At 31.9% G+C, this 144179-nt stretch overlaps 3 protein-coding genes across 14 annotated transcripts in view; all 3 read right to left on the reverse strand.

Annotated features, from left to right (window-relative positions):
* Nucleotides 1–3771: 3771 nt before the first annotated feature.
* LOC124354363 (epsin-2) lies at nucleotides 3772–117034 on the reverse strand. Of its 10 annotated transcripts, none has more exons than XM_046804753.1 (16): nucleotides 116878–117034; nucleotides 84375–84474; nucleotides 75053–75142; nucleotides 72815–73024; nucleotides 68855–69079; nucleotides 62702–62737; nucleotides 61497–61539; nucleotides 54065–54236; nucleotides 49692–49712; nucleotides 44911–45052; nucleotides 44014–44046; nucleotides 39400–39496; nucleotides 36075–36290; nucleotides 18674–18715; nucleotides 11573–11761; nucleotides 3772–10910 (listed from the first exon to the last, which is right to left on the reverse strand). In XM_046804753.1, exons 2-16 carry the CDS (start codon nucleotides 84441–84443, stop codon nucleotides 10798–10800), a joined length of 1698 nt encoding a protein of 565 aa, XP_046660709.1. In that variant the 5' UTR covers nucleotides 84444–84474; nucleotides 116878–117034; the 3' UTR covers nucleotides 3772–10797. The 10 variants fall into 10 exon arrangements, with proteins under 10 accessions (XP_046660709.1, XP_046660711.1, XP_046660710.1 ...); XM_046804755.1 differs by lacking the exon at nucleotides 116878–117034 and adding an exon at nucleotides 108170–108432; XM_046804754.1 differs by lacking the exon at nucleotides 116878–117034 and adding an exon at nucleotides 89953–90250.
* On the reverse strand, nucleotides 115367–116829 carry LOC124354364 (GPN-loop GTPase 3-like). The gene is given in 2 exon segments (XM_046804764.1): nucleotides 115367–115689; nucleotides 115691–116829. Coding segments are annotated over 2 exon segments (828 nt in total). The 5' UTR covers nucleotides 116324–116829; the 3' UTR covers nucleotides 115367–115494.
* A 16492-nt stretch (nucleotides 117035–133526) lies between the features above and the next one.
* The window catches only part of LOC124354366 (alpha-tocopherol transfer protein-like), a 40403-nt gene continuing 29750 nt past the window's right edge, over nucleotides 133527–144179 (reverse strand). For 2 of the 3 annotated variants that reach the window (XM_046804765.1, XM_046804766.1), the window contains exons 3-7: nucleotides 142994–143150; nucleotides 139621–139873; nucleotides 138766–138876; nucleotides 135660–135768; nucleotides 133527–133888 (exon numbers count right to left, since the gene is read on the reverse strand). In XM_046804765.1, the coding sequence (XP_046660721.1) occupies nucleotides 133746–133888; nucleotides 135660–135768; nucleotides 138766–138876; nucleotides 139621–139873; nucleotides 142994–143150 (773 nt within the window). In that variant the 3' untranslated portion in view covers nucleotides 133527–133745. Of the gene's footprint in view, nucleotides 133889–134553; nucleotides 134556–135659; nucleotides 135769–138765; nucleotides 138877–139620; nucleotides 139874–142993; nucleotides 143151–144179 lie in introns of all 3 variants that reach the window. The other variant, XM_046804767.1, reaches the window with a different exon arrangement.

Here is a 144179-nt window from a genome sequence, read left to right on the forward strand (position 1 = left end):
CTTAGAGGGATGTCCTGAGTTTCTTTTTTCTGTCTTTATCCATTGAAGTTTGAGCAGGATCCATCCGTTCTTTGAACTTAATTAATTTTAATTAGCTGCTATTTTGTACTGGATTAAGATATAAGGCTCTAGTTTCCACTGTTCATCTTCTATCAAGACTTTTCAAATGCAGTGTCACTTAATGAGTCCTTAGATTTAAACATTTTGAGCCCTCTCCCCTCCCCCCAAAAGTGACCCATAAATGACACCTGATTTGGAAGGTCTTTATAAAAGAACGGTGGAAACTAGAGCTATCTAAAATATAGACGTCTCACCTTCTTGTTCCTATTCTTCTATCCTCTGGTACATCAAAAGCAGGACGTCCAGAATACATGTTTCTGCCAGTGTTAACAGATCACACATCTTAGTTGCCGTCTATTACAGAGCTCCTAACCTTGGTTGTCTTGCTGAATTCGAACATGAACTAACTACCTTTTTGGCTAGCTAGTCATGTTATGGGAGACTTAAACACTGATTTACTTGTATCAGTAACGTATGATCAAAACTTTTTATCAGATATGCTTTTTCATGTGATATGACCATATTACCACTTCATGCCACTCATACTGCTACTGCTGACACCTTGCTGGACATAATTGCTGTCGGTGTCCCAACTCTCTATTGTGCACCATGGACAACTTCCTTCCCCAGTACTTTCAAAACATAATTTGATATCCTGCATCTACAAACTTCTTCCCAAACCCACTCCAAAGTTCATTAAATACAGAAATTTCAAAGACATTGATCTTGACCTATTAATTTTTTATACTTCCAAGAATCAGCATGATTCAAGCTTGTATAAAAGATTGAGAAGTAAGACACAGCAACAAATTAAAAATTCCAAAATTATGTTTAACTACAATTCTCTTTCTTAGAAACAATCAGCTAAAACCTTGCGGACAAAACTTAAGGAACTGGGAGTGCTAAAATCTAATAGTGACCAACAAACCCATTTATATCCAAATGTAATCAATAACTTTTTGTGCTAATGTCCCTATTGATCTGTCCCATGCTCGTGATTATGTCCCTGCTCATCGGTTTTCTTTCACTCTGGTGTTCAGGGCGGTTATGACGTCTGGCATTGCAGTCGGGGCCGACAACGTTCCAATAAATTCATTAAGACCTCTTTGCCAGTCACTCTTCGAGTTAATACTGCAATATTTAATAAATCTTTAATGTCCTCCACCTTTCCATATATATATGGAAGACTGCTCAATTCTGTCCCCTTAGAAAGTGTTCTTCCCCTAAATCTTTATCTGATTTAAAACCTATCAGTATACTACCTGCACTATCCAATTGTTTAGAAAGATAGTTCAACAATTCTTCTGTTTCATTGACAGTGGCATTATTTTGTCAATATTTCAATCTGGGTTTCGTCCTTACTACAGCCCTTCTAAAAATTACAGAAGATATAAGACTTGCTGTAGATAAGCGACAAACTATAATTTTAATTGATTTCCTAGACCTGCGACTGCATGTTTCAGGTGCATATAGCGATATCTCTCTGAAAGGCACCAGTGTGTCAGGACCAACAAGGGGTTTTACAAAACGATTTACAATTTTACAGTTACTTTTTTCCTGATGAGATAGATACTTGTGTACAACTAACGTTCTCTGATATTGATTCAACAGTTAACTGGACTTCCAGACATGGACTATAACTAAATAAAACCTAAACTAACTGTATTTTAATAAACTATCAAAGGCTTATTAATAAAATCTAGAGGCCTGTCCAGTCTGTTACAAACACTGGTAGTTCCTTGGATATGATGAGAACAATTAACTAAACTTTCATGTAACATTTTAAGTCATGTAGCATTGTTATTTCAATTCAATAACAGAACAAAAGTAAATTTTTAGATTTAAGTATGTGTTTTCAGTTAAATCTTTAATAATACTTTTTCCTTTCTAACTCTACCTATTAAGTGGATATTGCATTTTAAACTCCGTTAATCGTCAAAACAAAACAGATGATCCAATTGGCAGCATAGTCAATTTTCAGGTTTGTACTATCTTCTTTGAAACCTAACATAACAAATTAGAGCTGCCAGTCACTCTTCACATTGAAAACTTGAAGTTTGTCTGTTTCTGACAAAATAAGTATAAAGTTCAATACTGATCCAAACAATATATGTTAAAGTCTAACTTGTAATGGTTGTAGTTTTATACATGTAGTTGTGTTGTTACATAACTTATTTTTTTAAATGCTTCATCATCTTACTCTCTTGAAGCCTATACAGGGTGTTAAAGAGGCTACATATTAAAATTTATTAGTATCACATATTTTAATAACCAGATGGTCCTTGGTTGGAATATTATAGTCTAGGCACTGAATAAGTAGTCTAATAAAACCGTAACTGTCAGGTTTGATGAGTCTGAACATTTTACATGTTTATAAACTTTTCTGTTACATTTGAATGATTGTTGTATTTTCACTATTAAAGCAATTTATTGCATATACCGATTGTTCTACAGAGCATTATGTTTTGTAATAATTTATTTAGAGCCTTGAGACTATTTACAATCATTGGCTGAGCGTAGGCAAAGCCTATTATTCAAGGGCTGGAATAAGTTTATTTCTGTCTTCATAAAGCATCATTTTTATATATACAACATCGAGTTTAATGATAATGCATGCCACACCATAGGGTTTGTTTAGACATTTGTAACATTTTTAAATTCATCTTATGGGTAACTTTAATTAATGGATGAGCTTACTTGTTATCTTGTTTGAACTGTAGTAATTGTTCCTATTCACTTGTGTGACCTGTGCTTTATACCCATGATTACTAATATAGGAGAATCTAATATTTCATGAAGTAAAACACTGAAGGGACTGTCAAGTCATGCAAAAGCCAATGTTTTCGGTTTGTCATTTATGCACTTCTTCCCCCACACTCCTAACCACAAAGTAACAGAGTAGAGTGTTGTAGAGGACTCAAGGCAATACACTAATGTGTTAACAACAAATGTTTGGCCGTTGTGCGGGCTAATCACTGTGTGGGGAGCGCTATGTGAACTGCTGCACTACACTACCATTCTGTTCTTCAGTCAATGACTGTGACAGTGAGAGAAGAGCAACAGACATTAACTATTCTACCCGGGCCGGTAATCTACTACTACAATGTTTCAATGACTGGTGCTACCACATTGGCTTAAGAGCAGACTGTAGTGAAACAACCTTATTGTTTGACGCAGAATAATGGGAAATGTCTCATATTAAAGATGACAATGACATGAATACGCATCCAAATGCTTTACTTTTTCTTGAAAAATAGGCCTATATGCTTTCTGAGTTAAAGTAAACACTGAACAATGTGGCACTCCCTAATAGAACAAAATCTGGTATTTCCACCAATTTTACCTAGAGGCTCTTGGACTGCCCTACACTGAACTATCAGATGCCAAAGTCCACTATCTTCATAAGCGAGAATCATCTTACACTGAAATAGTGCATCTTTATATGAGTTACTGGTAACTCATGTCACAATATGAAAAAGATTGACAACACATCAAAACTAGTTACATTTTTAGTAGTAACACCTCTTTATATTTAAATCAAACGTATGATAAATTACTGTTATCTTTCTTTATGTACTTTCGACTAAACAAATACGATAAAACTAGTTTATTACCAAAAATATATTCATTATATGGGGCATAAACAGTCATAGTATTATACAAAAATAAACTTCCAAATGAGTTAAAGAGGAAATAAAGAGATAAACACAATAATAAATAAAATTATAATTTACATCTGGTTAAATCAATGCAATAAATAACCAGTGGCGAAAATAACGACAATAACATTGAAAATACAATCAGTGGTTCTACAATAAAACGGCATACACTAAATTTGTTAGTACATAGTCTTAAGCTAGGCGATACGATAGTGAGGTGAATCGGTTCTTGTCCTGTTCTTGAACGTATCATATCCGTTCAACGGATTCCTTACATCGATAAAAGAAAAATAAATATGCTTTCTTAATTACTTTGAAATAATTATATATATAGTTTAAACATTATATATTATTTTTTTTACATAGTACTTAAAATATAATCAACACAAAAATATTGATCAATAAATACAAAAGGCTGCAACTTGTTAAGTGTTCTCTTAACACACAATAATAGCTTACTTGTTATATTACAAAATGGATCATTTTAATTACGCTAAAAATAGCTGAAGCCTTCCACTTTAAATGCCACTTGCGCTTTTAAGCAATTGCAGATTTACAAGACACGTTGCTTCCACCTAAGTGCTATAGGAGTATTTAATTGTAAAATAACCACTCCTTGAGATAAATGTGTTTTACATTACGTGTATGTAACAATTGGGTCCAGATGAAAAGCAGGTCAACCTAGACAACTCTCCTGTCTCTCAAACTTGTTAAATTGAATTTTGTTCATGTAAACTTAGGCAATCTATTGACCAGTCTGCTTCCACAACATCAATAACCGATAACATTCTAGTACAACAGAAGCAACAGCTCAGTATAGACAAAATTACAACAAATTTCCTCTGTCTCACTAAGTTTTGCATAATTATTTAGTGAAATGAAACTTGGGCAATATTTGTAGGCCAGCAAGGACTCTCAACAACATTTTGAGAGAATACCTCGGACACCTCAAAATTCTAGAATACCAAATCTCCACACCTTTGTCATAATTAATTGGAAAATTAACAAACCAAGAATTTGGCACAAACACAATATATATTACATGGATTATGTTTAATTATTTTCTAAGAATTCCTGATCAAAATTTCAATGTGAGCTAAAACAAATTTAAGTTCTATTTCACTCACTGGAAGATAAGTAAACCATGAATTAAAATTCTCAGCATTTTAGACTTCAAAATAGTTATATCAATTGTAAAATTAGGTATCAAATGAAATAATACATTTAAAATAAAATATTACATCGTTTTTAAATACGAAATGAAAAAAAAATTATCAAATAGCTGACAACCGATAAAATATTTTGAGATTATTTTTAAGTAGTAATTTTTTTCACTTTGTTAGTTAATCAGATCAGTAATGTAATTATTGTAATGTGAAATGTATTTAAAAAAAATACATTATAGAACCACATAGGATTCATTTCTGCAATTAATTCTTCAATCTGGTTTGTCAGACGCTATCTACCAGTCAAAAATATCACCCGCGGCTGTTCCTAGGATTTTATTCGTCACACAGACATTGTGTATTGTGGTAAAATCTGTTGGCATTTTAGTGAACTATTTCGGATTGGGATTATATAAAATACAAATATGCTGTAAATCAGTTTGTCGATATTTTAAAGCTGTTTTGCATCAAAAGTGTGAGCAACAGAGACAGTGATATTGTTTACAAAATTACGTATCTAATTTTTGTTAAGTTTGCTTGTCATTCGACTCCATGTTACCTGTTGCTATGTAATATATCCTACTATCATTTTATTGTAGTAAATTTTAATGACATTTTTGTATAATATGATGTTAAATCTAGTGTCATGAAATAAATCCAGGCTCTGCTTTATCAGTTGATTACACCTCTAAAAAATGTTGATAGTTCCATAAAAATTAGCATTGGAACGTTATTATTTTGAGTGTTTTTGTATGTGATCATATCAGTAAAAGAATTATTTTCCATATTATATAGCCCTGAACTACTAATAATAACAATAACAACTGTTTAGTTATCCTGTCTTCTGCCGGACGTGATGTTATATCATGTTTAACTCTTTTGGAACTCATTAAAAAGAGCCAATTTCTCTGTCTAGTTATATTTAAATGTTCAGTTAAAGCACAGCGTTGTATTTTTTAACAAACACTTTATTATGAAACAATAGGGTAATGTATGTACGTTTTTTTTGTATGATTAGGCTTTAAATATAGAATAAAACAGGGTATAAACAATGGTTTTTGCTACACTATTATATTTTTACTTAATATTATATTATTTAATACTTAAATAAAATATTTTGTTAATTTTAAACCAAAATCCCAAGTTTAATGTAATTTTAAAGCTGTTGGTGCATCAGATCATATTTGTTTTATTAAATAGGTGTATCTTAACTTATATAATTTTGTTGTAATATTATATCTACTCCAATAAACTGCAAAAAATAAAATGTATACAAATCTAGGGATATCTAGGCCTAGATCAGGTGGAGGAGGCAAATCAGTCTCCACCACTAGATGTTAAATCGTCATCTTGTATATCACTAATGTCATTAATTAGTAATCCACTTGTACTTGCAGCCATCAGAAAAATAAATAGTACTAAATGAATAGTTAATTCATGCATTGTTTTAACACTCGTACTCATTTAAAAGTTATGTATTCTTATGTGAAAAAGAGGCCTAAAAATGATTATATTATTTAATTGCACTTTACCCTCATATTTACAGTAGATTAAAATCTAAAACAAACGTGTTTCACAACGAAAACAACCAAAAAAGTACAAAGAACCTGAGTCACAGTGAGTTGACTAGTTTTTTACATTGGCAGGCAATGCACTCAACTGGAAATTTTGGCAACAAACCAGTAAATGTACTGCGAAAAACTGTCTGCAATATTGTTTCAAACACTTCAAACTATTCCCGAGAGGTAGCAGCACAATGCAGAGCTAGTAGAAACCACTGAACCGATCTCATACGTCAGTGATATGAGACGTAGTACGCCAGCCTTGCAGTGCCTGTGATTCATCCGCTAGCGGAACTACAGCACACCTGGCAGTGGCCGTGTTTCGTCTTGAAGGGTTAATATTCCCGTGTGATAGGCCTATCAAATTTTTTGTTACATCTGCCCAACAGAATATTACTTATTAAAAGTCGAATCTATAGCAGTGTATGACTACAGTTTGAATAAGGTACATTGTTATTGTTATCAATAAAAGAATTTGATGATGGGATATCTGGAGTAGGAAAAAGAATTGTTTTTTGCAAAAAAGCTTGCAAAAATATCCATAATTTGGAAATAAGTACAGCAGGTGAGTCTGGTTTGCGTTAAAACAAGTCCTACGCTGATGAGTTAACATATACATAGCGTAATATTTTTGTTTTGTCTTTAAAATTATACATAACATAATGAATTAAAAGATATTATAAAATAAATTATGTCGATTGTTAAAATTATCTTTAATTAATTGCTGTTTAGGTGTTAACCACAGTTATAACATAATAACAAATAATAACATGTATAAAAAATAACTTTAAACTGAAATCTTTCAATTTTAAAAGTGGATTCACAGAAATATTAGTAACCCTGATTAAAATAAGGGGTTGCTAATATTAAAATATATAGACTGTTTCAAAATGTTGTTCATACCACTTGTTTATTGCACTGTGTTGTTTTAACCACAATGAACACATCAAATTGAAATTTTGAACTCAAATTTATAGAAAAGGAATAAAGATATAGACATCCAGTTTGTGTCAAAATTCTTGGCAAAAAGTACTTTTGAGGGTTATTACTTATAACTTTCAATATGCTAATAGACATTACCCACTGACAAATACTTCCTATTTTAATTCATCTGCCGCAGCTAAACTTTCTAGGGAAGGGAATGGACTTATGATTGCCCAGTATACATGAGGATATCCAAATTTTGTGGCCCTCTTTAAAGCACATATCTCAATAAATAACTCTATTTTCAGCATTTTCTCACTTCTGGAAATGTTCCTTGATTTAATCTTTTGGAATAACATCTCTCATTGCATTTTAATTGATTTCTTAAGTCACTGAACCTTGTTCCTTTCAGAATTTTCTATTTCTGAAGATCCAAACATTTACATTATGATTATAGGGACCAGTTTCAGTTCCAGAGTCATGACTTAACCACAGTTCCAGTGTTTGTTTTTGTGTTGCAGATAATTTTCACACCTTTGTATTATAGCTCCTGTTTAATCAAATGATGGATTTCATTGGTTCTCTCAAACACACGCTCTAAGTTTTTCAGATTCCTACACATTCATATCTACCAGAAAGTCATTCATTCCACTAAAAATGTGAGAATTTTTAAAATTATATAACATTTACTTATTCAGTTTCATTCCTTTCATAAAAACCAACGCTGGGAGAAGAATGGACAAGTTTCTGGCAAAACTTGAAACAATTCAAAGATTAGTACTAGTAGAACACAGCCACAACAATAAAAGGCATTGATAATATCTGACTAGGGCAATTTCTTGCTCCAATCACAAAATGTAGATGGAAATTTGATACTTTCCACACAAACCTTGACACATAAATATATTTTTATTCACTAAATTCTGAACACAATTTATATCATATGTACGTCAAAATTGAGATGAGATACAAAATTACATAGTATTCATCTAAAATATTGTAAATATCTTCGAATTATGTTTACAACCTTTAAATGAAATTTCTTGAACACTAATTATATAAATTATCTCAAATTTTATTGTTTACATAATTTTTATATTTAAGCAATTTTTTCCCCAATTGTTACAATTATATGTAAGTTACTAATCATTTCTAGTAACAAATTAAAAAATGTATCAACCAATGTTTTAAACTAACTGAAAAACAGAACAGGTACACAATACAGTTGACTAACTAGTTGACAGTCAGTTCATAAATTAGTTATTATAATGAAATTTAACTAAAATTTCATAGAATTCAATATTTAAATGTATATTTTTTCCTCTAAAAACACCACAACTTAAAAAATTACACCTCCTTGATTATATAGAATAATTTAAAAATAAATATAACAAAACCCTTTTGTAATCCTAAAACCGACCCATCTCAGACAAATAAATGTATGCTCCAATGATAACAAAATGTCTATAAAATAAAACAATGTTACGATAAATAATCTAACAAAATCCAACCATAGTGAACATGGGCACTTTTTCCTCCAGTCCCCTTTCTTAACCTAATTTATTTACACCTTATTTCTTATAATACAACAGATAAGTGATTGTAGGTTGAAACAGTAAGCACTAGCTCACATTGGTGTCGCCATATGGTTTACATTTGTAGAGAGTACCCATAGAGAGTATATAAGGAGATTGAACCTCTCCCCTCTCCCAATGGGTACAACCCCTTGTATTTGGTGAAATCAATCATATCAAGGCATATAATAGTGACTACCTCCCGGGTCGTGTGGCTTTCTAATCGTAAAACAAATCACATGTGAAAACAGCAACTAACCCTTTAGTCCTATTAAAAATACTTGAATATAATACTTGTTCAAGACTGTTAACGCAGCTAATTTTAATCACCTACTAAAACTACTTTAAACAATAAAACTACAGGGTTCGGAGCTTGTGATAGTTTCAGAACTATGTACATTAGTTGACAAATTTAAAAAAATATACAATATCAATAATGAGCACCTCAGACATATATCTATTACATTAGAATAAATTCAATTCAATTCACACTATCACATATATTACATATCTCTCAAAATCCGATAATAAAACCAAGTCTAATTGAATAACATTTGCTTTTTTTAAACGTGTTATATGCGACTAAATGCGTACATAAATAAAATAATACTTACAATAAACAGGGGTAGAATTCATAATGAGGTAATATAATGAACACTAAATACATATTTGCATGAAAAGTTTCTTTGATTTTGTATGAACATATTGTTAAAACTATTGTTTTTTAAGGAATAGCTGTAATACTAGAACAGACAATAATATCATGAATATGTAAAATAACTATGTCAGTTCTGGAATCAAACACAAAAACTACATAATAATAATTTATAGATATAACAGGATAATATTACTGCAAAATAAGAACAAACATTAAAAATATATTATAAATGAAGAACAAATTTAACAGTAATTAAGAGAAAATACACTAGTTCCTTTCGGTACTGAATGAGACACATGGAGGAAAGAGCATTAAAAATATGAACAGTATATAATATTTCAATGAATACAAGGTGGTTTGAAAAACCAATGTAAAGTTTTATACTGCTGGTGTATAAAAAACAGGTTATTTTCAACAATATTGGATTATTACTCTGTTCAAAAACGTTTGTATTGAGTCAGATAGTTTGCTGCAATTTAAGCTGAGTTCAGATAATACATAGGTTTAATCTGTGGATATAAACATGGATACACTATTACAACTGAAGGCACAAAAATAGGATGCAAGAAGAAAGTATTTAGCAAAAAGTGCCAAAAAGATTACAGATAGAAACATCAATTAGATGTATTGGACTGGTTACAAAGAGTTAAATTTATGTAAAAAATTGTTGGCTCATAAACAAGGTTTTAGCCATTTCAAAAACATACAAACTACAGAGGTCAGGAACTAAAGGAGGTAGAGTAATATTTAAACCAATATTTAAAAATTGTTAGCTAGAAAGAAATATTTTCAGAGTAAAACTTTAGAAACTTATTGTGCCCAGTTTGTAAATAGCACGCCTTTGACCAAATATGTTAAAAGAATTAAAAAAAGTGAACACCACTGTGATAAGTGCATGATCGGGTTCTAAGAAAAATATACATTGAAAAATAAATATAATTTATTCTAATATATTTAAGTACTTTTAATTTTTGCACTGATTTTTCGAACCATCCTTGTACCAACAAAAATGTAAAGAGCTTGAAATAAGGGATATTCCATTCTGGTCATCTACAGCTAAAACAAACCTGATGCGAATAAAACCTTCTGTCACGATCGTTTTTATTATTGCTTTTCATACAAATAACAAACGCATTGGCAATCAGAGAGGCGATACACATTACGATCAGACAGCCACACTGGAACGAGGGCACATTATGAGAGAAAGGGGTTGGGCTGGGGGACCAGTGGTTGGGCAGGGGGATATGGAGGTGTTCGGAGCGGAGGCCGCATCATTGGAGGGCTGTTGGAGAATGGATTGGCCAACGCTGAAACAGAACAGAACTTTTGTTAAGTTTGTTTGACAAACTGAATATTAACTAACAAATAATGCTATTTGAATTTTAGGTTTACAGTCAAATTCTTTCCAGGTTTAGTGCATTGATTCCAGATAATTCAAAAGTAGTTGATGAAAATAAAAATTCTGAGGTTATTGGTATTAGTAATATGCTTGGTTTCCATTCTACGCCTCATTGTATTTAAACATACAATTTGAAAACATACTTCATTTAAGTATTCAAATGGTAGACTTTTAGAAATAAAACACAAAATCTGCATATTATAATGGGTATCCAAAATATAAGTTTCCAACATTTTCTGCCACTCTAAAAAAATCTGTGAAAGTTGATTGCCATAGCAAAGTGTGGTATGTGGTCTGATATTAGTGAAAGCGGTCTTGTGGCCTTAAACTTGTCATGTACAAACCAATCACAATGGAGACTCACTTCATATTGCCATTAGTTTATAGATTTACAGTGTTGTTTGTTTTTTGACCACAAAGCATGAAACTGGGGCAAAAATATATTGTGTAATATATATTGTTATGATGATGAACTAATGGAGCTGATCCTAAAATAAGCATCAGTAATTTAAAAATAGTATTCAATACCGATTTGAGTAAGCCAACACATTATGTACAAAGCATGCTTACCTGGTGTGGAGACAGGCACAAATGGTGCTGACGTCAGCGTGGTCTTAGTTACCAAATTCTCGAGGTTCACCAGTGAAGAGTTCTCCCCTAGGAAGCTGTGGGGTGTCTTCTTAGGTACTGTTGAGGGAGGAGTCGACAGTGAGTTAGACAGCCCCGACAGATCAAAGGGATCTGGACTCATACTTCCTCCTGTCAACATAATGACGATTGTGTAATATATGTTAGGAAAGACCAAATTGTATGGTATACATAAACGCAACAAGATATCACCGAAATTTCAAGTATAACCTCTGCATAGTGTACCACAAGATTTTTATATGTTATCAATTTATATTTTAAAATTTTGTTGCCTTTGTTTCACAAACCTTGAAATCTGATGTAGGTAGTATGGTTGGTTGTAAAACACAACCGAGTGGTGGTTTAATCAATGATGGCTCAGTGTATGGTAACAAAATATTTTTGATCTGATGATTCGTGCTCTCACTGCTACTTTTGTATTAAGATTTTTTTAGACACAACTGGTTCTTGTTTATTTCTTCCTATCTACAGAGCATTGAGTGCTCTCCGGTGACTATTTTAGTACTAAAATGACTGAAGCACTCACTGCTTGACAAGTGAATCCAGCTGGTTTATAACTTTGGTACTAAGTCAAGAGCACATGTTTACATCAAAATATTAGCTCATGTTAACCGTAATTTATTAGTGCTGTGCATGTTTTGTAGTGAGACGATTTTTATAGGTTTTTTTATTTTAGAGAGCAAGAAAATTATGGCTAATAGTCACAATGATGAAAGTGAAATAAGACAATTTTTTGAAGTACCCAGTTCACAATTAGAGAATGGAAATGCCAGGTTATTGGCAGATGTTGGATGTTACAACAGTATAATATAACCAGTTAATTTTTAATTAAAATTTAGACGAAGAATCCATTTTTTAAGCAGTTGGTAAAATAGTACACCGACATCCAGAATCTAACCTTAAACGCTCCACACTGGCCGCGCCATGACTCTCACTCAGCCACGGTAACGGTTCAGCGCTTCTGTACGTAGTATCACCAACGAACTATACTACTGGAACGCGCACTGCCCATAAGCAGCATGTTGTGTTTTCCGGTCGCACACAGCTGTGCGTTACTGGTGTATCCATGGATTTGCAGGCGCTTAAAGTGGGCAAGAACTCACCAAGTTCTGTACTCCATGCCAATGATGCTGATCTTAGAACACATTAACTTTTTATTGATTTTAAATCTAAGGGTAAATTAAGTAGATCAAGTGATGATGTACGGTATTGAAAATTGTAAAATATTATTATTTACTCTAGTTATCTCAAACAAATGCGACCACTTCTAAATTGACAGGAAGCCACGAGTTACTTTGAATTAAAACTGTGACTAAACTATTTTTTTAAAATAATATCTCATCACATCGAAAAAACAAAAACTTTTGACATTAAAAAAGAAACCAACTTAGAAATAAGGCAAAAATATTGGTCAAAATAATTTTATTTTCTAACACGTAGATTAAGTGTGTCATGTTTGTAAATTTTTTGTAGTTTATTTTGAAATAAAATACTGTCAATAAAAAGTTGTTTTTTTTTTTCATCTGGGTAATATTTTAATGCCTGTAATATTTGTTTCCGACTTTGTAAGAAAAATAAAAGTCAAAATCTCAGTTATTTTGATATTGCACAAAAATCAGTTTTTTTAACAGAAAATAAAAATCCACGGTAAAAAGCAGCTACTAACATTTGTAATAATAAATAAATTGTAGTATCTAACAATTGTATTAAGTCTACAAGGCGTTTTAAAGTGATATTAGATCATTACTATAATGCCTGCCATATGGGCGGAGTTAGTTCTTGCCCATTTCCAGCGCCTGCAGACTCGGAACGCAGCCCAGGATTTCGGCTCGGTTTCTCCGGCCCAGAGCGCGTTCCATTATTATAATTCGTTGAGTATCACATCTATATCTGTTAAGGGGTTAAGTCTAAAAATAGTTTCTCCATTAATAAAATTGTCTGTAGTACATAAAATTTAACACTTTTTGCTAAATAGTTTTGGTTAGAACTGAGACCCTCAAATTATAAAACTACATAACTTTTAGCTTTAAGAGAGTACATTTTGTGAGTGAAACACCATCATTATGTTACTGGAAGGACCTTTAGTAACACCATTGAAGTTTATTCATTTAAAGTGTTTTGTTTCTGTAAGTACTTTCTTTTTTTTCAGGTACCCACATTTTAATTCAATATTTCTGTTATTTAAGTCATTCAATATTTGACAACCAATGTTCTGATTAAAGATATTTGCTCAGTTGTGCAGAAGTTTTAAAGGTGAAATACTCATAGGGTGGACAAACTGTGACAGGTATAATCAATTTTAAATAAACAAATGCAATTTAAAAAATAAATTACTTCAGCATTTTAGTACTGTATTGAATCAAACTTTAGTTTGAAAATCATGCATTAGGCTGAAGGGTTTTAAAAATTAGGAGTAGCTGAAAAATTATGAATGATCACGAAGGCTAACCTTATGCTGTGACTGATGAGCACAAATCAATAAAATATTGGTGAAAACTTCATACATTTTACACTGAAAGTTCAAAAACAGTTCTATCTGAAAAATGATGGAGAAATCCCATGTGATAAAATAAAGGTCACAAAGTAACAGACAGTGCTTCTTAGTTTTTTTAGAGGATGAAAAGAACAGAAGAATTAATTTGGATGGATCCATTTTACTGAATTTAACTCAAAAGTTCTGTTTCCAGATATTTATAAAAATCCACTAAGCAGTCCAAACAAAATTTTGAAATTGATTAAATAGGTTTCAAATGGCCTGACTCAAATGGTATTTCTATTACAAGGATACAGTTTATTTTTCCTCATTTATTGTTCTCCCTAAAACATGAGATTTTTTAAATTATATACAAGAACTACACTTCATTTTAAGATTTTCACAATTCCTTTTACATTATATCCTTTTGAAAATTTAACACTGTAGTGCATGTGCAAAGATTCTTTTTTTAACAGAAAACATGCAAATCATAAAGCTCTCTAAGTACATTTTTCACACAATGTAAGGAGTTGATAAACTGATTGATACCTCATTCTGGCCAAATTCAAGTAATTCACGATTAAGTGATCTGTTCACACCTGTTATTGTTAAATACAAAATAACAAAAACTGCATTTTAAAACTGGAGTCTGTTTCCTTTTCAATTGTTAAAACTACAGAAATTATCAGCAGACCACTTAACAACACTAACACATTAAAAGCGTGGTTAGGCTGAATGATAAAAATTGAATTTGCATGCTAAAACTCGCAAATAATAAAAATGCCTGCTTTTATGGCATATTAACTGAAGCTAAATTAAAATAAATACACAACATAATTCAGCGTGATACAAAGGCACAGAAACACTGTATCACACAAGGTTGGTTGGTATAAGGGGGGGGGGAGAAACGGAAGACCGATTTTGAATAATAACTATAGACAAAATTATCATTGAGTGCAATGATAATGATCATGATCTCATTTAGAGATTTTAATCATGAGCAATAGAAAAGATAAAAATAATTATGTGGAAGGTTGAATACATACAGCAACATAATGTATGTGTAATGCAATTTTGTTTACAATAAAGAATGTTTTCCTATTTTATGTTGCTTTGTTTGCAGTTTGTAACATTTTATACAACTTTGAATCACAAGCAAAACTTTGATGAAAGAACTAGGAGAGAGATGAGTAAAGAAACTGCTATACAGATGCGTAGAAGTTTGAAACAGCTAATGTTCACTACACCCTGTGGTAGTGGCCTAACCACAGGTTACAAAGTTCTCTAACATGTACAGGTTAGTTGTTTCTCCTGTTAACATAGCATTTATGAGGATAATACAGAAAGTAATCGCTATTTATGCATAGTATGAGAAGTAAAGGAGGTAACGCTTTGTTAACTTTGGTGTGTACAATGGTCCTCACTGTGCGAGGTGCAGCATTATAAGTTCATGCGTTGTCCAGTTTTAACCTCGAAATAAGAGTGCCGTAATAGAATATCCCATCACCTGTGAAATCTGCGGTGTTAAAAGATTTCTGTGTGGGAAAAATCACTCTGCAGCCAAAATTCATTGTGAATTGTATGTGGTTTATGGGCTAAACATAATGACTAAAGGTGTAGTCCCTCAATGGATGCAGTTTTTTTTCAATGGAAGAAAAGTCATTCATGATGATGAAAGGAGCAGGACCTTATGTTGTCAGTGATGAGCAAAGTGAATAAAGAAGTTTTTAAGAATTTCAGAACTTTCCAATCTTTTTCCTGAAAATGTTAAGAATGATTTAGAACTGATAGTGACAAAAAAATTAGGCTACCATAAGTTCCGTGCTTGTTAAGATACAAACACTGCTTACCGATGATCACAACAAAACGAATGAGTTCTCCCATAGAGTTGGTATGACTTTGAAGGAGAAGACATTTTGGACAAGATTGTTAATGGTAATGACATTAGGATTGCTTTTGAATCCTGAGACAAAACAACAATCAATGGGATATTGCTTCTCCAACAAGTCAAATAAATTCAGATTCAAACATATTTCAAAGACTATTCATACATATGACATGTGCTTTAAACTGTACGGTATTCATGTTGAAAATAGAGAAAAGTTATAACTTTCATATGTATATAATTAATTTTTGTATCTTCACTGATTTACTTTCATCTCAAAACAGAACTTGCTTTTTAAAATAATCTTTGTCTAACTTTCTAAAACCATTTCAATCAAGTAGTGGTACAACAAACCATCAGATATGATAAGAGAACTAAATGTTGATTTGAAATTATAGAACAAAATTGTATGACTGGGAGCATTTTTTTCAGCTTGATGTTTTTAAAGAATCACGTAACTCTATGGAAAAATGCTTTGAGAGGAACCCACATCCATCACCTACTACCTCTCTTCACCGGCATTATAAATTCTTTATTGCCCTCTACGCATAAGCAATATATTTCCAAGACAGTTGTTGTTTTGGATTATTCAAACATCTAATAAACAAATTAATCTGTAATTTATAGACACGGTTTGTATAAAATATCAAAAGTAATGAAAATATAGTTTTCATGTCAGTGGATAGTTCACAAAAATCAGGATACACAGTAGTTTTAATGACATGTTTTGGTAATTTTTTGAATACGGAAAAAAATGTTTCTAAAACAAATAACAAAGGAGTATGTGGACAATCTAAATATAAAAATGTTTTGGGGTTGAGTGGTAGAGAGGATTTAATAGCCCTAACTCTGCCTCTCTAATAACAGCATTTTTCATTTTCATTTTATTTCTGGGATCAGATGTTTTGCTCATGGAATTCTTACAACCAGGAAACACGATAAATGGAGAAGGTACTGTGAAACACTTTGATGGTTGTAGAGGGCTATTCAGAACAAAAGAGTAGGAACACTCACTTCTGGAATTGTCCTTATTAATGACAATACCCATCCTCACTTTGCTATTTGACGAAACGGTTTATTGACTGATTTTAATGGGAAATTAAGTCTATAACCCTGACCTAGCACCAAGTGACTTGCCGGTTCCCAAATTTGAGGAAGTGGCTAGAAGAGCAAAGCTTCAGAACAAACAAAAAACTCAAATACACCGTAGAAATCCATCTCAAGTTTCTGGTGGAACCGAACTATGAAGAGGGTATTGGAATGCTTGAACGCCGTTACGACAAATACCTGAATTTAGATGGTGATTATGTTGAAAACTAACCACATGTGTATATATCTTTTGATACATTAATTTTATTATTCTCATTAGTTTATTATTATAACACATAGGAAGTTGACAAAATAGATAAGGTATAAAACCTATTTGATACCCATGGGTCAATGACAACCGCAGGTCAGGTATAACTGTAGTAAGAGTCAAAATGACCAAAAAATTGAAAAAATGTATTTGAGAAATTAAAACTTATCTAACATTTCAATCAAAACTGACCAGGTTTAACTGTTCTTGAGTTAATGACCAAAATATTGAACAAACATATTTGAGTTAACACCACATATAAAACTCTATCAACACCAACAGGTCAATGACACCTGACCAGTATTACTGTAGAAGAGTCAAATGGCTAATATAACCGTGAGACCCAAACATGCAAAACAAAAAATAAGATAAACATTCCACACAACCAGAGTTATGCTACTGACAATTTTCTAAATGCCATTAGTTTACATGTATAGGTTTACAGTAACATGGTTTAAACCACAACAAGAAAAACTTTGATTTAATTTTCTAAAGAATTTCGTTAATAACACCCAAAACCTAAAGAATATCTTTAAGTACTTATTTTCATAGAACTGGGTTCAAGGTTAAGACAATTAATTGACAGAAAAATGTTTAACATTACTGTTGTAACATGGATAATATAAGGAATCTGTAAACAACTGGAAATACACAGATTGGATTTGAAAATTTGCTATGTGGTGCAAAAGGCTTAAAACCTGAAAAACCCCAAACTTTCAGATGATTTCAGGTACCACTTTGAAACAAATAAGAAAACAACTCAATAAAACAATTTTTTAAACAATGTGGTAAGATTGTTAAAATAATGTATAGTATATTTACAATTAAAATGTTTGAGAACTTAATATGATTTTGTTTTTGCAACAGACTATGATTGAAAAAGTAAATTTATTTTTCAATAAATTATTTTTGTAAATTTGTTAGAGAACATACTAACGTTTTAGGTAAATCTCTTTAGCTGTAAAATATTTTCAATGGTTTGACATAGTACCAATGTTTAACTGTGGACATTAATTTTGAATGTTAAGACATAATTGTGAACCTAATTGTTACAACAAAAGGAAACAGAATCCAGTTTTGGGAATATGATCTTAATTTAGCTAATAATTTTATCTGGTCCACCAACTCAAACAAATTGAAAACCAATGATATTTTGCAACACTAATGTTTTTGTGCCAATGTTTTGTTAACATATTGTGATTTACCCCACTGTTATAAAATGCTTATGCTTGGATAAACACTAAACGTTCTTCTTGTATTGTTTGCACTTTTACAGCCATCAACGACCACCAATAATTCACTACTCACTCTTTTTACGCCTGAAAGCATTTCTTCTCCCACGAGGAAATCCTGTAATTGACATACAGAACAGAGAGTGAAGTCAAAAACAACTGGAATACCAACATATTTGTTGCCTGATGTTTCTTTAAAGATCAATATGTTGCAAATTTCAATTAAAGAGAAATTTGACTCTTTCATTTTGACATACAATTGTGCAAATTGACAATAAAATATACCGCTGTTAAATTTTTGGCAAGATTAAAAAAAATGTTTATAAATATAATTCTTGTGTACATGTGTATGTCACTGAACTCCTCCAGAACGGCTGGACCGATTTTAATGAAATTTTGTGTGTGTCTTCAGGTGGATTCGAAAATGGTTTAGATTTACAAATTTAAAAGACTTCAAAGTGCTTGCACATTATAAACTGCAATTACGAGAAAGTTATGTATATTAAATAGGCAAACACTATTTGAAGGCACTAAATTTTGATGTACATTTATCTTTAAAATAAATTTCCGATTGAACTTAAAGCTTGCGTGTTAGACCACTCTATAATAAAAAACATGTAAGTGTAGCATCCATATTATTATAATTTTGTTGTGGTTCGCACGACACCTCAGCCTACAAAAAATTTAAAATCAACCATAATTCAATTCATAAATATGAGCATTAATAACTGTCATTAAGTAATTTTCATTATTTATTAAACGTTACTTGAATTATTGTGTGTTTGTAACTTGAGTTTTTGTCATAGCTTACATATTAGAACTGTTGCAACGGATGATTTTATTTTTGTTACAATTATTCAAAACTGTATCTATAAATTCTAATCCTAATAATATTATAAATGCAAAAGTGCCTTTATTTCTGTTGTTGCTTTAAAGCATAAACTATGCAACCGATTGTGCTGAAATTTAACATGGACTTTCATAGGGACCCTGGGATGAATATAGACCTATTCTTAATTCAAAAATCCCTCTGGGCTATGCTCCACTGGTTTTTGAAGTAGTGACAAAATCCTAACTTGGTCTCTATAGTTTTGAAATATTAATTAAAAGAGTATTTCTAATATAATAAATTATTCTGTGTAAACACTGTTTATTATTTTCAATTTGTTAACATTTATAGTGAGTACAAATATTTTTAATGCCATTTTAGATTTTATCAATTAGGTAAAAAATACTCACCTATCTTAAAAAATGCCCCAAAACATAAGATGGTCAAACAAGAATTTGACACCGAAGACTCCCTTTGAAGCAGTCGGCAAGAACTATGCTAGATGAAAGTTTGCTGGACTGTGCTTTTGAACTAATGTACTAATTCCAGCTCTAAATGTTCTAAAATATTAACAATATTTTTTAGTTTATAAAGAAACAAACATGTAATGTTGTGGTTAATGTCTTTTAGCTGTACTTTTTTATAGAATATTAAGTATTAAATCTAAAAGACAATGTTACTATGAAACAAAATAAATTAGAATTTATTCTGTCTGCTGTCTGTATACTGGCGGAAATATAAGCTGCGTTTACACTGGTAACTAAAGTTGCAAGAGAATTTGCACAACTACTGTCATAAAATAAGCAATTTTACTCACAAGAACCGTCAGAAGTACTTGGCACAGTTGTATCGCTGGTTGTTCCGAGAGTTAATATCATGTCTGTTTACACACGGCTGTGATTTCATAATTTAAATTTTAATAGATGACACTGGTCTCCAGTTCTTACAAACGACTGTCTGACACTGGTTGTGGCAACATTCCTGAGAGCTCTTGTGCCCATTTAGACGCCATTTTTACAGTCAGACACCAAACTTGAGCAATTTTTTGCCAGTGTAAACACAATTCAGTTGAGATGTGGATGAGACCGTTATATCAAAATATAACATCACTCTTTTTGTATTAATCAATGTAATCTGATGACCAATCGCGAAATGTGTGAGGAGCAATCGTTCATTGACCAATCAAGGTCTGTGCCGCGATACAAGCGGAAAGCGGTGGGCGATGGACTGAGGGCGATTTAAAATTAAATGTTTTTTGTTGTAAATACAGGGGAACACTTGGCACTAGCCATGACAGATGTGAGCGGAAGGCGGTTCCACGTGATGCGGCTAAATCGCTACCAATTCTAGACAGTAAATGTTTCTCCTGTTGCTCAGCTCGTTCTGTCATTGCTGTGAAACATGTCGGATGCAAATGCATTACTTTTTGTAGCTTACGCACTATTTTCTTCTCCAAAAGGTGTCTTATCAGACTTGGTAAAAATCAAACTGAAATTTTGGTGTACTCAAAAAATTGGGTTGCACCTCTTATCAAACATATTAAATTATTGAACGAATTGAACTATTAAGCCTGTTTATACATGTCTCGTCAAAATGCTATTTTCACTCAAGAATAAGAGTTGCACAACTTCGTCTGGAAACTCCACTTCGACGACTGAGTAATACTTAAAATACAAAAAACTCATTTGTATCGTTGTCACTACTGCTCTGCCGCTTATGTGTACCAATCGTTCCGGACTTAGACACTAAACGATCAGTTGGTCGGTTTTAAATTGTTCAAGGCATTGTTACGTGTTTTTCATGGGGTGGGGGAGGGAGTACAGCACAGGAGTAGAACTAACCAAGATAAACTCCACTACACTAGTGTAGGCAACCTTCAGATGAAGCTCGTGAACATATATCGATCTTCATTCACAATTCCACAATCCATATTGAGTAAAATACAATGCTTTGAGATTAATCAGTTCTTGATTCAAGGAGCTATCAAATTATATCTTGATTTTATGAAGATGGAAAAATTGATTTTTAAATTTTCCCGGTTCTCAAAAACTGATTCCCAGCTTATTCCAAGGTAAACTCAACATTAACATCGGAAATATAATTTACTCGAACCAGAAGTGCAAAACCTACGAAGTTGTGTATGAAGCCACGGTTAGGTAACACAAGCTGCAGGTAGAGGGGGGCAGAGTAGGTTGTTAGCTCTGGGCGGCATAATTCTACGCAAAAATTGGGTTGTTGTGTCACAACTGTTTGGGTGTAATTTTTCAGTCTTTGCGCTTATTGCTTTACTCAAGAATTAGTATAGTAAAATTATAGATGCCTCAGTTTGAGCTTTAACCACAGACTAAATGAATCGGTATTTGTTTAAAAGGGCATCAGTCATGAAAAGTAAACTTTCGGAAAACTTGATAAAACCGATTAAATTCATATAGTAAATGTAAAATTCCTAAATAAATATGCATTGCATTTTCTGCCTTATTTTTTAACATCCCGATATAAAGATTTCAAAATTTTTATCAAAATTTCAAATTTTTATGAATTTTTAAAAATGTGTGACTTATGCCTTTTAACAAATTTTTCAATATGTCACATGAAAAAATAGTGTTAACACTCATTAATTTATAAAAAAAAAACATTTATTTTTTAAAGATACAATGAGTTACAGAATTATTGGTATAGGCCTAAGCTTAAATTATGTTACTTAAACAATTTTTTTTAAACTCCTTATCATAGAAAAGAAACTAAATTTGTGCCCTATTGTAGGATTTTGTTGATACTTATCACTCATCTTCTTCTTGCATATTAATATTTTCCATTACAGGCCATTCTAAAATATCATTATAAAATTGTCTGTTCTCATGAGGTACATACTGAATGACTTTTCTTAAATCTTGGAGTTTTGATTTTGTTATAGGCACTTTACCCTCTGGGTAAGCAAGTTCGCTGTGACCAGTAATCCTTGTGTTTGTTAAAAGACATGAAAAAGGTGTAGCAATGGAGACCATTAATGGTGGTGTATGCCTTTATGTAGCCTTTTAAAGTAGATTCAAATACAAAATGAAACAGCTTACTGATCCCAAATTTGACTTTTTCTTTGCTTGGTTTCTTTTTTGTATCCTCTGAAAACTGGAGTATTTTTTGTAATACTTTATCCACCAAGATTTGAAGTTAGAAATCTCTGAAGCTCTCACCTCCTTCACAAGAAAACTTTCCAGGTTTGGCACTTTTTATTATTACCTCAATGATTTCATACATACTGAATATTCTGTCATGCTTATTAAGCATCCTTTTGATTAAGCCGAACTCTCTGTCACAAGGAAGGAAACTGTGACCTCTGACAGGATAAAAGTGCTGAACTTTTAAGAACCTTTTACTGTCAGTTAAAAATAAGAAAAAACCTAGTCAATGTCTGGTTCTTATTTTGACCAGCGCAATTGTCCGAAAAAATACGGAGCTCTGTCACACTTTCCGGAACATGTTTAAGGTAGTCATCCAAAAAGGAGCAAACTTCGTTAGGCACCTTGTGACCTTCTCCTTCATGATAGAGGTAGATTGTTGCTGTTTCTACATTTTAAAGTCTGTTATACAAAACACCACATTCACTGTAAGTTGGCGCAAATAAAACAGTTCCTGCACAGGCACCTTTGGGAGGGAAATTTTTGCATGTAATCAAATGCAATTGAAAGAATATTGTTTTCTTCCTTAGCATCTTCTGAGGCCTCATACTTTAGCGCAGAATTAAAACTTTTGGCTTCATCGCTTATGTACAAGAAGCTTGGCCACAGCACTCCGTTTTGCAGCTTCATTCAAGTGCGGAGATTTAATTTTTAGCTTAAGCTCTTCACATGTGTCGACTTGAGGGCCGACCAAATTTGAGATTAAAATTATCTTTTAAAAAAACGTGTAGTAAAAAACTATAACTCACCTTCTTTTCAGGGTACTTCTCACAAAACAAGTTTATACATTACTTTTTAAATTTAATTCCGCATTCAGGTAAAATTTGGTTCCTCCCAAATAGTGGGATTCCTTCACAGGAAATGAACTAATATGTTCTCTAACCAAGCTTTTTATTTCATCGGACACGGAAAAAAGACACTGCCTTTCCTCTTTTATCTTCGGGAGTTTTGCAGGCCTTCTTGAGTTCTCTGATTCGCCGGAACTCTTTTAGTTGTAACACCAAAAGCATTGACAAAAGAATTCAAACATACTATATGTCTTGAAGTTCCAATCAAAAGGTGATATTTGAAACTAGCACTGTTTATTCTTGGATTTTATTTCTTGGTCTACGTATTGCCACTTCCTCCATATCAATAAGTCCATGTAGTAGTAACATGTTTTTTTTTCATTTTTCGTACCGAGGTCGTGAAACCTAGCAAAAATCTCAGTCACGTTGTCCTCTGGAAACTCTCCCGAGCAATTTCTCTTGCATCTGTAACAAAATGAGAGTTTTAGGCTAATGTAAACCAATTATTTCAGTAATAGCCTACTTAGGGCTCAGACTTGTAACTTGATTGTAGCTCTGAGGATTTCATTATATAAGTTATTTAAAAAGACATACACCAATTATATTGGTAAACAAAGTTTATAAGTTTATGTTGATAACCTCATTTAAATTATTACTTACCCACAAGTAAATGAAGGCTTCTTAGCTGGAGTTTCATTGCCTTTATGGTTCACATATTTCTCCCCTTTGATAATGGCTTTCCTTATTTTGATTCCTTTTGTACTCACTAGGATCTGTAAACTTCCTTTTACGAGAAATATCATGATTAACACTTTCCATATTTTCTATCATATTTTTCTACTCGTTTACTCTGTTGAATTAACCAAAGAATCTGAAAATCTATAACCTTAAAACCTGCTCAAAATATTCAAGCTGCTAGACAGCTGTTTCCATGGTTAACAGCTGTAGCTAAACAAAAGTACAGCCAACATTTTTAGTTAAAAGGGCATGAGTCATAGACTGATGCCTTTTTAACAAATTACACAATAATCAACCTTGTGCTGTGGGCTTATTACTTGACTGACTGATGCCCTATTAACACAGAATGTAGATCTAGAAATAAAAAATCCAAATCCACCAAAAAGTGGAATTGTGAAAAAAAGTGACTGATGCCCTTTTAACAAATACCGATTCAAATATTAGAGCTACACTAACGGGAGTTATATTAAAGGTTAGCCTGTTTATTTCTCCAATTAGGTATATAAAGTACATTATAAATTTCAACCAAACTGCATCTTTGATAATAGATAACTCAGAAACTCAAAATCTAATTAAGACCAAATGTTTGTAAATGATAAGCATAATTGTACTGTTTTTAAGTAAGCTATGTAATTTTAGTATTACTGTATATGAAAAAAGTTATCTAAATTATCATCTTAAGGTTTATTCTTGACCGGGCGGACGGAAAAGTCGGTATTTAGTATGTAAAGTTGAGTTTTAAAACCATTATCTTAGCCGTGTTAATTTGTAAATTGCTATTTAAAACGATTAATTTTTAACAGAAATTTCATTGAATGGTTTTGTTAACTTACTGAGGACGGTGCCTGCTCGTTTAAACGCACATATCGCCAGATTACCGTGGCAACAATGCTTAGGCAATAAAAATAAGGCAAACAAACATATGTGAATGTTCATAATTGTTTTTTTATCCTGTTAAGATGGCACAAGTTACCAATGTATTCTTCAATCTTCAAATTCTTAGCAAAAAATTGTTGCTAGTAGTTGTAATTGTAAAATATCAATAAAGTTTATGTTTCTTTGACAAATTTAAATATTTTATACATACTTTTACTAGTACTAGTAAAATAGTTTTATTTAATTATTAATGTTTCATGAAATTTTTAACCTTAACTAAATATATGTCTGAAACATGTTATATTAGACAAAATATGAACATGTTTTTGTTTGTATTTTATTCCCTTAACCCTTTGCACTCCGACGTCCGAAATTTCGGACATCGTTGTTTTGGCCAAAACCTCGGTCGTCCGACATTTCGGACGTTCGCTATTTAGGCCAAAACCTCGGACGTCCGAAATGTCGGACGTTTGGTAAATCCTTTATACTGGCTTTATAAAACATCCAAATGCCGTAAATTTGCGATATAGGCAGGCTGGATAGTTGTTGCATGTAAAAACGTAGTAAACCTTTATACTCTATGGCGGTGATTTTGCAGTTTTACATTGTGTTGTAGAGGTTTGGCAACGTCGCCTGTTTTCGTCAGCTGATTTGATCCCAACTTCAACAGCTGATCTGTTCATTGCTTTGTTTAGTCTGAGAAGTTATTTCAGTGAATAATGTTATTTCCAAAATGTTTTCAAGCTAAATATTGAAATTATTGGTTTGTAGTAAGTGCTATTTGTCAAAAATGAGTGACCAATCATCTGAGGAAGAACGGCCTACTCGCCGAGCTTCGCCTGTTAGCGAAAATACACTGTTTCGGAATATTATTGAAAGTGGTGTGCGTTATGTTGACGATCTGAGTGATAGTTTTGTCAGTAACATATCAGATTCGGAATCATCTGACGATGCCAAAAGTGAAAGTGAGGGAGGTATCACGGGCTTTGACGACGATACGGACAACGATCCTGACTGGGAGCAATCAGGGGAACCTAGCTCAGACGATGAATGCCCTGTCTCAAAGAAAATTTGTTCAAAGCCTAGGCCTAGGCCTATAAATGCACACATTGACGAAACCATTGATGATGTCATCTCAGGCTCAGGTAGGCCTAGTTTACCTTCTACTAGTAGTTTTGTAGGTGAAGCCTTCAATAACCAGCCAAAAGTAAATGTAAATACAACTAATGACCAGCAAGAAATACGGCTTGATAATGCTGATGTAGATATGCCTCTTCTGAACAATATTGAAGAAACCATAGAACATGTCATAAGAAACTCTGATAACTTTGAAATACCCGATCCAGATCCCGACATCCCACTAGACCTGCATCCAAATATTCTAGATGATACGCGGTGGACTGCTGTCAATGAGCAGAATGATCCTGGTTTTGACCATAATTTTGGGTTTTTTGAAAAACCTGGACCAAAGCACTGTCCACCTCGTGATGCTAAGCCTATAGAATATTTTTTCTTATTTTTTTCAATAAACCTTTTGACAAAATTTGTAGTTGAGACAAATAGGTATGCCCATCAGTTTATTGCCTCACATGCACACTTGTTTTCTCCTCGTTCTAGAGCTCGAGAGTGGAGACCTGTCACTGTACCTGAAATGAGAGCTTTCACAGCTGTGATATTGAATATGGGGCTCAACAGAAAGCCTAATATTCAGAGCTACTGGGCAACTTCTGAATCACAACACTCTCCTTGGTACGGGAAAATGTTTGGTAGGGCAAGATTTGAAAGTATAGTACAATTTTTCCACATGGTGGACAACAGCAAATTGGCTAAGGCTGGAGAACCAGGATATGATCCGTGTGCCAAATGTTCACCCTTACTTGAAACAGTGAACAGATTGTTTAGATTACATTACAACCCGCACCGTGAGTTGTCAGTGGATGAAAGTTTGGTGGGAACAAAATCACGATCACAGTTATTGCAATATTTACCAAACAAACACCACCATAAGTGGGGTGTGAAATTATGGATGCTCTGTGATTCAGTAAGTAGATATTGCTTGGCATTTTTTTGTTACAAAGGGTCAAAAGTTACTGGTAAGAAAACCACAGGTTTGGCGTTCAAGGTTGTACAAAAACTGCTGAAAATTGGTCAATACTTGAACAAAGGTTATCATTTGTTCATAGATAACTTCTTCACAAGTATACCACTGGCAACCTACTTGTATGATAAATCAACTTTTGTTACTGGAACTGTAAGGAAAAACAGAAAAGGCATTCCTCCTCAATTGAAAGATAAGTTCAATGTAGGGGAAAAAAAGTACATTAGAAATAATAGCCTTCTATTCTTAGGCTACAGAGAAAAGAAGAGTCAAAAAAAACCCTGTACTTCTGCTGTCGACTAAACACACAGCTAAGTCAATCCAAAAGGTAGGAAAAAAAAGAAATGAGGATGATCGTGTGAAGGAAGTCCCAGAAATGATAGACTCGTATAACCACTTTATGGGTGGTGTCGACGGTTCTGACCAGATGATGTACTGCTATCTAGATGAGAGGCGAACATTGAAGTATTGGAAAAAAGTTACATTCAATATTTTTGCTAGAATGATATTGAATGCATACATCATATACTCCGAGAATACTTCAGGAAAAGTCCTCTCTAGATATAACTTTACAGTAGCAATTATTGAAGACTTGGCTAAGCAATGGCTCGCAGAAAAAAATGCTGGTCGTCTTCATGCGGATGGTGGTGATGGACCAAATGCTAATCTTCCTATTGGTATACGAAGTTTACCAGGGAAACAAGAGAGGAACTGTTGTGTATGCAGCCCAATCAGCACTAAAGCAGGAGGGAAGAGAAAGAAAAGCAGAACAATATGTACAAGGTGTGGCAAAGGACTTCATGGCCTGTGCATAAATAAACATGTTTGCTAAAATAAACGGACCATTTTTGTAAATAGTATTACTTTATTGTTATTCTTTTTTATGCTTTGTTATGTTTTATGACAATTTTTATTGTGTTTTTGGCCACATAATCTAGTACAGCAGAATTTAGTAGGTAACACCTTTGTGATGTAACTTTCCTATTGGTTGAACTAAAACAGTTTGTGAAAAGAACTATATATTTGTGAACTTTTCTGTGAGTATTTTGTGAACATTTCTTGTTCAGTTTATTTGTTCAATGCAGTCACATCAATACTATTCATGATGGAGAGGAAGAATTTGAATAATTGTATGATTTGTGCTCTAAAAAGTAAATATTCAATCATTTGACAAATAACTCACTATTTGGGAAAATTGTCGGAATTTACAAAACTGCCTACAAAATTTTTATTTATAGAGGTAAGCTTATGAAATTTTATGTGCATGTTAACAATTATGTAAGGAATCTAGAAATAATAATGGTTTATATAGTGTCAATGCAATTTTATTGAGTTATAACAGCTGAAAGTTAACTTTTGTAAAAATTTTTACAAAAACTTTTTTTTTATAATTGAAAAAAGGTATTAAAAATAAGGTAATTACAATTATATATTTTTTTACAATATAAAATTTTATGAGAAATAAAACAAAACCAAAATTATAACTCTATCTGCTAAAATAAAAAAGTTACAATTTTTTAACAAAACCTTTACAAAATTGATAAAAAGGGCTCCGAGGTTTTCGCCAGTACTTGTTCAATAGAGGCCCGAGTTTTTGGCAGTGACCAAAAATTTTACTCTCGAGTGCAAAGGGTTAAGACAAGAAGTTGAGAAACCTCTCAATACAATTATTCCAAATGACCTTTGCACTTGCTTCCGAAGTGACAGGATATTTAGGATGGAGACGGTTGGGGATAGAGGCCACCTCCTGTTGAGAACCATGAGAAGAGATAACAGCACTACATCTCAGTTGTCACCTTGAAAAACAGCTCTGCACCAGCCTATCCAGTCAAAATAGGCAATTGTAGCACATCCTTAGATTCAAGCTAGACTGCTTTTGATACTAGAACTGGACTCACATTGGAGGAGCAAACTGTCGGAAGCAAGTATCGCAAGATAATTTGCTCCTATAATTTTGTCCAACTTTTGTATACCGTATGCCCATTCGTATGCATGGCACAAGCAAATAGTGCCTTTGTCGAGACCACATGAGCGCCTTTCTATGGATGTCAGGTCGTGAGGCATTTCAAACAGTGTCGGATGCCTAAGTCAAATTTTATGTCTCATGACAACCATCGAACGCAAAAGGTCCGCCCATCGCATACAACAACCAATTAACCTAACCTTACTTTATTCACTTGCATTTTATGTTTGTGTTGTTTTATAAAGTGTATTCCTTTCAAAATGTCAGAAGAATTTATTGACAAATGTGGACAAACTTTTAGTAATAGTAGAGTCAAAGATAGAGCTATACAATCATTGCATCCAGGATAAAACATATCCAACATTTTGACAAACTGCGATTTTAGGGCTGTCATGTCCCTTCGGAAGGAAGGGGAAGCCAGCTTTAAACCAGCCTCCCCAGTCAGAGCAGACAGGGGGTGGCACGTCCTTATGTCTAGGCTAGCAAGAATCTTTGTCTCTTATGGAACACCAGCAACTCCAAAGGTCATCTGCCACAAGAGACTTGACATATCGAACTACCTTTGAATCTCGGTTAGTGATGGACATCCATAAGGTTGCTCAGATTTACGTGACATTGGGTTTTCTCTATGCCCACTGTGAGTTCAGCTAGAAGGTATAAACCAACCAGAAGTAAACCCTCCTAGGGGTGGCATGGCCTTAAAATGGATAGCAATTATTTAAAAAAATGTTACATCTCAATCAACTTTTAAGACTATTATTTATGAACAACACTTAGACGAAGATTACCCATATATCACAACGTAACTCCAAATATTCCTTACTCTTCCAGTCTCTGGCGATTCAGAGGAGAGCAAGCTGAAGTTAATTAAACATTATTTAAGAAGCACTATGAAACAGATTTCTAATTATAAGTATTGTACCAATTGAACATCAACGAGCATTCAAACTTCATTTGACATAGGTAATCAATATATATATATATAATTTCAATAAACATTGAATCGCAAAAAGTACTTGCTCCGCCGGGAGTCGAACCCAGATCTCTCACTTGCCGGGTGAATGTGCTACCATTACACCACAGAGCGCTTACTTTTTCCGATTCAATTATTTTGTATTTGGCCGTATCTGTCACATATGCGTTTTAAATAAGCAAACTAACATATGATCGGAAGACCAAATACCTGTCAAACGACTTTTATTTTCATTAAATTGTATAAATGGCAATAGCCTTATTTAATTTCAATAAACATTGAATCGCAAAAAGTACTTGCTCCGCCGGGAGTCGAACCCGGATCTCTCACTTGCCGGGTGAATGTGCTACCATTACACCATAGAGCACTTACTTTTTCCATTATTTATATATATATATATATATATATATATATATATATATATATATGCAGCCAAAATTCTGAAAAAATCAAGTTGTACTAAGTTAAAAAATAATATTAATTCTTTTTTTTTACGTGATAGTTTATTGTAAAGTTTTAATGCAGGGTTTAGTGTATTTAAAACAAAATTTATCTCTTTTGTTTATAAAACCACTAGTAAATTGTCTTAACTGAAAGTAAGTATTTGGCCATTAATTCTGTTCGTTATGAATATTTTGATAATATTATGTATAATTGTCCGAATATATAATTATGGTAACAACAAAATGTATTAATTCTTAAAAATGACTTAATTTAACTGCAGGTATAAAAAATACTTTTTTTTGTTTCTCCTGACCACATCAACATTTTGTAATTTTTTAAATGCACTCATTTAACTGCAGATATAAAAAGATGCATATATAAATTGTTTTGGTTTGTCCTCATCTTTCTAATAAACAAGTTATAAACTATACCACGATTATAATATTAATAATTACTCTAGGATTATTTAAAAGCAGCATACAAGTAAATCTTTAAATGGACAGAGTTGATTGGTGGGAAAGGACAGCAATTTCAGGATTTGCCCCCTCTGAAAAAATACATAGCTGTGGTGCTGCAGGTAACTGTTGGTAAAATTATGATTTTTTTACCCTTTTACTGTCTTTTTAGATTTTCCTATATTTTAAGTTTTCCTATATAGATTGGTGATGGATGTTTTTATAATATAACAAACAATGAACAGTTGCCTTCATTTTATTTGATAACAAGGTGATCTTGAGAACTAAAGTCCTACCTGTAGTAGAGAAAATTAAGTAGAATGATTACCCAATCTAGACAACCGTTCAGAATCCTTGAAGGTAGAGTTGGCAGAACTACTACAAGTGGGATTTTTCTTCAGTAAGGTAGGAGTAAAACACAAATGACCTCTAAGGTTACACTGAACTTTCTTTCCTCCGAATTCAATACAATATAATACAATGGACAGACAAACAATTGAATATGTTGTGTGTGATTATATGCTGGATGATAACGTCGGCACAAAACATAAATGCATTAGATCTGATGCTTTAGTTAAGATCTGTATCAAAAACATCATCCATCCTCTAACTCTAATCTGCCTTGTAATGATTTTGGAAATTTTGAAGGCTCTTTTCAATGAACGATAGTCAAGAAATGAAAGATTTATTACTATTTATACATTTTAGTTGAACCTACACTGTTTATAGCGAAAACTGATGTATCACTTAAATCTGGGTAACCCTTTGGATGCCCAGGAATAGCACATCACTAACCGCAAATATCGAGATATTGGGGTAGATCAATATGTCAAGTCTACTGTAGAAGGATATTGGAGATGTTTGAGTCTGGCTCTGTACGTTGAGCAGTTTAGCCTCTTGCTGATAACCTCAGCAGCGATAAGGTTGTGTGTGTATAGTCTTGGCAGTGTCGTCAGTTTGTGGTATCTGCAAACGAGACATCTCAGCTGAAGAGATCGATTTGTGCGTAAGGTGTGTTGGTGGATTCGAGAACTTGTTTCATGCTCTGTGTGTAAAGAACGATTTAGAGGGTAAAAAAAACACGTTCTCATCGAGATTGGAAGTGCAAAGAATGAATGAAAACTTGGATGAACGATTGGACTTGTAACAAATGAAGTAATTAAACTAAATGAGAAAGTTAGAGCGTCAGAACAATATTCTAAAAAGAACAACATTGAAATCAGAGGTCTTCCAGTCATCCCGCAAGGAGAATGTTGTCGAGCTCGTCAAAGACGTCGGAACAGCCCTAGGGATGGAGATCGACAAAAAGGACATCTCAGTTGCTCACAGAGTACAGACATTCTGGAAGGATCGCCACCCTCCACTTATTGTCCAGTTCATCAGCAGATTGACCCGGGACAACATTATTGGCAAGTTCAGGGATATGAAAAAGATGACAGCTCAAGATGTCAACGTGTTCTTTTCAAAAAACAGTATGTACGTAAACGAGCATCTATCTCCGGACAATAAGGTATTCCTGTCAAACTTAAAAGCCAAGTGTAAAGAAATAGAATATACCAATGCATGTAGGAAAGGCAAGTTCTTTGTGTGGAAGTGCCAGGGTGAGAAGTATAAAAAAGTTGGCAGTTATGATGAACTAAACAAGCTTCAGTAGTTTTTTGTTAACGTGTTAGTCTTAAAAAACAAATAGTTTTCTACAGATCTGTCTTTATATTTACTTTATATTTTTCAATCACCATAATTTCCTTAACTTCCATTAGGCTATGTCAAATAGATATTAATGTTTTTTTCAATCCCCAAAATAACACTGATTATCTGAATTTCGTTCACATCAATATTAGAAATATGCTGAAAAGATTTTATAGATTAATCGCGGAAATAAATAACATAAATGGGGAAATACATTTTATAATAATTAGTGAAATTTGGATAGGTTCTGACAAAATTAATTTATATAAAGAACATACCAGGATATAAGTGGTTTGCTCAGTGCAATGATACATACAGATCGGGTGGTATTATCTGTTATGTAGAAAATAGTATATAATGTAGTAGATTAGAAATAGATATGACTTCAGCCGATGCCTTATTGTTGAATATTACTATCAATAAACGCTATTTTAAATTGTTTTGTTTGTTTAGGTTCCAATACACTTCTGAAAATTTGTTTATTAGTGAGTTAGCTGAAATAATCTAAAATATGCATAGTAATGTGGTTTATATTGGGGACATAAATGTGAATATTCTTGATAGTAAACCAATTGTGAATGGTTATCTAAACTTACTTAATAATCATGGTTTCATATAATTAATAAACACACCTACTAGAATTACTGTTATGTCTGCAATTTGTATAGATCATATTTTTGTTAGAAGCCTGAATTCCTTTAAAAGTGCAGTTTTTGATCACTGTATTACAGATCATTGTATTTTGGGACTTGTTTACAACAATGTATACAACCAATCATCTAAACAATGTGTATAATCAATCACCTAATGTAAATACTTTAACTAACAAGAATAATGACAATCTTCAAGTCGATTATAATTTAGTTAAAGAGAAACTGAAGGTCATTAATTGGGACATAGTCTACAACGATAATAATGTAAATAGTTGTTATTGTAAATTTAATGATATTCTTTGTACGATTGTAGCTTTAAGTTGTAAAAAGATACGCAGGGGAATTAAATTACAGAAATCCAAATAATTGAGTCCATGGATAACCTGATATTTTTAATGGTATTAAGAGGCTTTACAAGATTAGTAAACGAAGATTGTATTACACAGCATTTAAAAATTATTTCATTAAGTTTTGTACCGATTTAAATCAGAAAATTGCTTTTGTAAAAAAACAATATTATTCTAAATTATTATTAGACTATAACAAAGATTATCTGGCAGTGGAAAATAATAAATAGTTTGACAGGTCAAGTCTAGGACAAAAATATTGACAATATTGAATTGGCTGATGGTACTATTGTAAGAGATCCCTACGTTATCGCGGAGGAGACTACCTTATCCTTACACCTTACCTTATTTACCTTTGGACAAATGACTACCTTATCTCAGTACAGTCTGATCATCCTAGTACAGTCCTGACTGCGAACCTACCTTTTTTATTGCACCAACTACAGAGAATGAAACAAAGTCTGTTGTGAGAAGTCTAAAAAATAAAAGATCTACTGGATATGATAATATTTCTGCGAAACTATTAACATTTATTGTTGATGATGTAGTGCCAGTACTCACTTATATTATCAATAACAGTTTTAGTCAGGGTATATTTCCAGAAAGCCTAAAATTGAGTTCTGTTGTACCAATTCTTAAAAGTAAAACTTCTTCAAAATTGGACAATATACGTCCAATTAGTTTACTTTCAATTTTTTCAAAATTATTTGAAAAACTAATGGTTATAAGATTACATAGATATTCAAACAAAATAAATTTTCTTATTAGTAACCAATTTGGATTTGTAAAGGGTAAATAAACCAAAGATGCTTTATTAAATGTTACAAATAAAAACATTTTGTTAACAAGTAATTATTTGGCTTACTTTGCAGCAAGACATTGTCTATTTGAGTACTGTGATGTCATAAGGTGTAAGGTACTTCAATAGAGTTCCGTAGTCTTTTTATATATAATACATATTGCTTCTTATCATAGTTTATTGGTATTTATTAGTATTTATTGTAAATTATATTTATGTATGTTTTTGTGGTGTATAATTTATTTGTTTTGTTTATTGTATATAATTTATTTTCTAAATTGTAATATTGCATAAATACTTTTAGTAGATACCCAAATGGTGGGTCAAACTAATCTAAGATGCTAGACTCTCGTAAATATGTATTTATTGTTTTTTCAATTTACTAACTGGCCACACTACTTGTAAAGTGGTCAGTCAATTTCCAAAAATGATAATGTTTACAATTAATTGGAAATAAATTCATTTATTTATTCAGTTGGTGGGGCTCCTTAAGTGTTAAAGGCAAGGGGTCCTTAACCCCAACCTTACCCATCCAGAATATCCTGTCACTCTGGAATCAGTGTAAAGGTCCTTTTAGGAATTTCTCAGCTTCTTGTCCTAAGAAAAAAAAGGGATGAGGGGGACAGAATCCCCGCTAAACCCAAAACATGATAAAAAATATGTATAAAAGCAGTAAAACTTGTTTGAAATACAGCAGTGAAATGTTTTGACTTTGAATTAGGTCTACCGAATTTATTTAAATTTTGAATTATTCAATACCACTGATATGGTATATTCTTTAATCAGATTCATGCCTCCAAAGCCTTAGTTATGCCACTGCTGTTACCCATGAGTAATATTCCTGAATGCACTTTGCAATGCAATGTAGGCTTTTGTTGCACCTTTCCCCAATAAATAGCTTTTTTTCAACACAGGGAAAGAGACAAGAGCCTCCGCACGTAGTCCTGAAAGGGCCTTTGCACCTCCCTTACTTAAGTTTTTGGCCTAATCACATATTGTTGATAATAAAATTTGATCAAAGAACATTTTTAAGTAAATATTATTCAAATAGCAGGACTTCCTGTGATATACAGTCAAACACTGATATACAGTATTATGCTTGCCTATGATATTTCAATCTTTTCATACAGGTGAAAAGATTGTGTTTTAGCAGTTCATTCTCTACTGACTCTGCAAAATACTGCTATCCATTAGTATACCTGAATAATAAAGGTAAGAAAGTTTAACATGGCTAGTTATGAGACTTTCAGTACACTGCTAATAACAATATGGTTATAATAGAGAGCTACTACCACTGGCAATTAGTAAACAATCAGGCAAGACTTCATTTATAGACTTAATTATATGTTTAAAGTATTATTATAGACATTAAAACATAAAATTTTTGTTTACAAATTATCTTCTTTTTAAAACCTTCACTGCGACACGATTTCTGTACCAACTGTAGGCAAGCAGGGATACCGCTGGTATATGCCCACCACTTTCAATGTGTTAAACAAACGATTTCTGCAATTTCAACTATTGCCATTATAGAAAATGAGCGTGGGTTACTTGCAGTTCAAGTATGACTTGGTTCATGTAGAACCAGTTTTATAAGTACTAATAGATTTTACTAATTTTATTCTATTGCACATCATGCCATGACTCACCAGTAGGATTGTTGTTGACGCTATTGCTATCGCTGACGGCTCTCTCACGATTCAGTATCTGGTCAAACTCGTCGAGGTCACTGAGTGGTGTAGCGGCAGGCAGAGAGGGAGCAGGGCTAGCCGAGTGAGCGGGAGATGGTTCTGTAGCTGGGCTCCAAGGGTCATTGAGGGGTTGTCTCACAGCGGGAGGCGGGGGGGACACAGCTCTCCAAGGGTCTGTGGGCAGTATAATTACAGTCCTCTACTGTGCTTCAGTTTTGGGTAAAAACACACGAGTTCACAGGTTTTAAGAATCAGGAAGATAAGAAATGAATATTATACTTGAGAATATGCATGGATTCAGAGGAAATATCAGTCAAATTCTCAGTATTGCTGGTTATTTTGAAGGATAGAATACAGAAAATACGGCTTCCTAAAACTTGATTTCTAATTTTAAAAAGTTGAAAAATACCTCTTTCAAACTTACAAACATAGCCTACTTCATGTTACTGACATGACAGCACTTATGTTACGCATTGGGTAGTTGGATAGTTTGAGTTGAGTCTGCTAATACTTGATCAATTGTGACATCTTATCTTATAAATAAAAATGCATAGCTAAATGTGTTGCTAAGTGCTAATTTCAAGAATGGCTGGACCAATTTGGCTAATTCATTTGTTGAAAAATCCGTTTAAAGCCAAAGAACGTTTACATGAAGAGAAATATTAGAAAAGCTTCCATAACACTTTAGAATTTGGTAAAATAATGATAATATTTTTATTTAATAGTGAAAATTTAACTGATAATAAACATCTGTTGACTCTAATAAACTTTCTTTACTGTTCCCGTTGAAGTTCTTCAAAGAAACTGAAATATTTCCTTACATTTTAATTTTATAAAATATTAAGTAGACAGAACTTGATCAGTAGTGTAATGCAGATATTGAAGACAAAGTTACTGTATAAATTTCCAGATTGCGCCACTAATGAATTTAAAAACATGTAATGCATTGGCAATATTTTTTTAAAGTTTGTTTTTGGAAATACCATTTAAACAATATTGTAAAACTCATCTTAATGAGCAAAGCTGTGATTGTTTACACATGAGATACACAAACACACCTTGCACATGTTCTCTTCAATGACATTGTGATATGACATTTTTATAGTGGCTTAAGGAAACACAGGGAAATGAAAACTAACATTCCTCAATGAATTATTCTTATCCAGACTGCAATTTGAAAAACAGCAAGACTTCTGTGACTCAAAACCTGTTATAAACTATTTTATTTTGATATGTTGCATGAATTTAATAAGAATTTTCTTCATTTAGTGGGGGTAGATGTTTTAAAACTAAAGTAGGCTTATTAGTCCTATGTATGTACAGGGTGCAAAGTGGCAGAGTCTTCATACTCCAACACATGAGCCAAATCAGTCCACACAGTCATACAATCACAGCCACCTTCTCTCATCATCTTAGTGCTGTACTTCTTTGCACATCTGGGGACTGTCTGATCCACTTCTTGGCTTCTCATTACTAACTCAAGATACCCTTAAGCCCCCCAGTATCCTGGGGAGGATCTGAGGATTAAACCATCAAAAACAAGTATAATAACCTTCAGAAAAAGGAATTTCCAACTTGTTCAATCTGTTCTGGAAGTACTGGAATAAAATATTCTGATGTAGTTAAGTATCTAGGAGTAGTTTTAGACAAAACGCTTACATGGAATCCTCATATCAAAAAACATTAAATCCAAAGCTACAAAGGCTCTTGGGGCCTGCTAAGACTCTTTGGATATAAATGGGGACTAAAACCTATAATAATACATTGGAAGCCATAATAAAACTAATGGTCACACATGCAGCTCTTGGATGGTGTCAATAAGTAGAACGAAAAAAACAACAGCCAAGAGTCTTCAAAGGTTTGCTTGCTTAAGCATTACTGGGGAAATGAGCTACTGTTCGACTCTAGCACTTGAAGCGATACTGGGATACACTCCTCTGGGACATGAGCTGAAGAAGACGGCCGCACTAAGTGCAATGAAGTTTCTGAGTAAAGAGGTGATCAAGCCTACTTCCTCAGAAGGACACATTGTAATAACACAGGAATTCCCTGAGGCAAAAATGATAACATACGTTTATGAGAGTATGGTTAAGAAATACTCCTTTGAAAAACCATATCTCGTCTCTATTACTGTAAAATGGAGTAAAAAGGAGGCTTACCCAACTAAAGGTGTTCTGAAGTATTACACCGATAGATCACGCCTAGACTCTAGGGCAAGGTATGGAGCATATGGGCCAAGAGCAAAATTAGCAATACCCTTGGGAAAACACACCACTATCTTCCAAGTGGAAGTAATGCCTACAGAACCATGCACCAGAAGGTTCATACAAATGACGCCAATCGGAGCCGAATATTTAATACTTTCAGACAGTCAGACAACGTTAAAGACACCTGACGCCTGCTCTTTTGACTTAAAAGCAGTGTGGAAATGTAAGAATGCACTAGTGGAACTGTGTATAAACATAAATATTGAACAAAAAAAAACATAAAACAATGATTTTTGTATGCATATGTATGTAATACCTCCTTCCTACCTGACGAAGAGGATGGATTCCAATCCTCGAAATGTTGTGTAACATATAATGATGGTAAATGTCCGAAATCCTGTTATCATTTCATTTTGACGTCTGAACTTGGGACTGAATCAACTACAGTCCTACACATGCAAATCATGATATATGACTCAGGTACAATTCTGATCCTCTTAACTATGATTACTAATATAATGTGTACCTGATGTATGCCTACTTACATTTAAAAAATGACAGGATTCTTATCATAAGCGCTTTTACTAAGGTGCTCTAGGACTTATTTTTATAAAGACTTTGATTTTGAAAACTGTGTGCAAAGTTGCGGGTATCAGCTAGTACAAAAATAGAAATGTAACACAATAGTATAATACTGCAAAAATGATACCTGCTTATGAGTGGCCCATATACATTACACGATGCTGGATTAACAAATCATAGAAAACTAAATGAAATTGTGGTTTATTAAGATTGAGTATAATATTCCATTGTAAATAGAAAAATTTTTAAGAAATCAATTCTTACATAAGTTAGAAATCTGATTTTAAAACTATACCTATTTCTGATTATATAAAAAATCTGTATAATATGTTGCATTTGCTCTTTATCTAAATTAGATGTGTTATTTTGAAATTCTTCCTGACAATTTTGAGTTTTCTGTATTTGTCTTGAAACCTCTTGAGTATGTTTAATTTCTGTAGCTTACACAAATGAATACCCTTGAGATGTATCTGCTTATGTAGGATTGTACTGACCGGGTTTCGGAGGCAGAGGCTGCGATGTGGAGGCTGGAGTCCAGGGATCGTTGATACTCGGGAGACTAGAGGTGCTCGTAGCACTCCAAGGGTCCGTCTGGCAGAGAAAATAATAACAAAGAGATGTACAAGGGTCATCACATATAAAATAGATTACTTTTCCACAGCTGATATATACATATACAGAGTGAGTTTTATGTCCTGGCACACCTAGATATAATTTAAACGGCCCGAGATATCTATGTGAAACCTTGACCCTACCTATTATAACATATTTTTTTTAATTTTTCAAGTTGTTGAAAATTTTGCCCCCCTTTTCTAAAGGGGGGCAACTAAAAATTTTTAAATACAAACCCCTATCATGTGACCCCTCATTTTAAAGGGAATAAAAAAAGAAATCCAATAATCCAAACTAGAGGTCTCTACGTTAATTTTAACAGATTTTATGACAAATTTGCAATTGAGTAAAAGGGGGGTAAAGGGGGGCAACTAAACATTTTCAAATACAAACCCCTATCATGTGACCCCTCATTTTAAAGGGAATAAAAAAATAAATCCAATAATCCAAACTAGAGGTCTCTACGTTTATTTTCACAGATTTTATGACAAATTTACAATAATAAAATCAGGAACTGTCTTGTCTTGTTTATCGTAACATGAGTCAACACTAACACAAATTCTAAAACCAGTTACCTGTTTTAATGTAGCAGGTGTTCAAACTGTTCACCTTCGGCTGTTTGACAGTGTGCTAGACATGTGTAAAAACTTGAGACATGATAGGGGTTTGTATTTGAAAATGTTTAGTTGCCCCCCTTTACTCAATTGTAAATTTGTCATAAAATCTGTTAAAATAAACGTAGAGACCTCTAGTTTGCATTATTGGATTATATATATAGAAAAGTGAGCTTGGAGAACTAAAGTATTCATCTTCAAACCTAGACATGTATTATTTAACAATAAAAACAACTGTAAGTACAAAAGAAGATATATTGCTTTGTCGAACACTGACTTCTATAAGTGTGACGTTATTTAAGTTCGCTGTTGGAAAACCTTAATTTTTTTACACCATAGCCAATATTATTATAAACTTTACACAATGTTACACAGCTATTTTCTACAACTTTTTTATACAATAACCATAACACGCTTAAATTGGGGGGATGTTCCATGGAGAGTCTTGGTCATCTTAAATAGCCTAAAATATGCATATAATTTTGCACTGTTGTAACTACTGATACAACCATCTACTAATAAAGGACACAAGGTGAAGGTCTGGACAAATATAAACTGCCTTTTCGTTCTCCTTGCTCACATTTATTTGTTATTTACCAAGAAACTTTTTATATTATCTATCCGACTATCATTTGGAACAGGAAATTAAAAAAAAAACTGCTCAAAGTACAGTACTAATTACTGAACAAACAACTTTTAAAGTTAAAACCAACAAATTTAACTTTTCAATCTAACATAATATTATTGAATACTGTTCAAAAGTCTAAATGTAGCTAGAATAAAGTAAGACATATTAATAGAAGAGAATATAAAATTTATATATTATTCCATTTAATGCAAATACCAGAACTAAAAATATTATACATATAGCTATGCTGAAGAAAGTCTCTCACTTACAGTAAACATATAAAGACACATAATACATGAATATAAATAAACTCAGTGAGATTGCACTGTTGGAGAAAGATGTTAACATTATTACTCAGGTTTGTATGCAGGGCTAGATGTTAAGGCATATAAAGAAGTAATTAAACTAATTACTAATATTTATTACACCACACTTTACCTAAGACAGATATACTATTTTCCGTGTGCTGGTTTATACTAAGAGAAATATTACTTGGAGACAAGATATTATACTAGATTAGACAAGTGAATAAAGAAATATAAAACATGTTAATATTGGAATTGGCTAAGTTTATTGTATATTGTTAAACAAGAAGAAATCAAACTGAACACCAAACATTTACCACATTGTAAGTACTACACAAAAATACAGTTTAATGGTAATTACTATTTTAAAACAACTCTTTTGAATAATCTAAAAGGGGATGTTCAAAAGTTCTGGAATAATGAGGCACTGAATGGAAATTATAACACGAATTACTTCTGCTATGTAAGCACTGCACAAAATGTTCTTAGCTCTCTGTAGTCAGTGGAAAGGTTTATGAAAGTTGTACTTAGTCACAGACATTTTTTATAACGTTTCACATTATCTTTTTCCATTATGGTGTAAGAGAACAATGCACAGTGACACTGCTGAAACTGATGAGATGTTAAAGACAGCTTATTCAGTGTGCGCTGCACGAAATTCAACAACACAAATGGATTTTTTTGCTTCAGAAGATGAAATGTCAAATAATGGCATTCTAGCCTTCTAAGAATTTCTAAAATTGGTGAAGAAATTTAAACACTTACTGCAATTTTGCTTCGAATTACATGGTGTACTGTCTAAAAGATTAGTATGTGATCTGGAATTTGTCTGAAAGCAGATGAGTGAATGTTGTCATGGCAAAATATATGCCGCTCTCACAACCACATCAGTGCACTGATGTTTATCAGAAAATTACAGTAATTCCTTGTGTCAATTTTCAGAAGATGAACGGATAACAATTTGACAACATGGAGGAAGTGAAAGATTTTGTAAATCACCATAGCAAAAATGGGAACATGAAAATGCTTTCACAAAGACATCCTGTGATTAGAAGGCTCTGGGCATCGAATAATTTCAGCAAATCTAGACTTATAGAGAAGAACGTCCGACAGATTACTAATTAAAGAACTTTTAAATATCCTCTTGTATCTCACACATTTCTTAGGTTGAAGACACACTTTGAGGTATTCACCGATTTGGTGGCCGTGGCAACAAACCAACAATGTATTTTACAGTAATAACTTGTAATGGATTTTTGAAATAATATAACTTGTTAATTAATTCATGCTTTAAAAAACTTAAATGCACATTTCACATGTTATTATGAGTCAAGTACAGAACAATATTGAAAAAGTATAAAAGTTTTACAAAATGTATGATATCAATTTATTCTTACTAATTTTTATCTATTTCATGTTTCTTTTAGTAAAAATTTAAATGTAGGAATTTATCCAGACACTCAAGAGTTTCTATAATTGTAAACAATTAATTGAAAATGGTCACTCTGAAGGTTTTGAGATACCGACAGAGAGTGCATACTGCAATAATGACATCATTCTTATCTGATTGCTTGTCACCTACCGGTACCAGACAGCAACGTGAGTCAATCAGTGTACTTGTGTCGTCTGTTCAAAAAAATTTAGGTAAATTTTATGAAGTCATAGAGTTATCAAGAGGGCATTTTCAAACTATAATTTTAGTCAGTTTATCTCTAGGGGGGTCTGTTAAATGTATCAAAATTCTCTTGTTCTGAAGCACCATCCCGTGCTACAGCTTTTAGGAGGTATTCAGAATTTCAAAATGATCGTAATTTTCTTCCAGGTGACGAACTTTCAGGAAGGCCGCATTCCGCTGTGACACACGAAAACATGGAATGGGTACATGCTATGGTCAGCCAGCAGACCTTCCAACTGCTTATTATTGGTGGTCATCCAAATTGTCAAAACCTTCCACTTGTAATGAGGTGTACATACCATTTTATGATGGTCCAGCTTGAGGGGAGAGTTGCATATGTGTGTTTGAAGATGGGCCATCCTCCACAATGGTCAAGAAACAACGATTGGCGAAGAAATTAATATACACGGTTTTCTTCAGGAATACGGAACTGGTGAAGGTTATTAAACTTTGGGTATAGAGGACTGACACAGTAAGTTGGTACACTAAATAGTGCTTGCCAGATGTTTGTCAGGAACCGAACAATGAGGGTTTAATTTTGCACCACGACAATGCCTTTTCTCACACTGCTGCAAAAACTTGGAGTTTTTGGCCAAAAATACATGATGGAGCAGCCCTTGATTCACGCAATCTCGTTATGTGTGACTTCTGGTTATTCTTCAATCTGAAGAAACATGTGCTCGGTCATCGCTTTTCTTTGGAAGCCATAATTGGTGATGAGATTTGTACACATTATAAATCAATTACAAAATAAATGCTGGAGGGGATTACTTTGATCATGACTAACGTTTGGTAAGTCTAGAACAAAAACTCTTCATTACTCAAAACTTTCAAGAGTGAACCTTGTATTAAGTTAATTTAATAAAAATTAAAATTATTCTAATATTTCTTGAGTTTGAAAACATACTAAATTAATTATACCTAAATTTTACTATAAAATTTACATTTTAATAACTGAAAACACTTGACTTTTCCAAGGTGTGAAAATACTGAATGAGATAAGTAAGATCCCGTTCTGGAGCTGATTTCTGGTGCTATGTCAACAGCTATTGATGATGAAGACAAGTAGCTGATTTTGATGAATAGGCCTATCTGCAGCAAGGGAATGATAATTTATGTACATTGTGGCAAATTTAATCGGTGAAAACTACCAAAGTTGGTCTTCATTCAAAGATTTTACAGTTCACAAATCTACTGAGGTTATCAAAGGCCAAACAAAATAATATGGGTGAGAATAACAGATTTAATAAGCAAAACCCAAACAAAAATCTTACCAAATCCCAATTAGTATACATGATGTCCAAAGTCTGAACATGCAAAAGAAATCAAAACCTCAATATCACATAATAAGTAAAACATCTCAATAACAACAATTTTTTTTACCATCATAACGAAAAATAATATTTTTATGAATTATGTAAACTTAAAATTATTGTCAAAATCTTTATTTTAAACTAGTTTACAATTCCTGTACAATAATTTACCTTCAGTTGATGGTTTTATTTTTAACAGAATGATTATAGCTGTCTATCCTCATGTTTACATTTTTGGCTAAACAATAGTTTGAGGCACACAACAAAATAATTAATAATGTAAATCTGCCTGAAAACTATACGGTTTGGTTTTGTAACGATTTGCAATGTTACACTACACACTTAAAGTGCAGGCAAAATTATATCTGTATACAAGGATTTAATTCATTAATTTCATATCTTGAAAATTAAACATTTCTAAAAATTCTACAACCAAAAATAAGAGTGTAAAAATAGTTGAAGCTGAACAATGTTTTTTGGGGGTGAACATTCAAGGTTGTTTCACTACAGCTTCTTAACTGTGAACGAAACTATAGTAATTTTTAAATTAGGTTAAACAGTTTCTTTTAAATATTATCATAGAATGACTTTTTCAGCAAACTTCAATATCAAATATCCTGATTTTCATTATTACAACTTTAAGTAAGTCTTGGTATTGTTTATATGTTTGATGAAAAGATTTTAAAGCAAGACCAGCAAATAAATGAAAGCTAAGTGAAGAAATTACTTGTTACTTCGTCCTGTAATATTTAAAACCAAAATTACACAAACATGGAATTATTCAAATGGTAATCTGAGAAAGATAGCAATGATACATTGACGACTTGACTGCATACATGATAAAAGTAATTATCTTACCTGGGGCCTGACGGGGGCAGGCTGAGGAGCTGGCATGCCCCAGGGATCCAAGGTAGGGGCCGGAGGGCTTGTGGCTCCTAGGTTTACATCTAACAGGTCCAACATGTGACTCGATGTTGTCTCCCTAGGCGGCTGCTGCTGCCTACAACAGTAAAACACATCACTATACTGAATCTATCTTAAGCATACTCTCAAGTACATTTACAAAAGACACACACACTTAGTGTAAATTAAGTCCTGATACACCTGGATATATTCAAAACTGATTGCGATATCAATGTAAAAACTTCACCATCTATATATATAAAAATGAAACTGTTCGTGTGTAACAGCATCACTCACAAACGGCTGGACGGATTCGCCTAATTTTTTTAAAAATTTGTTCGTCTTGATCTGTAGAAGGTTATAGGATACTTTTTATCCCTTTCCCGATTCAGGATTCCGCCCCACTGGTTACAGAAATACCCGTAAGAAATGCATTGCAGCAAACATATGTTATTAAGTGAAAGAGTCTTTTCAAATTTTTAATCAGCTGTTCTTTGTAAACATATATAATGCGACAAAAAATTGTTGTTATTTTTGACAGTAACTAAGTAAACATAAATATTTTTGACGTTTCTATGTAAACAAACATTTTTTGACATTTACAACGTGTCAATAGCATTTTTGTGCGTCCAAATAATACAACTAATAACGTTGTTTACCAAAACGCATTAAAATAAACAAAAAACTTTTATAATAGATTTTATGATATGCTACGATGTATTAGTAGAGCAATAAATTAATTGGAAAAACGTATAATAAAATTAGTATTTCTTTTCGATGCTTGATTGATGTAGCCCTCTCTACTGCCACGCGAGCGGAGCCGCGGGTTTAGGCTAGTACTTATTAAAATACTTTTTGAAAGACAAAAATATCTCTCCTCTTTTTCAAAGACGGGTAGAGGAGGAGTCACTTGAACTTTTCAAATTGCAACCCCTATCTTCTGACATATCATTTGAAAGGTAAACTTAAGAGAAACACAATGACATGAACGAAACATCTCTATGCCAATCCTAATAAAAGTGTTGGGCAAATAACCCCTTACATCTAAGGGTATAAATTAAATCTGATACACTTGGATATATTCCACACAGATTGAGATATCAATGTACAACTTTCACTAGACTTATTAAATTACTTTTTTCGATTTTTTTCAGGGTAACAAAAATTTTACCCCCTTTTCAAAGGAGGGTAGTAGGAGATCAAATTTCAACCCCTATCTTGTGACATGTCATATCGAAGGTCTATCAATAGAAACACAATGACACTAAGAAAACACTTGTACGCCATTTCTGGCAAAAGTTATGGGCATATAACACAAAATAAATAATAATCTGTAGGGACAATGCCAATGTCTTGCGCATAACAACACAATACATGCGTGATACCTTTTAGTAAGACTTTGAGAAGCCCAGCTTATTTCTTTACGTAGTATCTAATGTTTCTAGTTATGCATAGTTTTGGTAAGAGGTGTCTTTTTCTAGATGGCATTACAGTGTAAGAGATTATTTGGCCATAACTTTTACTAGGATCATTGTAGAGATGTTTTGTTTATGTCATTGTGTATATATTGAATAGACCTTTAAAATGACATGTAAAAAGATAGTTATTGCAATTTAAAATTTATCCCCTTTATCTTTTGCTTCGATAGGCGGATTTCGCTGACCGTAACAACAGACAGTATCATTCACTGTACATTGACCATAAAGATAATCGATCAATAAAATTCCTCTAGAGTTTAAAAAATCACTGTATGGACTTTTCCAGCAGAGAGACAAGTTTTCTTTGGCACAGGGCAACCTTCATCTTCCACCACTCATTTCTTGCCTTTTTTTACTCGGGGGGAGGGGGGGTAGTGATATACCCACGTTTCATCATAGAAAACAATGTGCCTTCCCCCCCCTTATTGCTGAAATTGATCCAGAAGTCTTGATCTCTGACTTGACCTGTTTTTGGTTTTCAGTCAACAACCTCGGAACCCATCGAGCACTAAATTTTCTGAAACCAAGTTGATCAGTGATTATGGATTGAACACTTCCATAGCTGATATGCACTTCTGATGAAATTTCATCAATGGTTAACCGGCAATCACATTCAATAAGCTCTCGAACGACAAAATATTGTCAGCTGTAAAGCTTAAAGTCACGATATTGGCTGTCCATCATGACTTTCGTTTTCAACCCGTTCTTGCCCACCCTTGATTTCTTTCACCCATGTAAACACTTGATTCTGAAACAGTGTACTGTCCCAGACATGCTCTAAGACACATGTCATATTTTTGTGACATACCTGTTCTGAAAACTATTTTTTATGCTCATACTCAATCTCATATCTCTTATGGTGTATGTTTTATGGAGCTACTTCTTCTCAAAATCTTAATAGGATTCTCATTTTACAAAAAAAGTCATAAGAGTAATGTTAAATTTAGAACAGGACAACTCTGTTAAACAGCATTTTCAAACCTCCAAATTTTGACAATTTACAGCCTATATATTTTAGACAGGATTCTGTATGTTGAACAACAACACAATTATATGATAAGCTACATCCATATAATACAAGGAATAAAAATGATACAGTATTACCTCGCCACAAACTGGAATACTTTTAGAAAAAAACCACATACACAGGAGTAAATTTTTAAAAACATCCCTAAAAGCATTACTAATATACAAGATAAAAACAGATATAGAAAATTTTTGAAGTTTATATTGGTAAGGCTTTTTATTTCTTAGAGGAACTTTACTGTTAGTAGTATTTTAGTATTTTATCTTAATGTATTTTTTATAGGTTTTCAATTTTAATAATTCATTATCTATTTTAATCTATTGACACTATTCAATATACAGAATGTGCAAACATAAACAAAAATTGTTGTCTATTGTCTACTATCCCACGGAAACGAGTTAACAGACAGTTTAATGCCTTTATTGGTTAAAAGATTTTATGATATCCGTTCCATAACAGACAAAGGTATTCGGTCATGGCTTTGCTGATGGAAATGCTGAGCTTGAACACTAACCAAAACAGTTTCCCCACTCCTCATAAACCAAACATTTACTTTACACAACATTATCTAGGTAGGACCTCAATTCTAAGAAAAACAGCATAACTACTATTTATATTTAATTTACCCACGTAGTATGGTTTTATTAAAAAGTGCACTTAAAAATGTTGTTTTATACTTGAATAAAATATTCTGTTTGGTATTACTGAAGATAAAATGTCACTCTCTGAAGAAACGTCATTTTAATGTGATTCATTAAGGCTTAAATAAGCTATAATTATGGACCCATTATAACTTATAAGCTCAACTGCTTCTCATGAGATTGATACAGAATTCCATTAACAAGTAAAACTACCTACATTTGAACATAGATCCTAAACTTAAATAAACTGTATCAGCATTCTTCTAATTTTACATACAATTTGGCTCAATTCTTAAATGTTATGGGTATTGTCCTAATTAAATCCCAGTTCTTTGGACAAGGTTACGGCAGGAGCATTTTAGATAAAAATACAAGAAAAAGTGAATTCCCAAAATTTCTAAATATATTTTTGAGTCTGTAATTTTGCCAATGGCACAGTGTAGTGGGTACGGCGGTTATCGCAAGATAACCAGATCAAGCAACGCCGAGCTTGGCTGCTGCTTGGACAGGTGACCGCTGAGCGATCCTGTCCTTGCAAGCGGCCCGCCTGCCCGGCCATTGGTGGTGGTTCGGAAGTCACCTTTAAGCCGTTGGTCCCCAGGTTAAGTGTTAGAGAGGGCTTCTTAGCCCTAACTTCGCCTGGTAAAATAAGACATTCTTTACTTTTTTTTTACTTTTTAATTTTCAACAGTAAGTTGAAGTATCCATTATTACTACCCTGAATCTCTAATCTGACAGAAAATTTCAGCTACCTAACATTTTATGTTCTAAAAAGTGGACAACAGAACGAATCTTACAATGGATACGACGACAATGAAGAAATAGTAAATCAGCAAAATTATTGTGCATGTATGGAGCATCAGTAGTGCTGCGGTAGCGTCAGAAACAATGTTATTTACATTTTGTACTTTCCTCACATAGCACAAATACAAAATTTGTTCCAGATATTAAAACTTTTTAATACACTTTTTTCAACAAAAATGTAATTCTGCCATTGCCACATACGGTAGTAGTGGACTGTGTAATTGAGGTCCAGTACAGCAGAAGTTTCTAAGGTTGACACTAAATTGAATTTACCTAAAACTGAAAAAATATTTAAAACACATTTTATTACGAAAGGAGGACACATTATTTTATGTCCTATGCTGAAAATGTTATACAAATACTATACGTACAAGATTGTATTTTACTGTATTGGATACACACCATGCGACATAGAAGTTCATGCCATCTTAAAGGGCTGGGTTTTTACCAGTATTTCCTGTACTGCATTAAGACAACAGTAGATCAGTCTATATTCTAATATATACAATGTACAATATGGATTTTACACTCTCTTGATTGTGTTTCATTATGATTTAAAATTCATCAGCAAGCAAACTATACTACTTTAAAACCACAACAAAAAGTATTACTCCTTAATCAACAAGCTTATGAGACATGTACATGCTAAATATCTAATACTTATCCAGAGTGATTGTATAAGAATTACATTGTGACTTTTTTTACAGGTGAAAAATTACTTTTTACAATCTATTTTTCTACTTTTTAATCTGATGCATCAACATTCTGAGTATAGTTATCACTTACATCACTGCATCAATAGGAGCCCTGTGGAATTAGGATCATTTAGGAGATGAAATTGACTTAAACAGTATATTTATGTCAAGACTAGAGCTGTCATGGCAGAAGCAAGACAAACAAATATATAATCTAGGAGCCAAGAGACAATTTGCATTGTATAAACACATAATCTGATTTATGGTGTAATTGATAGAGGAATTTCCCTAAGAAAGAACATAATAATCTTTTATTGCTAGTTTTTGCTAAGTTCAAAAATATCAAAAGAGTAAAATTATCAAACAAAGAGTTGTTATCAAGATTATACTTTATAGCTTGTAGAAGCAACCATTGGGCACTTAAATAAAAGTTAAATCAGCATCAGCCAACCAAATACAGACCAACTACAAGACATGTTTTAAAAATAATAATAGTTTTCAATTTATGCCGCCGCAACGCTTAGCTAAATCTGTTGGAAAGCCACAGACACCATTACAGAATCATCTAATCAGCCTATAAATGTTTGCGTTATTTTAAAATAGAGATTCCCACCAACTGCGAAGTGTGTGCTGTAATAATTTTCCTCAGTGCTAAAGACTTCAAAGCAGCTGACATTCATCGCCAAATCAGTGATGTTTATGGTGAAAACATTATGAGTGATGGAATGGTGGGGAAAAGGGGTGGCTTCAAGATGGACACACAAACATTCACAATGAGGAGCGAAGTGGGTGACTTTCAGTAGTTACTGAAGACTCGATTAAAAAAGTGGAGTGTAAAGTGAAAGAAAACAGACGAATCACAATGTAATCCTTATTTGAAAAGTTTCCTGCTGTCTCAAAAAGTGTTCTTTATGAAATTGTGTCCGAATGTTTAAAATATCGGAAATTGTGCTCGTGCTGGATGCCAAAAATGTTGACTTAGGAGTACAAAACCCAATAATTAACCAGTGAACTGAGTTTTCTTGAGCGATACAGTAATAAAGGGGATGGTTTTAAAAGCCATATTATATCAGGTGAAGAAACATGGGTAGCCTACATTACACTGTAATCAAAGCAGCAATCAATGGAATTGTGCAATTCATCATCCTCTAGGAAATTATATTCAAACAAATCTGTTCAGATAATCATGGACACTGTGTTTTGGGACAGAAAGGGTATGTTGTGGTCGGACTTTTTTGCCACGTGGGAACATGATCAATACAGCAGTGTACTGTGAGACAATTACACAAAACTGTGCCGTGCAGGTGTCATTTCGCTCGAAGACAATGCCCGTCCTCATATGGCAAATCGAACCCAAGACCTTATAACTTCTTTAGGCTGGGAACAATCGGACCACCCTCCAAACAGTCCCGCTCTACCCCTGAGTGACTACCATTTGTTTCTGCACTTGAAGATGCATCTGGCGGGGCAATACCATACCAATGAGGACGAAGTAAAAACAACTGTGATGCAGTGGTTATCTAATCAGACAGCAACCTTCTATGACAATGGAATACAAAAGCTGGTCCCACAATATGAAAAATACCTTGATAGTAGTGGGATGTAGAAAAGTAAAGTGTGGTCTTTCAGGTAAATAAATTATTTTTGAAAAATATTTACTTATTGATTTAAAACACACCTTGTATTAGGCTGTAAATGGTGGCTCTTACTCTCTTTATCTTGTTGAATTGAAGGCGATATAACTATTATACTGTATACATGTCTGACTGATCTTAAGTGTGTCAGTGTCAAACTAAAACATACAATTTGAAAAAAAATTTGATACATTTCATCCATATGAAATGCTCCCATTTTGACACCCACTAAAACTAAAGAAAAATAGGTGTGTGCGCATATAAAAAGTAAAGTGACTCTCGGCTCTTAGCTTACTAATTCATATTCACTGTATTTCTTAAAAATAGACCAATTAACCTGTAAAAGAGTGCTTTAACCTTTTGAGGAGTGCGTGTAAACTCTACATGATGATTAAAGACGTCATATGACGTTTAGCCTCTGTATTTTTGTATTATCGTAAATGCATTGCTATTACTGATTGCCTTTTAGTAGATTAGTCTGTTAAGTGGTTCCATCTATCGCAACATACTTAACTTCCATTTTTTGTGTTCGGATTCACTTGTAATCTGATTTTACCACCAGATCGCAGTAGCTAACTGGTAGTAGCTACTGACTCAAGGTCACGTTGAGCACGCACGCTTTGCTTTCAGAACATGCCGCCACATTATACTAGCCGTTCCTTGTATACTGCATACTGTGGCCATATTTATCTTGCGAGAGTGACTTATATTTGTTGAGCAACCATCTAGTTTGTTACTGTTGTACAAATGGCATACAATATTGAACGAGTATGCTGTAGTTAAGAGATAAGACATTTGATTTTGAAAAAGTACTGAAATATTGACTTGTAGAATACGTAATCCTTTTTTATTAATCTTTCAAATGTAAATAAACATTTTTTAAGAGATTTTAAAGACTTAAATTTTTTACTCCATTTGGTAATTTTTTTGATTTCATCCATTACTCATTTTAGCCTATCAAAAGAAGACGTCATATGAGTCTATACTCCTTAAAGGGTTAACAGTGACATTAATAAATTCATAACATACAAGGATAACAGGAATGCAAATATTTGTCATTCTTATATGTAACAAACACTGGAAAACAATATTTAAAAACTGTAATTTGCTCTGATTCAGGTATTAAACTCTAAAACACAAGGTTAACTCATTGGGGCAAACATACACGCTAGTTTCATGTTGCTTGGCCAGGACTGAATTCCAAGTCATATGCTGGTTACGTGGTTGGCATTTGACATTATACTGAGCATTTATTTCAATGTCTTTATATTATACATCATTGATACATTCCTTACTAAATTTTTAAATGCAAGTGATCAACCATATTTCATTTCCATTTCCATGAGTGTGGCTGACCTAATTTTTGTTGAATTTTATCATCTGTTTTGTTCATCATTATAAGGCATCTCAGCTGTACAATGTATAGTCTGCCTAAAACGCATAAAAAATTGCGTTGATTCTGAAATTGATAAAGTTTTGACAGTTACTGTGAAAATAATTAAGAGACAGTGACAGTGATTAATGTGTGTGATAACAATGTCAAGTTCCACTACATCTTGCAAATTGTTTCTAGGCTTTTCAAGAAGTAATGAATTACTAAAGAATGTAAACCACAAATACTACTATGCGTATATAGCCCCGGTATGAAAAGAGTTTAATGAGTTTTTAAAATTCAGTGTTGTGAACTATGAATCTTATCATATAATACTTACTGACTTTTGGAAGGAATAACTTAAAACATCACAATGTTAAAGTATTTACAGTTTTTTGTTCTATGTTAGAACTTCCAGATATGTAATTAATCATTTTTCCTTGTGTTAAAAACATTATGGACTATTAAAAAATACTAGACTAACAAATTAGTTAAAATAAAATAAATGTTATTACAAGCAAGTTAAATACAGTATGCGTATATACACTAAAAAATAATAAATACAAATATTTATGTCTGCAAAGGTGTAATAATAATAATGTAATAATAATAAGTATTTGTAGTATATGTGAAGGACATTTTAGAGTTATTACTTTGCTTAAAGAAGATTTGAATATATTTAAAATTATTTAAAAATTTGTGTATTGTGTCTTATTTTAGGGTTAAAACATGAAGCAGAGCATATACCAATTTTTACAAAATCATGTTTCAGTTTTGTAACTCCCAAGTCAAAGACTAATTTTAAATATATTATTAGTTTTATAAAAATATGTTTTACTATAAGCATATAGCACAGTTGTAGATAAAATAATGCTAACGACAATTTCGCTATACTCTGTAGCATCTATCTTTTAAGTTTACAGCACTCACCAAGACTTGTACCACTTTTCACTTCAACCTCTTTTGTATAATACAACATAAGAATTAACTAATAGAAATTATAGTATGTACATGAGTTATAGTCAGGAAATGACAAGTTTTTTATTGATTAATGGCTTAGGAATTTTTTTTCATTCAAATAGTTAAGAAAATTACATGTATTTAAATATTTTTTCCCTATGTAAATTAAGTGTTGTAATAAATAAAAACATGTCACTTTCTCCAGTCATTTTTCATGTACATATGTATGATAAAGATTCATCTCTTTCTCTCCTACACTTTTTCTTTGTGCCTCATTATAAGATGCCCCTAAATTCTGCTTCAAATGCCAACCACTCCATGTTGAATGATACAAAATTATTCTCTATTTTCCTGGCCTCAAAAATCGTACTTAAAGAGCTGTAACAAACGTTTTCTGTAAAAGAAAATCTATTCTATCTGAAAACCGATTTCACCACCATCCAATAAACTCTTCAGTTAATTCCACAGACAAATCTACTACAATCAGTGTCAACTCACTTGAACTCGTTCTCGCTCTGAGATAGGGCCAGTTGGAGACGCACGTCGTCACTCCGCCGCTTCTGCTCCTCCTGCTGCGCCTCCTCTCGGGACATAGCCAGAGCCAGTTGTAGCTGCAGCTCCTCCTCCCCGACGGTCTGCGGCCGTGCTGACTCCAGCTCTCCCGTTTCCACTGTTACATTGATTCAATAATCATGTGAACATTTTACAGCATGTCAGTGAAAAATCTGATGTTTAACCCTGGAACTGGCGGTCATATTTCTCTCAGTGGCAGAGTATTTTTAGTACTTCATACATTGCCTTATATTTATTTTATTATTACATGTTTACTATAAAGTACCTATGTCATATTATATATTTCTTTATTCAGCATTGTTCAAGGAACATTTTTCACATAATATAATTAAAACAAAACAAAAAATACCCTTACTCTACCTCTTCAGGAAAACAAATTTTTTTAGAAAAAAGAAAAGTTACTTCAAAGTTTTTTATTTGTAAAATTGTTGTTGTTAGTGATACGCAAAATCCAAAATATAAAAAAGGAAGAGCATTTAATTCTGAGTAAAAATAAAACAACACATAGGTATTTATAAGGTATTTATTTTTACATGTGGTAAACGATACAAAATTCATACACTGACATTCGAAAGTGCTACTTACCAACAAAAGTAAGAACTTCAAAGCTCACTTGAATTTCTACAATCTTGTACGGTAACTATTAGTTTATATTAATTTTCTATTTTTGTATTTTTTATTATATATTTTTTTAATTATGTTCTGATTGAATGTCTAAATCAGAATCCTCATCATTGCTTATTTCATGTACAACTAGTTCTTGAATGTCACTTGAACGATCGCGGAAATTACGATCCATTACGTAAACACGCACAAAAAACTTACTATTATTGTGCCATATACACAACCATCATTACAACGAACTCAAACAAACAATAAACCAGACAGAACACCATACAGCTGATGAAATAACAATAGCCGAATGAACCAGTTGACTCATCGCTGCGCGCGCGCAACTAGCGTGGTACGCGGGAGAATGTAAACAAACATTTCAGAGATTATAAGACGTATGGACTTGTAAGGAAACGATAAAATTATTTATTAGTGTATTATTTACATAAATTAAACCATACTCTTTCGATTGGTACCAATACAGATACTCTTTGATCTGTTTTAAGTTTTAAGTGTTTTAAGTACTGTGTTTTAAGTACGTAATATTGAGAAATAACAGACGTATTAAAACGCCCGATATCGGGCGCTGCCATCTAGGATGCGACTAAAACGCCCGATATCGGGCGTTTGCCAGTTCCAGAGTTAAGCTTTGATTCTTAATTTGGTGAAATATGAAAAGAATAAAATATAGCACACATCTATAATCTACATCAAACTAGATTAACTTTTTGAGTGCCAAAAGCCAAACTAGTTGGCCTTGCAGTAATTCCGAGAAGTGCCAAGGGTCGACTAGATCGTCTTTTAAAATATTTATTATTCTATTACTAAATGTTGTCATATGGCACTGTACTTAGTCTCATTTTATACACAATAAATTAAATAAAGGTGGATTATCTATCTCTTGATTTGATTTATTACAACTGGTAAAAACTATTCGCCAAATATAAGAGTTGACTTATATAAAAGTTCAGATTTTTTACATTTTGCACTAACATAAAACAAATTAAAACTCAATTATATAGATATTTACTTTTCTGAAACTTGGGGCATTTGTTCCTATTTACATAGGGAATAAGGTAAATGATGCAAAGAAATAAATTGGGACCATAAAATTACAAAGTTTGTTCATTAGAGTTTTAAACATTTTAATTTTTGTATTTTATATATTTAAAAATTTCAACAGATTTTATCACTCAAATAAATATTATAAATTATAGTCTACATTTCCCCATACAGAATAAAACAAAAACTGCACCACTACCTCAATAAGTGCTTGGCACTCAAAGGGTTAAGGAGTAATATAAGTGTTAATAAATAACAAATAATAACAACATTGTTCATATATTGTAATATATTTACAATATATTTTGCATTAAGTTGTATGAAAACATATTTTAAATAGGATGAAAACTGAAGACATCAGAAACAAAATAAAGAGAGACATAACCTATGCTTGTAGTGAATGAACTACTGCATCATCTGACTCATTGGATTGAATGTGAAATTAACATACTTTCAACTAACTTTAACATTCAATAAGGCCATTACAATATTATCATTGAACCAATACTTAGGAAGTATTCTGATTACTTACTGGGTATTGTTAAAAATGGATTTTTTTAACCATCACATTCTAAGGGTGGCCACTCAAATCCGCTTTTAAAATTCCTGGTTTTCCTGATTAAAAACTTTGATTCTCTAGTCTATTTTAAAACCAAATATACAATTGTAAACCTTAACACTTACACTGAGTGCAACAGTGACAGTTCATTGTTACCAACTATAATTGCAAGAAATACTATAAAGCTGCAGTGTTCTAGCAAATTTCTTCACTAGCGATATGCGAGAAATTCGGTAACGATTTATCGCTACCACCTATTTTAAGCTCCTTAGTTTGAATCTCTGGCTTTCAATGTGTCGATATAACATTGTATATTCCTAATAACTTTCATTTCTGTTATGCATGGAAAATACATGTATCCAATTCGGATAAAAAACAGATATAGCAAATAAATATCCACAGCCAGCATTGCAGGTCAGAGATCTGCGGTGGATGAACTTTCGGGATGAGACAATGATTTTGGTGGTACACAAGGTCGGTTCCGTACAATCAACAAATAAACCAAATACTTTCATCTGAACTCTATTCAATTAATTTATTGAGGGGGGCAAGCCTAAAAATACCATGCTATTTCAAAGCAATTTGCAGAGATTCAGGGAAATGAATATATATATATTATATAAATAAAATAATTTTATATATATATATATATATAATATATATATATATAATTTTATATATATATAAATATATATATATATAAATATAAATATATAATATATATATATATATATATATATATATATATATATATACATAATAAGATATATAAGATGAGCACCCAGAATATATTCTATTTATGGAAAAAGTGTGGATATATTTATAGAGAATCTATTTATGTACAACACAAAGTACGACATAGATAAAAAATCAAACTTAGCGATCACCTGTTTTCCGCTGAGTAACTAATGTCTGCGCATAGAACCAGCAGACAAGATGGCGTTGAAAAATATAGACATATAAATACGAACATAGATTATTATCACGTATAAATTACGTTATTTCGTTACTAAATCAAATCAAATCAAATTACTCTTTATTTTCAAATATACAATAATTACAATTACATGATTATTATTATGAAAATACCGTCACATGGGCCGAGGCCTGTGCGTGACGGCGAGCTCTTATTTACAACAATTTTAGTAGAACAGACTTTTTTTTAAATCCATACAATAAGCAAAATTCAGCTCACACAATCAGTCCCACAAAATAAAAGTTACGAAAACAAAAATATCTAAGCAAGCGGTTGAACATGTTGTATATGCTGACACGACGGCACAGCAACTGAAAGTAGTTATAGTAAATGTAGTTAATAACGGTAAGTGGGAGTGAGGAGAGACTCAGCGTTATCAGAGCCGACCATCCGCAGCCAGGTAGTAATCAGTCGTTTGAACAGACCAGTTGGTTCGACCTACAGGTCCCTTATCACTGGAGGCAAGCGCCTGTACAATGTACTCGCCACGTAGTATGCGTTCGTCAGGTTCACAGTCATTTCAATGACAGGAGCCCGCACACCACCCCCCACAGCGGCCCTGGTAGAGTAGCTGTGAGTAGTTCGACCGAGTACCGCCTCCCTGTGCCTATAGGTGTAGACCATCACATTCCTAATATATAACTGATGGATTGTGAGAATATCTGATTCTATTAACAACTGATTTGATGAAAAACGTTTAGGTTTATTTAGAGCGGCCTTGAGTATAGATTTCTGAATAACATTTAATGGATCAATGATAGTTTTGAACGCCCCTCCCCACTCTATTATTCCATACTGTAAAATAGACTGAACATATGCAAAATAGACAGTTTTTTGAACGCCCCTCCCCACTCTATTATTCCATACTGTAAAATAGACTGAACATATGCAAAATAGACCGTTTTTAATTCATTATAATTTAAAATTTGCCCTAACTGGTAAAACACGTATATCACTTTTCTAAGTTTAGGTTTTAAATAATTAAATGTGAGGTTCCCATCTAAGTTTTTTATCAATAATTATACCTAGGTACTTGTACTGGTCCACCCTCTCGATAGGCTGGCAGTGACAGGTGGTGTTAACTGAATCGCCGCACGAGTGCAGTACTAATTGCAGCTCCGCGGGTGGCTCACTCACATTCCTTAATGCGATTGGTAAAAATTTTGTTTTACTGACGTTCACGGTTAGAATGTTAGAAAGAAACCAATTTTGTATTTGCGTTAGCTCGTTTGAAGCAACCTGATAAACTTCTTGCCAGGTTCTTCCTTTGAAAACAATTACTGTGTCATCAGCGAACAGTTGTAACATTCCAGTAATATTTAGCTTTACTATGTTGTTTATATAAACGAGAAAGAGTAATGGACCAAGTGTACTTCCTTGAACGACGCCATAATTTACTTCCAATGGACTACTATTTCGATTATTTATTGTTACAAATTGCTTCCAATCAGTGAAATAACTTTCGAACCATTGTAATGCAATTCCTCTTACACCAACATATTGTAATTTATTAATCAACAAATTTCTGTCAATTGAATCGAAGGCTTTAGCTAAGTCCACGAAAACTAAGAGAATTTTAAAATATTCATCTAGTAAATACATTATTTGTTTATTAATTTTGAAAAAGGCGTCTGAAGTATTTGTTTCCTGTCTAAAACCAAATTGTAATTCCGATATTAAGTTGTTGGATTCTAGATAATTTTTAAATTGTTTTTTTACACATTTCTCAAGCACTTTACCGATTACACTAAGCAAGGAGATAGGTCTATAGTTGTTCGTGTCCGATTTGCTGTTTCCCTTGTGTAACGGAATAACTTTAGCCAGTTTAAATCTTTCGGGATATGCCAGAAGTTAGACTAAGATTAATTAAATGTTTGAGAGGAGGAAGAAATTGTGCAATATTATTTTTTAAGGTATTAGAAGGAAAATCGTCACATCCAGGAGCAGAGCTACCGCGCATCTCAGCCATGCACTTCTCCACCTGGCTGTCGGTGACCGGCTCCAACTGAAACACATGCTCAGTTCGATACACTGCGTCATCCACAAGGGGCGGACCGACAGGCCGCAGCAACTTACTCGCCAAACTCTGCCCTACTTGTGAAAAAAAATCATTGAAAGAGTTAGCCACGGCTATGGTCCTCCCACCCCCAGTGTCTGCCACAGTGGCGAAATTTTGAACAGGAAAAGCAGATTTTGCTAAGTTTATAAATAGTTTTTATACACAAAGGACTACAAGAACACATTTTGCCAATTGGTAATTTGCAATCGTCCACGAATAGACAGACAAGACTCAATGTGCCCAATATAAATATAAAAAAACACTAATTACAGCTAAAATATCAATTTTAAACTACGGTAGTTTGTTACTTTAGTTATCTAGCTATATTTCTTCATACGGTAAGTACAAGATGTTTTAGCGATTGGTAATTTGCATGCTGCTGATCAGTAGTCGTTCGCGAATAGACTTATTTTTAGATTCCAGATTCAGCTTCTCCATAACAGTACTTGTAATATTGTGAAATCGTGATTTTTCAAGTGTGTTTAAGCACTTCCTTTGGTTCCGGAATCAAGTGAAAAAAGCCGCGGTATTGAGTATCAGAAACAATTCATTTCTAGTAAAAATTCCAGGGACATTATAAAAATTCACGTATATCCACAGATTTTTTTCTGAGTCCGAATTCATGCATAATGCACTCTTTTCCAGATTCTCATCGTTGGCGGTAGCCCTGGTTAGAGTCCAGTGATGTTTCTGCAATCCTTATAACTTTAATTTTAATAGCCGCTTTGCTCTCTACTTCTTACAAACAACTATCCAACACTGGTTGCGGCAGTACTCGCAGGAGCTCTTGCGTCCATTTAGACTAGCCATTTCTACAGTCAAACCCAAAACTTGCACAATTTTTTGCCAGTGTAAATGCAGTTCAGTCGAGGTTTGGACGTAACATAACATCACTTTCTTTGTGTGGAGTAATTGTTCATAGACCAACCAAAGCCTCGGCCGAAATACAAGCGGTAAGCAGTGGGCGGTGAGCGCTGGATCGAGCAGCAACTTCAGTTTACATTCTGTATTGCACATATTATGGGGAACACTCGATTCTAGCCATGACAGACAAGAGCGGCAGGGTGATACCACACGATGGCGCTTATCCATCGCCAATTCTAGACATTAAATGTTTCTCCTGTTTCAACTCTCATCTCAGTCTATCATTGCTCTGCAACAGAACGCATACGTTCCCTTCTCAGTATTACTTGATAAAAACCCAACGAATATTCTGGTGTACTAAAAAAACGGGTTGCACCTCTTATGAAACCATCAAACATATTATTCAACGAACTGAACTCTTAAGCTCGATTATAGGGTGAACAATGTACATTTTAGGCCTGTGCTATCTATCTAACACACGTCATTTGAAAATGTATTCACTCTTATTTTCATTCAAGAATAAGAGTTGGACAACTTGTTCAAGGGACCCCACTTCGGCGACTAAATAAGTATAAAAATCTTGTTTGTATCGTCGTCACTAACGCTCTGCTACTTAGAGCGTACCGCTCGTTTAGTGCCAAAATTCAGAGTGATCAGTCGGCCGGTTTTAATTGTCCAATGCATTGTTACGTGTTTTTTGGGGAGAGGAGTGGTTTGCACTGGCAAAGGAGAATAACTAACCAAGATAAACTGCACTACACTAGTGGAGGTAACCTTGGATCAATATGTTGATCTTCAATTACAATTTTATGAACAGACCACGTCGTGTGGAATATGATGTTTCGAGATTAATCAGTTCTTGATTCAAGAAGCTTTATTTTATAAATTCTTGGAGATGGAAAAATTGTTTTTGAAATTTTCCCGATTCTCAGAAAAATTCCCAGTTTTCCTGGTTGGATGGCCACCCTGCATTCTTTTTAGGTTATTTCTGAAGCAAAAATTCGAATTCCATAAAATAAGCCTATCACTGACAACATTTATTTTAGCTTAGAGACACACATTTTATACAAAATTTGTATAAAATGTGTGTCTAAGTAGTACATATTTAGGCATTTAATGCCTAAATATGTACTCTAATATTGTGAATTACAGTTAAATATAAAACATCAAATTTAACTGATTTGATAAGTTATATTAATATTTTACACAACCAAACAAAGCTTACCTCGACGCTGGGTCTCCTCACAAGAGCCCCACGTTTCTCTATACTGTAACATCACGAAGATCTTTCATTACTATAATTACAAGACATTATTAAAAAATAAAGCCAATATGTCATAAACTAACTAGCATGGCAACCTAATTGTTACAAAAAGAATTTGTTGGACACATTCAAGTTATGAAAGAACACAACAGTGTGTGTCTAAATATGTTTTTTAGTCATTAACTACCTCAAAGTTGATTCAAGAAGTTCCCTATTCATGACTGTACATGTATTACATAGATAGCTATTAAATAGATACAATCAATTTTACAACTATCATGAACAGTAAAACAAATTGCACATTACGAGGTTTGCCCGAAAAGTATCCGACCTGTGTTTATATCTTCACACCAGAGTGGCCTCTGGGTGGTATAAGTGTAAGTAGTAATTCCACACGAACTACCTAAGTGCCTTAGTTTCTGGCTGAACACCTTGGGTCGCGCACAGTGTGTGTTTATGTCTCATGTGTTTTTTCTTTTCGTTGCATTTGTGTAGTGTTGAAAATTACAGTAAGAACTGATCAACGAATTTGCATCAAGTTTTGATCGTAACTGTAAACCTATGACTCATTTCCAGTAATAATCTTCTTAAGGTAATTTCCATCATCACTCACCATTTTCAAGTTATTCAAAGTGATTTTACAGTGAAGGTTTTTCTGCTCGGTCGTGAGCAGTTTCAGAAAGAATTTCGCACACGTGCGAGTCATTCCTGAAATTGTATTCAAAATTTCCCAAACAGTAGTTTTTGATATTCCGGGATCATTTTATAGTTCACAAACAGCCTATCCAGACATAGGTGTTCAGCCAGAAACTAAGGCATTCAGGTATTTCATAATGGACTACTAGTTACGCTTATACCCTGCGAGTATATAAATGCAGGTCTGATACTTTTCGGACAGACCCTGTATAGCAGATCTGATGACATCAAAAGCCAAAATAGGTATTTACCACAATATTAACTCATCGTATGATGATTAACTTGTGACATTTAATCCTCCAACAATCTAATGTTAGTAACTATTTACAAGCAATAAATTAAATGTTGAACAATAAACAAGAAGATAGTTGATCCATATTTGTCAAAACTATAACATGTGAAAAAAGATGCTTTATGCCAACGGATTGTGTTGGGAGTGTAAACTGCAGTACAACAATGAAAATACTTACAGATGGAAATCCTGGACTAGAAGGAGATGATGTGTCCTAAAAACAAGAAAATTGGTCAACTCCACACAACAACCAAAATTCAGTTCATTAAAACCAGTACATATTTCATCAAACCAAACCTAAATTAAAATCTCAGGCAATTATTATCTTATTTAACTCACTGAATCAAGTCAAGTTCTAAATCATACATTTTGAATAACTCATGCATACATTTTGAGTTTAACAAATAATTTTAAAAGATAAGAAGTATTATTAATTTTATTAAACAATAAACAGCCAATCTGTGGTCAATATGTTTCTTGTATATTTATAAATTATTTGGAATAATAATGGAAAACTAAATATATCATTTAAATGTCTTTCTTTTCAAAGGCTTCAAATATTTTCAAACAATTAGTGATTAAATAACACAATATTTTAAAAGACTAGAATTTAAATAACAAAATATAACTGACTTAAGTTTGTATTTTAACTTAAATATTCTTAAAAAAATCTTATGTTACTTAGAATTCTAATTGTATGTTTAACTGTATACTTGGTAAGAAGGACATGTTATGGAAATGTGACTTTTTGTATATTGAAAATGGGTTTATTTCAAATATGTTCATTCAACTAACAACCCGAACAATAGTCTCAGTTTTCATTTCATTCTTTCAATTTGTTTCATTGTTTGGTTATGACAAAGGTTTTAAGCCACTGTAACTAAATGACGAGTTCCAAGATATGGTCTTTGAACTTTTTATAGTTTCTAAAACTTTAAAGACATTTGAGAGATTATAGGTTCTACTTAATTGATTAGATTAAATCCTAGAATATACTGATCACCTCTTTTATGCTGAAACTTCCAAAATAAAGATTAAGTAATTTTAAAACGATGCATTAGTTTCTTGTGTAAATAAATGTTGTAAGCCATATGTATGATACCAATTTTTTAATTTTAGTATATGTTTTTTCTATGAGTTTTTTTTTCATATTTAACAGCGCTAATTTATGTAATGAATAAAAGCAACCTTATTAAGTATATAAAACATAAAAATTTTAACAATTAAATATTTGTAATTAACTGATTTTAAGCTACAAAAAAAATTATCATACATTTACTGAATTGTTTGGTGATACATAACACTTTATAACAATTTTTAGATGTTCAAAATAGTGTATCAGTACTGATCATATGGCTGCTTGATTACATTTAAAAAAATGTAAATATAGGTGAAAACCTTGCTACAAAGAGAACTCACGAAGGACTAACAAAAAATGGAGTAATTATGTTACCACTTTGAGAGCGGATACTATAGTTTTACATGATGACAGTGTTATTATGGTTATGCAGACGTTGCTCTCAGTCAAACTTAGAAACATCTGACACTCACTTGGGAAGTTTAACAGCCAATAGTGAGGTTATAAATAATAGAACTACTGGTTGTGACTGTGCTCAATGTTTTGATCATATAAAAATCCTAACAGATCAAATCTTTGAACTGACCAAGAACCAAAATGAAATGAGAAAACAACTCAGTGAACTCCAAACTGACAATATCAGACTAATCTCTGCTCTCAACAGTCATGAAGAAGCTATTGGTGATATTTTAATTAACGATGCTTCCTATGCAGGGAAGTTAAAACACAGATACAAGGAGACACTGAGTAAATCGGGTGCTTGCAGCGATGTATCTGGAGTGAATCCCACATATATAAATCCGATAACACAGAACCCTATAGGTAGGTCTAGGACTAGAACTGATTTTAGCCCAACTACTAGTAAGCAAAGGACAGCTGTGACTGAAGTTACAAGGGAACATAATTTACAGCCTACTCTCCCACAAATGAAAAATTGTGTGAGTATCAATCCAACTTCAGAAACACAACAGAATATTAGAAATATTAGTAGTCCTAGGGCTTCAGAAGAAATAAATGACAATGAAGGATTTCATCTTGTTGTGTCTCGGAAGACTAAAAATTACTCCCTAAAGAGAAATAATACTACTAATGACATAATGAAGCGCAGAAGACCAGAACAGCATAGCTCTATAACTGGAAAAGCCATAGGTGGCCATAACTTGACTGTGACGGATCGTTTAAAGTTCCTGTTTATTTCAAGACTAAGTATCGAAACTAAGTGTGAGGATCTAAAAAGCTTTCTGACAGAGAGAGAAAGAGTGGTAAATACTTTGTTGAAAAGTTAAATTCAAGATTTCCAAACTACTACTCGTCATTCAAGGTGGGCGTTCCAGCTACGCATTATAAAGACATTTTTTCTCCTGAATTTTGGCCAGAAAATGTATATGTTTCAAGGTTTTTCAACAAACCGAAGAAATCTGATGTCTTTAAACTCTCAAATCCCAACTTCACAAACTGTAACTTAGACCCTCTTGAGTCGAACGTGAACTTGGAAGAAGATAAGTTATGTCTAGACGAACTGAATAGTATTAAGCCCTACTTAAGGGATTTTAAACTCACAAAACCTCCAATCAAGAGTGATGACCAGACGTCGAATAGGACTACCTATAAAATCTTGACTGCCAACGTTCAGCCTCTCTTAGATAAGCTCCCTGAACTTAATATTATAATCGCCAACAATAACTTTTCTGTTATATGCTTAAGTGAGCACTAGTGTACCTATGACTCTAAGGACCTAGCTCTTATAAGTGGTTTTTACTGTGCTGCCATATTCTATAGATCTTTAAGATCGCGAGGTGGAGTCGCTATCTATGTACATGAAACATTAAAGTTCTCTGAAATTAATGTAAATGATTTCTGTGAAGAAAATGTTTTTGAAGTTGTTGCTGTAGTTGTGGAATTTAATAATTTTAAAGTAATCTTTGTATCTATATACAGAGTTCCTAATAGCAACAAAGATATATTTTTAAACAACATGGAAAAACTGTGGTTGTTTTTGTGTAATTTCAACCTCCCTATCATTGCCTCTGGGGACATCAATATAGATATCAATAAAGTAAAAGAAGAATTTCCAAATGAGTTTCTCAACCTTCTAAGATCGCTCGACTGCTGTTGTTTCAACTACAAGCCTACGAGGGGAAAATCCTGTTCGGACAATGTTGTAAGTGGCCTACCGAGGGATTCTCTCTCTGTTGATGTACTACAGCCTCCTTTGTCAGATCACAGTGCTTTGATAACTACCTTGACATCTCAGTCCAGTATTGAACATAACCTGAGTGGCATTCCCGTAGAAGAGGAAAAGGTAATAAGATCTTTTAGTATGTCTAACAAAGTTAAATTTTATTCTTATTTTGGTCAAACGGACTGGAATCATGTTTTAAACAGTAATCCAAATCTCACACTTTTTGAAAATTTTTTAAACTATTTTCATGAAGGCATGAACTTGTGCTTTCCAAAGAAAATTGTGAAAATTAGACATAAAATAAATCTGTGTTCTAATAGTAGGTCCAAATGGTTTTCTGAAGCACTTCTCCGTCTAAAAGAGAAAGTTAGTAGTCTGCATCATATTCATCTGTGGGCAGTAAGGTACAATCGAACAAACCAAGTCAAACTATGTTGAAGCTCGGAAAACCTAAAAGAAAGCTATTATCCATGCCAGACTAAATTTCAATGCTGAATATATATCCTCTGCATCTAATAGCTGTAAGGCAGCATGTGAAATTATTAACAGATATAAAGGTAGCTCAAATGCCTGTAAGATCAGCCACAACCTAACCCCTGATGACTTCAATTACACCTTCATTGCAACAGTGAAAGAAGCATGTAGTCAGGCTCCGCCTTCTTTGGCGGTTTCCGGTCAACTTGTAAGCGGCTACCAGGTTCCACCCCTACGTTTTGTGTGGAAACTAGTTTCAAGTGAGGAAGTATTGAAGTGTGTCCAAAGCATCAAAAGCAGTTCCAGTAAAGACATCTTCGATATCAGTGTTGATCTGGTGAAATTTGTTTTGCCTGTGATACTAGAGCCCCTTACGGCTAGCATCAATCATTGTCTTTCTACTGGCCTGTTTCCTGACTTGCTTAAGTTGTCAAAAGTTGTACCTATTTTTAAAAAGGGTGACCCCTCCCTGGCTGAGAACTATCGACCTATATCTGTGGTGCCCACCTTTTCCAAAATAATTGAAAAAGCTGTGATATACCAGGTTAGTGAATTTTTTGAATCTAATTCTCTATTTTCTAAAAATCAATTTGGCTTTCGCAAGGGTTTGTCCACTGTGGGCGCAGTCGAGCTTCTAGTCTCAGGAGTAATAGGTGGTTTTGAACACTGCTCTAGCACACTTGCCAGCTTGTGTGATTTGACAAAGGCTTTTGACTGTGCTCCACATGACATCCTCCTTAACAAATTACAACATTATGGCCTAAATGGTGTTGAGCTAAACTTCTTTCGAACTTACCTGTCTGATCGCACTCAGAGGGTGTACTTCAACAACACACTCTCTGAGTTAGCTTCAGTTAAGGGTGGTGTACCACAGGGATCGGTCCTTAGCCCATTCTTATTCTTAGTTCTTATAAATGATTTGCCTACCAATGTGGATTGCGGCTCAGTAATTTTTGCAGATGACTCCACGTTTTATTGTATAAATAACGATATAGATACCTTGTTTGTAGAGAGAACTCATGTCCTCCACCAAGCTAACCACTGGTTTTCATCTAATGGTCTGTTACTAAATGATAATAAATCACAAAATATTTTATTTTCTCTTTGTAAAAATCTTACGCTAACGAAGTATAATTTAAATTTAAAGTCCTGTGTAAGACTGTTGGGTATAACTTTAGATTCTAAGTTGACTTGGCAACCCCATGTTCAGAGTGTCTGTTGTAGGCTGTCAAGAGTAATTTTTTTGCTGCGCCACCTAAAGAAACTTGTTCCCAAAGATTATCTTAAATCCGCATATTATGCATTTTTTCATAGCACCATATCGTATGGAATCACCATATGGGGTAACAGTCATGATATTCATAAAGTATTACTGTTACAGAAAAAGGCTGTTAGAATTTTAGCAGGAGTCTCCTCCTTAACTACAAGTAAACCTATTTTTGCAGAGGAAGGTATTCTAACTGTTATCAACCTTTATATTTATTCATGTCTGATTAAATTAAAACAGAATCTTGGCGACTTTTCTCTTAGAAATGACATTCATCACTATCCTACTAGAGGCAACTTATATTTAGATCAGCCCTACTGCAGATTAAGTAAAACACAATCTATGTATTCTTTTATTGGTATCCGTTTGTTTAATAAACTACCTCTTACCAGTCATAACATTAGTCTTAGTAAATTCAAATCAGTGATGTATAGATGGCTGTTAACTAGACCTTTTTATATGTTATGACTGTTTTACTGGAATTAACATTTAATGTAATGTATCTAGATTTAATATTTTATTGAAGCTCTGGTGACGATGTCAATGCATTTTAATAATGTTATTATGACTAATAAAGATTCTCGATTCTTGATTCTTCTTGATGGATGTTAACAAATTAATTATACTCCCTAATTCTTACTTCTACAAGCTTTGCTTACTCTGTGACATCTATCAGGATGTTAAGTAGACAATTCAACCCTAGAATGAACTCAAACTGAATCAGATTACTGAAAAAGTAAAAAACAAACTTTATTGGTGCTGCAAGAGCAAAACTCCACTATGTAAAGAAACGTGTTTTAAAGTTACTAAACTAAAAAAAAAATAAAAAGTTTACAAAATTTGAATACAATATCAATGGGCAGTTGCTTCGTACAAACAAGATGTTGTAAAATGATTGTAAATATGTTTAATTTAAATTGTAATAAAAGCTGTGTGAACATTTTTTTATTTAAAACATATTCGTATTAATATTAGTATTAATATTGATTTGATTGATGATTAATGATTTTTTGAATAATTTAATTTACAAAAGTTTTGAAATCAAAGGAAGAAAAAAAGCAAGGGAAATATAGGTATGTACACATTTTTTAAATAATGTACAATATGTTTATACTTTTGATTTTTTTTATATCACTAAAAATGCTGACAATTCTATAATGAGGTATGTAATTCAAACTAGCATTTAAAACTTAAAAAGTTTGCAACTATATTTAGTCCACACAAGAACAATGAACCTGAAAAAATATTCACACTTTTTATTATATTTCAAGAAACCATCACAACAAATTCAAGTTTTCAAACAAATGAACTGTTTAATAATGGCACTTACCAATCCTGTGTCACTTCCGAATCCGGATGCTGTCTGAGCAAACCTTTCCTTCGCCTTGAGTGCACGCGCTCTCTCATTACGCAGCCGTTCGTCATCCTTGAGCAGTAATACCAACTGTTTAGCCTTCTCTCTGACATTGATGCCCTGATCCTTCCCCTCTTCCACGTACTGGAAGTCTCGCAGTGTCTGGATGGCGAAAATGTTCTCTTTGCATTGTTGTGCCACCTGGAGGGAAAGTTAGTCTTTAAGGCAACAATGTGTAGAAATATGACAAGTACGTATAAGATGCAGTATCCAGGATCTGAGTTTAGAGCAGTGGCTCAAGGGGTAGTAGATCAATATTATTAATTAATATGAAGGAATTTGAAAAATGAAGGCCAAAACTGATTAAATAGATTTCTTCTATCAACACAATTTCTTCCAAGATTATCTTCTTAGTATCCTGTCTGGTAATACCTCATAATCGAGTCTCAGCTGTAAACAATTCTGAATCTTTAAGCATAATTTCTGCATAATATTCTTGTACATTAATCAAGCAGAAAATAGATAACACTATAATATTCAAACGAACTTCTCTTTAATTTTTGCAGAATAGAAAATTAATATTAACATGTTTCTTAGTAGATTCTGACAATTTCTATAGTTAAATCTATGAATGTAAATTTCGAGTCTTCCAATTAGGTTTTTAAGTATCGTACTTGGATGAAACACTTAACAATCTCTCAAGAACAATTGAAGGTATCAAATTAGAAAACTGGAACTTGATTTTTATGACAGATATCGATATAGATTCCACAGCACTAGATAGGAGATCAGTAAAACTAATTGACTGTCTGGCTTTTTACATCTGAGGATTAAAAGTACCTTTTACAAGAGCGACCCAAAACACCACAAGATCAATAGATTGGATATGTACAAATATTTGTGATAGGGAACTAAATACACGGGTCATCCACAGTGGTTTATCAGACCTCAATGCACAAACCTGCACATTCAATACAGAACAGGGTACAGAAAGTCCTAACAGTATCTTAACTTCAAACAAGAAAACCTAATTAATTGTATTAAAAATTCAACATCAAAAAAATTGGCAAGATATTGTTCAATCTCCATCTGCTGAAGAAGCAAATAACTGTTTTATTGGAACTGTGACTGTGAATCTGGATGCAAGCTGCCTAAGGTAGCTAAAGAAATCACAACAAAACCTAAACCTAAAGCTTTTGCAGACGAGAACACTTTCAGGCTCAGGGAAAACTTCTTGAGACTACACTACAGCATGAAATAACAGGAGATCCTGCTACAAGACATGAAGCATTCAAATTAAAACCAGCCCTTAAAGCTTGTAAGGCTCCAAGCCTCCACAAAATATTTAGAGAAAGCCGAAAAACAAACCATGAGCCATTTAGAATGTAGTCAATAATGCCCGCAATAAAAAATAAGCACTGTAAATGCAATGGACTAGAAACAAATGGAGCACTCACAAATAACCCTCAGGTAATAGCAAACTACTCAAACTCTTTCTTGATCAATATTAATTGCCAAAACAACTCTAAAACAAATTCCATCTAATCAAAATAAAAAATCTACATCTGCCAGCCACATGAAACAACAAAAGTTGAGACAATTAATTACAAAAAGTAATTAAAAAGACCATCAGATTTAACATTCTACCAGTGCAGAGGTGTGCCAGAAGGACCGGTACTCTTCACCAATGACCTTCCCCAACAACTAGGAGATTACTGCACACCTCTCATGTACGCAGATGACACAACTCTGCTCCTAATTCAACATACTTTGGACAGACTGGTTGTCTCATCATATATAGCCCTCAATATGGCCTTTCAATATTGCTATACAAATGATCTTATAGTAAACACTTCAAGATTCAAAATTAACTTATTTGTCTTTAAACATACATTGTATGCAATTGACAACACCATGAAACTATTAAAAAACTAAAATTAATTCTTTACTTTAACAATGTTAATTTGTCCCTAAAAATTATAAATATATAAAAAATTTATAATATTATGTATAATCATTAAAAATCAAGGTAATAAAAAAACAATAACAATAATCAACAAATAACAGATTAATAACCTAATTTAAAATTTCATTTTAAAACATGTACAGCTAAACCTAATTATTTCAAAATTGGTTGCTAAAATTATTTAAAAAAGTTAGCCTTAAACCAATCAGAGACTTTATTTAAGGCCCTATCTTGAGCCAACATTAATTGTTTTAAATAATTACTGACATTTATCAAACTAGTATCATCAGCATAGATAAGTACAAATTTACATAGCATATTATGTGCAAAGTCATTCAGTGCCACAATAAATAAAAAAGGTCCTAATATCGATCCTTCTGGTACGCCTATATCTATAATACTAAAGTCTGACATATCTTTACCCTGTGCAACCATGAAGATAACAAATTCAACTTATTTCTAACACCTTAGCAGTCCAATTTACGTAATAGCAAGTTATATGAAACCTCAAAAACCAACCAAATTGCTTTTGGGAGAAGATCATCACAAGTCTCTGCTTTTCCTGGTATCAGTTTCGAAACAGAATCTACATTCCTTGGCATAACCATAGATACAGACTGAAACTGAACTCAGTATGTGTACAATCTCAGTATGATACTTAAGACCAGTCACTTTTTGGTAAAACAATCAAGTTTTTTTTAGCAGCTTACAGACAGGAAAAATAGCTTATTTTTCACTTTTCGAATCCCAGTTACGATATGGCCTTGTTGCATGGTGCAAAACAACTGCTATGAATCTTCAAGGAATCCTCATAATACGAAAAACTGTCTTGACATGATAATGTACGCTTATCGACACATTATCTTAGGCTGTTTGAAAGAAAAACCTTGTACATGGAAATGGAACTTTACAACCACCAGCCAGCAAATTCCCAATCCTAAAGAGACAGGGACTTAAAAATGGTTTTATACTGATGGCTCTTGGACTGGTCTTATTACTCAATAGAAGAGTGCTTAGAAAGAGCTATTTAAATTCTTTGCAACATTTTGAATATTGATGTATACTTGACCGAATCCTATTTCTGAGACAATGTTTATATACTTAAAAGCAGTAATTAATACCAGTTTCATTATATGACTTGAAATGTGTAATTTTATTTAACACTATAAGGTATACCCCCTGAATACATTGATGATAGCGAACCCAAAGGTTTCCACAGGGCTGTGCACTGAATAGAGTTTATATCTACATGTTTATCCTGGTAGGTGAGCATTGTTTAAACTTGTTCCAGATGTAGTACAGTCTCGATTAGTGTATCTGAGAATATTTTGGTCAATCACCATAAATGTTTAAGTGAAAGCTATTTTTGTCCGATTGTATTTTGTCATGATAAGCTGAATAGCAAACTGCTAAGAAGTTTACTTCCTGCCTGAAAAAAGGCTGTTATAGTATTGAAAATGGCTTACAGGAGTTGCGTTACAGTATATATTCAAATATATAAGTGATTACTTCAATAGTTTCAAAAGAGAAAGTCAATTGATAAAAAACTTGAGAATGGCACCTTCCAGTAGACTATAAATAAAAAATGTCATCTATTAGTGTGATTGTGCTCAAAAATTGACAACAGACCACTGATAAGATTAGTAAGTAATCTTTTATATTCTTGGATAATAAGACGGTTACTCTACAAAATTTGTGTCACAAAATTCTTCATCACCAATTCTCTGCTCACCAAATTACCACCAGAGCTAAAGTTCATCTGGCAACCTTTACGCAATCAGGAATAAAACCTAAGCCTATTAAGACTTTGTGCCTAACACAAAATTGAATTTTGTGAAAAATAATCATGTGCAGTAAGATGTTACTTGTATTAAAAATAATTTAGCCTAATTCACCCTAATTTAATTTGGCCAAAATGAAGTTCTGGATGCTGAATTACTTATGTATATTGTTGCCGACACCTAACCTACCTTCTCCGAGCCAGTCTTGATGAGATAGTCGAGCAGAACCAGTGCCTTGTACACGTGCCGCCAGTTCCGCCCATGGTCATTGAGCCGCTTCCACACCATTTGCATGATCTCAGTGAATGCCACCACATTGTATGTCAGATCAGCTATCTCCGACATAAGTGTGCTGTTAGGCCCCCATGGGTCATTGCTGGTTGCCTCTCTCACCTTCACCTGAGAACAGAATAGTGACGCTTCACTGGATATTTTTGGAAAAATACAAAGTTTACTTTAAAATAATAATTTTTTCGATTATTTAATGTTTTCAGTTGAATTATTGCAAATATTCTTTCATAAGTTAAAATTTAGAAAGCAAAGACCTTATTGATTTGTGCAATACACAATCTTCATTATTTTGAAATTGCCAGATCAGAGAATAACTGCTTCGAGGTTAGGTTTGCAGTGTCACCAAGTGTAGTTTTGTGCTAAGGTCCCCAAGCACTAAGTTTTTTGTTCTATTTATAGTGATATTTGACATAATATAGAATAAATAACCTAGTTTATTGTTTAGAGCTAACAAAACTATCCACAAGATTTATAAAAATGTTAGTGTTAATAAGGAGTTGAAAATTGAACTGTTTAGTTCAATAGTTCTCTTATTTACTCAACTATAAAACTCTGTAAAAGAACAAGAACAACACAAATCCTCCTTAACTCGCATATCACTCTAAGTAGTTTGACTAATATAAACAAGACTGCAGGACCCGGAGTAATGAATGACACAATACACTAGCTACCATCGAAAAGAAAAACAGCTGAAGAATTGAACACAAGGTAACTCCTTTATGAAAACATTTTAAAGATATTAGACAATTTCAAAGTTTGTTGTTGATGTTTAGCTTATGTCTCAATATATTAAAATGGGGTTATTTTCATATTTAGGTGATTTATTTCTCTGGATAAATTAGATACATTTTGAAAAGAAATTCTGTGGATTCAGATAGAAACTCCAAAATAATGAAAAGAATTCTCAAGGTCATGTTTCAGTTGGACTATAATCAACCTAGCATGGTTACCTAAATTTGACTCCAGATCTCTATTTTAGATCTAAAATACCTCTAATAATCAATCTGCAAATCTAAATAAATAAATCAAAACTTTATTTTCAAAAAATGAATTGTATTTTTGTAATTTTTATATCAATTGTAAAAATTCACTCAAAATATCATTAATACAAAGTACTAACAAAAGGAAAAAATAACTAGAAGAATTATCCAAAAAAAGTTGCTTTCTTGTGCTTAGGACCAGTTTATATTTTGATGCTAAAGTAAAATACAGTATATAAACAATTTTGAGATACAAAATTTGAGCTGTAATGTATGTCTTAATTATTCAAATCACGTAAATAATTATTTAAATACAAAAGAAATTTTATATATATATATATATATATATATATATGTATATAATAAGGGACAAGAAACAAATAGTAATAAAAATTATTTATATAATTAACATGACTATTCCACAGTGATTATGCAAGAAGGAGGAAAAATAAGTCCTGTTAGTTCAGGGCTCCCTACAATCATTCAGTGAAGATAAAGCAACTCAACCTTCTCATAGCCAATGCTAATCAACCACCAACACTATCCTGACTACTTTTTAGAATAATACGAGAGGAACAATTGACTGTATATTATTACCAAAGCAAATGGAAATTTGTCATAAAAAATGTGCCTTATGAGAAGTATTTCACATTGAGAATAAGGTGTTGTTCAATAGTGTAAATTTAAACTATAATTGCAAATCTTGAATTGTTAAAACGTAAAATTGATGACAAAAGTAAACCAAAATCTTTATATATTTGAACATTTTAAGACCTGTGATCATTTTAAGATTAATTCCGTTAATTGCTTTTAGAACAGAAATTAGTCCTATGCCTACCTAATTCTTGATAAGCACAATAATTGAATGCCCTAAAACGTAAGTGTATTAGGTCACTAAAAGACTCAACAATTGTTTAAATCTCTTCACAAAAGTCAATGAGTTAAACTTTTATATATTTATACCTACAGAATTTTTTGTGAATAGCGGGGGACAGTAGCAGTGACTGTCAGCTGCAGTTAATTTGTTAAAATATTGGAATTTAATACTGATTATATGTTATGAAAAAGGCCAACATAATTAGAATAATTTATATTCTATGCTACCTATTACAAAGAGGAAAAATTATCTATAAAAACAGAAATAACTAGATCCTACCTGAGCCCCTGAGTAGTTGTGGGCCAGGTTCATAATATTGCGACGTAAGCCTGCCACGTTGACTTGCATTCCTTCTCTCTGCCTTTTCATCTGTAACATAAAAACATAACGGAACTGTAATGTGCCTCACAGATGCAGTTATGGTACATTTAACAAGATTAGTGAAGATTTTATGCAATACTGGATTGACTGTAATGAGAGAGCAGTTGTTCGGTATTGGTGAGGAATACTGTAAACCCAATACGGCCCATAAAAAGGTAGCAACCTAATAGATCAACCGCTATTAAAGAAACCAGCGCAGAAGCAGATTTCTGAGCAGTACCGCGCAGGAGGGGCCCCCTTCCGGCGGGGAGTGGGACCAGCATCTTCTCGTATCGTATCTGTCTATCAGCTGAGTGGATTGTGTCTCGCTCTCACAGTTTTATTTACACTGCAGCTACTTTACCTGTTCTATAACTCTTTTTTGTGTAGACATATACAAGTATCGCAGTCTAAGCGTAAAATATTAATTGACCACATTAATGTAGCAATAGATGTATCCAGGAAGCTTGCATTTTGTTTTGAGGTTAGCCGTACAGTGGCAGTGGCCATTATTGATGTGTCGTTCAATTCGAATGGGTCAGTCAAGTGTACAAGTGATCTAGATCAGAGTGTTTCAAAAGACCCGTTCACCTAGAACGTTTCGTTCACTTTTTTTGCCAACTGAATAAGTTTGATATTTTTTTCAAACCAGATATGTTATTTTTAATGATTGTTAAACTTATGTTATTATTAAGTTTATTTAAAAACTCTTATCCATGAAAAATAGCTTAACATTATATGAAAATAACTACAAAAATATAGAGTTTATGCATTAGGTTACACTAGGTCCTCAAAATTGTTCAGTCGTTACTTTTGTTCACTGCTAACCGATTAAGAATAAAACCGTAATCGTATAACTCAACAGGGGGACTAGGGAGTCTCCCCGTTTGTAGGGAATAAACTTACTTATGATAAACCAAAGGTATATCAATCAACCAAGTCCATTGATTATAAGTACTAACATTTAAAATATTTAGCAATGTATCTGGTAACTTAAAATTATATTTTTTTTAATAAGTTTAAATAGATATAGTTGCATTTAATAGATACCTGAAATAATACATTTATTGTTATATATCTTTCAATTCACTGTACAATATGCTGTTCCTTCCTCTATTTGAATACTCTTTTACTAGCAGATCCTTTCGTTCACTCGGTCATTTTCATTCAGTCGTTCATTTTGTTCAATCAACACGATGACCGGTATAACACGCTCTAGCGGGAAGGCTCAGTACTATGTACTGACCGGTTCAACTGAACGGGTCGCAGCAGTGAACGATACCGACTGAGTCGGATTAGTCAGCTGATCAAATAGAGTGACCACGGAGTAGTGGTGGGCATACTTGGAGGGGCTTTTACCCCCCTGCGTGAACTCAAATCAACCAAGGTTTTTTTGTAAGCGGTTTACCTATGGTTTGATGTTTAAGTAGTACCATACATGGAGTTCTTGCATTTTTGAGTAGTCTGTATGTGAAGAAAGTAACCAAATACCAGGATGCCTCATCAATAAGACTTGTTCTGTCGCAGAACTGCAGTGTTAAAACCAAATAGTTTTGCTTTTACTTTGTACATGATCATTTGGTGCAGAATCTGGTACTTGAAGAGTACAGAGTTCTTAACCAGTTCCCAAGTTTCTGAGAAGAGTCACCACCAATCACTCATTTTCTTTCCCACTTACTTTCTTTTCTTGATTTATTTTTTTATTCTGGTGTCAAAGTAAAACGTAGTTAAATGAAAACTGCTATGATTGCCATGTAAGGCCAGAATTGGTTCCAATTCATTGATACAGTATAGCCTAATTAACAAATATTAAAATAATATAAAGGTTGTATAAGATTGAAATAATATAAGGTTGATAATACTATGTTAAAATTAATCATATTTGGTAGGGTGTTTTAGATACAAAATATCTCAAAAACTTATCTTAACTTTATAATAATTTAGATGTTATTAAAAAATATTCTCTTACTACGTTCTAACATATTATTAAAATGAAAAAATATATCTAAAATGAAAAATGTTTGCAATAAGAATCCTTGCAAAACAAACAAGGCAAAGATATCCATCAGGATATATATAATATATATATAAGTATCAACTTATACATTGGCACATTTCTTGCATTTAAAAATATTTGCCGTTTTAGATACTAAACTGGTTAAACGTCTTATAAACAGTCAAAACCTAATAGAGAACTATACAAAAAAATTAGACAGTGCGAATATGTTAAGAAGGAAACTTAAAAGAAAAATACCCAAAATCATGACGAAAATGTGTTGTGATGACAACGATATTCATCAAGATTATTTTGAAGGATATAGTGAATAACAACTATAAGCACTTTTTTTAGTTGTGTTGGTGTGTTGAAAAATAGTTTTAGTATAAATGACTGATTATCTTAGAAAGTAATAATTAAATTCTTTCTACATAATTTACTTACTAGTATTTATATTTTTAATCAATAGAATCACATAAGCTTTTTAAATGGTGTAAACAAGTTTTTCTGGTGTGAAACAATTGTTTTTAAAGGTTTTATTTTTGTTTTGTTTGAACATTTCAGTAAACAAAATCTGAATTGATATCTCTTTTAGGAGCTGAGTAAAAAGGCATTTGCTATTATTTCAAAGATAGAGGAAAGTGATTTCATTAAGGATGTCCCAACAACTAATGCATGAACACTTCTTATACTTCCATAGAAACCAAGGTTTGAGGTTATCTAACAAGGTACACATGTAGCTTACTGCTTGTTGACCAATGCCTAGTGTAGTTATTACCCATTGTTTCCAACTGAAACATTAAGTAAGTTTTATCTCAAGGTGATAAGAAATAAACAGCAACTACAATCATTTAAATATTATGCATTTCTTAACAGGCCTGAGTTATAATAATTTAAAATCTATGAAAGTCCACTATAGTTAGTTAACTTACAACAAATACACACACTGAAGGTACTAAAATCGTCCAAATATTTTATTTTAAATGCCAAGTTTAAATAAACTGAAAAATTGTTAATCAATTATATTAGACCTATATACATGAAAAGGACGATCATTATCACAATAGCCTTTGAAACAAATTTTGTTTAGAATTAAGCAAAAGTTTAAACACATACTTGTGATTTATCAGTTTTACCAAATTTTAAAAATGGAAAGAATTTCCTAGTCATAATTTTGAACTAGACTTGTATTCAGGTTTTCATCATTCAAGGTATTTGTATAGATTCATGATGGGTTTTCAATTGAATGCTACCCAAAATTATCTTATGAACAAATCTTCTTAGTAATAAAATGTCCAAAAACCATAATTTTGTCCTTCTGTTAAACTTCTATTTAAAGCTACAAAAGTAGAGATTTATATTAAATATTATAAATTACACCAAAATCATAATACATTTGCTAAAATTCAGTCAGTTTGTTTGAGTGGTTGATACTTATAAACATTTAAACATACAAACGTACAAGCAGACAATTGAAAAATCAGTTTTCTTGGTTATTAAAACTCCAAAATGGACATTTTCAACTGAGCTAAAATTAAATATTGGGAACATCAACGTTCCCTTATATCATGTATGGAAGAAAAATACATACACTTTCTTAATTCTATGATGTACATACACTTTCTTAAGTCTAAGTTGCACACATACAATTTCTTAATTCTATGATGTAAGTTTAATATTTTGATAAGCAATTTAAACCACAGAAAATAGCAACATTTTAGTATATAAAGGAAACTTACAAAACGGAACAGTACAGAGGAACAATGGTGAAGCAATCAAGTTAACAGATGACAAACAAAGTAAGGTCACTGATATCAGTATCAATAATTATATTGTTGGCATATAGGACAGGTACAATAATAGCTATATCAAACACAGTAGACATCTAACTCTCCTCACTTTGATGTGACAAAAAACCAATAACCAATTAATTATGTGAAAGCTGACTTCATTGATGACATCAATCATGAATAGACTGCTTGCTATAATGTATGTTCATGACGAAACTGTAATTGTTACTTTACGTGGTTTTCTGACTAACTTCCAAGTTTTCCAGTTTATACCATGTTAATTCAAGATAAGAATGTGTTTAGTAACAGTTTGACGTGTTGTAGACTGTAAAATTTAAAATATACTTATGTTTATTATTATGTTATGTTTCTAAAATTTATTTTTCAGAATTTGGCAAAATTTAATTTTAACAATATACACTCTCGTGAGTAAGGGTTTTGAGTATGTTAGTCACCCAGACTTATTGATATGGGATTCCGGGTTCTCAATTACATCTTACCTTAACAACCGAAATGAGGATTACTTAACAAACCTGTTTGTTTATAATTTTCCAACTGAATGAAAAAATTGACTAAACCATTTGTTCCAAACCAAACACAAGCATACAAATATATTCAATGTGCACTAATGCTCACCATAATTATAAAAATATTACACCTAATAAATAAAAAATTTAAAAAAACCATTAAATAAGTTTGAAAATGTCATAAGAAAATGTCATTCTGTTACAATGATTTTAACAGATACCAGGTAGGTATAAAAATTGTTCATTTAATATTTATTTTACTTTATTGCAGGTAACAAATAATCAGGTGAATTTTAGTACAACATAATTTGAAAGAATTATTAATTGGATAGTTCAACATATTTTAAAATTGTGTAGTTTGAATAGAAAAAAAAACACAAATTAAAGATGAAATAATTTTGTAATACATTTAAATCAAAAATATGTTGTTCATTAATGATATATGAAAAGTTATGATAAAACTTTTAAGTATATTAATTGCATTTGATGACGTTTTACTGTAAAAAAATACTGTTTAACAATAATTGCAGACAATGAGAAGAAAAAGACTTGTTAATGATTTGTAACTTTATCTATATTCGTATTTTGTTTCAGATTAATACACGTTTATAAAAAAATAATGTGAATAAATATTTATTTTTTTACATTACTTAACACGATGACAGGAATAATCAGGTGCAATTGATGGATTAACTCAATGCAAATTATTGAGCATTTACTTATCATAAACTATTAAAAACTATATTACTAGTAAAATAACTATGATGGCTTGTACATTTTCTACAAAACAATAGTTCCGAGCTACTCGTAGCGTAACATTCAACAAAAATATTCTTATGTGCATTTTCTGTTACGCTGTCCATAAGACCGGCTAACATCCAGTCAGACTCAATGATTCAGTAAACTTTACACATCTTCAGACATCATAACTGAGTGGGGCAAAGGAAATTATGCTTTTTCTTCCAGCTATTATTGAAATACTTAAAACTGTGGAAACAGCAAAATTGTATTCACTACCAGCCAAAGCCACAGCACTTACTACAGCTTGTTTTGAAAAAATTACATACCTTAGGACATTTGGTCCATACAAGTCCATTCAAACTTCCTTTAGCATTCTGTGCAAGACACTTTGAACATCTATTGAGTAATTCATATAAAACACTTTGACATACTGCCAACATAACAAAACTTAGTATATAAGCTCTTTTTAAATCAAAGATAAACTATGATCAGCATCATATTCCACCACTTGCACTCGGAACTACGAGTGAAGCACTTACTTTATTTAGATAAAATCACTATATATCATTGAGTTTACTATATTATAATATATCACAAAATATTCAGGAAGAGTTTTAAAATAAATTTACACCAGAAAAACAAAAAATAATAGTTTTTTAATTGTTTTTATAGTGGAGTTAACCAAGATACTGCTACTTGTTGCAAAAACATGTTAGTACAAAAGCATGAATAACATTTAAAACATTTATTCAACGTGATGCATCAAGCTGAACACAATGCTATTTTGTACGTTGCGATCCTGTCACCGCAATAATAAATACCGAATAAAACAACTAATGGTACTAATTCCTATGGATCAGTTCACTGCAAGATTCATAATAACTTGACCAAGATGAAGATTCATGAATACCTCCAATACTAAAATCTACTTAAACTGGCTGGAAGACCAACTCTATCTATATTAAATAATTTGAGAGCAAGTACAAGTCAAAACCGATATGAATGATTGGAACTGGAAATATATCTACGATAAGTATCATGATGGCTAATTTATGATACTATATATACAATAAGCATCATAATAGCTAAGTTATGTCACAGAGCTGGTGTACCGATCTGTCATTTATGAGTCAGTTATATAATAGAGTAGGTCCATAGGAACAAAAGTGGTTGGAACATGAGAGAATTTGATTACAACTCTATTACAGAGTAAAAGACCACCGTTACTTCAAAAATGGCCTGTGTGATTCAGTTCATTTTAGATATCTGAAGACATTGTCATAACTCAATGGGTCAAATATAGTGAGAAAGCATTGTTGATATGTTATTGCTGCGATACTCAACTCACCAGAACCAAACAATGATAAAGAAGAAATTGGTGGGAAATGAAAGAGGATGTAGCTGGAGATAAATTAATCGTGTATAAATGTACTCAGACACAATTAGTCGACACTGGTAAATTATCTAATATGGCTGTGAAATTGATACAGCATTGCATTCAACAACAGTAAACTATTTTATCTCATTTATTAATTAGACTTTTGAAGACACCTTGGAGGTTTGAACCTTTAAGTGCTTGCTCACGCACAAGCCCAGGAACACTTGCGCGTGCGTGTGCGCACACACATACTTTATATATATATATATATATATATATATATATATATGAAAGGTATATATTATATTTACAATTTGTTTCATAATATAAATTTCTACAATTCTTTAATTTTATTTTTCAAGGTGTTAACCTGATTTTAAGCAATTTTACTGTACTATTCGAGTTTTGCCAAATCCACAGTGGTTCCAGCTCTAATAACATGGAATAATAGAGATTTAATTGTAATAAGGAGAGCACATGATGAACAAATGTACATATTTATGTACTAAATCCAGAATGGATATCAGTAACAACAAATTCAATAATCATGGCTTAACAACTGTAAATTACAACAGGAAATTGCAGACACAGATCACAAAAGCTGAAAACTGTAACATCAAAGTTGAACAAAGACAAACAATGCCATGCAAATAACGCAGTCAAGTGAGTGAAATTAATGTGTTACATGTAAAAAAAATCACCAAGAAACACAGGACAGCAATGAGTAGTAACAGAGACTCTAAGACCAACATGCCTAACCTCTGTCTGCACACATTCAACACACTATTGTTTCTTAATGAAGGAAGAAAACTTATTTAAATCAAAAAATTATTGTTAAAAGGAGAAAAGCACACAGCAAAAGTATACATGTTAAAAAATATATATTTTATATAAAAATTAACTTTTTTAATATCTAAAGTTTAAGAATAATTTAATTTGTTGAAAAACTAATTTTTACTGTCTCTTGTTAAAACGTTTCTTATTTGTTCTACTGATACTCATAGTTGACTTTTAAACCTTTTTAATGTATGTTAAAAGTATTAGTATTTGATGTTGTTAATAAAATCTTAAACAAATTTTTGAAATAATTGCTAGCATATTAAAGATTTCAATTCTATATATATATATATATTTTTTTTTTTTTTTTTTGAAATCAAACATATTGAATAAATTCAATTTGGTCAATTATATTACATTACTTATTAGATTTTAACTAAATAATGTTACTGTACAATTTTTTTTTTTGAAATTAAGTGGATTTTTTGTTTAAAGTTACTAATTTTATCACTCAACTATGTCAACTTTTGTGAACACATTATGAAGCTCACTAGAATAATTAAAACCCTCTTTGAGCTACAAAGGTTAAAGTGTACAACATGTCATTACTCTTGATATGTCTGGAATCTAAAACATTTTTTGGATTTTTACTCTTTGATCTTTAGCAAGAAAAGGGTTTAAATAAAAATTGTAAAAAAACATTTAGTGATAAAACGTATTAAAAGCTAAACAGAATGACTCTCGTGGAAATAAAAGATTAGGAAGAACAATAGAGATTTAGAAATATCACTAGTTTCAGAAAATCAAAGTGTGTGACATGTTACCTATCATATTAGATATACAAACTAGTAAGAGGATTTTTTTTCAACCTCCGATCTCAAACTTTGTTGGCCAGACACGTGGCAGGTCCGGGGTGTGCGCAATAGTCGATGGCGCATATTTTCCACTACAACATTAGTCACTGTTGAGTTCAAGTAGCCAGTTTTCACTGCAGCAGCCATGTATATGCAACTGCAGTTCAGCACAAACTAGCTAATTGAACTCAGCAGTGACAAATGTTGTAGCAGGGAAGATGGGCAATTGACTACTGGGGACCTGCCACGTGTCTGGCCGTCATGGTGTGAGATCGGAGGTTGGGAAAAAGACACTAGTATATTTTTATTAAAATTAAATTAATTCTTATTTAAATATAATGCTGTGCATCAGTTAGCAAGTCTAGTAATTTTGCACTTCTATGAAAATTAAAAAAAAAATACTTTTAAAACATATTCTTTACTTGTTTTATCTCTTGCTACTTTTTATAACAAAATCACTTTATGTGACCTAATTCATTGACAATTATAGATTTATGTATAAAGTACACACTTTAATATTAGAGCAATAGTGTGAGAAGGCTAATAATAATAATTCTAGTTTGAAAATTAAGGTGAAGTTATATGGTAAGTGAGCAAAATAAAATATGAAAGAGTAAATTTGCAGACAGTAAATGAGAAGGCATGTTAATCTTGCACAGTGGCATAGCCAGTTATATTATTGGAGAGGATTTGGGCCCAACTTGGCCTCAATCATAAAAAATGTTCAGACACAACCATATGTTACATTTATTTTACATTTCACTGTTGGATATCTTTTCAGTTGTTCATGTTACACTTGTCACAAAAATGCTAACACAATTACAGCCCTCAGATATTTCAGCTTCACTAATTAGAGCCATTGGCAGTCTAGATATTTTAAACTGAAAATAGTTTAAAATCTCAGAGATCTCAACCAAAATCTCACAGAGAGACTGAATACCAACTAAATATTCAATAGGATTCTAATTGTATTGAGGTGTTATAATATGTATGAATCAGAAAACTTAAGTGACAGTCATTACACCATTTGTGTAAGCCTAAAAATTCAGATTTTAAAGTTTGAATGGCTCCAGAGAATTTGTTGAGGTTCATTTCTTAAAGCCTGGTGGAACAGATTCTGGCTCCTTAAAACTAAAACTAGCTACGCCACTGATCAGAGTCAATGTAAGGCACAATACCTTATGTCCACCGCCGACTGTGTTTCTGGTCTTAGGGACAGCTGAGGCAAGGGCAAAATTTAGGTTCATTTGCCTTGCAGCATACCCTATATGAAATATCCTGCAACAGATATCATTACTATACTGAATATCTACAGTAAGTAGGTTTTAAAATTTAATTTTCATACTGGCTAACACACACAGTGTTTCTCTCGGAACAGTGATTACTTTCGCCTTTTCAACCATGATTTGATTGTTATTTTCTAAATAACTGCTATTGTAGTTTGTCCCTTGCTATAGAAAAGTTCTTCCAGATTTGCTTCATTCAATGTTTTTGTTCCTTCTTCATTTCTAATATCTTCTTTGGAGAATTCTAGGTCATGGAAGTGCTGAGTCTGAGAGTCAGATTTGGCAATCCAATATTTTAAAATTCGGATAAAAATTATAATATTTATGAAATACTAGCTGTTACCCGCGGCTTCGCATGCAATCTTAGAACCAAAGTCCTTATATTACTTAGTAAAAGCGATTATGATGTAATATGATGGAAGTCCTATAAAAATTTTAAAACGTAAGTAGGCATACATCAGGTAGATATTATTTAAGTTCGTGGTAAATAGTATCAGACTTTAACTTAATTATTATATCAAGTTTGGCACATGTAGGAGCATTTCTGGTCCTAATTAATTATATACATAACGTCACAGCTGAATCTGCCTTGTCATCCCGATCAAGAAAACACAAATCTCAGATCACACAGGTCTCGAAAGCTTACTTCGGTCAAAAAGCGTATATTTCCAGTCCTTGTCATATATTTCAGGTCTAATATATTTCCAGTAATATAGTAGAGTTTGCCTTGTTGTTCTGACGAAGAAGAAATATATATATATATATATATACTTACGTAGGACCGAGATGCCTACTTAAGACCATTTAAATTCACTTACCTACTATGTCACAGTTTAGCTTGCCATATTGCCTCGATCAAATTTTATATACATTCGATTATCTAGTTCTCGGAAATCTACTTTGGTCAAAATCGTGTTGACATAGTTGAGTTTACCTTATCCTGATGAACAAAATACACACATAAGTAGGACTGAAAAGCCTATTACGACCTAGGGGAGAGTCCTACCTACTTACTATGTACTTTCGGTATAAGAGGGAAATTCTTATTAAGGTTTTGCAACTTTCCAAAATAATCGTTATTAAAGTTTTGTGTTACACTTGTTTTTTGGACTGTAGCCAGGGAAAGAATGAATCGTTGAGGCATGTTAGTATTCATTTCTCTGTTTTTCCATTAGCCATTGTTAAAATGTAATATCATAATATCAAGAAAGCCCGCCAGTTTAAAGTTTAAAAACTTATGTGAAAACATTCATAACTTTGTTCATTAAGGTTAGTTTTATAACAGTATTTAATGCATTAGATGATTTTAATTCATCACTGGAGCAATCTGGAGTAAAATTTATATATTAATGTTTTATTTACTATCTGCATTACACTACTGATCAAGCACTGTTTACTTATTATTGATAAAATTCAAATGTAAACAGATGTTTCAGAAAGTTTGTCGAACTATAGCTGTCAACAGCTGTCAAAATACGTTTTGTTCTTATCATAACATTCAAATGTAAATAAACTAACTTTTCTATTTGAATTCAACTTTATTTGGTGAAATGAATGTGTTATGGGTGGTAAAAAGCACTCTAAATGTTAATTCAGACCAAAAGCTATACCTGTTCCAAATTTCAGCACAATCCGTATAGCAGTTTCAGCGTGATTCGAGGACAAACCTCGAAACATCCAATCATCCAAATATCCAAACATTCGAACTTTCGCATTTATAATATTAGTGGAATAATTCAAATTTAATTACATTCAGAATAAACAGCTGTTGACACTAACAGATGAAGTTTGCCAAAGAGACTTACATTTGTTTACATTTAAAATTTACAAAATATAAAACAAAGTGTTTGATCAGTAGTTTAATGTATATTGCAAAGAAGAAGACTGTCTAATTATTACTACAGATAGTACCAGTGACAAATTTAAGGCATAGAATGCATTGAAGATAGTATTTAAACTATGTTACAAAACACCTTAATAATTAAAGTTGTGAAAGTTTGCACATTATGTACTAAAAACATGTTTGGTTCTTTGGGACAATTTTACTGAGGCTCAAGACAAAACAGAGGATGGACAAAAACATTCCTGAACAAGCCATTCTTTTCTAGACTAAAGAAAATAACAAGACTTTTATCATGCAAGACTTATAAAATATTATTTTGAAATGTAGAATGAACTTAGGTTCTAGGCTTATCCACATTTCTCCTTATGCTGAAAGCGGAACAAAAGTGATTGAAGTAGATTCTCTTTGACCAAAGTAGTCTTATTAAGCTTATGGATGAATATTTTCTTGATCATTGAAAAATTAGAATCAATTATAGCACCAGAAAGTTAAGTTTCTGAGACCTAAATATGAAATATTTTCTTGGTTGGGACAACAATGCAAACTGTAGAACCATAAATAAATTAAACCAGGATTTAACATCTGGAATAAACACCTTACAGTCACACACACACACACACACAAGCAGTTACTAGCGAATATGCACATAATTTCGTATAAGCACTTGTGGTTTGAGTGAAATATATATATCCGACGCTAATGTTGAGTTTGCCTCCTTCCGACAACCAAGAAAATATGTGAAAAAGTTTATATTTATGGTCATTGTAATTTACTTTAATGTTAGTATATTTTGTTCCATTGCTGATTCTGCCTCTTTTCTGATCAAGAATATGAATATATATAATACACACACACACACACACACACACACGCACGCACGAACGCGCGCGCGCACACACACAGAACCCTACTTTTGTCAAAAGACAACTAATTTAGGTTTGATAATGGCCTTTAAAATAAAAGTAAAGGTCAGACTACATTGTCTCTTATATCTGCACTGCTAGCAGTTACCGGCTCCTTAGCACGCAATTTAGTAGGCGTTGCACGTGTATGATAACTGCTGGTTCAAGTTAATTATATTTCCGATGCCTATGTTGAGTTTGCCTTTTTGCCACGATCAAGAAAATACATACAAAGTTTCATATTTATTGCCATTCTAATTTACTTTATTACATAGTAACATTGCCTTTTAGATATAATACTTAATATTTGATAAAACTGTATGGCTAAAAATACATTAACAATAACACTATGCATTTGTTTCATTTACCAAGGTGAGATTTTGTAACTGCTTTAAAGAACTGTGGGCATAGCCTGGAGAAATTTTCAAAATAAGAATATCCCCATATTCATCCCCGGGATCCTAAGAATGTCCATGTCAAATAGGTTGGATAGTTTATGCGTTAAAGCAAAAACAAAAACAAAGGCACTTTCACATTTATAATTTTATTAGGATTAGGATTTGTAAATACAGTTTGGAATAATTTTAACAAAAAATAAAATCATCTGTTGCAACAGTTCTAACATGTAAGGTATCACCAAAAATTAAGTTAATTTTACAAACACACAGTAATTTAAGTAACATTTAATAAATAAATAATGTTACTTCATGATGATCGTTACTGCTCATATTTATAAATTGAGTTATGGAATTTTAAACCTTTTTGTAGGCTAACATGTCCTGTGAACCACAAGAAAGACGCATGCTACACATACATGTATATTATTATAAAATGGTTTAACACTCAAGCTCTAAGTTCAACCAGAAATTTATTTTAAAGACAAATATACATCATAACTTAGCGCCTTCAAGTAGTGTTTGGCAATTTAATATATGTAACTTTCTCGTACTTGCAGTTTATAATGTTTAGGCACTTTGAAAGTGTTAAAATTTTATCTTCTAAATTTAATTTGTAAATATAAACCATTCTCGAATGTACCTGAGGAGGTGGTTATACTACTTTTGAAACTTTTGCTTTTTGACATGATCTTACAGATTACATAACAAGATTTTAGCCTAGGTTTACAATCAAAAGGCTGTGAATCCTTACTTCCTTTTTTTATAAGATCAGTACAGTCATTAACATCTGTTAAATATTGGTTGGCTTACAGATTTGGAAAAGAAGTCTTTATTTTCTTGAGAATTTTGAAGTAGATTGAATGCTGTTCTCTTGATTAAGTTGATTTTGTGAAGAGCAAAATAAAATATGATTATGAATTTCACATTGTTTTGAGAAAAAGAATTATTATTTTTGTTTGTTGGTTGATTCAAAATTTGTTTGATAACCTTATAAGGATATTCTAAAACTTATAAGTTATTATTGTAATCAATCAAATCTGTCTCATTGCTGCAAAGAGTTTTACCACAAATAAAAAGACATAGCACATAAGTAGGGGTGATAACTACTTTAATTAAAATACTGCATAGTATTTCTGTCTTTTAAATGGATTTTAGTTTTTAGCTGTCTATATTCAACCAAATAATAAAAATGGCCAACTTCTGTTTTATTTTTTGCTGGTATTTGTTTCTGCCATGACTATCGCAATTTAGTATTGGCTTCTGTTTAGTTGGTTGTTCAGTGCAGACCTATTGTGACCTGAATTCTTTAGTCCAGTTTTAAATAATTAGGGTTTTGTTTTTATTAAGTGTATGTTTACAATACACTGAATGGTACAAATCTCAGGTATCATACATTTCTTTTTAACGATTCTCATGGGTCAGCTTTCTTGTGTGATATATTGTGAAATCTGCAAAAGAAGGTTCGGAGAACATGAATTTGTTTTACGGGTGTCAATTTAGTCCCTAATCTTTGTTTTATATGCACACATATTATCTACCATTTCCAAGTTCCAAAGGTTTGCTTACTTTTTAGCAATATAAAAAATTGTACTTAAATACAAGTGAGTTTACAGATTGCTTTAGTTTTATTTATTGCTATTCAAAATACACGTGTATTTGGGAAAATGGCATCCAAGCAATACAAGTCTTTAAATTATCAGAAGATTTTACTTTGTTGCTGATATTCCTGCAGGACAAAGTTGTAAAGCCTTGTTTATTGTCCTTCCACTAGACTATAGAAATAGAAAAAAACTCATCAGTGATACTGAAAGGTGGATTATCAATATATACTTTACAATCCATATATACATACCACCATTACCTTCTCTTATGGACAAAATATTAGCTTGTCTGTTTATTTATAAAAACCATTGATAAAGTTCATACTTTATCACTTATAAAATGAATACTATATTGCATACTATATCATCTAGCAACTTGCTGGATTATTCACACTAACAAAATAAAACTGTGTTTTAATTATACTGTTTCAAGTAAAAAAATGTGTTCCCTAGAAAGGTTTATAAAAAATATGTTTTAAGCGCTTAAAAACATATTTAAACTACTGTTGTCTGTTGTTTTCAAAATCTGTTGTGTATGTGAGTAGCTATGCTCAACACTGTATTTTACTGTCTTATATACTGATTTAGAGTGTATTTTACTGTTTTATATACTGATTTAGAGTATTCCAAATTTTTACTTTAACTTAAAAAAAAAAAAAAAAAAAATGCAACTACCAGTCAAACGGTACTAGAAGTTAAAAATAAGCTTTGGTCGCCGAAGATTACCTTGCCGTAAGGGATGACAATGTTGGCGGCTGGGATATCGTCTGCACAACGTGCGAGTTTGGCTAGGTATGGTTTCCTCAATCCACTTAGTCAAGGAAGCCATGCCGTTGCTACTAACCAAATACAAAGTTACAATCAATACCAAACTGTTAGGTCATGAGTCAGTGAGGATCAACTACGTCATGGCATCGTCAATTCCACACCCACTCACACGGTTTCCCATTCATAATCAGTGCTTTTGATAATTCTACTTCCCTGTACTGTACAGTAAGTTTTGCTGATATTCAGAAAATTAAAATTTGTTTTTCAGTGGTAATATTTTTTTTGGACCATTCATAAAAAGTAATGCTGAAAAATTTTAATCTGTTCGTATTTATGTATAAGCATTTTCAATCACATAAAGAGATGTATTTTGGCCAAACTTGGTATTTGTCACATATTGTATAAATAGATAAAATGTTCTGATTAAAGTTAAGTATTTTGGAATGCATATAACATTTTTTAAACCTTTGGTTATAAACAACAATTTGTATTAAATGATTCTCATGATATAAATTATATATATTTCTCATACGATTTTTTTTATTTAAAAACCTGGTGAAAGAAATGTTGAAACAAGTTAAAACTATGTTTCTCCCAGTTCATTGGCCAGAATGGAACGCCATTTTATTTCAAAACCGTAGCTATCAGTTCACAACACCATTATATATAGGCCTAGAGAAAAATTGTTCATGTACAAATGTAGTTAAAGAATCCTGTATTTATCAAATAAAATCATATTCATATTTGTCACAAAATCTACGTAATTATTCTGATAGCCAAAGGATTCATTAAATATTAAAGACAACATTACCAGATAAGGTTCCTATCAGTTTTAAAATATGTTAGCTATCATCCTAGAAAATGCCTCTCTCATTATAACTTTCTAGTTCCTTTAAAATACAATCAATTCTCTTTTGAATAGTTTAAACAGTTGCAATCTTAAAACTAAAAAACATGTAAGGATAAAAGTTGTTTTAAATTGCTCAGAAATTCTAAAAAAGTCTACAATTGGTCTTCATTGTTTAGTGACTAAAATGAAATATTACTCAATACAAATGCCCGCCATATTCAAACTACTGATCAAATGAGAATGGCCTGTACTAACTTATCCAAGACACGCACAATTATTATTCTCATTCCATGTTTGATCTGAAACTGTTATAAATTGTAGTAGTTATACTATTCAAAAGCCTGCATTGTATAAGCTCATTTAACCATGTGTAATATACAGTAGAACCTTGCTTATCTGACCTGAATGGGCGACTTTGACGTCAGATAAGCAAAAATGTCAGATAATTGGGAAAATATCAGGAAACTCGAATTAGTGATTTTACTTTACAGTAATGTCGGACATTACAGAATGTTGGATAAATGAGTCTTTACTGTGTGTGTGTGTGTTTTTTTTAAGAGATTTATGAGTGTATAGACCCCATACATCTTTCAGCACACATTTTTTATTGTTAGCTATCATTAACCAGTTTTTTAATTAAAAGAATACAACTCACTAAAATACTTGGTTCACATACAAATCAAGAAACTGGAAAGTATAGCTATCTCGATCAAAGTATCTAACACAAACTTTTTTCTGTGGTCATAAGTAAAAGTGGCATCTACCACCTTTCAAATTTTATAAATAATGTCAATAACCCTGCACACTTAGCTATTATTAAAGTACATTACAAAATATTACTAAAGGAGCATTCCCTTCTTCTTAAGTAAAAAGCTACAATGTACCGGAAACAGCTTAGACCGGATGTAGAAGGTATTCTTTCACCGAAAAAGACTTTCAGACCTATGTATTTTTATATTTTTTATTGGGGCAACAATGAAACCCTGCTACAGCACCGGAATGATCTTAGACCAGAAGTAAATTACAATGACCGGAAGATAGAATTGTTTTTTCACCAAAGTAATCTTTTAGATCACAGTATGTATATGTTTTCTTAATCGGAGCAACAATGCAAATGCTACTACAGCACCGGAAATACCTTAGACTAGAATGGGTATGTAGGTCAATTCAAATGGGAGTACGTAGACTTTTTTACTGAAGTATACTTTTCTAACTAACATATGTATATAGGGTGTTCACAAAAAGGTGTCACAAATTTCTATGAGTGATATTACACAAAATTTCAAACAAAAAATTTCATATAAAAGTAGATCAAGAAATTTTCGCATTTAGACGCTAGCCGCCATTTAATATTTTTTAGAAAAGAAATATCTCTAGAACTAGTAAAGAAGTTACAGATACCAAATTTCACACATACAGTAGGTATTAATACATAAGAGGGAAATAAAAAATATTTGTGATTTGCTTTAATATTAACCAAATGACACCTGTTAAAAATGTTTTAAGTCAAATAACGACAAAATTCCAGCTATTCGTAGCTCAAAGGACAAAGTTTGAGCTATTAATCCAAATTTTATAAAATGGTATAGAGAAATTTGTGTATTTCATTGGTACTCATAAAAACTATTGTATTCTCTGACTCCAGGGCCCCAAAACCTGCTTTTTAATCTTAAAGCCCAATTATTCCGAAACGGATATGGAGATTGGAATATTTTCCAGTGATCTTCACTTATTTTCAGGAGTGTTTATTAAGCCATTAATAGGGATATGCCGAGAATTGATCTTTAAATCAATAAGAAATTGTATACAAAGCAATGAGCATCTGTTGGTGATGTTATATATTAGTTCAGAATGAAACAAAGGACAATCATGTTCAAAATAAAATTCTGAATATTTTTTTATGATATTCAAATTTGTTTAAAAATATTTATTATTTAGAAGGCCATGCTTATGAAATGATGTTGTTGTGAGAATATTAGAAGTATGAATAATGGAACTTCCTGTATGAGTAAGAGTACAAAGGAGATTGAGATTACAAAACATGAAATAGCGTATTATTTAAAGCTTAAAGTCATGGTAAAAATGAAGCTAATATGGATCATTATGGTACATATCTATGCATTTTTATCTGCTAGATTCTCTACGGCTTATTCAGTAACATAACACTGTTATCTTAGTAACAGTCACTGTACCTACACAAAGTGAACAAATGAACCAAATTTGCTTTGTATGTAATACTAAGAAGATTATTCATAAAGTGTTCTATTTATTTATTAAAATATAACAAAAAATGTTCTAGTGCAACTGGTAAAGTGTAGGTTTTCAAACAGTGGTATATGTAGGGTACTGGACCTCAAATTGGCTAGTAAAAATAATGATATCTTTTTCTAGAATATAATTCTGATTAACAAATATAGCATTATTGCTTAATTACAGTGACAAGTGAAAAAAACTGGTAAAATATGAATTAATCTTATTTATTTAAAATAAAGTTATCAGGGACTTCATAAACTAAGAAATGAATTAAAATAAATTGTTATGATTTTATTTTCATACATTTAACTTGTAAAGATAGATACAATTTAAAAAGTCTTTTCATTTTCTCCCAAAAACTTAATTTTGACTCAATTTTGATTGGCAAATTGGCATTTCCAGAATATAAGGGGGTAACTGCCCTCCTCCCCTCCCTTAATCAAACATGAAAGTAGAAATTTGTGTCTTTTTTGGTATAAGTTTGTGAACTAGTACCAATTTTATCCAAAACAATTAAATGAAATAAAATTAATATTGCTTAAGTTTAAATTTCTTTTAGTTAACAATAAACGCATTTTTGGTCCATTGAAATACACGCATGAGTTTGATCATTTTGTTTTATTTGGCAAAGAGTTAAGAGTTTTATGAATCAACACAATTGATATTTGTGATGTTTTTCGTTAAATTCAACATGTATACTAATTATAATGAACGCTTTTAAACTGTCCCAATTGATTCATGTTATTGAGAAGTAAATTATTTGGCTTCTGTGTGCAGTAATCGTCTGTGTGTCCTCAAATTTGTAACTGATATTAAATATTACGAGTAGATAACTTAAAGTTCACAACTTGTTCTTAGTGAATTCACTGATTTTAAACACTAACTACAAAAAGTAATGTAATGTCTACTAAAATTAAACTGTACTTAAAAAAATTGGATTATTGAAAATTCTGCATGCTTGCTTAAATTAATATAATTGATCAGTTGGTGAAATCAAGTAACAATTTACGATTTACAAAATCAGATCGAAGCTAAAAAATATAACAGGATAAAATAATACAAATTCAAAACTGAGTTCACTAAACAAATTTCAAAGCTGTGGAGCCCAAAAGCTGCCCCTTTTAAATCTGCTAAATATACTGACTAACAAATCTAAATATAGACATTGTAAATCGTAGATTTAAAATGTTGAACAAGAAGGATTTTACTTGAAATTTTGGTTAATGATATAAACATTTTAAATAATACTCACAGTTGATGCTTTCATCATAATAATTTTACTTAGTAATAATACTTGATTACTCTTATTCGATCACCCTATTGCATCTTCCAAATGTTCACATGTACAAAATATAAGGAGAGACCGTGCTTATGTTACAAACACAAAACCAGGAGAAGCACTTTGAACACTAAATAGGAAACACTTCCAACTAGTTGAGAAATCACGAGTTATCTCTCCAAGTTGACCTTGAGGTGTCTCTGGACACTGTTGTCGTTGTCTGTAGTTCTCACCTATATGACACATTTGTGTAAGCAGTATAACCAACAGGAGACTGTCACAAACAGGCTTAAGAGTTCGGTGACATTAACTGCCTATTTATTTAGATTAAGTTTAAGACACTAAGTGGCAAGATTATCAGTTAAAAAAAAATTGAAACCTTGAGTAAAAAATCACCAAAATAAGTTAAACTCTTTAATTGATCCATCATTAATTGAAAACATACTTAAATACAAATAATTATACAAAATAACACAACATATATCTATAATATAGTATAAAATAAAGTATCATGATTGTTTCTTTAACAGAAACAATGCATTATATTATTAATATTTCCAAAATTTAGGGTAGTCATTATAATTAGTATAAATACTGTAATAGCCTTGGGTATAGTTCATTTAATAAATATTTATTAAACTAAATTAAGTTAAACGTTATTCAGAATAAAAAAATGTCAAGGATTGTAGTTACCTTTTTATATTAAAAATACAAACAAAATAATACCCGACAAAAAATAATCAAACAAACATTAGATTTTTAGTGAGGGTCTACATATACATGGATGTTGGCATCTTTCTTAGTTTTTTAAGTATCCGTATACAAGTATACATTAGTTCTAAAGTTTAACAACGTAAAAATGTTCATATTCTCGAGTAAACCATATTTGCAAATGATATATAATAATCAACATATTTAAGGATGTTCCTAGGCCAATGCAAGTTTTTGGTATTTCTACAACAATCTAATCAACAGGTTTTTACAGTTTCCAGCCTCAAGGCAATATTAGAAATACAACCTTCTGCAGCACCAACTCTTGTTTTTTGTTAGTTGAAGTTTAATTGTTAAGGATAAACATGTAACAAAAAACAGGATTAAATAAATAAATATATATTATGCTTTCAATTACATTTCAAACCAAAATCCAACTGTAATCCTTTGTATTGTAGTTTTAACAATTCTTTACAACAAATGTTTCTGGTTTATGACATGAGACAAGTTTTTACGCAGTCAAATGGTTCTAGATGTAAAAGTTTATTCAAAATTATTATGCCTTAACAAAAATTTGTTCAATATCATATACTTTTGGGAGATACTATGGTCAAGTATGTTAAGGAATAGAAAATAGTAATTTTGAGTTATCCAAATTATGAATTCCATAAGAATAAAGTTTGTAATATTGCCAAAATATATAATTTCTAAAAAATTTTTACTTCATCAATATTGATTATTTTATTTTGATTTATTTAGTTTATTTTATTTACTTATATTAATTCAAGTTACTTATAGTTTTTGTATTGTGTCAATGTGTTTTGAAATTACTGAGTCAATACGATAAACTCATAAATGCTAGTTGAAAACCAGTAATCATATAAATTGATAAATGGTACTTTTATGTGTATAAATCATATATTGAAAATGGAGTATCTTGCAAACATTTTATGGTCAGTAAAAAGAAATAAAAAATTATTTATGAAAGGTTACAAAGTTAAAAAACTTATGTTTGCAGTTTGTTATACTTGTAAAATCAAAATTAATTGTCAGGAAGTTATTAAATTTAATGACTGTTAAGCATCAGAAAATTCTTCAGTAAAAGCACAAATGTGTATTTCCAAGACAATGCTGAAAATATTAATTCACAATAAGCAGTTGAAAACAAGATTATTTAGAGAATTTTTTTCTTCAATCTACAATAAACAAGCTCATTCATCTGTCTGTCTGTTTGTGTGAATGTGTGCCAACATCATGTAATTTAGATTGTATCAAGTTGTTTATCGCAGACTAGATTATATGACCACCACTGTTTAACTCCACAACTACTGCATTAGTTACATTGCTTCTACTTTCACCAGCTCCACTTAGAAAAGAAACTTTTTATTTACTTTATAGGAAAGTCAATAGTTAATTAAATAATAATTGTAACTGATTTTAAAGATGGAGCAATCAACTTAAAAATTAATAAAAACTCTTAATTTTCATTCAAAATTCTTTATGGAAGTATAAAAAAGTACTTTACAAAATTAAGGATTATTTAAAAGTTAATCTTTAGAGTTTTACTGAAAGCCACTAAGATTCCAAATTTCTTGTTGTATTTTCTGATATATTTAAAATGTAATTGATGAGGGCCTTTATATTAGGATAATTACATCACCATTCCTATAATTTTACCTTAAAACACATGTTTACAAGCACATTTTTAAGATTAGAACATATGACAGTCAGTTTCTGGCACATCCTGTCCTTTCCAACAGTTTCCAATATTTGTGTAAGGTATAAATTAGTTTCCCATTAACAACTATGAATGAAAAAAATTTAAGCCAGTTTATATGAGACTCAGTTTAATTTTAAACTTAATGATTTTATCATTTACAGGAAAAAAATTGAATACTGCTACAGAAGGCACTAAAAGAATTACATCCATGAGGTCCATGTGAGAAGTATAAGCTTACAAAACAAAACTAAACTAGTGTTCAGCATCTCTAAATTAATAAATGAGTGAAGGTACATAAATCAGTTTGCTATCGTGTTATTTTAGCTTGGTGACAAACTTATTGTTTAAAACAAGACTTAATATATTTGTGTATAAAAAGAACTATTATGGGAATAGAATGAAAACTACAAGAAAATGGATATACATTATTAATCATTGCTTTTAGTCACTATACATTGTTTAGCTGAATGTTTAAGATAAATAAAAATTACTACTTGAATTATTAATGTGGGTTAAAAAATTAAAACTAGCCCTATGTGATATATTTGTCATGGAACATGTAATCCTCCCAAAAGAGGTTGCTTCAACTTGCACCCTATTCCTTTGAGGTTTTTCAGGGAAATAAAAATAGAACAAAAGAATTATTGTTATTATGTATATAGCCTAGTTTTGTGTTTCTGAATGTTTGCGTATCTACAAATTTTAAATTTTAGTTTTACATCCTTTGACCATTATTTTTAAGAATTTAATATTTTAATACTGTTATTGTTATGTTATTTAGTTGTAGTTTTTTTATACTATTCTTTGTACAATTGTGCATTCCTCTAAGTAAATTTTGAATTCTTGTGTTTTTCTCAATGGTTATAACTTTTTTTTAAATATATACTACAACTTATTGTTACTGTGATATTTTTATTCAGTCCACCCATAATCCCCCCAAAAAAATCAGTATTACATATATGTTATTATTAATCATTATAGTAACTCAAATTATTTTATTACTGTATTCCATTGACAAATAAAGAGGTTAATTAATTTACTGACTTTACAAAAAGACGTAAATATGAATTATACAACAAACACAGACCACATAAACCGTTCCTGTAAAATGAGTCACAACATGTTAGATGTACGTGACACAAATGAGGTCATCAACACTCTAGTACTGGAGATGTGACTGCAACAATACTGTCAGTTTAGAAGCCGTGAGTCATATCATAAACACTGCAATGTGTCTGAGGAGTTAATAAACATAATTAGAACTGTTTCTTGCTGAAGGAAAACTTGAATTTACAACATTAAATAATTTCTCCAAAGAAAAAGGATTACCAAGTACAGTACTTCTAAACTGGAAAATCTAAGAAAATACCATTTAACATCAGAAGATATTACACATATACTGTACAGAGTATACAGTATATCAATGTTAATATTCAAAAGAGTTTTATTTCCAGTCATGACTATCAAAAATACCAAAATGCGATATTAAATAAAGTAGTTTAGCTTCCAAGATATTAACACTTTTTTTAAATAACTAAAATGGCTACTCTCTGTAAAAAGTCAGAATTAATGTAACTAAATTTTAATTGGCTGAACGTTAGCAAAGCTTATTATTCGAGAGGCTGGAAGAATTTTATTTATTTCTATCTATCTGTCCGCATAATGTTTCGAAAAAAATTGACTGGTTGGATATAAAGTTCAAACAACTGTAAACCAGAATGGAGCAACGGTAAGTTGACTGGTTTAAATGTACTGAGTCAATTATTCATAAGTGTTTACACATATACGTTCTAGAAAAAATTAATAATAAGAATAGATTCTTTGAGAGCCGCGGCGTTTTGCTATATGGTATGCATAAAATGCCGATCCAAAATGCCTGATTTTGCAAGGGTCTAGTTAAAAATTCATAAAAAAATTATTTATTGGTATAATGTCCTGGGGTTTTGTTTGTTTTGTAGATAAATATATTTTCTTTATAAATATAATATATTCATTATTTATTTAACGTGTTTATTCCAATAAAAAAATTAACAAAAACTTTATGAGCAAAAACATTTTGTTTTTTATTTTGACACAACGTAGTGTTATTGAAATATTTTATTTTTCATTTTCAGTTATGCTATCTTCTTCTCCATTTAATTTGTTACAAAAAAACATATAAACACCTTTTTTATACTTATAAATAAACTTTTTTGAAAATAAATATGAAAATATGAAACGCTACAAAACTAGAAAGTTTTTCCTTTACAGACAGTATTTCAAGACTTGGGCAGTATTTCCGTTGTTTATCAAGGCAATATAAATGTAACTTGTTTACTGTTTTATAAATAACAACAAAATACAAAAAGTGTGCTGCATCTCATTTTTATTTTATTTCTGAATGCTGTTACAAATGTATTTACCAACTGCCTAACGGTTTGCGTACCTGTTTGTTTCTCTTGTCAGACTACTAAACAATAATTCAGTAAAAAATAAATAAAAATAACAGGGCTAGATTCAGGATGAAGCATATGTTTTGGTCCAGGGAGCTCGTTGTATCCAATTGGAATAAGGGGGAAATCTTCGTCAGGCCCAACTTCAATCCAATCGGAGGGGGGGGGGGGTTGAGTAACCGGACGTCAACAGGCACTTCAGGCGCCGGCTCATTGTCACTGTCATGTCTGAGTCATCAATGTCAGGGGAACTATGGTCACTATAAACAGGACTTCTTTGTTGTAGGCCTACGCCTAATTTCAACCTTTTTTGATTACCTTGTAATTCAGGAAGTGTTCTCTTATTTGGCTTTTTAGGTGTGGATGTAAACATTAGGCCTACATTGGTATTAGATAAATCGGATTCATCATCAGATGATGGGTAGTAATCTATGTCAGCATCAGTATCGTCTAAGTCTGAGGAAGAATCTTCAAAAACATCAAGATCACTCTCACTGTCTGAATATTGGTCATTTGTATCTTGGTCACCCTCGCCTTATCCTAACCTAACACTCTGTGTATTGTATACACTGCTAATGCTTGAATCTAATGCCTGCAATACTAGGTCTTCATTATCAGCAATGTTCTACGACTCATTTTTTATAAATATCACTGAACAAAACATAAGAAACATAGAATCTATACAAATGTACTTAGTAAATTACTAGTTGCTTACGATCACCATAACTCACGATCAAGCCATTGTTCTACTTACACACAGACTAGAACAACATACACAAACGAAATAATTTGAAGATACTAACACTACAAACCCATTTACACTTTAAAACTTTCAATATTTGCAATTATTTGTGAAATAAACACCAGCGCAAATAAAACATGTGCCGGCTCGTTTGCGTAGCGGTCGATTCTAAACTCGACTGACGCGGTCACTTTAAAACCGCCGTAAAAATCAGAATCTACGCAGAATGCAACAAAACCTTCATCAAAAGTTACGTTGAAGCCTTTGGAATGTGTATTTATAGTTATTGAGCTAATTTAGATAAATATTATTTAAAATATAAGCGTTACTGCAGAAGTCGCGTATTGCGATTCTGGCATTTCTTGCATATAGTGCAGGATCGCAAATAGCGATGTTCCGGCACTCAAAGGACAGGAATACCATGTTAAATAAACATGACGCAGGGTGACATGTTTTCTAGCACATAATTTTCTTAGATAAACTGAAAGACCTTGACATTGATAAAAATGATTACTATAATTCTCATTACCTAGAATCTCTTTAACGTAATAACAGGTTTGCTAGTAGACAGTTGCATTAAGTAATAGCTCACACTGTAAGTGATGAGCATTGGCTAACTAGTTGTAAAATAATGTTAAAAAATGTTAAGCTATTAACTATAAAAATGGCATTGTAAGTTTCTAGTATACCAATTTTTGGAGTTTTAAAAAATACTGCCCACTAAAATTAATTTTTATGATAAAAAGAAAACAATGTTAATTTTCATTACTTTAAACTAGTATTTTAAAAACATTCGTTTCTACACAATATTATTTATGACATAATGACATATTTATTCTTTTGTATAATATTGTTTGAGCGGTATAACTTATTGTTTCCTCTATAAAAATGTATTGTCAAATAACCAAACATACAAACTGTATCCTCAACAAAACATTGTGGAGTGGTTATTGATGATCGACTCATGGCATGACCATACTGACTTCCTATCCCTTAAGATGAGCTCTGTAATATTAGCAATAAAGTGGATCCAGACCATCAGTACACCAGAAGCCGTAATGCTGTTATTATCTTATTTGAGACGCATATCAGTTACGGAATTATATTTTGGTAAGGATCTTCTCAGGAAAACCTTCAGAGAGTGGTGATCTTGCAGAGAATCTTAGCCAACCTCCAACCAAGGCAAAGCTGCAGGAATGCTTTCAGAGCTCTTGGATATTTAACAGCTATATCAAAATTTATATCTCTGAAGCTATCTTACAAATCTGCAAGCTTCGTCCTTGGGCCTATAATGGTGAAACCCACAAGTATAATACAGGTCTGCAAACTACTTTAATTGCCTCTTCACTGAACCAAACTATACTCAAGGAAGCCATCTAACGCAGGAGCTAAATTTTTAACCTCCTTCCTACAAAGTAAAGAATAGTTCTGCAGATGGACTTCTGATAAGACTTATGTAGTGGCTAGTTGATGATGCAAACTATAGTTTGGAAGAATTTAAAGCGAGGGACTCTAGTTATCTCAACTTGATGTTGATGAATAAAGATTTCTGTATTTAGTATTCAAATACCACATAACATTTTTTCTATAAGTCTATTTAAAACTATTCCAAAGTAAATAATATAGAAATAAAATTTTACATTTACCAATCCTAATACAAGGACAAAACTCCAATCAGGGCTCACATATTGAATTGTGATTCATGTTAGCCATAATTTAGACATAAACATTCTATTCTATGGTTAGAACTCCCTTTCATTGTATTATGAACATGTTTATGGTATTCTCATAGAAATCAGCAGAGATAAAATTATACATCAATTAAATTCTGACACTAACCATTGCCTGCTTGATTGATTATTATACCCTGCCTGCATGCATAATTTTAGGAATTTTTATTGCAGCTGGTAATGTGTGTTACAGCTTCATGTATAAAGGTTGGTGAGGGTGTAGAAAATGACATTATTATGGCAGGATTGTGAAGCAACCGGGATTTTTCCAGACATTTGCCATTGTTCAGTAATAAGAAAAAAAGTACTGTTAGTGAGTCACAAAATAAATTAGAGTTTGAGTTTTAAAAAGAAACAAGGACTGAACAGACAAATGCTGTAAATAATCAAGGAGGTCAACATTTTTGAATCTTTAAGGTCAAACTACATCAACAACGGAAACCTGTTTAGTAGCCTCCTGTAGGGGAAACCATTTACTTCCTTACAAATTCCGCATTTTGATTGGACTTCCTCAGAACCTAATGAAATTGCTTTAACTACATTTTGTATAGTTCGTGGTCATATTCAATATTATTCTAATTTTCAAACAAAACCCTAAAACTTAAGAAATTAGATAAAAATATGTTATTATGAAAAAAAGTTAAATTAAATAATGGTGTGAATAATTTAAATATCTACAGTGATTTTCATTTGAATGAAAATGGTACTAAAACTGAATGAATGTATCAACTTCCTTAAATTGTTTTTATCTAAAGTAAAATACGTACAAAAAACTATTTTTAAATTGAATCTATATTATTATATGAGTTTTAGAACAAGCGTACACAAGAACATGATCTAGACCCTATTGTTGTATTCCAAACACTCCAATTTAGATTTATTAGTTTTCAGATTTTAGTAAAAGTTAAAAAATATGTCACAGAAAATTGTTGTTACACACTATTTGTAAAAGATTACTAAGAAAAGTATAAACTTATTTCAAATGGGTATGTGTAAACAAATTTAGTATAACATATTATCAGTGATCTCATGAGGATTTGCAAGCACTTATTTGTCTTGGGATCTAACCAGGCATTGAGCCACATACAACACTGTTCTTATATGGGGTAGGGTTTCCCCTAAATTTTTGGAATACAAAAGAAAAATATGGTGTGGCTGTAAGAGTCCATCGTCCTTTTATTATAGATTCTCCCTCTTATTTTGTTTGATAAGAACCTTGCACATGTCCCAAGATAACAGAATAGAGCTAAATATGAGGGCCGTTTTTTTCAACTTTCGATAATCTCACACCATGACGGCCAGACACGTTGAAGGTCCTCAGATCGGGCATATATCCCGCAGCAACAGTTGTCAATGCCGAGTTCAAATAGCTAGTATGCGCAGAGCTACAATCACATAAACATGGTCGCCGATACTGATTCTCCTGCCAAATTTGAATTTAGAAGTGTTAATAGCACTTTTCTACAAGTAAAAGCCAACAAAAAATATTTTTAGCCTAAATGTTTTGTAACAATAAAGAGAAGATTTTTATACTTCTGGAAATTTGAAAGACAAAGCACTTATTGTGAATCTACGGTTTTTTCTAAGCGCTTTGTAAATTTTTTCAACAAGGCAGTCTGTAGCGACAAACCTGTATCCTTGACTTCCTTTATCGAGAAAGTCAGTCCGGCCATCTTTAAACTTTCTATACCATCCACATATATCACTCATATGTTTTCTCTGTAAACACAGCACATTCTCCAATGGATTTCTACTGCACTATTCCATTCTGCTTGCAGGAAATGATTAAAACTCCTCAATTCACATTTGGTAGGAGAATCAATAGAGGCAGTTATGTTTCAGTGACTGCAGCTCAGTGCTTACCACATACCTGCAATGTGTGGCCATCATGGCGTGATATTGGAATTTAAAAAAAAGGTCCTAGTACATGTGCTTATGCTATTATCATAAAAAATCATCTCTCTGTCTGTACTTGAGAGTTTAGCCAAATGGCCTTGCTCACTGATAATTTTCAAAACTTTTACACTAAACTTTAGAATCTTTTGCTCTTAAAACTATGGAGTCAATAAACTATACTTTTGTCCCAAGATATTTTTTGGAATTGTTACTTGGATCCAAATAACGATAAATACTATATAAAATTATTGCTAAAATCTTTCATTTGCTTGTCCATGTGCTTTTTATATTAAAATCACAATTTATATATGGTTGAAATTAAAAAACTGAAATCTGTTATGAGATTTAGCAAAAAATTAACTTTTGGCTAACACTAAAAAATTCCCATAGTTTCAACATAGTCAAAGTCTTCCAATTAATGTAAATTTTCACAAAACCATATCAACATAATAAACATAATCTAATTAGTATAATTGTATTGGTTAATTTGTTTAAACAATTAAAATATGAAAAGTCCTGATATTTGGACATTAATATTTATAGGTATAACATTCGGGTTTTTAAAACTACCACTCTGAAATTGGTGGAAACTTTTAAATTTTGGCCATAGCTTAGATTTTTTTAAGGAGGAATAGAGAAACTAAATTTCAAAATTGTAACTTAACTATGTGTGAGTAAAGAGAATTAAACAAAAACACACAGACAGACATATGTTTAAAATAGTACGTCATTTTGTTTGGACCTCTGGAACAATTCCCTAAAAAGTATCCTATACGAATTATGAAAACACTATTTGATAGTCAATTTAGCAGTTGCAACAGTTAAAATCATTTTGGTATAATTTATTTTGTCCTTTAGCATATGCACAAAGAATATATTTTAACTCCAAGTTTAATGAGCTGCAAGTAGCATTTAAGATTTTTTTAGAAAAAACATGTATATTTATCATCATAAAACAACAATTTAATATCACAGAAATACTGAGTAACTTGAAGAGAGAAAGTCTCTATTCAAACAATCCTCAACACAACAGGAGGCCTACACAACCAAGGAAGTGAGGCAGGACACTGACAAGACAAGGCTGTGTCCAATGTCATAGTCACAAGCAACGCAACCTGCCAATCAATATAGGTAACCCATTGACTAAGTTTTAAAACAGGGCATTAATGTTTTTATCAAAATTTGGTGCTATATGAAAAAAATGAATAGGCCGACAAGCATCGAATAATATAAGGAACCTTCAATGAAACTCATTTTAAATAAAATTAACAACAAATATAACCTCACAATGTTGTAAAAACTTTTCCTTGTTTGAATAACAGATGAAATTAAAATAAAAGTAATTATTAATACATGTTTTTCACTTTATATTTTTTGTTGATGTATGTTTTGTATGTATATATAATTATATTTTCATGCATGGGCCAAATTATGTCATGCAAGTAAAATCATCAAAATAGAAATATAGAAGAAATAAGAATATAGAAACGAAATACCATGCAAAATTTATAGTTTACAGATGTAATCTTTCTCGTGAAATCTTGCCACATGACACATTCACATTTTTGGTCATTAAGTTAGGTTTCATAACAGTGGTCAAATTATAAAAGTTCCAGAGAGCTAGGACGGATACTACAACGCAAGCATATGTAACATTGAGACTTTACTTTCTTTTTTTTTTTTGTAAGTGAATACAATTTCACTTGCAAATACTTCGCAGTGACATGAACCATAATCAAACTCAGTGTTGCTCATATAATAAATGAAGCTTCATACAAACTCCCAAGTCCATAGCTCAGTTCGTTAGGGAGATATTGTGTAGACAGACAGACTAAAAATAAAATATTTCCAATGTCACAAGTGATAGGCTTTGCTAAAGCTCAGCCAAGAAAAATATACCTAAATTCTATTTTTTGGGCTTAGTAAAAATTCTCATCAGAGAGGAAGCAACGTTTTATGTAATTTGCAATTGGATACCAAATATCTGCAAACATTTTATAACAGCTATCAAAATAAAACTGTACTTGACATTGAAATGATATCTCCAAGTTTCTTTATTACTAAGTCAATAATATTGATAATTCTTCTTATATTGTTAGCCAAGATTATACTAAATTAATTATTTATAAATCTTACAAATGTATTATAATTAAATCATTTTATTGTTCGTGACCTGACTAATATCTCATAACCACGCTGACAATACTGTGAGATTACTGTTTTAAGTATTCAGCTTTTTATCACATAGATTAGTTACATTTGTCTATGACAGTATTATTTATCAAGCAATAAAAATATTGAGTGGTTATTTATTATCTTTATTGTATATTGCCATTATATTTTGTGTGTTACGTTGTACTGCACAGAAAATGACTACAATGAATTTAAAATATAAGACAGTCACTCTGACTATTCTGTTTTGTTTAAGCTATATAAGGTTTGTCTGTAAAATATCCCACCTTGAGTTGTAAACTGAACATGAGTTACACCACACTGTGGTATCCTCTCTCTCTCACTCCTCCATAAGCCACTGACTACCCTCACACTGCGGTAACCTCTCTCTCTCTTTCTCCATAAGCCACTGACTACCCTCACACTGCGGTAACCTCTCTCTCTCTCTTCTCCATAAGCCACTGACTACCCTCACACTGCGGTAATCTCTCTCTCTCTTCTCCATAAGCCACTGACTACCCTCACACTGCGGTAATCTCTCTCTCTCTTCTCCATAAGCCACTGACTACCCTCACACTGTGGTAACCTCTCTCTCTTCTCCATAAGCCACTGACTACCCTCACACTGCGGTAACCTCTCTCTCTCTTTCTCCATAAGCCACTGACTACCCTCACACTGCGGTAATCTCTCTCTCTCTTCTCCATAAGCCACTGACTACCCTCACACTGTGGTAACCTCTCTCTCTTCTCCATAAGCCACTGACTACCCTCACACTGCGGTAATCTCTCTCTCTCTTCTCCATAAGCCACTGACTACCCTCACACTGTGGTAACCTCTCTCTCTTCTCCATAAGCCACTACCTTCATTTATCACTCCTCCCACTTTTAGAAACATTCCATTAGTAGTGTCTTAGCAAAGTTAACATATCATCTATTACATTTTTGTTCAGTTCCTTGTGTCTTCAAATTCAGTTCCATTCAGAGGCTTTTTGATTGTATGAATAACCAAAAATCACAGTCAACTTTATCAAGCAGGAAGTGCAGTTGTTTTATCATGTGTCACAAAGAAATGTTGGTTAAGCTTGAACAAATTAATTGGTTCATTGTCGTGGGAAAAAATCTAGTAAAAAGGTTACCATAGATCAGGCTGTGTCTGTTGATTTAATTATCTTTGTGTAAAAATTTTTATGCGTGCTAATTGTATTGGGGTTTTGACACATTATTTTTTATATTTGTAAAAAGTATTATATCATATTTTGAAGGCAAAATGATGTTTTTCGTCCAGAATAAAATTAAGCCTTTTTATCTATTTATCATTCTTCAGAAAAAAATTACATAATTTGACTGATGTTACTTTCTCTTGAATACTTGTGAACAAAGATTTGCACAAAATACAATATTTAATTAGCGTAATTAAATATTGTGCTAATATTTAATTACGCAGAAATGTCACTAACTCTTTAAAGGGATCCAAGTTAGAATACTGAAAAAGACATTTTTACTTTAGTTCACTATTCACATTATTTAACAACAGAATAAAGAAATTGTGTCATGAAAATTTAAAACAATATATAATGCATTATAAATAAAGTAGTAATTTCTTGTCAAAAGCTCTTCAACACTATTATAATTATATTATACTTCGAATGAACACATATTATAAATTCTAGTTACTATTCTAGAAATTAGGTTAATCCTTTTTGGAAAATAGTACACAACTATACATACTTATATACATTATGAAAGTCTAGTACATTTTTAGAAATGATTTAAAAATTTGTTCTAGCATGTTTAAAATGGAACCAGCAGTTTTTTAAATACTACTCTTAATCTAGCATCTGTTGCTGTTAATGTGTTAAACTACTGTACAATAACTGTCTACTTATATAATACTTTTAGTTATCACCTTAATTGCTGGTGTATACTGAGTGAGATCAACTACTCTTAATCGTTGCGTCTACAACGGACTTAATGCATAAATCAATCAACACACAAATCTTTTTATAAATAGATAAAAATGTTTATTTGTGAAAAATTACATTTCAAACCGTTAAAACCGAATTGACTTTTCTAAAAGTCTTTAGCAACATGAAAATAGTGAAATGCACTTTTTCTTGTGTTAAGAGAGGAAGTTTGCACCAAATTTTATCTTTTCCACGGATCAAGTTTGAAATTAGAGAACAAGATTATACAGGGTATACTCATTTTAAATTATATTTAAGTGTTTTCTTCTTAATTTATTCAAAACAATACTCCTCCTGTTATTATAACATACAAAAAAGTTCTATTTATACTCCATACATAGCCCTATAAGGTATTACAACATAGCCTACTTGTGTGCCCCATGTAGGCTACATTCAGAATAATCCAACTCATCTTAGTGGTACTTACTATTCAGTAACAGCAAACAAGGGAACTAAGTTTAAAGTGGTATCCAAATGCATATATAGGCTGTATGATTTAAACAGTGTTTCTCCACAAGAAATCCAATAGTTAAAATATACAGAATAAACACAACTATTTAGTTGCAACTGGTTGCTATTCCACCTGGGTAGTGCAGTATCACACAAGAATATCACTAAGTTTAAACCTCATTTTAAATCTACAACGACCAACCAACCTATTCTAACTATTGTTTGTTTACACAGTTAATGCTAAACAACTTAAATGTACAAACAAAGTTGATAAAGAAGTGACAAACAAACATACCAACCGAAGAACTGCCTTTTAGTCAGCAACTGTTTAAAAGAACTCTCTCATAAACAGGTGGTGCTTTCTTATCTCTTATCAAACTGATAAACCTTGGATATCACAATCACTTGCAGACACACACCTCTGACAATATTCTGACTTGCACAATAATAATTATATATTTACATAGAGACAAATATCTTACTTTTCTCCAGTATGTTTGGTAATTAAATTTTAATACTTATTATTTGTATGTTGTAGGTGGTACCAAAAGCACTTTGTGCACATTTTATATGGATAGCTCAAAATTTTAATTAAAATATGAGATTTTTTCAATAAAGGAGAGGCCGATCCCCTTTTAAGCCTTATTCTGTCCGTCCTCATGGGCTACTGGCCTGTGCAAGGATCGTATCAAACAGAATAAGGGGGAGAGTCAATACAATACAAGATTGATGGTACTGATCAAGTGCTATCTATAACTCAGATCCAAAGTCCATCGACAGATCTCTCAGTCATCAGCACTCGCAATATTTAGAATATGTTTATTAAGCATATTTGTAGGATAAATTTTAAAGTTTGCAATTATGAATATTTTCCACTATATATGGTACTAAAAAATTTTAGTAGTAATACTTATCATCTTATTTAAAAATAAAATACCATGCAAACATAATAAGAGAGAAATGTTTGATTTTATATCTTATCTACAGTGATTGAGGATAGAAAATAAACCTTAATAGCTTAATAGTTAAGTGCTCTTTTGTCTTATTTCAAATGAAAACTTACAAATATAAATTGTTTTTAATGTCCAATATCATCTCCTATTTTAAAGGAAGATTTATACCTGCCAGTAGAATCTGTAACTTACTGGGTATAACAAAAACCGAAGTGTCATTTAAATCTGAGCAACGTAATAGAAACCAATGTAATAGGAAATATGTCATATGTAATGTGGCAGACATCCAACTTTTGAATTAAGTCTTCCTATGGGACATGCTCTTGCCAATCAATATAATAGGAAGTACTATTTTGGGACATGCTCTTGCTCATCAACGTAATAGGAAGTATGCCATACATAATGTAGCAGACATCCCATTTCGAATTATGTCCTGCTATGGGAAATGCTCTTACTCTTCAATATAATAGGAAGTACTGCTGTGGGACATGCTCTTGCTCCTCAATATAATAGGAAGTAATACCATACATAATGTGGCAGACATCCCACTTTCAAATTATGTCCTGTTGTGAGACATACTCGGGTTTAAAGTTTTCACTTTGAATGGTAAAAAATAAAAGGTAAATATATGGTAAAATTAAATGTTATATGTTGTAAGGTACTTTTACCATGAAGTACAATCAACAGAACAATCATCCTTGAGGTTACTTATGCAGTTAAGTTGGGGCACAGATAATGTGTAGAACAACAGTGCAATCTGGTAAATATAATATCCAAATGATTACCTAAAAAAATTTAAAATTAATTAAATTATATATAATACTGAAAAAAAAACAACACTGTAAAGTGCCAAACAACATGCGATTGTACTTATTTGTTTAATTTTAATAATTATTGTTTGTTTTCTAAACATTTCACACCATACAAAAAAACTAACATTACATTGGTCAAATTTGTAAACAATATTGTTTAAAAATAGTTTATTTTGAACTAACGTTCATTGTATTTAACTACTTCTTAAGATAGTAAGTTATTTGCTAATTTCACCGGCAAGATCTCATTCCGTAGTACAAAGAGATAAGTATTACAAAGTTCTGTTATTCAGTAGAACATGTTTCCATGAAACAATTGATGTAGACTATGTAATGTTTCAAAACATTTTTGTATTTAGAAAGTAACAATTAAGACAGACAATTATAATGTGTTTGAAAATCTCAAAGCACTTTAAATGTAATTATATTGTCAGAGTCTGCTCCAAGAAAAAACATTATAGATGAGAAAACACTATTTACCAGTAAAAATAAACATGAAACGTAAAAGTTTACTCAAGTTAAGACGCAAAATGAGCCTTGACAATCAATGTGTGGCAATTGACCTGTATCATGTCAATTAAACTGTTACAAGTTATGGAGCAAGCATCTTTAGTAACCATTACATTATGCTAAACCTAGGGTATTTACTAATAAGTCAATATGATTTTGCAAAATATCTTTCTTTACTCTATTAAAAAACAAAATTAACTCATTATACACAATCATTTAAGAGACTACAAATAGACAACTGCAAAATCTTTCAAAACTTTATAAAAACCTGAAGCATATATTAAGACTGCAGTATAGTAAGTAGCCAACACCACAAACATATCTGGGAACCAATTTATCGATTAGGAATACCAAAATCATTGAATACAAAAACAATTAATTATTATAGTTAATAATTAATAATTATTATAGTTATTTAAAATTGCTGGTTTTTAAAAATTTATTGAATAAAAATATTATCCAAAATTAATTCAAACAAAGCAAAATGTTCTTTATGGTATTTGAATAATGGCCTCAATTAAAATGGCAATAAACATCGTTATTTGTGTCACGAGCTGTCAGACACGTCTGTACTTCAAAATAAGTAAAAGTAACTAAATGTTACACTACTACATTTTTTACATTTAATATTACCCATAGCCTAAATAGTTTTTTTTATCATCATTAAATTTTTTACTTTTTCAGATATAGAAACAACTTAAATATAGCCTAGTGTAATTTGAAATGCCTATAACGTAATTCGGATCAACATTTTGGTTTCAGTAGTTCAGATAATCATAAATATCAATGATTCGATTGTGTTGATTGCCCCTTATTATACTGCAATCTAAATTGGAATTACTTTAGGACATTAAAAGGCATCGTACAAAGTTTAAAATAAAAAAATTATATTTTTATAAAACTACTAGCCTTTACCCTCAGCTGCAAACACAATTCTCAAAATCAAAAGTTGTAGCCTACTTAGTAAAAGCATTTATGATGTAGGCTAATATTCCACAGCCCTATATTTTTTGTAAAGAAGTAGACATTTATTTATCAGGTACATATTATTCCAATATCCAGGGTGAAGAGATTCAAATTTAAATAACATTTTAACTTGTACCATCTACGAAAATAAATACATATCTGGGTTTCGTAAACCAACTTAGATTAAAAAGAGTCAATTTCCGGTCTACAATACTTCAAGTCCTATTATTGGTTTTTATTTTTTTACCCAGATCAAGAAAATATACGCATACACAAACGTAAAAAGACTACTTTGGTAAAAAAATACCAAATTCCGTCGTTTGTGTTAAGGTAAAAGACGAAGAGTGTACCATACCTTTGTTATTTCTTAAAATACAGTTTTCAATATCATACTCAATGTCAAGGGAGTCAGTAGCGAGGACCCTAGGTGCAAACATTCACAGCTTTGTTCACTAAGGTGGCATTCACAACAGAGTTTAAATAGTATTTCTAATGCATTAGATGGTTAAAATTTGTCAGTGGTTCAGTATGTAGTAAAACTTAGATCCCAGCTTCGTCTTTGTAATCTTATTGCACTTCTGATCAAGCACTCTGCGTTAATATTAATATTTCCTAAAATTTTATTGTAAACACACATTGTATTCTGCCTCTTTGATGAACTTCAGCTCAATGTGTCTACTTTTCATACATATGATAATTATTCCCGAATTCCAAAATATTCTGGAGAACTTTTTCTATCTTTATCTTCATCAAAACCTGAGTCCTCGACCTCGAACCTCAATGATTATTTTTTAAAGAATTAAAAAAATTGGTCCAGCCATTCTCGAGATGAGCACTCGACAAAACATTTAGATTCAATTTTTTATAAAATCAATAATAAGTCTTCAATGAGAAAGAATTAAAAAATCATATATACATAACCCTACTATTATAAATAAATATTAAACAAAAAATGAAATTTAACTCAAATCATAGGTACTGCTAGCATTTGGCTCATTATTGTCAAAATATTGAGCAAATAAAAATTCATAATTTGTAGATTGGGTAGAATATGATAAACTATGAAACAATATTTAATAAATGTACCCATCAATATAATAAACCAATTGATCAAATCAAATCATATTAATTTGAACAATAACTAAACCATCTGCACCAACTATACACACATTTTCATATTCTAAGCACAATTTGTTCTAAACATAACTTCTTTTAAATAAATAAAAATATTTAACTTTAGAAAACTAAAGAAATAACACTAAAATAAAATTTAATATATGTCTTTCTCGGTTTCAAGATATTTGTTTTGTTTTTACACTTTCTTTATTTAAATATATTTTTCCAGTCGCCTGTCTTAATTTTATCGGTTATGGTTCCTTTATTATTTATGTTGATATCAATTGATAGTTATTCAATATATAAAGTATTAATTATTGTAATTAGCTCTATAAAAACCAGGTGCGCTTACTGTACACTGGCCTGTAGACATCTACACAAAACTTGGACTACTATTTCAATCTAATTTTATTTAAAAATAATAAATGTCAAATATACAACATTATACAAAAAATAAATTTACAGCACTTAAAGTATGTAAATTACAGTGTGGTAATTAACATAAATTGTATAAAAATAACAAAACTTGCACAATCACAAATAAATAGTACAAGTTCAAATTGTCAATATAAATATCGAAAAGTGCAAATACGATCGATTATTGGCGATCGTATTTGTGCTTATCAATTTACCTACAAATGCATTCTAGACCGATTTGTCAGTCCTTAGTGGTAAAAGGACCGAAAATGTAGTGAAAGTCTTATCGACTAATCCAACGAAGTAATTTCATGACATAGGTAGCTAATAAAATGTCATATGATTGCTCTCATTGTGGTGTTTATAAATTTTGTTATTCTGTAATTTTCTCAATCATACCTAACAAAACAATCTAAAATAGATAGAATTATATTTTTTTAATTTAGTTGACTTTTGACCCCAAAATTAACAGTTTTTCCTTGGACAAAGAAGAACTCACGTACATTATTAAATTAAAAAGGATCTAAGAAAATTCTATCAAGAGTTATTGCACGGACTGACATGGGCATTTGGTATATGGTGTTCATAATCATATGAACATTAATGTGAATAATGGCCTAATCATAAAAAGGAGAAGGAATCAAGCTTTTAAATAAAAAATAACAACTTGAAGAAAAAAGTTAAGAAAAGCGACAAATATGTTTGATGTTTACAAAGCTAAATAAATTTTGCATAAATTTGTAAAGTACTAAATATTTTTAAATACTTCAACCTCAATCAAGACAGATAGTTACATTGCGTAACCATTGAAATATATTAATACAAAATATATTTTAAATAGTTTTCAAACTTATAGCTAGATAACATATGGCAGTGAAATAGGCTACAGTTAGAAAAGTAGCTTGTTCAATATCTCCATTAAATTATAGTGGCTAATTCATAAATCAATCGTAAACCACAGATCCACTATCGTTAGTTGTGGATCTCCTTCTAACGTCGAGCTACAAGCTACAAGGAAATCATTAAAAACAGGACTCAAGAGTGATTTATCGACGATAAATAATGACTATTGGTGATGATCCATTTGAGCATTTCTATACTTTTGTTTATTATATAAATACAAATATAGATATAAAAATACACTATGGTACAATCTTAATAATTCGGTTCGACATTACTGTTCAAAATTAATTCAAACAAAGTAAAATCATGTACATAGTACTTGAGTAAGGGCCGCAAGTACAATGGCTATGTACGTGTATTATTTGTGTTACAAGGTGTCAGACAATTTATACTTCAAAATTGTAACAAGTAACTAAATGGTACTGTTTCTTTGTTACATTTATATTTATTACACACATATATATATATATATATATAGCCTTGATAGTTTTTTATTCATCATTACATTATTATTTTAGATATAATAACAGCTGAACTATACTGTACCTATAAGGTAATTTGGTTTTAGTAGATTTAGGTAATCATGAATACCGATGATTCAATTGTCGTGATGGCTGTTAATTAATCTGCAGACATCGTTACTACCTGTATTCCCACCCATAGGTCTATGTCGGGAAAATACTGATAAAAAATGCCTGGTGAAATAAAAAAACATCCCTCAAGAAAGTTTGAATTTCTATTAAAGCTCAGATCACGTGAACGCTTGAAAAGATTTTCTTTAACTTTGGTACTACTAGTAACATATTTATAATAATCTACTCTGAACCTACTTATATTGCAAAATAACATTGCATAGTTTATTATTTCCATTCCTAGCCTCTTGCTTGCACAAAATGGCAAAACCTCAGCTGTTACTGGTTACAGAGTAACCCAAACCAAACAACTTACCATATCATTCAGCCCCGCTGGTACTAAACAACAGTATCCCGATAATAGTTTACCAATGAATTACCTGTTACTTGACACTAATACTGTAGATCTGTTATGGTAGCATGTGCAGTGGTTATGCACATTTGATTTGTGTCAGACATGTTTATCATTCAAAAAAGTAATAAGTAAATGTTACACTGTTTGGTTCATTATATTTATAAATATACATATCCTATAGATTGTTTTTCATTCACCAAAACACTAATACTTTTTATACTGTAGTTTGAAATATCTATAACATAATTTGGTTTAGGTAGTTATAGCGAGGATTCTTTACTCATGAATATTGATGATTCGATATTATCAATCATTTGGGTGTTAGGCACTTATTATACTGCAGCTAAAAATGTTTCAAAAGTCCTGAGCTTAAAATTGACAACCGTACAAGCCATAAATAACATTTTAGCTATGTATCTTTTAAAATATAAAAGCAAAAATAAACCTGGAATATAACAAATTACAATTAGGCCTAAATTAAGGTAAATTGACAGAATACAGCAATCTAAATCAAGGTCTAAAACCATTTATTTTCCCAAATAGTAAAAGCATAATTTGTGACTTATGTAACAAAACTTATTGGCTTAGAATTGTATTTTTTGTTTGTTTTTACAATATAATGATCATATTTCGGTTCACTAATTGTCATTATCTTCTGGATCTGGGTATTCAAAATCCTTGGTTTTAACATCAGCATCCTCACCATATTGAATGACATTGTTGATTGTAAGAAGGAGATCAGCAAGATTCTCATTATCACGGATGTTCAAAGGATGAAAACGAACTAAACTAAAATCCTCAATTAGCTGTCCTAGAGCTTCTGTCAGTTTTCCGATATTTGGTATTCCAAGTTGATGTTGTCTCATTGTCTTGAAGTAAGGCATGAGGATCTGGGTCAAGATAACTATCTAGTCGATTGCGAGCAGATTTAGTAAGAAGGTCCATTTTACTCAAAATGTTTACATGAGGTAGTTCCAGATTCACCATTACTGACAGTGCTGCCATAGTTCCAGACAGAAATTTTGGACCATCAACCATGAATTGGGCGTCAACCAAAAATATACCACAAATATTAAAATTCCACTGTTGTAAAAGATCGACAAGGTGTTTGATGGTATTCATATGCGTATACAGCTCAATTTGACCTGGGCAGTCAAATATAATGTAATCGTCTTCAATATCTCCCAACTGATCTCTTAACCAGTCCGCATTCTCCAATAAATATTCCATACAAAACACCAATCCGCCATTAGGCCCAAATTTCATGTCTTCATCTTCCATTGCATCTTCCAAATGTATCAAGTCTCTTACATCTACAAAGGGTTCATAGTCAAAATACTCAGCTGCTGGGTCTAGATTTACAATTTGAATAACCTTATTTTCATCTTCAGCGTGTCTAACCATTGCAGAACAATAAGTTGATTTCCCACTTCCAGCAGGACCCATCACTAACTGTGCATACCTCATTTTTACAACTAATATGCTAGGTATTAACTGTTTATTTCCAATCAAATTAATCACTTCACAAAATAGGTTATGTTCAGTTAAAATGTTTGTTTAGTTTGGAAAAATTGAGGTTAAATCCAAATAAAATGATTCCAACTCAAAACTAAGGTATACGTTGTGGGCTTTATCATTCATACAGACATAGTAGAACAATATATAACTTAAAAAAAGTATAATTTTCAGATAAGGCTAGACATTAAAGAGTAAAATCAGTCAGTCACCGTTACAAATGAAACGTTATGCTCTCTAAGCATATCAGCTACTTCCGTTGTATCATATACTAAATATTCAGAGATTGAAATGATGTGACACTGAATGAAGAATTAGTACACAAATTGCAGTCAATTTCTAATCAATTTTCACGTAGAGTACGTTTACACAACACAAAAGATGACCGGAACATTTCAATTCAGTGAACTTCTACTTCCTGGGTCTATTTTATTGGGAAGTGACAAGGGCAACTGTTGAAAACATAAAACTAAATTAGTTATCATACAAAATTTGCTTTTACTTACCTTTCACTGTAGATGTTTTATTAGTTTAAACACTTGACACTAGATATCACAACACATTAAATTTGGCTTGATCAACAAACACAAGATTTCGACAAATCATCAAACGCCACTGTAATTTGACGGGAAATAATTCTTCTGCTAATGGCGTAGTAGTACCTTGATCTAACAGCCTGTTGTCATTAACTCCAAAGACGTTCAAACTGAAAAGTCAAGATCAAAGCTAGACTAAGAAGTATATACATGATCATGGGACTGGTGATTTGCAAGCAACCTCTTTTTATCACATAATTTGTTTAGACCATTTAATTTACATCTTTTTTTTATTTTGGAGAAGAAAACGTAATTATTTTAACCTGCTCTTGGATTTTACAGGTAAAATGTTTAGCATCAAAATTTGAATCACATATGTACAGATTGGTCTGAGAAGGGTTTTAATGAAAATATTAACGTATAACACATTCAATTTATGTTTTGAAGTCACTGGAGAGTTTGGAGACGATTAGATCATATGAATTGAGAGTTAAATTGAAGTCTTCTGTATGTTATACGATGAGGAACATAAAATGTCACAGCATCTATATAAATCTCCAGGTGAGTTTTAAGTATTGAACACTTTTTATAATTTCTGTTCTGTGTAATATAACTAAAAGACAAGTATCTCGTTGAAGAGTAAAGTTAATTTAAGAGATCCTAACCAAATTAACTTTAAGATTTGTAGCTAATTTTTTTGAAGTTCTTTAATTTTTAGTGAGAGTCTAATGGTGAAATGATGGTAAGATGGTAAAATTACAATCTCATTTGCTTAGATAATGGATACGATGGTCAAGTAATCAACAGCGTTTTCTACACCTAAAGAGGTATAACTTCAAGTTTATTATTATTGACGTTGCCCCTAAAAGATGCTGTTATTCAAATTGGTGGGGAGTGATTGTTTGTAATATGCTAAAAGTAATAGTTAGTTGATGATTGATCTGAACTATTAACAGAACAGAAGTGATCTAAAATAGTAACAATGAGTTTTGATCTTTTTAAACAAAAACAAGTGAGGCAATATACTGACTTAAATACATTGTTAATACCTTTTAACTATTAATAACACATATTAAAATATTTTTAAGAAATGGAAATCATGAAATAACAAAATAGAAATGAGATCCGTTGTGGTTATGTAGAATAACGTGGTTAAAATACTTGTAGTAACTTTAAAACTTACATATGTACCTAATATTATAAAGTACTCAATATAAAAGTAATTAATATAAAACAGTAAAGAGAGCAATATTAACGTCAGTATTTAACAATCAAATAAATTAAAACAACATATAAATACCAACAATAAAAATTAACGGATAAATTAAATTTAAAAAGGGCTTATGAATAAATATGCCTCATAGATAATAATGCATGCTGGCCTGGACCTAGCAAAGTAACAAGATATATTTTAATAAAATAACAAAACAATAAAAAATTATTAAATTTAAAGGATGTATCTTGACATGTCTAAAAGTTAGTCAAAGAATAAAATGGGTTCTTCAAGAGCTAGGCAATTAATTTCTTTTTAAATGTCTGGATGTTATACTTATTAATGAGGTTACTAAACTTATTGTAAACTCTCTTTGACATCACCGTATGACTCATCAAAGTTTTACTCAACCTACAATGACCAAAAGACAGATTATTTTTACCTCTTGTGTCCTAGCAAGGCATGCTCAAAGCACATTTTGAATCCTTTAGGTGCATTAGTAAATTTGTTATTTAATACAGAATTGTTTTGTCATTCTTTCTAATGATTCAAAAACTCAAGTTAAAAAAAGTCCACACACTCATAAATAACTACGGTATCTGTTTTTATTGACTAACCCTATCAAACCTATTAGCCAGTCACAATTTTACTGTTATCAGCAAATTATTTCAAATAAAAACACTTGCTCAATACAAATCATTCAGATTCTGAGCAAATTAAAAAAAAACAGCTCCAAAGAGACAAATCTTGGAGCAGAAAGAGCAAATTGACTATAGATGTGATTATGAGTCTTTTAAATATTTTTGTGAGGGAATTGAAGGGTCAAAATCTTACCTTTAAGCTAGTTTTTGGACTTATCTAAAACCTTTGATAATGCTGACCATCTTATGCAAATTGACAAGTTGCAGTTCCATGACATTATAGGAATCCTTTTCTTGTGGCTTACATATAAATTATATATCCCAAATTGTAAAGTGGTAATGAAAGTAGAGAGAAGGGAAGGAAATAACAAAGACGTGTTAGTTGAAGGATAAAGACTCGAAAAGGTGAAGAATTTCTGTTATTTAGGAAGTATCATAACAGATAGGAGCACAATAAGAGAAGAGGTAGGAAACAGAATATGGAAGAGTGGAAAGTTTTTCAATATGGTGAAGAAGATTGTGTGGAGTTGGAACATTGGGAAAGAATGAAAAGTATTGATGTATAAATCTTATTTCCAACCAATTTTATTATATGGAGCAGAGACGTGGATGTGGACTAAAAATGATTTAAGCAGATTGCAAGCTACAGAAATGAGATTTTTAAGAGGGATAGAGAAGACTACAAGAAGAGATAGAATAAGGAACGAAATAACCAGAGAAAGATTGAAGGTAGTTTCACTGCAAGAGACAATGGAAAGAAGAAGAATACAGTGGATGGGGCATGTGAAGAGGATGGGAGATGATAGAATGCCTAGAATAGCACTGGAGAAGGAGGAAAGAGGAAGAAGACCAAGAGGAAGACCGAGAGGAAGATGGGAGGACCAAGTGTGGAAAGACATAGAGAGAAGGAGACTACAGAAAATGCAGGTGGAGGAAGAGGAGACCTGGAATGACAGACAAAAGTGGAGGAGGCTGTGTACGACGACCCGTGATAACGGAAACGTCAGATGATGATGATGATGATGATGATCCCAAATTGTCAACATTTCAAGCCATGTTTGTTCTATTAAATGGCAACGTCTCATTAATATCTCATCATAATTTATTGTAGTAATTACCACCCCTTACCATTTATTATAAAGTTATTTTAATTTACTCACCTATCTCTGCCATTTTACAATTTTAATATATGCAGTTCTCATTCTATCAATAACTTAAGTTAAATAATGTATTTATTTAAATTATAGTATGTCTTTTAATATTTTATTACGTATAATCATTTCATTTCACATATTCTGGAAAATATTTATGCACAAATATTAAATCTTAATTTAATTCAAAACCTTTCCTTTCCTTGCCTACATCCAGTTACAGTGTGCTATACTTAGTGTCCAGACACAATTAGTGCCTACTTCTTGTAGCTATTTGGTATCATCATTCCCTTTCTGATTTTCAGCTCAGAAGTAAGTTAGTGTTAACTACTTTGTTACTATCCATTTAAATATCACATCTATATTTGAGCATCCATAACAGTATATTTGAGTTCTAATTATGTATCAGTCTATAAGAAGATACTGCATCTATTGCAATGTGTTCAACTTAAAATGTTGTGTGGTTATGAGCTATCTAGCAACAAACAAAGGAAACAGTGATTATTATTACAGAAAACTATTAAAGACATGTTACAATGAGTAAACTGTGACAATAACAAAAAGTACTCAACATTTTAAATTTAATTCATAAGAATGAGGAAATTACTGTAAGATTAAAGTGGGTACAAAATCTGAACAATAGATTTAATGTAGTAGTGCTATATATGTTTTAAAGAACAGAACTAGCTTTACTGAACAAAATTTCTGTCACACAATCCCAATATGGATGCAAGGTCTACTCTCTTAAAAGTCAATGATTTGAGCAAACAACCCCAATTTTTCTCCTTGAAGTCCCAAGACATTCTTCTGGAAGAAGACTTCATGTATGAGATAGACTTTCCAATAACTAATATTACCATTTTGTTAAAACATCTCAACTTTAAAACCAGTTTGAACTAAACTTTTTGTATAAACATTTAATTTTGAAAACTTTTCAAAATTCAAACATTTATTCATTAGTAAATAAAACTTGATTCAAATCATTTTATTAATTTTTAACTAAGAATTTCATTTAAGAACTAAAATTAAATTTATAAGAGAACTTCCTGTGAAGAGGGTCTCCATAACTAGGGTGACTTTTACTAGGTTCCAAATCTTACAAAAAGTTAGTATGGACATCTTGTGGTACAGAAAACTGATTCCAAAATATGCCTATCTCAAACTATTTTGAACATCTGACCACCGTGTAGCAAAACTACAGGACAAACCAACTGTAATAAAGAACATAGGTGTATAATATTTAAAAATTTAGAGGTTCTGAAAATGAATCTGCACCAGTTAGTGTACCTAACATATATGTATTCCTGCGCTTCTGTGTGTGTGTCTGTGTGTTTCTTTTACGTTTTCTTCTCATTCAAAGTATCAAATTGTTTTTGGGATGTTAAGTTAGAGATTTTGGAAAGAAATCCTACAATATTTAGTCTTTTCAATTATTTTTCCATATTTTTTACTTTTTATAAGAGTATGACGGTTGAGATATTAATATACTTTGTATGAAATTGCATAAACTAGAAACAGTTCTTCAAATGTGTACTAGTTATGAAACATCAACATATTTTGTATGAGAGTTAGGGGCCTTTGTCTGTGCTGGATAGACTGATTTGGGGACACCAACTAGCAAGTGTGGAGAACCCTCCCCCTCCAAAATAAAGGCAACCCTATATTTTAAATCACGACTTCGTTCAGATATAATAAAATTATTATCCTAAATTGTAACTTACCAGGCCAATGTCTCCTAATACCAATTTCCAAAAAAACAATAATAAAATGACAACATTACAGAAATTACAGATTACAGTAATATAACATTATACACGAACTATTAGAACTTGAACAAAATTATACAATAGATAATTAGAACATTTGTGGTGATGTTTTCAAATAAATCAATAAACAATGAACAAAAAATTGATTATGATTAGCATATCCAACACTTTAAAGTAAAAAACTAACTAAAAACAACTGAAATTCTCGATTATTTTCTATAAATTATCTCATGGATTACATGGATCTTGACTTTTCAAAATACATTGCCTCTGTAAAACCATCTCTTGCAATATACAGAAATGTACGAGAAAATACCTTGTATTTACCAATTTATAGGTAGCAAAACACCAATTATAACACCTAAAAAATCTTATTTAGTGTTATTATTCATATAAGTAACCTTATTTATTAACCAGTATAAAGAAATAAATATTCACATTATTTATAAATTTATACCTTTTGTGAGATAATAAAGCACTTTTCCTTATCTAACAAAACCATATGGCTCTTTTTCACTCACCATAGATAAGATAACTCTCCAAACAACTGGGAGAGAATCAGTTCCAGTTAAATTTGTCACAACTATGGATGCAGAATATGTGGCAATACCTGTTCCAAAAGATAAAAAGAAAGAATATGAAGGAATCACTATAATCTTTAATAGAAACAGACTGAGCTGTGTTACTTGTCAGTCTACAAAACAATGGGCAAAAAGCTTCATCTTAGGGCTCTACTTTTATCTAATGTTGATTATTCTCTATGCCATTTCCAAGAGTGGGATAACTTTCTCCTCCATTCTGAAAGTCCTGATAACAGTTGTCCACTACGGACTACAGTCGTAAGTTGTTTTATGTTGTTTATTTGAATATATTATTTTATTTTAGAGTCAGTATCAACAAGCATGGTGGCTTAAAAAACAAATCAAGTCAGCAATCTTTATACGTACAAGACATGTCCAGAGAGTAAGGCCACAGTACCAGTAAGGTTAATAATACCATACTATTAAAAATTCCAAACTTTTTCTGCCAGTTTTATTTTTATATAAAAATTAAATATAAAATATAGTTTAAGCTAATTCCACCAAATTTTATACACTTATAGTTAAAAATCAACTTATCTAAACCTTTTGTCAAAAAATAATCCATCTGTGATGATCAGAGGCATAGCCAACCAAGAATTAGAATCAGAATTCTTTACTTAATATCATTAAGACATAATAAGTATCAATGTACGCATCTAGATATTGTACAGGGCAAGTAACATGATAATTTCTTAAAGCATAATGTGATAATTACATTCTTAGCAAATTTTGAAGAATCAGAACAAAGTCAAGACTATCCTTTTAAGATGTTAAGGAAATTACAATTCTCTCCCTTCCTTAAGGTCTCATATAGAGGCCTCAAATTATGATTAAAGAGAAAATTTTATTGAGAAAAAGTTATCCATCATGTAAAGCGATCAAACAGTTGCCAACCAACAAATTCATATTTGGATATAATTTAAAAGCAAGGATTTCACTGGGGTTGGTCCGTTGTCCATGTATATTAACATCAGTAAAACATCTTTGAAAGTCCTGGCTACACCACTGGTGATGATAGCCATAACTACAGAGATTCTTACAACGCAAAAATCACTTACCACGAACTAGTACTTCATGTGTAAGATCAGCTCATAGTTTGACTAGTGTTAACTCTGTTGTCTCTTAGTGATCAAATTGCTCTTAATTGAAACTATCCCCTGAGTGCTTTTACCAGCACGATGACAATGGTTATGGCAGCATATTAATTCCCTGAATTTACATTCTACTTCTTTTGTGTTCAATTGTTCACTTAATCAACACCATTCCAGTCTCAGCACTCTCACTGTAAATATTTCAAGTCTGCTAAATTTAACTAACATTTCTCACATTAAATAATGGGATAACAGATTGTGTCCACAGTCATTAGTGCTATTAATTGTTTTAATCTTAACTGTAAACAATCACAGGATACAGAAAACACAAGACACAACAATAAATAGACAAAGAGCTAACAAAATCAGTGTGCAATCCAGAGCGACAAGACTTGTTCTGTGGTGGCTACCAAACTGTTCTTATTTTACAGATATGTATTGTATATAACTATTAATATTGTATGAAAAGTTATTGATTAGTAAAACATAATACTACAGTAGAGTCCCGTTAATCCGACCTAATTGGGACCGAGCCCTATTCGGATTATGTGATTGTTCGGATTAGCCAGAATTACAGAAAAATACGGTTTTAAACTTGAGAATGGGTCTATTTTGTTATAGAATTATCAACATTGTTTATTAAAACATGTTTTCTGACTGTTGCATTGTATTTATTGACAAATAAACGTGTTTGCGAATACTAAGCACATTTACCGTATTTAGTGTGAGAGTTCTATTGTTAAGCAATGTGAGCGTACTGGATATTGTACGGGTCCACGCGCTACGGGACGACGAGAACCTGGGTGATAAAGGAGAGTTGGTGCCACACGCAGACGGTGCAGCAGCGCATAACCTTGCACTACGATACTTAGAGCAACAGGCTACTGCTACACCTGCCGATATCATGTTTATGACACGATGGCGAAACTACGCGTCATCCAATAGACTCTCTTCAATGCGACAGAAGACAATAACTGAATTTATGTCTTTTAACAATTAATATTGTACTCAATAATAATATCAGTACTGTACGTCCAATTTTTGTTTGATTTCACTTCTTAATACAGTAATTTAACTCATACTATTAACCTATAAGTTTCAATTTGGTACTGTATTTAACTTCATTATTTAAGTACTGTACCGTACACAATTTGTCTTAATAAAATACTGTATGTCTATTTAATTAAAGTTTCCTTTGTTTATGTACGAAATGATGCACCCATTTTCATTTTTTAAGTAATTAGTTCCTATAACTGTTCATTATCGTTATAAATAATTCCTCCTGGACCTGTTCGGATTAACCGACGTTCGGATTACACGTGTTCGGATTAGCGGGACTCCACTGTACATACAATTCAAGCCTACTCTATTGACAAAAGAAAAATATATATTCCCTGATACTAAGATCGACTTAAAATATTTCTGGAATTTTTACTTATATTCATGCAGGGTTTCACTGAAGAGAAAATTCTTCTTACTGTTGTTGGTAGCACTGCTGATGAAAGCACCAATGCATCTGCCACTTCTGTTTCTGAAAGCTGCAAGTTGTTTCTGATAAAGAAATATGTTTATTTGTTAGAGTTTGAAATGTTATCATCAGCCTTTGAGTAGTAATAACAATAACTTATAAATTTGCTTATAATAATTACCAAATATACAAAATCATCTAGTTTGTCTTTTCTATCTTCAAAATTTCTATCTATCAAACTTTCAAATCTAAACTGAATTCCAAAGCTTTTTAATATCTTAGTCATTCCAAAGCTTTTTAATATCTTAGTCAGTGAACTGAACTGAAACGAGTGCAACAATACAGGGTGTAACTGAAATACACAGAAAAACTTCAGGAGGTTGTTCCTGAGGTCAAAAACGAACCCAAAAAGTTCCTATAAATGTATGTCCTAAAATGCATCGTTTTTTTCCGTCTGTCCGTCTGTTTGTGTTTATTACATTAAATTTTTTTTCTAAACAACCATTAAAGGTACAAAGTTAAACTTTTCAACATATGCTAATCTAGTAAAGATTGTCAATTTAAAAAAAAATTGAAAATTTTTACTCAACAAAATTCAAAATAGCGGCTAGTTAAAATCTTTGATGGTGAATTTCTCAAAAAACTACTTCCTGTATAAAAAAATTTACTAAAAAAAAATATAAATTTATTTATAAAACGAACGGTACCTCATGTTTTGAAATCGCTCAAGAAATAAAAAAGTTATGGCATTTTTCTTAACCTAGTAACATATCACATTTACAAGTTTTTTTGTTTCAAAAAACTACAGTAGCCTACAATTGTTTAGAACATTCAACAAAAAATATCTCACATTAAACAAAAAGAGTTTTAAGCTGTCATTATTAAGAAATACGGAATAACTTAACAGAGCAACATTTATTTCAAAATATTAGGGATCACTTACAACAAATGTTCAATATGCCTTCCATTTGATGCGATGCATGCATTAACACGTCTGGTCATTGATTGCCGAGTTCTTTCAAGTATTCCTGGTGTATTCCTTATAGTGTTACAGGCTGCAGTGATACGCTGTAAAAGGTCATCCCTGGTATTAACTGGTCTTTCATAAACTAAGTTTTTCAAATGGCCCCAAAGGAAGAAATCGATTGGATTTAGATCTGGCGACCGAGGCGGCCATGATACAGGTCCCCCCTCTGCCTATCCATCTTTCCCCATAAGTTTGGTCCAGAAATTGCCTGACATCTAGTCTGAAATGCGCAGGAGCTCCATCATGCATGAACCAACAGTGCTCTCTCACACCAAGGGAACATCATCTAAAATTTCAGGCAATTCGTGTTGTAAGAAATGTCTGTAGTTTTCACCATTTAGTATGTCAGGTAATACAAAAGGACCTAATAAACAGTTTCCAATGATGCCTGCGCAAACATTTATTTTAAACTGCTGTTGATGTCTCCCTTCATGAATGGCTTGTGGTTTTTCAATCAGCCCATTGATGCATATTGTGGTAGTTGGTTATTCCATCTCGATTAAAACAAGCTTCATCTGTATACACAACTAATGATGTAAAACCAGGGTTGTTAGCTTGCTGATAAAACCATTGGCAAAACTGTAAACGTAATGGAAAGTCAGCTGGACCAAGGGCTTGTACACGCTGATAATGGTACGGATATAACATCTGCTCATGTAGAACTCGCCATACTGTCATGTGGTCTACGTTGAGTATTGCTCCTAACTGCCTAGTACTTACGCCTGGATCTTCCTCTACTCGCTGTAAGATGTTTTCTTCCAAATCAGGAGTTCTACGCTGTCTCTGTACACCTCGGTCTGCAGTAGAAGGTAACAAAGTGCCAGTCTCATGAAGTCGGTTGAAAACAGCAGCAAATGTTGAATGAGTAGGTTGTTGTCGATTTGGAAATGATTCGTAATACAGGCGGGATGCTAGGCGACTATTACCGTTAGCTTTTCCATCATAAATATCATGTCAGCTTGATGGCTAAATGGGTAACCTGCCATCTTCAATAGAATAAGAGCACTATCGACTAATAATGTTTCTACAAGTGAAAGTAACAGATCATATCTTGTCAAAAATAAACAAGGAAATGACTTACTTATCTGAATTCATTGTTGTTCTAATCAGCTGTGTCTCAACATGAAAACATATTCAGCTGTTTAAAACCATGAAAGTTGAGTCATGTAGATTGCTTGTTACAATGTCGTTTTTAAAATTTAATACTAATTATCATGTTTAAAGTTTTTTAACCCAAAATATCGTTTTATTTTTATACTGCCTAAATACTTACATTAACTTTTGAAACAAGAAAAAAAACTTGTAAATGTGATATGTTACTAGGTTAAGAAAAATGCCATAACTTTTTTATTTCTTGAGCGATTTCAAAAAATGAGGTACCGTTCGTTTTATAAATAAATTTATATATTTTTTATATTCTAGTAAATTTTTTATTACAGGAAGTAGTTTTTGAGAAATTCACCATCAAAGATTTTAACTAGCCGCTATTTTGAATTTTGTTGAGTAAAAATTTTCAATTTTTTTTTTTAAATTGACAATCTTTACTAGATTAGCATATGTTGAAAAAGTTTAACTTTGTACCTTTAAATGGTTGTTTAGAAAAAAAATTTAATGTAATAAACACAAACAGACGGGACAGACGGAAAAACAATGCATTTTAGGATATACATTTATAGGAACTTCTTGGTTCGTTTTGACCTCAGGAACAACCTCCTGAAGTTTGTCGGTGTATTTCAGTTACACCCTGTATACACTATACTGTGGAACTGTAAATGAAGTAGAGCGGAAGTGAATTTAATTGGTCATATCTGACTTTTTTGGTATGCAGTAACTTTTCAGTCATAAGTAAACCATATATTTTCTTTATCGGGACAAAAAAGTAAACTATCATTATAGCAATTGAAAAATCTTGGACAGAAAGTAAATTAAAAGAGCCAAAAGTAGACAATTTTTAATTGAAGTTGGTTTTTTTGGTATATATTTTCCTGATCTGGGAACAAGTCAAAACTCAACTATGACTCTTGAAATACCTTAGATAGAAAATTAATCTAAATAGACAGAAGTTTTGATGAAATAATGTTGTTTAGACTATACGTGTTTAGTTCATACAAAAAACTATAAAATACATAATATAATATAATTTTTCAATGGACAACGCTATTTACAATTGTTTTAAGCCTTTAAAAGTACAAGGAATCTTCTTAGACAGTAGACTAAGCTGGGAAAGCCATATAGCAAGTCTTTGTAATAAATTAGAAAAGGAATTTTCCTGCTGTGTAAATTGAAACTTTGTATCACTAAAGAAATGGTAATAACCAGAGCTGGTGATAGGGCAAATGCATAGGAGCCCGGACTCATAGAGGGCCCGGGCTGATAAATATAGGCTATATATTTTTTTAAACATCACGGTGCTTAAAATGTATGTTGTTTGTTAAAAATTAAAGTGACAGATTAAGTTCAAATGTGTATCAGCTGCTCTTTTAATCAACATGTTTAATGTGCATAGAATGGTTAGTTTAGCTTAATTTTAATTCTAAACCAATTTGTAAACACTGAGGGTGATGGCGCGGTTGTGGAAAATTTCCAACATAATACCAACACATTTATCGATTCATTTTTATTTATAAGATATAAACTTACAGAAGGTTATTTTAAACTATGTTTAATTCATTAAAGAAAAAAACAAAGAAATTATTACGTGATTTTTCTGGAAACGTTTAAATTATAGTAAAGACACAGTAGAATGGACTGAGAAAAGTTTTCGAGTTACTAAGAAACCATCTGAAATTGACTTTGTATGATAACACATATTCAAAAGTTAATCTTTTCTTACAGAAATGGACAGCTTTTTATTACAAAACACTATTAATTATGTGTATTTTATTCCAGATTCTTAAACGAAGCATGAAAACAGGAAGTCAAAAACAAGAGCTGTAATTTAATTTGTAAATTGTATAAAGAGTACAATGTGTGGTGGCTGATTAAAAAACACACTATCTGTTACTAATAAATAAATAAATACCTATTATTCTTTTGTAAACTTTTATTTTTTTAGTATAAATTTATAAATAATTACAGAGAATATCTGAAGAGTGTACTGTATTATTTTGCTCTGTTCTTATTGTGTGTGACTGGAGATTTAGAACCTCTATTCCTATACTACTCCCATATTCCACTACTTCCATATATGTATTTTCTTACTCAGAAGAGCTGGGGCACAGAAAGTAAAAGTTTCAGAGATCTTAGTGGAATAACTCTGTACATTACCAATCAGTGGCTAGTTCTAGTATTACATTAATTACTTGGTACAAAAACGTAGTAATGAATTTCATTTACTGGTTTTAGTTGCCAACCTCAAGCACATGTCTGACTACTCTTCCTAATTTCTCCCATTAGCAGTCTCGTATTACTTGTGCATGTAAAGCAACATAAATGTTTAATTCTCCTCCTCCTTCTATTCAGAGTAACCTGATTAAAACTTCTAAGTAAAATATAAAACTGTCACAGATGTTTATACTTTATCATCAACAAACTGATTCAAATCAAATTCCTCCAATGCTAGTACATCACACTCCAGTACAACACAGCCTAAGATAATTGTTAAAGCACAAGTCAAGTATATTTTCAGGACAATTACTCACCCCCGCAAAAATGGGTAAGTGCGTACAGGAAAGCCTTTGTTTAGTCAGAAACCCTAAAAAAGCAAATTCAAAAGAAAGTACTAAACCAGAGTATTTATGAATTCTCTCCATCCTGCAATCAGACCGAGAGGAAAATCACCATATTACACCAAAATATTCAAGGGATAAAGAAAAAGTTGAATAGGCTGACCCATCTTCTTGAAGACGTTCTGTCTAATACATTGATACTTACAGGACATGGGTTACAAGAGGAGATGTTGCATAACATCAGAATCCCTGATCTCTTTTGCTGCTTATTTCAGTAGAACTAACCTCACAAAAGATGGAGTAGCAATACATGTGGAAGATAACATAGAACATGTCAGAGTCCTGTTATAGAATATTGTGAAGAACTTAACTATGAATAGCTATGATTAAGCTGACACTGAATAAAATAATAACTTTAAATAGCATTTTTATACATATCTCCTTCTGGCAGCTTAAATCAGGCATTACATCTCATTTGAAGATGCCTGAAGATACAAAAGCTGAAAATCAGCCTATCCCGATACTTGGTGACATAAATGATAAATGTTGATTGTTTAAAGTTTGACCAGGATCACCAAAAACTTGACACTATCTTAACCAGTCACAATATAAAGAGGTTGATTCTGCCTCATATCAGGATTATTTCAAACTCAAGACTGCATCTGTTCAAACTTTCAAAGCAATCATCTTGAACATAAAGTTTTCACAGTGGCTTATCTGACCATACTGCACAACTATGTATGGCCCAGCTAACATTTAGTCCTATAATTTCTGCATGTTGAAAGGGAATGACTATTTTTTGTGAAAACAATATTACCACTTTAAATTCCATACTACTTGAGGAAAACTGGGAGGAGATTCTCAAAAGTCCAACAACAGAAGAAGCCTATACTAAATTTATAAAAACAGTAAATATAGCAATTGAACAAGCATGCCCTCTAAGAAAAGTTAGACCAAAAAAGAAAGTGATGCATATTTACTTTGCTGATAGAGAGGCTTGCATTTTAAAAGAAAAATTCAGTACCTGAAAATTATGATGAAATATGAAGAATCCAGCAATAAACAAGACAAAATTGAACTAATGACAGCTTAAAAAGACTACGATTTAGGCTGAGGGAGTTAAGAAAAGAGGGATAAGCCATTTTTATAAACATTGTGAAAATAAATCTAAAGCTCTGTGGCAACTACAAATAACGACATAATTGAAAAAATGCAGCACAAGAAAAAGTTGAAGCTAGCAAACAAGGGGAAGCAAGAAGATGACCAATATTCCGTAGCTAACCACATGAATGATTTCTTCACCAGCATTGCAGAGAGAACACTGAACAACAACCCTAAATCAACCAATAGATACATTTCAGAACAAAGTACTGGACATGATTTACTGTTCTTTCAAAATACAAGCCCAGTAGAAGTATACAATATTATTAAAAATCTTAAACCTAAAACCTAAGCAGCAACAGACATTTCCACAAAATTGTTAAAGAACTCCAGTGATTCAATTACTACACCTCTCACAAATAATTAACAAATCCCTCAGTCAAGGTCAATTTTCTTCTGCATTACAACCAGACAAAATGACTCCAATATAAAAACACGGCAGTAAAACAGAAGTGGAATAGTTACAGACCCATTTCAATCCTTCCAACCTTCTCTAAAGTTTTAGTGAAAGTAGTACTTAAAAGACTTTTGGACTACTGTGAGCGCTATAACTTAATAACAGACAAGTAATTCGGATTCAGTGACAAGAGAAATATACTACTACAGCCCTAATCAACTTTGCTGACTTGGTACTTGACAGTCTTGAAGAAGGGAAACTTGTAACAACCCCTTTTATAGGCTTAAGTAAAGCTTTTGATTACTTGGGATATGATCTCATACTGTACAAGTTAGAAAAGTTGGTAATCAAAGACACAGCTAAAATGTGGTTCAAAGGCTGTTTAGAAACCGGAGGCAAATTGTAGGGATAAAAAAAAACAAGAAATGGGACTACTGAAGTTACCAGATTAAAATCTCTAATCGTAAACTGAGGAGTACCTCAGGGTCAGTACAGGAACCAGTATTATTTCCACTGTTTACAAATGATTTACCTGAATACCTTGAATCTTTCTGCACGACTTTGATGTATGCTGATGACACCACCTCACTCTTGAGTGGGAGTAAGAGAGATAAGCTTGATGTTAAATGTTACACAGCATTAAACATAGTGTATTGATATTGCCACTTAAATGACCTTATAGTTATAGAGAAGACAAACTAACTAGCTTTTGGGAGACAATGCAAAGAAGTTCCAGCAATTCTTGAAGTGGACAGAAAACCCCAAGTAAAGTTTCTGGAATCATTGTAGATAAGAGTCCTGTTCACAGCATATTGACAATCTCCTTCCTAAACTTAACTCCTCACTTTATGCAATACAACAAATAAAATCAATAAGTAATACAACTACTGCAACAGTAGCTTATCACTCTCTGTGGAAACACACCTTAGATATGGACTAGTGGTCTGAAAAGAACCTCAGCAAGTAATCTCCAGAGAGTATTGGTGTTGCAAAAGAGGGCTATAAGAGCCTTATCAGGGATATGGTTCAGGGAAAGTTGTAGAGAAGCATTTATAAGTCTGAAGATCATGACTGTAGTAAACCTCAATATAAAAGAAGTTTTAATGTTTGCTCTTGGACAATTTTCTAATCCATTCTACTCAGTGGCTGAGTTCCATGAAAGAAGACGATGAACCACTACTTCAACAATTTTGTTTTTGTTTAAATTACCTGACTACATTTCAGTATTTAATGTATTTGGGAATAAATTGATGTTGTATTTGTATATGTATTCTGTAATTACATTCATTACAACTATATCTGTTAGCAAATTCTAAACTCAAGTAATATTACAAAAACTATCAATATTCTATATTAAAATTACATAAACTCACTTTAATCTTCCTCGCTATCAGAGTTTCAATTGGTATCATACTGGAATTGGTGGTGAAACCCTGTAATCCATCTGGTTTAATTCATTAATAATATTTGTGGACTGTTCAGGCACACTGAATTTTACTGACTGTGTTAATAACTGATACCATTGCAGAGTTAAGCTTCGCTAGCAACAATTTTGGTGGATTACGTCATCATTGTAAAGCAACATTTTTATCAACTCACAAATGAATTTGCTGAAATGAGTGAGATGAAAATGAATTTTTTAAATGCATTTAATGTTGTACATTGGTTGAATTTCAGTATCAATCCACTAACAGATTGGCATATTGGCTGAGCCTAAGTGAAGTATTTCTTACAGGTTTGTAATCCAAAAGGCAGTGTCTTTTTGTTACCATGTGCACAAAATAACAGCCAAACTGATTAAGCTAAAAGCTTGAAATTTTCCACAAGCAATAATAGTCACTGAATTTTGCTCCTAGGGAAGGACACTTTTTAAGGAAAACTTATCCCTTGAAAGGTAAAAAGTTATTTTAGGACAGGTATTAAAGGCTTATAACCTAAAAAATATACAACTTAGAGCAATAGTTTCCTATGTCTTACTTTGTGTAGTTTGCAAAATTCCAACAGATTTAATAAAACTGCAATTCATGTCATTACTTTAATTATGTAATGTAATGAAACTTTTCATCAAGCATGCTATAAAAAAATATTCAACTAATCTCTTAACAGCAGTTCACAATACTGGCAATTTTCACATAAATGTTGGCCCTTAGCCTAAAATTTGACCAGGGCTCTTTAACTTAGAATGCTCTTCCTGCAATCCAAACACTATGGAAATAAAATTAAGTAATTTCCTATATGTATGCTAATACCAGATTTCTTCTTACCTGTATTTAAAATAACAGGTTGATATTATTATTTCGTTACAGAAAATATTTTAACATTTCAAACAATGGTGATGGTAAAAAGAATACTAAATTTAGTACTGGATTAAATTATATAAAGGACTTGAATATTGTGTAAAAGTACCTTTGGTTGAATGAAAAATAATAAAAGAAGGTAAAAAATAACTCAAATATTATAAAAACTAAAAATATTTATTTTCTAATACTAATATTATTATTACAGTAACCAAGTATAGTTATATAGATGCTCTCTGCTCAAAAAGTCAGATACATTTTTCAAGCTTAAATTACTTGTAACATTATTCGTATAGTTTACATTTTTCCTTGAAATTACCAATTCTGGAAAGTTTTGCTATTATGGAGTGGTTTTTTTTTTTTTAATATTTATAATTTTAATCAATGTCCAGTTTCTTGAAGGACCCTTGGATGCTGAAGGTGTCTTCTGTTTTTCCCTGACGCTTCGATTCATCATTCCTTAATTTCTCGTCTTGTTTGAACCAGTCTGCATTCGTACGGATCTCCTCTGTTGTTTTTTCTATTGAAATGAAGAAACTGTGTTATTTTTAATTCTCTAAAGTAGAGTAAAATAATATATTACAGGTTGTAATATTGTAATAACAACACATTGGTCTGGATGAAGCAATTACGCCAAAAGATAAAGAAGTTAGGTGATGTTGGGATTAATTTGACTAAATCTACTTTAATTATTATTTTATTGGAATTTCCTCTTACCACTGCAATCCACAAATTCTCCCACTGGTTAGAGTTCCTAGTCAATAGAACTCTTAAAGGATCAAATTTTCAAAATAACCTAAAGACCTATTTTAAAACTTTTTTGAAAGTTGCTAAAATTGTTTTGATAATTAGAAACTGTTTAATGTGTTTTTATGTTGATAAATCTAATTACTGTCACTCAGTCAGATTAGACACACAGTTTTCTTAATTTTATAATTAGATAAATTGCATCTGTCTTAGACATTTCATCTGTTGAAATGTTTCATCATTGACTATGTATTGTGTAAAACATAATAAAAAAACAAACAAGTCAAGCAGTAGGCACAGAGAAACCTGCTCTGGAGGTGTCCAGACCACATATATCCTGGACCAAACACCAACAGATCAGTGCAATAGGGGGTGGGGGGTTGAAACTACCGGGAAATGTTCAAAATATTAGGTTCTAAACTCATTAGTGTATAGTACTTCTGAGATAGTAAAAAGGGGAAGAACTAAGATAGGACAGTGTTAACTGTCAAATTCTGTATTCACAGCTTGATTGCTATATTCGTGTTATCCTGATCAGCGTGCATAGAATCACTTTAACCTAAAGATTCTTTACAAGTAAAAGTAGCTATCACTGTAATGCTGAGGTTTGGGGACATGTGAGTATAGCCAACTTACAGCAGAATAAATAAGTGATTGCAGAGCCAATCTCTGGAAATCAGTAGACAGATTTTAATACTATTAGCACAAATCTGCACATTGTAATTAGGTTAAAATTTATTTTGATGGTATAGAAAAGGAAATAAATAGCTCCCAATTTTCAAGTAGACTAGAGTATTACTCTGTTAATCTAGAGTAGTACACTCCTGTACATACATTTCAATAGTAACACTACACAAACAATGATATTAGATATTTATTTAATAATAAATACAGAAATCTTTGTCAATCCAGCAAGCTAAGTTAGTTTTTAACTTAGTTAAGTTTCAAGCCTGATGGAAGACTTTACAACTTCAACTGATACAATTGGTGTGTCTATATCAGAATGATGTAAAGATTTTATTATATTATGTATACATTTCTACTTCGAATTTGACCTCAAATTGTTAAACACAAAAGTTTAAAATTTAGGTTTTTTCTATATTCTATTAAAGATATATATATGTATATAATTCTGTAACTCCATAAAATATTTAAATACTAATTCTTTTTTCCTAGTGTAATTATTGAAATACTATTTCAAAATCATTCAGTACTCACTCATTTCAATAAGTATTACCAAAAACTGTTGTAAATGAATAACTCAGTTCAATAAATATGCATGGCCTTAAAGATGTTCCCAGTAATTCAACATATTGTTTGTTTGTTTGTTCGATTAACATGTCTTGTGGGATTTTCATAGCTCCCAGTGGATCCTAGACCTTTCTCTGCACACCTTCCAAACTCCTCAATGGGTTGGAACCTCCCTAAATTATAATGTATACACGCTACTGAGTAAACCTCATATTCTATTTATATAATTTATATATTAACTCATTAATATGATGTTTGACACTATACAATAAGAATAAGAATTGATCTCTTACTTGTTAGGGTCTCCAAAGAAGCTTCTTCTCCTTGATAATCCTTCGGAAGGATTTCTCTTGGCACAAACTCATAAAGGTCCTTTACTTCTTCAGGGCTGTGCAGGTGGATCTAGAATTTGAGAAAACACAATTTTGTCCAATTAATGATTTAATTCAAATTTTCAGTACTATATTTCTGTAGACATGTAAAACAATGGTATTGAATTTTTAATTTTTCACATGTGATTTCATAGTTCTTTTTTTACATATATGAAGTGAAGCCCTGGCTGCTAGGCAATGGGAGTCCTTAAAATTGCAAATTGTCACCCTGTGACAAGCACTAGAACTGTAGGTTTAAAATACATCATACTTGACCAGCTAATTCTCTCTGCCAATTCCTCAAGTATCATTAACTCTAATATGGTGTGGAACTGTAATCAGACCCTTGATGATGAGGGGAAACACAACATACTCATCCTCCTCTGGGTACTGAGATATACCAGTGTTGAAAAGAACAATGGAGGTTATGAAGTAACCAGAAGGAACTTTCGCAGGCATAATAGCACCTTAACCAGATGCAAACTGACCAATGCATTATTTAAATGAAACTTATGGTAAGAGAAGACAACTAAGGAAAACCATGGGGCATTATAACGGTAGGTTTGAAATTAGCCAAAGAGTTACTAGGTAACTATGACTGTAGGCAAGAATAGCTGCTTCGGAACAGGCTAAGATTAAATACTTCTTTAACAGGACATTATTATCTTAATGAGTATCTGAGGTAGCTTCAATGTCTAGAGTAGATTCAGTCAAAGAGGACATGAAATATCTTATTATTTGTTAGTAGAATATGATGCACTAACTAGGAGGAGAGTAAATACAAGACAGCAATTAGATTAGAGTACAAGAGCTGTCCAATCTTGATCCTATTCAAATGAGTAGGTTACTTTCTGGCAGATTTGCTATAGGATTTTTCCCAATAGGGCAGGAGTAGGTAATATATCTTTTAGGTCACATTGCCTTTCTTTCCCCTAATTAAATACAAAATATTGTTACAACTGAGTTTTGCTAAAAATGTAAAATGCGATCTTTTTAAAAGAGAATTTGAGATTTAATTTTAACCTTAATATTGGTCTGTGATTGATTCAATATAACTATAAAGCCTTTTTAAACATTTTCTTTTAAGGCTGAACACATGATATTCAGTCATTATTGGTTACATCAATTTTAAAAGCGTGAAGCTAATGAATTTTGTAATTAGAAAATCTATTATATTTTTACACTTTGACTCCTTCTCACCTGTAAAAGTATTGCTTACTTTAAATTAGTTTGTAGTCTTGGCTGTTGCTAAACCTTATAATTTACTAGCCCAGCAATGGTTCCAGTTTTAATACTTGGTCTGACTATTATGGTATACATCCACATTACTATACTTGTTCACCTACAACCCTATGTTCTCTCTGCAATTCTTTACAAATAATTAGGGATGAAGTGACATGTTCAGTAATTTCTTTCACATGTCTGATCCATGTGAGTATCTATCTGGTCAGTTACTATTCCTAGATATTTTATGTCTGATTTCTACTATCAATATTTCTATATCCAACTTAATGGTCCCTAAGTTCAATCTCTTATTTTTTTCAAAATGGCACTACAGTGGTTTTAATGGTTAGTTACACTATTTGTTCAATTTCCTTGTGCAGTCCAGTTCAACCTGTATAAGATCATAGAGTAGACATTGATTCTGCATCTGGCAGTGATGATAATTCTTTCATTTTTATAGTCAAAGTATGTGAGTTCTTTTTTCTTAATGAACCAACGAGCTCATCCATAATCAGGTTCCAAGGGTGAAATAATCTTTCTCTGGGTTAGCCTCTTTTAAAATTTACTTTGATGATGTTTCCTCTTACCTGAGCCTCAAATATTCTTATATACAGCATATTAACTATCCATCATAGTCCACTCCTCTTCCCTCCAATGATCTTTTTATTGCATTGTGTGGAATGTAGGCAAATTCTTCTATTTTGTTCAGGAAAGCACATATCTCTGTTTGTTTGTTTTCAAACATCTTCTGTTTAGTCTTAGTCAGTTAAAAGAGGTTAATTAAAAAAGTCCCTCTATATCTACATACTGGCTGGAATGCAGTAGTGTCATTTCCAAATCCCCTGTTCTTGTATGATTATTTATTATTTTGTCCATAGTTTTGAGCAAAAATAAGGTTTGATTGAGTATTTTTTCTTCCCAACCCTGAGAATAAACATTACTTTGGCCCTTATCTGGTATGCATCAAGAGCTAAAGTGCCTCTCATCTACTTAATCAGACGATGTAACACTCTCTATGTCCATTTGTAGCAAATTTGAAAAGACTAACACCTGCTATATATAACACCTGCTATATATAACACCTGCTAATTCAAACAGGGATAAAGTTCCTATTCCCCACTCCAGTTTTTGTAGTATCATAATAGTTTTCACTTTTTTTCCAATTTACTTTTGATTTTTACATCTTGAACTAGCGAAGCTTAAATATCCGGAAAGTGAATGTTCAAGAAGAGAAGAGCTCTCTCTTACCATGGTTTTATGCAGCCTTCTTGCAGCAGAGATGAAGTGACTTCTTTGTAGAATCTTCTAAAGTTTTCTCTTTTAGCTTTCCTTATATCCTTACAATATAAAGTTAATTTATTTTATATCTACTTCAGTCCTGGTTGTTTGCAGTTCTGTTGCATAGCTTTCTTACTTTTTGTTACATTCCCATTAGGTGACCTTCCCTAATGTCAGATTTCCTTTGTTGAGGACAGTTGGATGAATATGCCTCTGTTACTGTCTCATTGAATTCTATGACTGTCCAATTAAATTCTAGGAAATTGCTGACCCACAGCTGTTTTGAGCCAAACTGAATTTTAACAATGTATCATATCTTTGGCTATGGTGTCCTTCTAAATTAAAGACTGAACTATGGATATTCAAACCATGTTCTAATCTAGCCTTTACATAAATCTAATGGAGTGGACCTACAAAGTACAATACCTAGTAAAGAGAAAAGACTGTAGCGTATAACACTATTTTATTTAGGTTTTAACTTTCTATTGAGGATGTTAGTCAGGATATTTTCAATCATCATACTTACATATTGAAAGTGCTGTTTGTGAATGAATGGCCTTATTATTGACATTATGTGTGTCATCACGGGGTTTACGTTGATAATATGAATTGACTTGAGACGAACTGGCATTGCTTCCTGAAATATAAAAAGAATAATATTATAAAGAGCTATTTAAAAAAACTTTTAAGACTTTTTAATGAAAATATGTCCGAAAAATAGACAAAATCTAAAATAATCCTTGAAAATTCTGTTTGACAGCTTAATTATGTGGAGCGGAAATAATGATTTTGAAGAATTATTAATTAATTTAAACTCAAGGTAGTTTTTAGTATGAGTAAGGTGTAAATCTCTGATTTGAGGGATAAGAAAATTGTATGATTTGTATCTACTGAGGTAATTTTGAAGCAATTGTCTAATGATGCCTGTGCTTATGGACATAAAAAAACTCAAAGCTCTGTATATATTATAATTTTATGTTAAACAATTACTTAATAATTTTGTATATTGCATTTAAAATTTATATCTAAAGAAATTTTAGCTATAATTTCTCATCAATATTTTGTGGAAACTGAGCCATGATATTTTTGTTTAGTTCTGAATATTTGAACAAAAATCAACTATGGTTATAACCGCACAGTTTTGGAAACAACAATGATTTCAAACTCCAAAAACTTTTACATCATGTATTTATGATGAGTTTATAAATGACTTTTTAACAGCTTAAACAACAATTGCGAAGAACTATTATGTCTATAAATTAAATTCACCCATAAACAAATTTTTATTATAATCTTGATACTTCAGATTTTAACCTTGAATAGTCTAGTCTGTCATGGCCTTAATTTCATGAATGAACCTTGAATGACTAGATAAGCTCACCTGTACATAGACAAAGTACTTCCTGACAGAGGATAGGTTTATCCTAGTTAGATGACTGAGGGTGACTCCTTGCATGTCGAAGAGGAAGACCATCCCAGAGGCAGTACTGTGAGAACGGAGGTGAGTATCTATCACCATGAACAGCAGCTTGATAGCATCGTCAAGATGGAACTGGGCTGGCTCTGTTATGTGGAGCTTTGCAAACAAAACGTAGTATCCTCGTTGAGTGGTCTTTGGCAACATACACATCCGGCTGTAAATATGTAGGGTTAGGTTGTTATATATCATTTTAGAAGTGGCGTAACTAGGACTTGGCTTTATTGAAATGAATTTGATTGAAGAGCACTCCAGGCAATATGGAATAAATCTGTATAAATGTAAAGTTAGATAGACTTAATTCAATGTAAAATGTTTTAATGCCCTTTGATTAAAGTTTGTTATCAACAATAAATGGTTTGAAAGGATAATAAGATTTTGGAAATTTGCCATTGTTATCCATTACAAAAAGTTACACTATGTTTAGAAGATTGAAATATACCCTCATCCTCAAGTTCGTAATATATAATAAACGTAATATATAAACATACACTTTAAATGTGCAATTAACTGCCACCCAAAAAGGTTTTATCATAATACCTTTGCTGGTATACCAACAGCTTGAAGTGCAGACTGGAGTAAATGAACCATGCGAAGGCAATGCAAAGAAGAGCATAAATCACATGTGTTCTGCTGCTTTCACAGGTGTCTGTGTGTTGTGACATGTAATTTGCCTTTTTAAGTGGCAGCCCATCGCCGCACTTTTTAGGTTTTAGGTGCATGTTTATGAGTTAAGCTTTTTGGCATCTAAGGAAGATGGTAGATTTCAATCCTTGAAACATAGTGTTATACTTCTTTAACATATAACAAAGGCAAATGTTTTAAATTCTATTTTACTTCTGTATTTAAAAAAGTTAAATTAATTGCTATTATACATACAGTATGTTAAAAAGATTTTTATGGAGTATTCTATCCCCCTCATCCTCTTCCCTTTAGTTACGCCACTGCATCTTAGCAAATTCCCTAGGAACTCAATATTGTCTCTGTAGATTACAATTTCGATCTATATGAATTATAACACTTTTATTATAAAACAACCTTACCCAAGGAGGTTAGTGATCATTAGTGACAATGATAAATTTGAGGTGGGCAAATATGTATTACCAAAAATTAGACAAGAAAACATTTTGCTACTGAGTGCAGCCAGTGACAAGCAGAGAAGCACAAGTTTCATGTTCAGATGAGAGCCATTACATTTGTTGGTATGTATTTAGCTTATTGGGTTAGAAGTTTTTTTATACAGGTTGAGTTCTTAATAAAGGTTATGGTTTTACCATAACTGTCTGGAGTCCAGTTAATCATTTTAAATATACTGATAAAAATGTACCAGGACCCTCTACATCGTCAATAGTCTTATAAGAGTGTTAATGTACAAAAAAGAATATTTATTTTTTGTCAAAAGTCCTTTATTTTGCTTTTTATATTAAAAATAGACTTTAAATAATTTTAAAATAGATGGATTCTATGTGTACATGTGTAAATGATTTAAGTGTAATGTTTATAATACTATAAGAAAAAGTATAATACAGGACAATCTTAAAAATTTAGTAAAATAGAAAATTTTCTCTGAGATTATAAAACAGCCTGGTTTATTGGGATTTTTAACCATAATATGCTGTATATACATTGACATCAAGTGTGTAAAAGAAATGAATAAATAAACTGAGTAATCATGAATTTGTTTTTAAAGTTTAGTCTAGTGAGACTCTATTATAGATACATTATAATTTTAGCATTGTGAACACAGATAAACACTTATTATATTGAATGATTTGAAAGATCTATATACAATTTAATTGTGTTACCGCAACTCTGTTATTGTTTATGATTTTAAATTTAATTTTACAATTTTACACATTAAGAGCTTTTCAGCATATGTATTTGCCCTGTTTGCAAAGTAGAAAATACTGTTGTGGAGATGTCGGTTCATATACAACATTAATAACTTTGTTTTTGTTTATCAATATGAATATAATTTTTACAACTGTATTCTAATGTATTCTAATCAATAATGTGAATGAACTTAATTTACTATCTCAAGCCACTATAACAGATGCTGCTTCTTGGTTCAGAACAAATGGATTTTTGCTCAATGAAAATAAAACTCAAAAGATGTTATTTACGTTAAGAACTATGGACAGCAATAATATTGACAAGGATAGGGTTTCCAGGACTAAATTTTTAGGAATCTACATTGATAATAAGTTAAGTTGGCAGGCTCATATAGATTATATATCCTCAAAATTATCAAGAGTTATATATCTTTTAAAACAATTAACAAGTTGTGTACCAAGTCACTATCTGAAAACAGCTTATTATGCTTATTTTCAATCAGTTTTTCGATATGGTTTAATTTTATTTGGCAACTGTTCTAGGATCGATGAAATTTTAATTCTTCAAAAAAAAGCAATTAGAGTAATAACAAAATCAGAAACAAAAGCTCACTGTAGACCTTTGTTCACTAAATTAGAAGTGCAAACAATCATAAACTTATATATATTTGATTTGATTACTTTCATTTTGAAGAATCATGACTTGTTAAAATTTACAAATGAAATTCATGACCACAATACTCGTAACAAGAATAAGGCAGTAATTGAGTATCACAGACTAAGCAAATCTTTATCTAGTCATATTGTATTGTCTATTAAAGTGTACAATAAGGTTATTCACCTTATAAATGAAAATTCAGTTAAGATATTTAAACACAAATTTTATAAGTGGTTACTCAACAATCCCTTTTATTCTTTAAATGAATTTTTTTTACTGTCTGTGATCAATTTTTAAACTAAGAATTTATTTTTATACTGTGCAACTGTACTTAATTATTTATTAACGTTTTATAATAAGTGTTTGTCTAATTTTATTAATAAATAAATTTATGTTTTGTTTATGTATGTATAACTTATATTGTTTCTATTGTTATTTTGATCTCTAGTTTTCATAGAGATTAAGTTGTTAAGATTTTATTAAGTAATACATTTTTAACTGTTTTTTATTTATTGACTTATTTGTTGTAACTTTAAATATCCTTATATTATTTATTTAAGTAGGTTAGTGACGTGGCAATACTGCTCAATATAAATAACTTTGTCAATGCTTTTGTAAGCCTGAACGACAATAAAACATATTCTTATTCTTATTCTAATATATGGGTAGAACAATTGAAAATCATCTATGATTTAATAGAAATAAAAACACTTCTAATTTAATGATATAAATAAAAATGTTGAGAATCCTTACTAAAGTATTACTGAATTGATGGACAAAAACTCACCAAACATTAAGGATGTGTTTGATGCCAGGACAGCCTAAGGATCTGTTATCGAAGAATTCAGGAACACTACTCTTCATGGTGTAGTAGGTCTCTATTGCCCTTTTAGTGTTCTCAAGCTTATAGTAACAGCTGTGCATGAATAGTTTTAGTTGGTCATCTGTCAAAGTAAACCAAAATATATTATGGTTTGTATTACAGAAAACTAATCCTAACTTGTTTAATAGAAATAAATAGTTCAAATATTAAATTTAGATATATTAGTTCTTTAGAGAAACATCTGAAACACTAAGTTTGCTACAGTCTCTTTCATTGAACAGAATACATTTTTCAGTAAGCAGATAGAAACAAACTTCTCTCAATAGTTCTACAATAATTAGCAGTTGTAGAAAAGTTATTCATTGAAAATATTTGTCATCTACTTCCAATCAATGTTCACTCAATGCAATTATGTCTACATTTACATAATGTCTAAGAGATTCCAGCTTAACTGTATTTAAAAATTCTGGCATGTTTTATGGAATTTACTTATTTTAACCACTGTTACATTTATGTAATTATTGTAATGGTCGGCCTATAAAATATTTCTAATACGTAATGTTTCTGGAGCTGACAATATAATGGTAAAATAAAATGAACAAATGAATGTCGTAGTGGCTAAAGTCGTGAGGTACGCAACAGTCACCATATGTAGATACAGCATAATTATATAACATATACTAAATATCATGTTTAAAAGTATGTATTTGTAGTTGCTGTTTAAGAACTACAACTAAGTTTGAGGTATTTAAAATTATTCCTGCTGTTGGGTTGATGATTATTACTGAAAGTGACTCAAGCTTATTTATAAAATAGCAGGATTTAGTATTTAATGGTCAACAGTGACATACTCAAGATTTCAGTTTGTAACCATCAACTCATATTTTATTCAGAAGGGAAGTTATGGTATGAAAGTTGTGATAAAGATTCAGAATGTATGGGAAATCACTATAATTTTGAGAAATGGATAAATGATTTCACTATACATAAACTGTACAAACAAAACAGCTTCTTTTGCCAGTGTACAGGGTGGCCCATATGTCAGTTTCCTCATAAATTGGGATTAGATTGGTAACAATGTTAAGTTGGCAGCAACACGGAGTAAGTTCATTGTTGTCTGTTCCAGTGGCTCGTGTAAAGTGACGCGCTT

This window comes from Homalodisca vitripennis, chromosome 2 (assembly GCF_021130785.1).
Source record: "Homalodisca vitripennis isolate AUS2020 chromosome 2, UT_GWSS_2.1, whole genome shotgun sequence".
Lineage (NCBI taxonomy): Eukaryota > Metazoa > Arthropoda > Insecta > Hemiptera > Cicadellidae > Homalodisca > Homalodisca vitripennis.

What these genes read in the sequence shown, in the direction of transcription:
- LOC124354363 (XM_046804753.1), bottom strand. Translation starts at nt 84,443, where the DNA reads ATGAACCTAAATTTTGCCCTTGCCTCAGCTGTCCCTAAGACCAGAAAC. An exon ending in CAGTCGGCGGTGGACATAAG is followed by an intron (nt 75,143 to 84,374) that starts GTATTGTGCCTT and finishes TTTATGTTACAG; the next exon opens with ATGAAAAGGCAGAGAGAAGG. An exon ending in ACAACTACTCAGGGGCTCAG is followed by an intron (nt 73,025 to 75,052) that starts GTAGGATCTAGT and finishes TTCTGTTCTCAG; the next exon opens with GTGAAGGTGAGAGAGGCAAC.